The sequence below is a fragment of the Nicotiana sylvestris genome, chromosome 6 (genome assembly GCF_000393655.2).
Source record: "Nicotiana sylvestris chromosome 6, ASM39365v2, whole genome shotgun sequence".
Classification (NCBI taxonomy): domain Eukaryota; kingdom Viridiplantae; phylum Streptophyta; class Magnoliopsida; order Solanales; family Solanaceae; genus Nicotiana; species Nicotiana sylvestris.
Genome location: NC_091062.1, coordinates 47156373 through 47300551, shown reverse-complemented (window position 1 = coordinate 47300551; position 144179 = coordinate 47156373). Strand labels below are relative to the sequence as shown.

The 144179-nt window shown below is 38.2% G+C and overlaps 3 protein-coding genes and 1 non-coding gene across 11 annotated transcripts; 2 read left to right on the top strand and 2 right to left on the bottom strand.

The window, feature by feature from the left end:
- The first annotated feature begins 32851 nt into the window (after nt 1-32851).
- Nucleotides 32852-90219, top strand: LOC104248229 (uncharacterized). Of its 6 annotated transcripts, XM_070150045.1 has the most exons (23): nt 32852-33166; nt 35494-35715; nt 36255-36285; nt 36748-36929; nt 37693-37849; nt 38462-38558; nt 39425-39594; nt 45270-45442; nt 55089-55277; nt 55364-55453; nt 60248-60328; nt 77081-77224; nt 77427-77509; nt 80773-80914; nt 81032-81115; nt 82578-82739; nt 82817-82904; nt 83907-83984; nt 85158-85224; nt 85304-85403; nt 89303-89419; nt 89509-89565; nt 89817-90219. In XM_070150045.1, the coding sequence occupies exons 1-23, from the start codon at nt 33053-33055 to the stop codon at nt 89991-89993; spliced, it is 2805 nt and encodes a 934-aa protein (XP_070006146.1). In that variant the 5' UTR covers nt 32852-33052; the 3' UTR covers nt 89994-90219. The 6 variants fall into 6 exon arrangements, with proteins under 6 accessions (XP_070006146.1, XP_070006148.1, XP_070006147.1 ...); XM_070150047.1 differs by lacking the exon at nt 36748-36929 and having other exon boundaries at nt 32853-33166; nt 37760-37849; XM_070150048.1 differs by lacking the exon at nt 36255-36285 and having other exon boundaries at nt 33059-33166; nt 35517-35715.
- A 1542-nt stretch (nt 90220-91761) lies between these two features.
- On the bottom strand, nt 91762-92655 carry LOC104248228 (uncharacterized). Its single transcript, XM_009804448.2, has 2 exons — nt 92463-92655; nt 91762-91916 (listed from the first exon to the last, which is right to left on the bottom strand). The coding sequence occupies exons 1-2, from the start codon at nt 92653-92655 to the stop codon at nt 91762-91764; spliced, it is 348 nt and encodes a 115-aa protein (XP_009802750.2).
- Nucleotides 92656-95454: 2799 nt separating this feature from the next.
- Nucleotides 95455-102720, bottom strand: LOC104248227 (dihydrolipoyllysine-residue succinyltransferase component of 2-oxoglutarate dehydrogenase complex 1, mitochondrial-like). 3 transcript variants are annotated; one of them, XM_009804447.2, is made up of 15 exons: nt 102651-102720; nt 102325-102381; nt 102143-102217; nt 101274-101334; nt 101165-101192; nt 99773-99843; nt 98579-98653; nt 98410-98465; nt 98271-98315; nt 97883-98167; nt 97300-97394; nt 96640-96730; nt 96405-96515; nt 96048-96242; nt 95455-95963 (listed from the first exon to the last, which is right to left on the bottom strand). In XM_009804447.2, the coding sequence occupies exons 2-15, from the start codon at nt 102358-102360 to the stop codon at nt 95772-95774; spliced, it is 1416 nt and encodes a 471-aa protein (XP_009802749.1). In that variant the 5' UTR covers nt 102361-102381; nt 102651-102720; the 3' UTR covers nt 95455-95771. The 3 variants fall into 3 exon arrangements, with proteins under 3 accessions (XP_009802749.1, XP_009802746.1, XP_009802748.1); XM_009804444.2 differs by having other exon boundaries at nt 102489-102699; XM_009804446.2 differs by having other exon boundaries at nt 102633-102663.
- An 18595-nt stretch (nt 102721-121315) lies between these two features.
- On the top strand, nt 121316-121388 carry TRNAF-GAA (transfer RNA phenylalanine (anticodon GAA)). Its single transcript has one exon. It is a non-coding gene; the product is annotated as a tRNA-Phe (tRNA).
- The last annotated feature ends 22791 nt before the right edge of the window (nt 121389-144179 follow it).

The window sequence follows — 144179 nt, the reverse complement described above, 5'->3', positions numbered from 1 at the left end:
CTCATATCAAGGATGGACCCTTTGAAGTACATATTTCAGAAACCCATGCCTACTGGGAAGTTGGCTAAATGGCAGATACTATTATGTGAGTTCAATATTGTCTATGTAACTCAAAAGGCGGTCAAGGGACAAGCATTAGTAGATCATCTTGCTGAAAATTTGGTGGGAGGAGAATACGAACCTTTGAAAATGTATTTTCCTGATGAAGAAGTATCATTCGTAGGAGAAGACATTACCGAAGCATATGACGGTTGGAGGATGTTCTTTGATGGGGCTGCAAATTTCAAATGAGTAGGTATTGGAGCAGTTTTGGTATTAAAAACGAGTCAGCATTATCCAGTATTTGCTAAAATCAGATTTCCCTGCACCAACAACATGGCAGAGTATGAAGCCTGCATACTAGGACTCAACATGGCAGTCGATATGAACATTCAGGAACTGCTGCTGATCGGTCATTCAGATTTGCTTGTGCACCAGGTACAAGGAAAATGGGCCACCAAAAATTCCAATATATTGCCATATCCGCATCGTGTGTGGGAATTGAGAAAGAGGTTCGCGAAGATAGAATTCCGACATATGCCCTGAATTCAGAATGAGTTTGCCGATGCATTGGCCACTTTGTCATCTATGATTACAACATCCATATAAGAACTACACTGATCCCATTCCGGTGAGAATCCATAATCAGTCGGCATATTGTGCTCATGTTGAAGAGAAAATAGATGGAAAACCTTGGTTCCATGATATCAAGGAGTATTTGTCAAAGGGAGAATATCCGGAGCATACAAACCACACTCAAAAATGCACGCTCCGGAGATTGTCCAATCACTTCTTCCATAGTGGAGGAATTTGCACAAAAGAACTCCTGATTTGGGTTTACTAAGGTGTGTCCTGTTGCGCACCCTTTTTCCCTCCATGGAGAGAGGTCCGAGTTTTGACATTCCATGGGGCGTGATAACTCATTTCCTTTTGGGAATTGGGTATTTGAAGAGTCATCACCTAACGAATTAAGGTGCGTTAGGGCACCTAGAGTAATTAACTTATGGATTGGTTTGCATTACCAGAGATTTAGGGTAAGGGATCGAAATAACCTCGAGGGGAAGGTGTTAGGCACCCATCTTGGTCCATAACTATGGGTCCCGGCCGAACTTATATTTAAAAATTAGTCCATTACAAATAAACAGTTGAATCAAATAGGATGCAAGTAAAGCATGTTGGATAACTCGAGTAATAAGATACAGATTTTTTTGAACAAGTTGTATAAAACAAAGATTAAAAAAAAGGAATTTTGGAAAAAAGGAAGAGTCCTAGGTTGCTTAGCCTGTAGGATCACCCCACACAATGTTCGGTAAACACTCCTCGATGAGGGGCTACACGTGACATTAGCGCGTAATCATCATATCCCATCTCTACCCTTCCCATCCCCTTAGTGGTCATGCAAAGCGAGTGTTTGGTCAGCGATCTCTATTGCGTGTTGTTACCCGTCCCTTCTTAAATGTCTTGGAGTGATTTAGGACCTCTAGCTATAGGTGGTTCTAGACAGACCCCTAAGGTTTTAAAGGTGAAAATTCTAATTCGACAGGCAAAACAACTAGGACTTTAACACATAAGATAAAAGGGAGCAAATAGAGGCTCAAAGTTTCCTCCTCAAACAAGGCACATAAACAGCACGACTCAAGCATAATTAAGGGCTTTTTATTAAACAGTATCCTAAGGCAGGATATCTAGGTGAATATGCAGAAAACAAGCAACTTATTTTTAAACTCAGAAGTAAGGACCCTAACAGTTGCCTATTGGTTTTTAAAGCCTGTTAAGATCAGAAAGACACTAAGTCATAAAAACAACCTCAGAATTGCAAGTTTTGAAAGAGTGCCCTACAGGCTTGCCTACGCGGAACACTGATAACTACATCTTATAGTGAAACAAGGCGAGTTTTAAGACGGACTTTTAATACTTATAGGCATGCTATCTAATGATAAAATGAGGCAGTTTTAAAAGAACTTGTTTCGGAAATATACCACTTAATTAAACCAAATCAGAAGTGAACTAAACGTGAATCGGATTGAGTTATTTAAACTAAACTTAGGCGAGATCCATAGGCAAGATTGATATTGTTCCCTATAGGCATGATATCTAAGTTTAATACTGATTTTAAAGACTTGCAAGCATAGAAACATACATAAACACTTGTTATAACAAAATCCGGGTTAAATCCTATAGGCATGGCATCTATTTGTTAAGGTGATTTTAAGACCTGCAGACATGATTTCTATTATGGAATTATTTGAAACCTATAGGCATGATTTCTAACATGGTAAGATAAACATGACAAGATGTAAAGTACTATAAGGATGATTTCTACTTGGTAAGGCAATCAGATTAGAACGTAAAGTCCTATAAGCATGATTTCTACCCGTATTACCCCATAAACATATAGCTACCCATCCCTTTCACTAATTATCTCAATATTTGTTTACAAGGTATTACAGGCCATATGAATAAATTACATAAGTAAATAAGAAAAGAAGAAGCTATTCTATAGGGAGCCTTCAATTAGGCTCAGGTTTCTAAGGCCTCCAATAGCCTCAAATTCCTCAATTCCATAGACAAAATCATAGTCTAGGTGCATCAAAGTTCCCTAAGGATCTCAAGGATCTCGGGCAGTGCTTACACCTAGACTTGGTAACCAAAATTAAATAAGTGCAGTGTGGAAAGGCCAGCCTCAGTATGCCAGAGTTCAGAAGGTTCTCAAGAGGATCCCAAGATAGTACACATGCTGGAGGGGGCAGAACTTTTTGACTTAGGAGTAGAGTGAAAGTGCTTAACACAAGTTGAAAAGTTTTAGTGGAAAACTGTATTAAAAGGAAGTTTGTTTGAAAATAATTTAGTAAAAACAACAGAGACAGTTTGAAAAGAGATTGGAGTAGTGAACAACAGTACAACACCTTTAAGATAGGTTCATACACAGCCAGGAGTCACAGAACCAAAACAAGTTCAATAGTCACAAACATGGGTCAAGGGATTTGGGGATAGTTCATCAAATGTATCAATATATTTCTGAAATAACTCTATTTTTTTATCAAATTGCATATTTTCGAAAACTCTATTTTCATAGCAGTCAGGTGTCACCCAGGGGAACTCGAAAGGCTTTCAGAACGGAGCAAAGTAAAGCCAGCCGACAAAAGCACGAATACAAACCCCCCCCCCCCCACAAAACATACAATTTTTCTTTGAACGCAGGCACATCCGACGTAACGATAACATCCACGGAGCAAGATCACTATCAATCAGGACATCAGACACCGAATATACATCTCCAGCTAAGACATATGCTACTTTTACTTACTACTGACATAATTGCATGAGGCTAACCCTTGCCTCCATACCTGCATGAGTCTAATCTTTGCCGCCCTACTTGCATGAGGCTAATCCTTGCCTCCCTAATTGCATGAGGCTAATCCTTGCCTCCATACTTGCATGAGGCTAATCCTTGCCTCCCTAACTGTATGAGGCTAATCCCTGCCTCCATCATGCATGAGGCTAATCCCTGCCTCCATCCTGCATGAGGCTAATCCATGCCTCCATCCTGCATGAGGCTAATCCCTGCATCCATCCTACATGAGGTTAATCCTTGCCTCCCTACTTGCATGAGGCTAATCCCTGCCTCTCTATTTGCACAAGGCTAATCCCTGCCTCCCTACTTGCATGAGGCTAATCCTTGCCTCCCTATTTGTATTAGGCTAATCCTTGCCTCCATACTTGCATAAGGCTAATCCCTGCCTCCATATTTGCATAAGGCTAATCCCTGCCTCCATATTTGTATGAGGCTAATCCCTGCCTCCGTATCCGCATGAGGTTAATCCCTGCCTCCACATTTGCATGGGACTAAGCATTGTCCCTCCTTACATAAATATTGCTCTATTTCTAGCATTATCTATTTGCTTTCAATCGGGCTAAGCTCTGCCCTCCAGTTCACAAGACTAAGCCTTGTCTTATCATTACTGCATATCATGAGCTGAAATATCGCCAATCTATCCGAAGGTGTCATAGTCTAAAGGCATCATCCTCATAGCCGGAAGACACCATGCCATGGCCTAAGGATCTCTCTAAAATTTGCATATCATTATTCAAGGGCGTCATGGTTCGGAGGCACCATTTTCATGGCCCGAGAACATCATTTCATGGCCTGCAACCCCTCACTAAACAATTCATGGCCCAGGACGTCATGATCCAAGGAAGTCATCTTTAACCGTCCGAAGACAACCTTTATGGTCCAAAGGGAATCTGCATTATGTTTAAATTTTCGCAAATACAGGTTTGTAGCATCTTCTATCTACAGGTAACCAGTAAACAACTGCTATCCTAGAAGGAGCGATCTCGCTCCAGTTCCTTCAATTGTCCCAATCCTTAACCGCTCACCATAGCCGCTTCGGCACCTCGTGTCCGTTCTTGCAATGATTCCAAAGCATTCTGCCCGGTCAAAATTAGCCATCATTTCTTTACCCGAAAACTCTTTCATCTTTCCTGGGTAAAGATGGACAGCTATTGATACCCAATTTTCCCCTATATATTTTTTTATAGACATATATACATTCAATATAACATATATATGCATATGTAAGCATGCACAGGGTTTTTATAAATTTTTCTATAATTTTAAAGGCTTTAAATTAATTTATTTCTTCCCCTTTTACTTATAAAATTTCCAATAATTATTCTTCAAATTATTGTTGTGGTAATTTAGCCATCTAAATCTTATATTTATGCCAAAATAGTGCTTAAGTATTTTTGGTGCATTTTTTATAATTGCATTTGTATTTTTTAAAACTAATATGCATATATTTGCAATACTAGCCCTATTAAAGCATAATTACATTTTTAATACATAAAATGGTCTTATATATTTTTAATGTTAAAGATCTATTTTTAAATCATTTTAGTACATGAAATTATTTTTTTAGAAATCATCTATTATTTATTATAAATTATATAGGGTTAAATTGGCTATTTAAAACCTAGCCAAATTGCATTTCAATTGTAGCCTAAATTAAACCCAATACCCCAACCCAATTTTGGACTAAAATACCCGACCCAGGCCCTAATTACACCTACCTTACCCAAAACCCATCAGATCCTGGTCGTTGATCTAAAAGATCAACGGTCCTCGTTCATTCTTTCCTTTTTTAATTCTAAACGACCCCTAACCCTAACCATTTTCTCTGCACACCGCCGCCCTAAGATCCTCTCTGCTCTCAAAACACTCTCCGGTAACCCTAATCTCCAACCGCTGACCTCTCATCTCCGGCTCCTCTCATGTCATGCTTGCCTTCTCTAAGGTCTTCAAGGGCCCAGGGTCATGCCGACTTGCATCTAGGGTTCGTCACCCGCCTATTCTTGGCTACTCCAGTGTGATTTCAAGAAAAATCATGTTGTATTTGCTACAATCCTTGGGTTTCTAGACAGGTTTCTTCATCTCTATACGGGTTTCTTTTAAAACCCTAATTTCTTTTCTACACCTCCTAGATCTGTACGGATTTGAGTTTGTTTCTTTAATATTTGACACTGTCCATGAGACTCTTTACAAGAATTGTTGATTTCAAGTGTTTTCACCTTCTTCTAAAAATTAAGGTTTCGGAACTTCTTTTAAAGCCTTGTTTAACTGATTCTTTGTGTTTAAACTTCTATTTCTTACACATTTTGACTGATTCTATGATTTTACTTCATCTTTAACTCGTCTATGTTGAAAGCCCTAATTTTCTAGGTTTCTTCGTTTGGTTCTATGTATCGGCATGACTGACCAGTTCTCATTTTTGAGTTTTTGTGACCATCTTGCCTTGAATATGTTTCTACTGAGTTTTTTAGCCCAACTTGCATCGATTCTATGTGCTTGTGTTCATCTTGATTGTTCAAGACTTGCCTCTCTCTTATCGAATCAGTATTGTTTAACTTTCGTGCTTGCTAGAGTTATGTGTCGACCTCTGGTTATCCTTGTCTCACTTTATTTGTATGCTAAACACTGACTCATGACTCTCTCTTTGATTGATTTTGAGTTCCTTTCTTGGCTTGATTTGAAAACTTTCCATTAGACCTTCGATTCTTCCTGTTTAAACTTGACTTATTTGCTTATTCATGGGAACCTATGTTATTCTCCTTAAATCAGTATTATTTTGAGTCCTTGATTCATTGATTTGCTATATGCTGATTCTTGATTAATTCCATATTCTGCAACCTTATTTAGTTTTCTTACCTTATTTGGCTAACCTTGTTATTTGTTGATTCTTCACTAATTGTTTCCTTAATTGAACCCTTGTGTATTTACCCCTAATTGTCTATTTTATACCTAATGCCTTACTTGATTTCCTTTCCTTAAACATGTCATGCTCTTTACCGTTGGTTAATTACCCCATAATTAAGGGAATACTTGCATTGATTGATTCTAATTAGTACATGGTTCCATAATTATTACTGAACTTTGATTCTTGCCTTATTTTCGACCTATTTTCAAACTATAAGTACCCTGCTCTTTCATTAACACAACGCACGAACACATTGATTCAAAAACTCTCTCTCTCTCTCACTCTAAGCTTTCTGCTCTCTTTTGTGTTACTTGCTACTATTATAAGTTAGTCAGCTACAAGCCAAGGCTAACTATTGGGTTCTGTTTCACTTTGTGTTTAATATCTCTTTACTGGTAGGTTCTAATTTCAATTCAAGTCCCAAAACAATATGCTTCTCTTACTACTTCAATTTGACATGTTTCTAATATGCTTCTATCTATGGTTTTGTCGTTCAACCTGCAACTAACATGTCTACTTCACTGTCTTCTTTACTACATGCTTCTAAATATACCTCCTTAGGATTAGCCTACTCATGAATCCCTTTCTAGTATACCCCAATGTGACTATGTTTCTCTGATTTCTGGCATGCACCTTCATGTGTAAAGTAGTTGGCTATCTTAAGTCTGTTTGATTTTGTATTAACTCTGAAGTCCATGTTGTACCTTAAAATCCCTTGAACCCCTTTCAAGGCTTCTCTGATTCTGTACCTATATGCATCTGTACTTACTATGTGCCCTATACTTACCCCAAATCCCCCATTACCCTTGAGTGAATATGTGTACCTGTTTGATTCCATGTATTGAAGTGTTGATGAACCTCTTCTAGTTCTGTATTTGGTTTGTTGATTGTTTATCACCTTACCCTTTTCAAAATTGTCTTATTTAATAATTCCCTATGTTGTTTTTTTACAAAACTATTTCAAGCAAATATCTTTTAACACTGTTTTCCTACTGAAACCCTTTCAAACTATGTCAAGTACTCTCGCTCTACTCCTAAGTCCCTAGGTTATGCCCCCTCCAGTGTGTGTACTACATTGGGATCCTTTTGAGACCCCTCATAACTTTGGCACACTAAGGCTGGCCCTTCCACACTGCACTTACTCAATTTGGTTACAAAGTCTAAGTGTGAGCACTGCCCGGGATCCTTGAGATCCTTAGGGAACTCTGACGCACCTAGACAATGATATTGTCTATGAAATTGGCATTTGAGGCTATTGGAGGTTTGGGAAATCACTTGGGCCTGCTTCAGGCTCCTTATAGTGTAACTTCTTCTTTTTCTTTTATCTATTTATGTAATTCATTCATCTGATTTGTAATAATTTGTAAATGAATATTGGGGTAATTAGTGAAAAGGGGTGAGTAGTTACATATTTGTGGGGTAATATGGGTAGAAACTATGTCTATAGGATTTTATATTTGTTGTGTGTTGCCTTATCATGTTAGAAATCATGCCTATAGGTTTCAAGTGGTTCTGATAATAGAAATCATGTCTATAGGTTTTAAAATCAACTTCACAAGTAGATACCATGCCTATAGAATGTGATCCAGTTCAACATCTATTATAACAGGTAATTACATTTGTTTTCATTAAATATCATGCCTACAAGTTTCTAACATCAGCTCTTAACAACTACATATTTATGCCTATAGGGAACAACAGCAGAAATTCTGCCAATAAATCTAAAATCAGTTTAGTTTAAATAAGTCAGTTCAATTCATGTTAATTTACTTCGAAATTGGTCTAATCAGTGGTTTGTTTTCCTGAAATGAATTCTTTCGAGTATTTCCCTAATTTACTATTAGAAAGCATGCCTATAGGAATTCAAGAGTCCGTTTTTAAAATCTGCCCGCTATTTTACTATATCAAACGTAGTTATCATGCTCTTGGGACACCACTATTCAGCGTTTATGCAAGCCTATAGGTCGAGTTTAAATTCTGCAACTCTGATGCTGCATTTGTAGTACTTGAAGTTGTCTAGATTTAACAGGTGTAATCAGTAGGCAAGTAGGATCCTTCACATATTGGCCTAATTCAGTACTTTATAACCTCTGCTCACTTAGATATCATGTTCTAGGATTTGTTTTCTTAAGTGTTTGAATGTTGTTTGAAGACGTGCACTTATGTAATATGCTTGAGGAGGTAACTGTGAGCCTCTAACTTGCTTTATATGCAGTCCTAAATTGTTCTTGCCTGTCACCTAGAATTTTCTCCTTTTAAGCACCTTAGGAGTTGTCTAGAACTGCCTAGATTTAGAGGTCCTAAAATACCTCCAGGGCCACAAGGAAGGGACGGGTAGTGCACGCATAGGCATTGTCAAGATTACTAGAACGCTTTAGGCTATAACCAAGGGTAGGGACTTGGGTAGAACGGGATATGATGACTGCGCGCTAATATCACGTGTAGCCCCTCATTGAGGAGTATTTACCGGGAATTGCGTGGGGTGATCCTGTAGGCTAACCAACATAGGACCCCTCCTTTCCAAAAATCCTTTGCTTTACTCTTCTATATGTACACAACTTGTTTAAAATCTTTATCTTATTATTTGAGTTATACAATGTCCAACGTGCTTTACTTGCAATTATTTGTTTCAACTACTTATCTGTTAAAGGATTAATTCATAAATATAAGTTCGACTGGGACCCACAATTGTGGACCAAGAGGGGTGCCTAACACCTTTCCCTTAAGGTTATTTCAAGCCCTTACCCTAAATCTCTGGTAATGCAAACCAATCCAAGAGTTAATTGCTCTAGGTGCCCTAACGCACCATAATTTGTTAGGTGGAGACTCTTCAAAATACCCAATTCCCAAAAGTAAATGAGTTATTACCCCCCATAAATGTCAAAAACCTGGACCTTTCTTCCCCGTAAAAGGGAAGGAAAAAAGGGGCGCGACAGCGTGGTGACTCTGCTGGGGATACCTTTAGGCATGGTCTACTCCTGTAGGAGATTCTCTTGTTGTGGACCGCATGTATCGGTTGTGTTTGATTACTCTTAGTGGTTTTGAGACAAAAGCCGATTTATTATTGCTCAACATTGTAGACTTTGATGTTATTTTGGGCATGGACTGGTTGTCATCCCATTATGCTATTCTTGATTGTCATGCCAAAACTGTGATGATGGATATGCCAGGATTACCACGATTAGAGTGGAGGGGTATCTTAGATTACACTTCTAACAGAGTTATTTCATTTCTTAAAGCTCAATGAATGGTTGAGAAGGCGGGTGATGCGTATCTAGATTATGTGAGAGATGTCAGCATTGAAACCCCTACAGTTGAGTCAGTTTCAGTAGTAAGGGACTTTCTCGATGTGTTTCCAGCTGATCTTCCGGGCATGCCGCCCGACAAAGATATTAATTTTGGCATTGATTTATTACCGGACACTCAGCCCATCTCTATTCCTCCATATCGTATGGCCCTTCCTGAGTTGAAGGAGTCGAAGGAACAGTTAAAAGAATTGCTTGATAAGGGCTTCATTCGGCCCAGTGTGTCACATTGCGGTGCTCCTGTCTTGTTTGTGAAGAAAAAGGATGGTTCTATGCGTATATGCATTGATTATTGCTAGTTGAACAAAGTCATAGTGAAGAACAAGTATCATTTGCCTCGTATTGATGACCTATTTGATCAATTATACGGTGCCAGAGTGTTTTCCAAGATTGACTTGCGTTCAGGTTATCATCAGTTGAAGATTCAGGAGACAGATATACCGAAGACTGCTTTCAGGACTCGGTATGGTCATTACGAGTTCTTTATGCTATCATTTGGGCTGACCAATGCCCCAACATCATTTATGCATTTGATGCACAGTGTATTTCGGCCTTATCTTGATTCATTCGTCATTGTGTTCATTGACGACATTCTAGTGTACTCGTGAATTTGGGAGGATCATGGGCAGCACTTGAGGACTGTGCTTCAGACCTTGAGAGAAAAGAAGTTATATGCAAAGTTCTCAAAATGTGAGTTCTGGTTAGATTCTGTGGCATTTTCTGGGTCACGTGGTGTCTAGTGAAGGGATCAAGGTGGATTCGAAGAAGGTGGAGGCAGTGTAGAGTTGGCCCAGATTGTCCTCAGCTACGAAGATCTGGAGTTTTCTTGGTTTAGCGGGGTATTACCGTCGATTTGTTGAGGGATTCTCATCTATTGCAGCGCCTATGACCAGGCTGACCCAGAAGGGTGCTCCGTTCAGGTGAACAGAGGAGTGTGAGGAGAGCTTCCAAAAGCTCAAGACAGTTTTGACTACAACCCTAGTATTGGTATTGCCTATAGGTTCGGGGTCATATACTGTTATTGTGATGCGTCGTGGATTGGTCTCGATGCAGTGTTGATGCAGTACCGTAGGGTGATTGCCTACATGTCTAGACAGTAGAAGGTTCATGAAAAGAACTATCCTGTCCACGACCTTGAGTTAGCAGCTATTGTTCATGTTTTAAAGATTTGGCAGCACTATTTGTAGAGTGTCCCTTATGAGATCTACACTGATCACCGGAGTTTGCAGCATTTGTTCAAGCAGAAGTATCTTAACTTGCATCAGCGGAGGTGGTTAGAGCTGCTTAAGGATTATGATATCACCATTTTATACCATCCCAGGAAGGCCAATGTGGTAGTCGATGCCTTGAGTCACAGGGCGAAGAGTTTGGGGATCTTACCATATTTGCCAGCAATAGAGAGGCCATTGGCACTGGATGATCAGGCCTTAGCCAACCAGTTTGTTAGACTGGATATTTCTGAGCCGAGTCGAGTTTTGGCTTGTGTGGTCTCCCAGTCTTCTCTTTATGATCGTATCAGGGAGCGCCAGTATAATGACCTTCATCTACTTGTCCTTAAGAACACGCTTCAGCACGGTGATGCTAAAGAGGTCACTATTGGGGATGATGGTGCATTGAGGATGCAAGACAGGCTATGTATGCCTAATATGGATAGATTGCCTAAGTTGATTCTTTAGGAGGCTCATAGCTCGCAGTACTTCATTCATCCCGGTGCCACGAAGATGTATCAGGACTTGAGGCAGCATTATTGGTGGCGTAGAATGAAGAAGGACATAGTGGAATATGTAGCCAGGTGTCCAAATTTCCAGCAGGTGAAGTATGAGCATCGGTGGCCAGGTGGATTGCTTCAAAAGTTAGAGATTCCAGAGTGGAAATAGGAGCAGATCACTATGGATTTCGTTGTTGGACTCCCACAGACTCAGTGGAAGTTTGATGCAATTTGGGTGATTGAGGATGGGATGACCAAGTCAGCTCATTTCATTCCTGTGATGGCTACCTTTTCTTCCGAGCAGCTGGCTCGAGTTTATATCTGCAAGATTGTTAGACTTCATGGCGTGACGATATCTATCATCTCTGACCGTGGTACGCAGTTTACATCATGGTTTTGGAGGGCCGTATAACATGAGTTAGGTACTCGGGTGGAGTTAAGCACAACATTTCACCCGCAGATAGATGGGTAGTCTGAGCGCACTATTCAGATTCTTGAAGATATGCTCCTTGCGTGTGTGATGGATTTTGGAGGTTCTTGGGATCCGTTCTTGCCCCTTACGGAGTTTGCCTACAACAATAGTTATCAGTCCAGCATTCAGATGGCACCGTATGAGGCTCTGTATTGTAGACGGTATCGGTCCGCAATAGGTTGGTTCGAGCCGGGAGAGGCTAGATTATTTGGCACTGACTTGGTTCAGGATGCCTTGGAGAAGGTTAAGGTGATTCAGGATAGACTTTGCACAGCCCAGTCCAGACAAAAGAGTTATGCAGATCGGAAGATTCGCGATATTGCATTTATGGTTGGAGAGCAGGTCTTGCTCCGGGTTTCGCCTATGAAGGGCGTTATGAGGCTCAAAAAGAGGGGCAAACTGAGCCCAAGGTATATTGGTCCCTTTGAGATGCTGCGACGAGTTGGGGAGGTTGCTTATGAGCTTGCCTTACCTCCCAGCCTAGCATGAGTTCATCTGGTATTTTATATTTCTATGCTCCGGAAGTATCACGATGATCCATCTCATGTGTTGAATTTCAGCTCAATCCAGTTGGGCAAGGATGCTAGTAGCTATTATGGACAGGCAGGTCCGAAAGTTGAGGTCAAAGAACATTGCATCAGTGAAGGTACAATGGAGGGGTCAGTCGGTCGAGGAGGCAACTTGGGAGACCGAGTAGGATATGCACAGTCGTTATCCTCATCCTTTTACCACTTCAAGTATGTGTCTATGCTCGTTCGAGGACAAACAATTATTTTAAGAGGGGGAAGATGTAACGACCCGGCCGGTCGTTTTGAGAGTTACATCCCTGATCCCCTATTAATTGTTTCCCCGTATCTGTTTCTGCTTATGTGACTTGTCGGGAGGTTTCGTTTTGGTTTTTGGAGTGTTTTTGTTACACCCCGCAATATACGTCAATGTTATACACCCAGCGGTATTACATTACGGTGATGTCACGCTTCGTAGTATTAAGTTACGACGATGTTGTACCCTGAAGTATTGTACGTTAAATTTGTCATAAGGAAAAGATTATTTGGGGATTATCAGGATTATAAGTGATGAGTAAATTCGTGAAGGTAAGAGGATAAGTAAAATCGAAGAAAACGAATTTTTGTTAAAATTTGGCATTTTGGGATAAAAATGGCCCGAGCTAAAATACCCGGTATTTATGGACTAGTGCTATACAAGGTACTACATGACCATGCTAGTAAGGTGTACAAGGTATGTTAAAAGAGAGTAGTATTTAATTAAGTTGAGATAATTTTTAAATTATGCGAGTAATTGATTAATTACCGGGCAACAGGATAATTATGGTATTAAGTGGATAAGAATCTTCTTGGGGCTGCCACATCGCAGATGCTAAGCCAAAGTGGGAAAATATGCCAAATGAGTCATAAAGGCAAAGGATGCCTTGATTACACGTAGGAATTCTTAATTCTTGGATGGCATGAAGATATAATGCCTTGATGAAGTACCTTGGTTGGTCTCTTTATTTGGTAAGCTAACGTAGAAAATAGGAATGAAAATATGGTATACTTGCCATTATAAGAATTTAGACCAGCAAGTTGCAATCTTTCGATGGAGTAAATATGCCTTTAATTTCGATGGAGTGGCAGCAACATTGATGATTAATAGGATAAATGATTATTCATCATCGCAGAAATTCAAGAGTTCATGCCGAAACATTTCTTAAAATCGTAGTAACGGGGTTTTGCGATTCGAAGGGAGTACGGTGCAATCTTCTCCAAGAATATTATACGGAGTTTTCCCTACTCCAGGTATGTTAAGGCTGAGCTCTTCTTTCATTTGGCATGATCTCGTCATTACATTCATATCCAAAAATTTACGTATATTTTGCTAGTCTCGCAAATTGCGTATATTTTTCTAGTGTTGTAAGTTATAATATTCTCCTTATCGGGATTTCATACTCAGTTGAGTATTTCCTTCTTCCAATCAAGAGAGCAAGAAGTTACATATATACAGTATTAAAAGTATTTTCATTACCATCGAGTTATAATCGATAGGCAGGCACCTATTGGGCAACCTCTGATCAGATGGTAAGTTATATGACGATCCTACTGTGGTCGAGCGCATATGAGCGAGCCTAGTTGGTCGAGATACATAGCCTAGTATGGCCGAGCGCTTATGAGCGAGCCTACTACGTTAAAGTAGTTATATATATACCGAGCCTACTATGGCCGAGCGCTTATGAGCGAGCCCAGTTGGTCGAGATACAGAGCCTAGTATGGCTGAGTGCTTATGAGCGAGCCTACTACGGTAGAGCAGATATATATGTATACCGAGCCTTATAGGGCCGGACAACTATTTTACTTACTATATTGAGAGAATTGAGTCAGTATCAGCATGTAAGCATATTTTCAGATTATCTTTGACTTCCAGCTACTTGTAGTTATTATATTATCAGTTCAGTTTCAGCTTTCAGTATATTGCCTTACATACTCAGTACATTATTTCGTACGGACGTCCCTTTTCTGGGGGCGCTGCATTTCATGTGTGCAGGTCAGACAGATAGACGAGTAGGCCTCTTCAATAAGTGTTGCTTGAGCTTAGCTTGATCGATAAGCTCCATGCCTTTCGGAGTTTCCGGATCTAGAGCCTTATGTATATCTTGTATATATACGTATATATGCCATGAGTAGGTCGGAGAGTCGTTCCGATCACAGTATATCCATTAGTAGAGGCTTGTAGACATATCCTGTCAGTTAGTGCAATATGTTGGGCTTGTAGGCCTTGTATGTATATTTGGTTGGTTTGTCAGCTGTAATAGTTATGATGGCTTTGCCGGCTTAGTTATATATTGATATTTAGTCAACATTCATGGTTATCTTGCAATGTGGCCCATGGCCAAAGTATGACATCATATGTTCAGAGTCCCTTAGTTGCAAGTTAGTACACAAGGATAGGTGAGGCACTGGGTGCCAGCCTTGCCCCAAGGTTTGGGGCGTGACAGTTTTAGGACACTTAGTTCCTAAATGGAGGCTTAAGTCTTAGGATTTGGACCATAGTCAGAACTGTATAAAGACGACTCTGGAATGGAGTTTCGTCAGTTCCGTTAGCTCTGTTGGGTGATTTTGGGCTTAGGGGCGTATTCGGATTGTATTTTGGAGGACTGTAGCTTATTTAGGCTTGAAATGGCGAAAGTCGAATTTTTGGAGATTTCGACCGGTAGTGGACCTTTTGATATCGGGGTCAGATTCCAATTTCGAAAGTTGGAGTAAGTCTGTGATGTTGAATATGACTTGTGTGCAAAATTTGAGGTCATTCGGACGTAGTTTGATAGGTTTCGGCATCGGTTGTAGAAATTTAGAGTTTTAAGTTCTTTAAGTTTGAAATGCAGGATGATTCGTGATTTTAGCATTGTTTGATGTAATTTTAGGGCTCGATTAAGTTCGTATGATATTTTAGGATTGGTTGGTATGTTTGGTTGAGGTCCCGTTGGCCTCGAGTTGATTTCGGGTGGTTAACGGACCTTTGGGACTTGAGAAAAAGATTGCAGATTTTGTAGAAATCTCCAGCTCTGGGTTCCTTCTTCGCGTTCGCGACGGAGATACCGCGTTCATGAAGAGGAGCTGGGACAGGAGGGAAAGTTGTTCTTCGCGTTTGTGAATACGGGGACGCGTTCGCGAAGGGTTGACCATCAGTGTATTGCGAGCGCGTGAAGGACATCGCGTTCGCGTAGAGGAAGTGTAGCAACTGGGAACCCAATGCGTTGTTCTACGTGTTCGTGCAGTAGTGGTCGCGCCCGCGCTCGCGAAGCAGCAGGAAGTGTAAAGTACGCGTTCACATATTGAGGGATTTTGGTCAGTAAAGTTTTGTTCTACGCGAACGCGAGTGTGTGCCCGCGTTCGTGAAGAAGGTTCACCTGGGCAGAATATAAACTTTTCAAAAATGAGGGTTACCCATTTTTTATCAAAACTTGAGTTTGAGAGCTCGGATTTGGGCGAGATTTTGAGGGATGTTCAGATACATCAATTAGGTAATGATTCTACACTTGATTTTGATTATATCCCACAAATCTATCATTAATTTCATTATTAAATTTTGGATTTGGGTTGAAAATTTGGAAAAATGGGAAGAAGTTCTTCGACAAAGATTTTGGGTTTTGATTGAGATTTTGACATCGGCTTTGGATAATTTTGGTAAGAGTAAACTCATGAGTGAATTGGTGTTCATATTTTATTACTTTTACCGATTTCGAGACGTGGGCCTGGGGATGCATGCTTATTAGGGCGGTTTTTGAATTTCTTGTTTAAGCCTTGATTTCATTAATTAGATTAGTCTATTATAGTTGTATTTATGATATGTAATTGCTTTTGGCTAGATTTGGGCCATTCGGAGCCGGATATTCGTGGGAAAGGCATTGTGACTGATTGATTGAGCTTGGTTCGAGGTAAGCAGCTTGCCTAACCTTGTGTGGGGGAACTCCTCTTAGGATTTGGTACTGTTTTGATATGTGAGCGCCGTGTACGTAAGGTGACGAGTACGTACACAGGCTAATTATTGTAAAACCCGATTTTCTGCTAAGTAATAACCTGTTTTCCTTCTTATTTGAGTTATATTAGTATGTTTTGTATCTTGTTAGCTTAGAATAGCATGCCTACTTGCCTTAATTGTTTATCTGAATTATGTGCAGCATGTTTAGTGAATTTCCTGCCTTTCTCCTTGATTTGAATTTAGTCTGAACGGTAGGTTTTCTTGCTGTAACTGTTATTTTTGTTGTTTGAGTTGCATATTTACTTTGGGACTACAGAACGGTATTCTGGGAGATCCCACTGCATACTTACTTTGGGACTACGGAACGGTATTCCAGGAGATCCACCGGTCTTGCATATTTACTTTGGGACTAAGGAACAGTATTCCGAGAGATCCCTTGCACATTTACATTTGGGACTACGAGATGGTATCTCGGGAGATCCCCGGTTGTTATCTCTGTATACTGAGCTGTTATCTTCTATGATATCATTTTTGTTAAATTTCAGTCTTTATTTTACTGCAATATTGATAGAAATTTGTGGAGGTCGAGCACTAGGGTTGTATGTTAAGAGATAGGAGGATAGTGTGATAGTGTTTTGTTTTAGGTTGCTAGGGGCTTCGGTTGTGTTCTTAATACTTCTTTAGGGTCGAAAGTTAGGCTATAGTATGTTTAACGGCCCTGTATGTACATATTATTCCCTTGCGTATGTAGTACTTGTAGACATGTGATTTTTGACCCTCCCCAAGATTTTTTATATATTAGCGTAAAATATTTAATTTAGGCATAATATAGATATTTTAAGTAATTTTGACTCTTTTACTTTATTTTATTACAAGAAAACAAAAATTACAAAAATAGGTTCATTAATGTTTTGTAGTCATTTTTAATCTTAAAAAAAATACAAAAAATAGTATAGTATTTTTATTTTAATATGATATTTGAAAATATCAAAAATAGATTTGTTTTAATGGTTAGTTTTATTTTAATAATTATTTGAATAGTAGGATTAATTAATAAATGGGCCCGTATTTTTAATCTCGGAAAGTATAGAACTTGGGCTCGAGAAACCCATTTTTAGGCCTAATTTTGGACCTAGCCCATAATTCCTAGGCCCATACCCCTTAACCTAAAAACCCTACCAAAAACCTAAACTCTACAATATAAAAACAAGGCTAAGACTAAAAAGAAGGGGAGGAAGGCTGAAAAAACGAAAAAGGCTAAAACGAAAAAAAGTTGCGCAGCTTTGCCAGGACCACCCCCCCCCACCTTTCATCATTTTCCTAGTGAACCAGACGACCGACCCCCATCCCCATTCTTCATCTTCTCCGACGCCTGAGCGTAGCAGCCATAGCCATCGTGCTTTTGCTTCTTCCCATTAACGACGAACCAGCCGACTCTTCTTCATCCTCTCCTTTAGTATATAGCACCCCATTTCCGTCGTCAACCACCAATCGACCAACCCATAAACATGACCTCGACCCTTCTGCCATCTCCTTCGCTTGAGTTGTTGCTTCGCCGGAATTGATCACCAGCAAGTGACAACACCAACCAGCGACCAAACAACTTAAACCAGCCGTTGTTCGTCGGAAACCAGACGCACGACATCACCGGAGACCACCATTAAAGCCGGCGAACACACACACACTGCTACCGTTCCACCCTCCCACATCCGTCGCTAACATAACTGGCCGGAAATGCAGCAAAAACAGTGACAGAAACGTGAGAATTTTTCAGTTATCGTCCCGTTCGAGGTCGTCGAGTCATTGTTCCGTTCGAGCTACTATCAGATTCGAGTTCTTCCGGCGAAACTCGGTCAGTCCGTTGCTTGCCGAGGGTCTTTTTGTGCTCAGCCATCGTGCTGTATTCTTCTTGTAACCCATTGAAAGATCTTTAATATATTGAGAGGCTTCAAAGGTCCGTTGTTTTCTTCTTTATCGTTTTGCTTGGATGGTTAAATTCCTATAATCTGTTTGGTTTGAAATTAAATGGTGTTATTAATGTGCTTCATGTTGTTCATGTTGTTGATTCATTAGTGGCATTAAAATGCAGCATCCGTAGAGTTTAATCAATCATGACAAGCTTGGAATTTTTTGGAATAATATGAATGATCATCGTTAAGTCCTGATGCATTTTAGTTTTCTTCTACCCTGTTGGGTCTCACGTTTTAGACTTGGTTCTTCTTCACGGATGGAATGATAAGACTTGAGTCAAAATAATAGTTGGACCATTATTTGCTAATTTACGTGGGTTGTATGGTCACTTGGTCTAATTTAATTGAATAAGTAGTTGTACTGCATTTCTGGGCCATGGCCTGTTAGTCAAGGCAGTGGAGATGTTTGTTCGTCTTTGAAAATCAGAAATTGGATTAGATAGGAGTATCCGTAGGTGACTTTAGTTGAGTACAATCTTTTGAAATAGTTGGAGGCATGCCATGTTAGATAAGCTTAACTATGGCCCTCGAATAATAAAATCCTTTGAAATTAGAAATCGAGGTTTGCCATTTAGCGAATTTTCATGGCCCTCACAAAGTTAATAACGCGTTACTTGCTTTAGGCACGTTATTTTTAATAATATTACCTTCCTAAACTCGGGTGCGCATTTCATGTGACCCAAATCCAAATCTTAACAACGTCAAATAGAATATGTCTCAGACTGCGGGTGCATTTCATGTGGCACGGTCAAAAGATGTGTTTTGGCTGACGTTGAAATATTCCTTAAAATGAATAAAAGCGGTTATGAAGTTAAAATGCATATAGGTTCAAAATGTTCTAAAATCAGATAATAGGCTAATTATAACAGTTGAGCGACCGTGCTAGAACCACGGAATCCGGGAATGCCTAACACCTTCTCCCGGGTTAATAGAATTCCTTACTCGGATTTCTGGTTCGCGGACTGTAATACAGAGTCATTCTTTCCTCGATTTGGGATTTGAACCGATGACTTGGGACACCATAAAATTATCCCAAGTGGCGATTCTGAATTTTTTTAAAACATTAAATCCCATTTCGATTGTCCTTTAATTGGAAAAACTCCTTTATTTATACCCTTCCGTGGTGTAAGGTAAAAAAGAGGTGTGCCAGCTCTGGCGACTCTGGTGGGGATTAGAACCCAGAATCTCTGGTTCAGGGTTCATGAAATTCGAGCTTAGAATAACTGTTATAGTTGGCTTTATCCATTATCTGATTTTGTTACATGATTTGGGCCTAATGTGCTAATTGATTACTTTTACCGCTTTGATATTCAGGGAAATGTATATAAAGTGTTGCAAAATCCCTCTTCTCTCTAAGTCTTCTAAATCATGAAGAAGTGTGCACTTCGTGTGACTTCTTTTCTGTTAGAGTCATATTCCAAATTTAGAACGAGGTTCGGACAAGTTGCAAAGCCGGTGAAGCTTCTGTATTCCCGGTACGCTGCCCCCCCCCGGCTCGAGCCGTCCGCTCGGGTAAGCCAGGTCTAGAATAATAAACCCAGGTTTTGAACCTAGTATAACAAGACCTCATGTCGGATCCCTACTAGGAACGTTTGCTTGCATCATGTGCATTTGACTTAGGGGACTCAACACAGGGGTTGGGTCCGTCTAGGACAGGTGTGCCCGAAATAACAGATCATCTTGATGCATCCTATGTGCTACGTGTTGCATTTCTTCAAAGGTAAAAGGGCCGTTTGGCGGACTAATGATAGTTGAGAGCGAATGAAAAAGAAAAAGAAAAAAAGAGAAAAAAAAAAAGAGACTGAAGTATGAGGATGAAGCGAGTAGGGCCCAATTATATTTTTGTTACATTTTTATTAAGAAAAAAAGCATGGAAACTTCAAAATGATTTTGCACTTTTTACCATTTTTTTTTAAAATCAGAAAAAAAAAATCCAAAAATATTTTATATGTTTCATCATTTTTCGAAAAAAAAAGAAAAAATGTGTTTTCTATATGTCAGTTTTTTTATTATTCTCGCCTGTATCCAATCTGCCCGAACTACGCATACCTGATTCTCGTCTTTCGGGGCGTGATACGTAGGCAACCCACATAGGGTCCGGTCTTCCTAGTAAATCTTAGGTTCTTGGCTTTGCGTGGTCATAGCCAATTTTTGCGCTTCTAGCCATCTTTTGGCCAAATAAGTCATTTTGCAAAAATAACCTCAATCATGTCTTGCATGCGTCTAGTAGGGAATGTTATTGTCTCACATAGTATTGGTTTAAGTTTTCTCATACAGGCGTGGATCCACTTACCGGAGTTTGAGCATGACAGATACCCCAGGACCACCGCATTCAGGAGTTGTTTAAGGAGATTTGTTTTATTTTTATGTTTTGAGTCTGTTCCTCATTTTATGTCGTCTTTTACTTTATACTTTTGTACAGTAATGTCAAGTCTTTTTGTTATTGTTATTTTCTGTTTTATATTTGAAAAAATATGTTGTAACTCAAAAATCCAGAAAAGGAGATGTTGCATTTTTATATTTCCGTTATAAGTTTTCTTTTGAATACTAATTCTAGAAATGAAAAATCTGAGGTTGTTTCTCCTTTAGGTAATTAATATCTAGGACTTAAATGAATTATTTTTATGTTTCCTTTAGTATATTAGGACCAAAATTCAAAACAGAAAAAGAGAGAATTTTATTTTAATACTTCTTTAAAAGCTTTCTTTAAGGTGTTAATTCCAAAATCCAAAAAGATTTTCTTTTGAGGTGTTTCTTTGTGAAATTAATGAAAGATGAAGAAAAAATTCTTTTTACCTTCATTAGAACTTTAGGATATTGTACATAGAAAAAAAACATACTTTATCTTTTGTTTATCATTAGAATTTTTCCTTTAGGCAATCAAAATTGAAATTCAAAAACATTCTGTTTTATCTTTTTCATTGCTTGCTTCGAAATCCTGCGTTAGGATATCAAATGAAAATTTAAAATATTTTTCCATGGTTTATTCTTTCGATCTTCTTCCTAAAAAAAAGGAATCAAAAATATTTTTGTTTTCTCTTCTAGGGTTTTCCTTAATAATTTCCCATGGAGTGTTTGTTTCAAAGAAAAGAAAAAAAGCAAAATATATGCTCGTTAAGCTTGAGTTTGCAATAGGTTATAGAACATTAAGTCTAGAAAATTTAAAAACAAAAAAAGAGATTTGTTTCTTTTATTTCTCTTTTCTCGTCAGAGTCATTAAGGTAGAAACAGAGAACATCAATTTGTTTCCTTTATTCCTGATCTTCCAGAACTACGCAAAGATCTTATTCATGCGGCGTCATGATACGTAGGCAACCTACATAGGGTTCAATCGAATTATTTTTTTTACTGTTAAAAGAAAATAAAAAAGGAAAAAGGAAAAAAAGAAGGAAACAAAAAAAAGAGGTGAAATTGTGGGATGTGAGATATGAGAGAAAGAAAAGAGTGGTGATAAAAAAAGAGAAATGAAAGAAAATGAGCGAGCTAAGAAGTGCGAGGAAAGAAAAGAAAAGAGAAGACTCAAATGGACAGATTGGGATGATGCCAAGTGACCTTATGACCCTCGAAGTCATTCTAGAACCACTAATTATTGTTAGGTGCATTGCACGCAATGTGATATTTCTGGTGTTAAATGCCCTAACGCTAACGGGATGACCTCATTTTATTTCTTTTGATATCTTCATAGAAGAAAGGTGGTTGGTTTGTGGTTCTCGAAGTGGTAACTCTTCTCTGCAATATAAAGTCAAAAGGTAATGGCAGACAATAACGAAACTGAGTCGGTTGATACTAGCGCTCGAAAGTAGTTGGTTGAACAGGACAATGGGTTGGTTGAAGAGGTAAGGATGTTAAGACAACACATGGCAGACATGTATCAGGCTTGGATGACCGGGAAGGCACCACCCCCGCCACCACCTATCTTCCTAAATACTACCCTTACCCGAACACCGGTCACAGTGCCAGATGATCCCCCATACTCTCCAGATTCACCCACTTACCATGGCTTTCCCAACCACCCAAGTAGCTCTGTCACTCATTTTCCAATTACCTTTCCCAAAAATTGCCCTCCTGTCTTATCCACCATCCCCAATAATGAACACCCACTCAAAGCTAACGATGCCCAATATTACCCCTCAGAGGTTGCCCACAAAGTTCCCAACTCTTACAAACAGAGCCCTCGGGATAAGTCGTATGTTGAAAATGAAAGGTTCACATGAAAAGAAAGGAAAGATGGGATACCCAGGAGGCTGAAAGGCCTAGAACAATCCTTGAAAAACAAACAAGGAAGGGAAGACCAAGGTAGCATGACTTACAAAGAACTGTCTGTGTCCCCTGACGTTCGTTTGCCCGCGGGGTTCAAAGTGCCAAAATTTAACTTGTATGATGGGTGTAGAGATCCGGTAGCCCACCTGAGGGTCTATTGTAGTGAAATGAGAAGTGTTGGAGAGAAAGATGACCTGTTGATGGTATATTTCAGTAAGAGCCTGACTGGGGCAGCTTTGGACTGGTATATTCGTCAAGATGTTGGTAAGTGGCCTACATTGGGTGACATGGCTCAAGATTTTGTTCGATACTTTCAGTACAGATCAAGCACTACCCTAGACCGCTCCTCCCTATCTAGAATGGAAAAGAAGCCGGAGGAAAGCTTCAGAGAATTTGGACTAAGATGAAAGGAGCAGGTTGCTCGAGTCGATACCCCGATTGGGGAAGAAGAAATGGTTGAGCTCTTCCTAAAAGCCCAGGGGCCCACCTACTTCAGTCATTTGGTCCCGGCCTTGGGAAAGCCTTTCAATAATGTGTTAAAAATGGGGGAGATGGTAGAAGAGGGAATCAAGTCAGGCAAAATCATGAGTTGTTCGAAAAACATTCAGAACATCCTAGTAAGCTTGGGTGGAAGAAAGAGAAACAAAAAAGATGATCCGATGGACTTTCTCGATCAACACTTCCAGCCTCGATATCAAACTCGTGGATATCCTTGTGCACCAGATGATCCTCCCCAATGCCACTTCTCTCCGTAGAACTCCCAAAGTCGTACATCATTTTCCCAGTACCCAGCTCCACGAAATGCCTATCCACCCCCCACGGGCCTACCGAAAACCTCCTGGATCAGGTTTCCGGCCCAATCAAGCATTTAAGAATGAGATGTTGCTGAAAAAAGAAAAGGCTTTCACCCCATTGGGAGTGTTATACGCCAGTTTGTTCCAAAAGTTGAAGCAATTGGACATGTTGAAGCCGATTCATATAAAAATGCCAAACCCTCTGTCAAAGAAGTTTGATTTTTCTCAAAGGTGCGCATATTGCTCAGATGCCCCGGGGCATGACATAGAGAAGTGTTGAAATTTGAAGAAAGCAATTCAGAAGCTTATTGATGCAGGTGACATTGTCGTGCAAAATCCAGATACAGCAAACACTAGCCAAAATCCATCTCCTGTTCGTAATGAGACGCATATGGTGAGTATGATTTGTTTTGAAAAGGAATATTGAAATTCTTCTGAGATCCTCGAAGGGCCACGCGTTGCGAAGTTTTCAGTGCTATCAGAGGTTGATCTTAAGAACGAGCCAACAGAGGGAACCCAAAAGCAATTTGTTAAGAACAATGTGATGGAAGTTTGTGAAGGTCCTAGTAATGTTGATGTGGAATTCAGTGGTTAAGATGCCGAGCTTGGCAATTGGAAAGACGCTTCTGTCTTGGTTAGCTAGGGAGGAGTTTTGGTGGTTTATTTTGTTGTCATTTCTGTTGTCCAACTTATTTCAGGGTTGTAATCCAGATACTGTCTTGTGACTCAAACTCTTCTATCTTTTTAGTTTGCTTAGTTTGTTTAGTCATAATAGCTCGTTTAGTATTGTCTAGGTTTGTTCTAGGTTTGTAACCCCAGTTTAGTTTGTTTGTTTTGTTGTCTAAACCCTTTCACCATCTGTCTAATGCCATTTTCTGTTTTCCGTGATTTCTAGTCATTTTAGTTTGGCTCTCTTTTCTTTTTATAGTTCTTTTCTTGTTGACTCTAGTGACGTGACATGCACGCGTAATTCTCAGCCTGGTTTTAAAAGTCAGTTTAATCACGAAGCAATGAAACAATGTTGAAGATGTAGGGACATTTGAGGGAAATAAGTAAAGGCATTTTGAGATCATTTCAAGCCCGAATTGTGTGAAACTGGGGCAGATAGAACATAAAGAACCCCTATTGAAATACATCCTGCCGCATCAATTTGAAGATAAAAGCAAGTTTGCCCCAAATTTTTAGGGAAGCCGTTCGTGGTAATGAGAGTGAGGGTGTTGTCCAATGGGGCTTGGTAATTAACAGATATAGAAGGCAAATGCGTGAATATGGTTATCAAGTCTAGGGCAATCAAAAGATGTTACAAATGTTTTCTTTGGTCTGTTTAATTGTGTAGTTTGCACTTGGCATGTTTTGGAGATTGGAATGACGAAGGCATTTTGTTTTGCTATCTAAACAATTTATCCTTCGTTACCCCGTTGAGCCTTATTTATTTTCTTCCATACCCCTTTTTCGGAATCAGTAGCAAAGATCAGAAACGCAAGCGTGAAAGATGAGTAAAGGAAAAAGAGAAAAGAAAAAGAATGAAAAGAGAGATGAAAAAGAAGAAGAAATAGAAAAGAAAAAGAAAAAAAAAAGCAAGAAAAGAGAAAAAAAGAAATAGGAAAAAAGAAGGAAAAAGAGAAGAAAAACAACAACAAAAAGAAAAAGAAGGAAAGAAGAGAAAAGAAAAAGAAAAGAAAAATCACAAAAAACAAAATAATTCTTATGACATGAACTACGTTTGACCTAATTCCTTTTAAGGATACGTAGACAGCCTCACGGTTCGGTCTCATCAAAATAAACATCCAAAAGCTCCCAACCAAGAAACTGGGGCAGAAGTCGTGGTTGTTGTGAGAAATCTGATTCTGAAAGTTGTAATTTTAACTCATTTGAATTGTTTTGAGCGTTTTATACCCTTTATTTCTAACCCTGTCCAAAAGCCCACATTATGGTCCAAAGAAGACCTTTTGATCAGTCTTTGAGAAATGCCAAGTCGAGCAGGTAAAGGTAATTCATGTCAGGGGCAACACTCTGGTTCAAGCAGGAAAAATAAAAATGAGAGTCTTATTGGCGAAAACCTTCACAGGCACCGTAAGACGACGGGAGTTGAGAGAAATAAAATGAGAGAGTCTTATTGGTGAAAACCTTCACAAGCACCGTAAGGCGACGGGAGCTGAGAGAAATAAAATGAGAGAGTCTTATTGGTGAAAACCTTCACGGGCACCGTAAGGCGACGAGAGCTGAGAGAAGTTAAAAATGAGGGAGTCTTATTGGTGAAAACCCTCGCGAGCACCGTAAGGCGACGGTAAGTTGAGAGAAAGAATAAAATGAGAGAGGCTTAATGGTGAAAACCCTTTGGGCACTACGAGTCGAATAAGGATTGTGAATCAGATTGGGTGATCGGAGCATTAAAACCCAGTTTCACGGCTTAGAGGTATAACAGGAGTTGAACATCAACCTTGCTTAACAGAATAGGCCACAGGTGCATGTCATGGTCATTAGAGTTGGTATCCACATTTGATAGGTTTCTACTTCGTAACTTTCTTGTTAGGAATCATCCCTTTCTTTTGCCCTTTACTCTATTACTTTTGTCTTGTTTACCTCCTCTTCCTGAGTCGGTTTGGTCAAAATAAGTGAAAAATGACTTCAAAATTTGCCACCAGCTTTCCAATTGCACAAAATGGGATCTGGCCAGTACATCAGTGTCATAAGTCAGAAAAGAACAACAAGCAGACTGAGTTGGTAACAATCAACATGCTTTGGGGTCCATCAGAAATACAAAGGTTTGGTATATTTCAATTCGTGAACAGTGCAACAGATAGAGGATGTTGGGTGAACGGGTCAAAGGTATTCTCTGTGATGAGATCAACAAAGAAAGTGTTTAACCAGTGACAAGCGAGGTCTTCCAAGCAGAAATCAAAGTTATCGTGACAAGTGAGGGAGCAATAGATTTCAAGGCCAAGGACAGTGATTTAAGTCAGGAAAGAACAGCATGCACACTAAGTGGATGGCAATTAACGTACTTTGGAATTCATGAGAAACACAAAGGTGCAGTACACGCCAACACAAGAGCACGATGCAACAGATGGAGGGTGTTATGTGGACGGATCAAAGGTATTTTCGGTGAAACACAAAAGTTGATAAATGTCAGTTCATGAGCAATGCAATAGATAAAGGGAATTGGGTCTGAACGGAGAAGGGGTATTTTCTGTAATAAGGATGACAGAGAAAGTGGTTAGTCCATAAGCAAGCAAGGCCCTCGAGTGGAAATCAGTTATCAAGGGAAGTGAATGAGCAATCGCCCTCAAAGTCAAGGCCACAAACCAACCACCACATTTTAAACTGACAAAATTTTTCTTTGATTAAAACAGGGAGAGGAAATTTCGGTTGTTTCGGAGAAACCCTCCGTGGAGAAAGGCAGTCACCAAACAGGTTTGATTTTTGATTTTCAGGACCCTCCTGGAAAATGAGACCTAGTTTAAAGTTCAGAAATGGCCTAATTTAGCATAAATATACCCCAAAGAAATATAAGTTAGCTTGGAAGTTTGCATGTTCGAGATATGATTCAATTAGGAGTTTCCAGGACCCTCCTGAATAATGGAACTTAGCTTTAAGTTTTTGATTAGATAATAACATTTAGCGTAAGTTCTGTTGTAGGGTAGTATAATTCAGCCATGAAAGTTGTCATTCTTAAGATAAAACTTGACTTTTGATTTTCAGGACCCTCCTGGATAATGGGGAGTAGTTTAAGACCATCTTAGATAACAATATTTAGCAGAAATCATACTTGTAGAAGACATAACTTAGATTTTAAAAATTGTCGTTTAGTTAAAAGTTGTCAGGACCTCCTGAATAATGGGATCTAACTTTCAATTCTTAGTAATACTTAGTAATATGATTTAGTTTTACACTCACATCTGTGCCCAGCCACCAAACTGGGGCAGAAAAATTTCTTTGTTTTGTCTATTTTGTAGTCAGGAGCCCGCCTGGAGAATAGGGAGCACTTTCAAGTTGAAGTCAGGAGCCCGCCTGGAGAGCAGGGAATACATTTCAAGTCAGCAGTCAAGAGCCCGCCTGGAGAGCAGGGAATACATTTCAAGTTAGCAGTCAGGAGCCCGCCTGGAGAGCAGAGAATACATTTCAAGTTCAGTAGTCAGGAGCCCGCCTGGAGAGCAGGGAATACATTTCAAGTCAGCAGTCAGGAGCCCGCCTGGAGAGCAGGGAATACTTTCAAGCGCAGCAATCAGGAGCCCGCCTGGAGAACAAGGGAGTACAATTTAAATTTTAGCTTTCAAACTCTTTGTTCTATCTATGTTGAAGTCAGGAGCCCGCCTGGAGAGTAGGGAATACATTTCAAGTTGAAGTCAGGAGCCCGCCTGAAGAGCAGGGAATACTTTCAAGCGTAGCAGTCAGGAGCCCGCCTGGAGAACAAGGGAGTACAATTTAAATTTTAGCTTTCAAATTCTTTGTTTTGTCTATCTTGAAGTCAGGAGCCCGCCTGGAGAACAGGGAGCACTTTCAAGTTGAAGTCAGGAGCCCGCCTGGAAAGCAGGGAATACTTTCAAGTCAACAATCAGGAGCCCGCCTGGAGAACAAGGGAGTACAATTCAAGTTTTAGCTTTCAAGTTCTTATTGATATTTGGTAATGTGATCCATTTTACACTTACATCTGTGCCCAGCCACCGAACCGGGGCAGAAAATTTTCTTTGTTTTGTCTATTTTGTTGAAGTCAGGAGCCCCCCTGGAGAGCAGGGAATACATTTCAAGTTAGCAGTCAGGAGCCCGCTTGGAGAGCAGGGAATACATTCAAGTTTAGCAGTCAGGAGCTCGCCTTGAGAGCAAGGAATACATTTCAAGTTCAGCAGTCAGGAGCCCGCCTGGAGAGCAGGGAATACATTTCAAGTTAGCAGTCAGGGGGCCCCGCCTGGAGAATAGGGTCAGTTTTTACTTTAGTCAAACTCAGTTTTTACTTTAGTCAAGCTCAATTTATAGTTTTCCTAGTCTATTCTTTAGTTTACTTTCATCATTGCATCAATAGTACAAGTGGCTTACAATTTTGCTAACAACTCACAAATCTTCTTAGTACAAATTGGGGCAGAAAGATTTCTTTGTTTTGTCAGTTTTGTTGTAATCATGCGCCCACCTGGAGAACAAGGGGAGACAACTCAAGTTTCTAGGGAAAATAGTGTTAAGGGAAGACGACTCGAGTTTCAAGGGAAAGCAGTTTCGAAGGAAGACAGTTCAAGTTTCAGGGGAAAATGGTTCAAGGTGCAAGGGAAAACAGTGTCAAGTAACAAGAGAAGACGGTTCAAGTTCAGCAGTCAGGCGCCCACATGGAAAAAAGGGAATTCAATTCAGAATGCAATGCAGGTCAGTAACAGAAGAAGCTCGCGTCAAGAATGCGAGTCAGCAGTCCTAGATGATCAACCGAAGTTTGCCACAATAAAGGAAAAAGAGAGAAAGGCAACAAGTCAATCCAAATGCAGAAGTTGATGGAGGATGCTTAAGACATGGTGGAAGTCACAAGCACTACAGGTCCGGTCTTGACCCAAAAAGCTGAAGAAGAACGAGCTAGCACCTCCAGCTAACAAGCGCCAAGGTTCAAATCTAAAGTCTGCATGAAGAACCATTCAAGACTCAAGATCAAGCTTCAAAAGACTTATAGATAGGAATCTTGTAACTCGTAGTTGATAGGATTAGCTAGTCTTTTTCATGTTTTGATTTTTGATGTAATAATAGGACTGTGGACCGGAACCTCGACGGAATGGCACCTCGACCAGCTCTCCACCTCGGCATACTCCATCATTTCACTAACCTCTGAACTACACATGACCTGATTCCTTTATAGCCAAGGATATATAGGCAGCTCAGACACCAGGGCTCGGTCACACTCTCCTTTCTCTTAGTTTTAGTCTCTCCAAATAAGGGTCGGGTCAAAAACCTATCTAGTCAGTCTTTGTCTGAAAACTCTACGCGTTTCCAGTCAAAGAGGGGCAGCTGTAGACATGTGATTTTTGACCCTCCCCAAGATTTTTTATATATTAGCGTAAAATATTTAATTTAGGCATAATATAGATATTTTAAGTAATTTTGACTCTTTTACTTTATTTTATTACAAGAAAACAAAAATTACAAAAATAGATTCATTAATGTTTTGTAGTCATTTTTAATCTTAAAAAAAATACAAAAAATAGTATCGTATTTTTATTTTAATATGATATTTGAAAATACCAAAAATAGATTTGTTTTAATAGTTAGTTTTATTTTAATAATTATTTGAATAGTAGGATTAATTAATAAATGAGCCCGTATTTTTAATCTCGGAAAGAATAGAACTTGGGCTCGAGCAACCCATTTTTAGGCCTAATTTGGACCTAGCCCATAATTTCCAAGCCCAGAATTCCTAGGCCCATACCCCTTAACCTAAAAAACCTACCAAAAACCTAGACTCTACAATATAAAAACAAGGCTAAGACTAAAAAGAAGGGGAGGAAGGCTGAAAAAACGAAAAAAAGCTGCGCAGCTTTGACAGGACCCCCCCCCCCCCCGCGCGTCATCTGCTTCAATCCCTCCCCACCTTTTATCATTTTCCCAGCGAACCAGATGACCGACCCCCATCCCCATTCTTCATCTTCTCCGACGACTGAGCGTAGCAGCCATAGCCATCGTGCTTTTGCTTCTTCCCATTAACGACGAACCAGCCGACTCTTCTTCATCCTTTCCTTCAGTATATAGCACCCTATCTCCGTCGTCAACCACCGGTCGACCACCCCATAAACATGACCTCGACCCTTCTGCCATCTCCTTCGCTTGAGCTGTTGCTTCGCCAGAATTGATCACCGGCAAGTGACAACACCAACCAACGACCAAACAACTTAAACCAACCGCTGTTCGTCAGAAACCAGACGCACGACGTCACCGGCAACCACCATTGAAGCCGGCGAACACACACACTGCTACCATTCCACCCTCCCACATCTGCCGCTGCCATAACTGGCCGGAAATGCAGCAAAAACAGTGACAGAAACGTGAGAAGTTTTCGGTCATCGTCCCGTTAGAGGTTGTCAAGTTAGTGTTCCGTCCAAGCTACTGTCAGATTCGAGTTCTTTCAGCGAAACTCGGTCAGTCCGTTGCTTGCCAAGGGTCTGTTCGTGCTCAGCCATCGTGTTGTATTCTTCTTGTAACCCATTGAAAGATCTTTAATATATTGAGAGGCTTCAAAGGTCCGTTGTTTTCTTCTTTATCATTTTGCTTGGATGGTTAAATTCCTATAATCTGTTTGGTTTGAAATTAAATGGTGTTATTAATATGCTTCATATTGTTCATGTTGTTGATTCATTAGTGGCATTAAAATGCAGCATCCGTAGAGTTTAATCAATCATGACAAGCTTGGATTTTTTTGGAATAATATGAATGCTCATCGTTAAGTCCTGATGCATTTTAGTTTTCTTCTACCCTGTTGGGTCTCACGTTTTAGACTTGGTTCTTCTTCACGGATGGAATGATAAGACTTGAGTCAAAATAATAGTTGGACCATTATTTGCTAATTTACGTGGGTTGTATGGTCACTTGGTCTAATTTAATTGAATAAGTAGTTGTACTGCATTTCTGGGCTATGACATGTTAGTCAAGGCAGTGGAGATGTTTGTTTGTCTTTGAAAATCAGAAATTGGATTAGATAGGAGTATCCGTAGGTGACTTTAGTTGAGTACAATCTTTTGAAATAGTTGGAGGCGTGCCATGTTAAATAAGCTTAGCTATGACCCTCGAATAATAAAATCCTTTGAAATTAGAAATTGAGGTTTGCCATTTAGCGAATTTTCATGGCCCTCGCAAAGTTAACAACGCGTTAGTTGCTTTAGGTGCGTTATTTTTAATAATATTACCTTCCTAAACTCGGGTGCACATTTCATGTGACCCAAATCCAAATCTTAACAACGTCAAATAGAATGTCTCAGACTGTGGGTGCATTTCATGTGGCGCGGTCAAAAGATGTATTTTGGCTGATGTTGAAATCTTCCTTAAAATGAATAAAAGCGGTTATAAAGTTAAAATGCATATAGGTTCAAAATGTTCTAAAATCAGATAATAGGCCAATTATAACAATTAAGCGACCGTGCTAGAACCACGGAATCCGGGAATGCCTAACACCTTCTCCCGGGTTAACAGAATTCCTTACTCGAATTTCTGATTCGCGGACTATAATACAGAGTCATTCTTTCCTCGATTCGGGATTTGAACCGGTGACTTGGGAGACCATAAAATTATCCCAAGTGGCGACTCTGAATTTTTTTAAAACAATAAATCCCGTTTCGATTGTCCTTTAATTGGAAAAACTCCTTTATTTATACCCTTCCGGGGTGTAAGATAAAAAAGAGGTGTGACAGTACTGTGCCTTTGTTGATGCTTAGTGTTAACCCTTTGCTCTCTATTTTCTGGTTATTGCGTTGCTGATGTTATCTGTTAGGATTCCTTTGCTGCTACTGATATATTGTCTCTTTCCTTCTTGTGCCGAGGGTCTACCGGAAACAGACTCTCTACTACTCCGGAGTAGGGGTAAGGTCTGCGTACACACTACCCTGTGGGATCTCACTTGGTTGTTGTTGTTGTTGTTGTTGATATTTCATTATGTCTGTTTATATATATATATATATATATATATATATATATATATATATATATATATATATACTAGTAGGGCCTAGCCTGACCTCGTCACTACTCGACCGAGGTTAGGCTTGGCACTTACTGGGTGTCGTTGTGATGTACTCACGCCTTTCCTTCACATGTTTATCGTATGCAGATCCAGATACCTCCTACCAGCCTCGGGTTTAGTTGTGTGGTTGCTGCTTTCAGGAGACTTCAAGGTACATCTGTCCGCGTCCGCAGACCTCGGAGTCCCCCTCTATACCCTTATGTTAATTCTTCCCTTATTTCTATAGACACTCATGTATAGAACAAGTAGAAAATCGTAGAAGCTTGGATTTACGGTTCCCGAGTCTTACCGAGTGTTATGTATATTTCGAGAGTTAATTATTGTATAAGTCGAGCGATCTCTTTTGCTTATTTAAAATACTTGCTAATGTTAGTTGTTTAAAAATACCTGCTAACCTTTTGATGATGTGTGCTCGAATATCTTGTTTTACCTCGAGAAAAAATGAAAATGTATTATTTTTCTTTCCTTGTGAATCCTGAAAAAGAAAGCTAAACTAATTGAATTTTAAAGAGCCAAATATTAAAACTCCTTTCATAGTTCAAATAAGGAAAAATATTTCAAATAAAGAAAGGTTTGACATATAAAGTTTAGTTGATTTCAAACTACTAAATATTAGAAAAATAATTAGATGAGTATTCCTAAATATTAGGAAATTAATTAAATGATTATTTTTAAAAATTAGAAAAATAAGTAAATGATTATTTTGTCTAGTATAAACTCTCATTTTAGAGTAAAAAAAAGCGAACGATATTACCCTTAAGGGCCTTCGTACTTTTAATATAATATCGATATAGATATATGGGGAAATATTCTATTATAAATAGTAGCTAAAAACTCATAGCAAACTTAAAAAATGGCTATCCCATCTTTTTTTTAAAACTGTAAAACAAAAAAAATCCAATTTTCACTTTACCCTCGCATAAACGGCAAATAGCAACTCACAGGCTTCAATTCCGGTATCTCTCCAGAAAACGGAGTCAAACCTCTTCTGCTTCCTGTTAGTCCATCACGAATCGGAGCGCAGAGCATAGTGTAGCTAAACTTACTATTACGCAAATACTGCAATTCGATTCTTCATGGAACTCAAATTTCGACATCGAGATTACAAAGCTGAAGTAGAGATTCACTCCTTCCGCCGAATGCCAGCTGAGACTCATCCTCTCTCCCTTCAATCACCGTCGTGTGATCAGGTTTAATGTTTTTCTATTTCTCGTTTATATCAATTGCAGGCATTTGATTACTCCACAACTTGCATTTTAAATCAGTGGAAAATGTTGTAATGTATCACTTTGACTGGGCACGGAGTTTAAACAAGAAAAAAGATACTTGTGATCTAAAACAAGCCATACATATTTATGTAGCTATAAATTATCTCATTAAAGATAAATGAGAAGTGTAAAGTTAAATTATTTTTAAATATATAAATATATCATTCTTTTTAGGACATGCTAAAAACAAAGTGCATCACATAAATTGGACTTGGTTAAATACTTAAATGTCCTATGGTTCAGACAGATTAGGAAAACATTTAAAAAATGTGGAGAAAATTTCGATTTTGACAAGTTCAAGCTAATTAGTGATGGTAAAGTTTCTTTTTTCAGTGGTTAATTATGGAAGGAAAAGAAGTTATTAAGATGCTAATAAGTTAGAAGCACATTCAAGTTTTTTGAAATCGTATGTTTTATGCTTTATTGAGATTTGTGCAATGCAATTTCAGCCGAACAGGAGAAGGAGTTATAGTTGTTGGACTTGATACTCCTTAGCGGCTTAAGACTTAGGACAAGAAAGTGCACCCACACTCCTTACCGGTGTTAAGACTTAGGAAAAAAGAAGTTCAACCACGCGTGTGCAGGGTAGGGGTAAGGCTGCGTATATCCTACCCTCCTCAGACCCTACTTGTGGGAATACTCTAGATTGTTGTTATTGTTGTAACCAAGCGTGTGCAGGAATGAAGAACATGAGAAACCATGGTCCCTTGTGCCGGAGTTTTGGTGGGCAGGGCTCATTCTGTTAAGAACACTAGTGTACGCAAGTTTTTTCGTAAGTGGTGTCAACATTTTAAAAAGTGGATGCACGAACGAATTACTGCAACAACTTCATATTATAAACACAACTATGATCGTATTAATAAACACAATTCAAGTACATTACAACAACTCTCTTGGACAATTTCATTTTCTGAAAATGTATTCAAAATAGCTTCTTTCATCGATAGTCAATGACCCACCAAAGTTGAGAGAGATGACGAGGGAGATAAGAAGTTAGTAGAGTAGTATTAGCAAGAGAGCAAACCCAAAATTTGCAAGGAAGAAGATTCTTTTTTCAAATTAGGTTCTAAATTCACTTATGTTATTTTGAAATAATTGTTTTCCTTGAGCTGAAATTTGCATTAATATTTGGGTTATCACAAAGGTTCTTTAGCTTCGAAAAGAAAAGAAGATTCTTTAGTTTGTCTTAGCTGATCCTTGCCTTGTAGGAGATCAGAGGTTCGAATCTTTGTATCTTTATCTTTTACAAATCGAACTCACAAATTTCAAGAACATTCATCCAAGTAAACTTGAAACCCCAACCTTCAATAAGCAAAAGTAACGCCTTAATCAGCGGACTGACGCACACTTCTTGTGCGATGGTATCATTTTACGTAATTTAACGCCTTAATCAGCGGACCGACGCACACTTCTTGTGTGATGGTATCATTTTACGTAATTTATACAATTTCTTTGCTTGGATACTATATATATATATATATATATATATATATATATATATATATATAATAAAAAATTTCGATTCTTAAGCAAAGGTGCATCGGCCCCCGGGTAACACGATGCATGCACTAGCGAAATATGTCAGCAAGCTGGTCTACACGCCACAGTTTAAAAAGAGAAAAAGAGAAGAAATACTTGAGACAAAAGAAACTACTCCTGTAAGAGAAGGGACTTATAAGCTAGTCCAAAGTAGAGTCGAAACCAGCATAGGAAAAGAAAACCAGATAATTGTATAAGATATGTAGCTAAAATTGTACCCACTGTTGATTGCTTCAGTATGGTGAAAGATTATAATGGCGATAAATATCACCTAGGTTTCATCAATTGTTTAGTCAATTCCTTTATGTGTGATATGGACTATATGGCTAGAAAGGAATAGGGCCTGTCTTGAAGGGAGAAGACAGAATATTTCCAGGATTAAAATAGTTGTTTACTAAATTTGTATTTTTGGTGTAAAAGAAGTATTACGGAAAATCTGGAACAATGTTTAAACTTTGTAGAGGAGTTAGGTGATATGGATTTAGGGGATTTGGAATTAATTGATATGTAGAAGTTCTTTTTGTAATCCAGCTGGATTGTACGCTTCTGTACCATCTTGGTACTTCTATTAATAAAATTTTACCTTATCAAAAAAAATAATTGTTCAGTCAATAACCCTACGCTATGATTTATCTTGGGCTTTGTTGCATTTAGCATATTCAGATGCTTGGCCATTTCCTAATTTTTCGATCAATTGGTCGAGTCTGTAGGTTGATGTTACGGATTATGGCAGGGATGAGTTTTTTGATCCATTAAGGGGGAATAGTGGAAAACCAGAGGATTCAGCGAAGGATTTAGGAAGCACAGCTGCTGAAATCACAGCAGAACCATATAGAGATATTACTATTAAATATCCAGGCACGGAATGGACATCTTACAAGAAAGTCTTGATGCAAAAATTTCCTGTCTCCAAAATGATTTCTGTTTCTTCGGTTAGTATCCCTTTTTAATCTTCATACACCTGCTATTGAGCTGCATATAAATTGTCTTAGTGGATCCCTAGTTAGTGGTCTTCTTATGGGTTATGGTATAAATTTGTTTTAAAGTTGAGTTATCAAGATTTCTATTTCTATTCAATGGATCAGTGGAAAATTCTTTTCTTATGCTGCAGTTGCTAGCTATATCTTATAACGAGATTGTGTTTGTTTTGGCCCAAAGTGTTTTTTTTTAATCTGTTTGGTTTGGGTGGGTAGGTGGGTTGGGGGAGGGGGGGGGGGCTTTAAAAACACTCCAACAAATTGCAAATGGTGAGTGGGTTTCTGTTGACCTTTAAGATTAATATCTTTTCATTGTCTACCTTTTGGGGTCATTTCAAAGGTTTTTGCTTAAAAGGAAGACATAAAAGAGAAGGGAAAAAAGAGAAACTAGGGTGTCAAATGAAAAATATTATGAACTTTTAATCAGTGTTGTACGTGTTAAATTTTTAATATTGTTCTGGGCTTCGGTATAACCTTTTAATTACTCCTTACAGCTGTCAAGCTCAATTATGAAGACAGGCAAGGGTATGATATCCTCGCCATATTTACTTTATGTGGCGCATTGCTTATTTTGAAATGTCCCATAATAATTTACATATTTTGGCACACAATAATATTCTGCATTATACAAGGTTTAAAGCATTTTCGTTTAAGCTTATGATACGTTATTTCCATGTAAATCTGACTTGCATACCTAATCCAAAACTAGTTTTAATATTTTTCTACCTGTGCAAATACAATATTAAGTCATCTGACTCCTTAATCTGTGTGGCTCGATCAAAGATTGCCATATAAAATAGGGAAAATAAGTGATATGAAAGCTTTTTTTCTTTATTTACACGGACTTTTAAAGCTTTCTCATCCTTTTATTTCTGAAGCAGCTGAGAAAAATGTAAAGAAAAAGGGTATCATTTGAACTTGTTTCTTATGTTAGAATAGCTATTTCATTTCCTCGGCAATAATTGGTATGATGATTAAATACTGTAGGCACTGAGAAACCCTCAGCAAATGCACATCTAGAGGAGCTAGATGATCCTCAGAGATTTGCTGAGGGTGTTAAATATATCACCCTGCAGGAGTATGTCTCACGCTTAACTGAACTTAAAGATGAAATTAGTCGTGCCTGGCATGCAAATGACCGTGTAACCTCCTTTAATTTGTCAATCAAGGTAGTTTTTGTTCTAAACTATCTCACATTTGCTTCTTGTTGGATTCTGCACTTACCAATCAAGTGATCATTCTTTTTGGATAAGTACCCGTCAGTTTAGCAATTTTATTTCATATTCATAGTAAGTTTCAAGCTTGCTAATTAATAATACTGGGCTCATAGCTTAATCTGGTTGGGTTGGGTTATTCCTGATCAAGTGATCTTTCTTTTTGGATAAGTACCTCTCTGCTTAACAATTTTATTTGGTATTTGTTCAATAAGTCAGTTTCAAGTTTGCTGTTTAATAATACTTGGCTCATAGCTTAACTGCTGACTTGGGTTATTCCTGGGTACATACCTATAGCATCGAACAACAATAAAGTCCAAACTTATTCTATCTCCACATTGACTTGAGGCAAAAATTGCAGACCATTCCCTTTTCTCTGCTGCCAATCCATGACAGCTGATGCTGAAAAGATTAATTCAACTGTTAAGATACAAACACGACTCACCTGATATTCTGATATACCAACATATTTCCAAGAAAAGTAAATGGTAAAAAGCATGATTGCATTGCTTTCGTATTATTCGTTAACAGGAGAAGTTGCTTCTCGTCCCTGCTCACTGATTCCAACAGTAAACGAATAATAAAGGATCGTTAATCAACTGATCAAATGAACCACAGAATATAATAACTTAGACTCTTATATAGCATCAGGTTGCCTGTTGGCATTTTCTACTTCTCTGGGTTTTGAGCTTAATGTGCCTTGACTTCTCTTGTTTAGGTTGCTAAGCTACTGTCGGATACATCTGTACTACAATTTTATCCAACGTTATTTGTCCTAGCTACAGAAATACTAGATATGTTAGGGGATATGGTATGGGAACGCATCAGGCAGAAAGCTGAATACACTGAAGATGGGACGTTAGTCCATTTACCAGGTATAGCTCTCACATTTACCCTAGTTCTGCTTCCCCATGACCAACTGGCACTCTAATTTCCGGTAACCAGTGTCCGCTCTTGTCATATACGTTTACTGTGACCCAATTCTAGTTTCGAATGCAGTTAAAGTTTGTCGTCATCCTTGTTTAGAAGTGAATGTCTGCCACTGTTAATTGTAATGGCAAACTGTAGAATCCTTAGGCCCATGGTTAGGATAGTAGATATCTTGGCAACGAGTTATGCAAATTATCTTACTGTTACTGTTAAGCCTGACATTAGCACCTTAAGGATCTCCAATTCTTAATTACAACTAATCACAGTCTGACAGGAATTGGTGGGATGGTTATATGGTGAAGAAATGCTGGATAAATTGTCGTGCTGTTAAAATTCCAAATCAGAACTGCGTGGAAAACATTTCTTATTTTTTCATTTGTACTATTTTATTTTTAAGTTGAAGGAAAAGGTTTTAATGTCCTCAATACACCTAAACTCTAAGATATCTATCCAATTTTTGTTTCTTCTTTGTTTTCAGTATTCTGATATCCTTGATGTAATTTTTCTGGTTTCCTGAGTCTCATATCTTCCTAAACGACACACTTGATCTATGGCAGGTAACTTTCGAGCAACTGAAATCTGTGCTGAAGCCAAAGAAACCTGCTATAACTGGTTCTTCAAAGTTGGTTCCATCCGCGAGCTATTGCCACGCATGTGAAGTCCCCAGTTCTCAATTGCTATCCTGTCTCTTTGAAGTTCTTGATTCTGCTTCATTAATTTATCTTTAGGTGTCTGTTATTGAAATACATAATGTACTTAACTGAGATGCTGGAATGGATTAGGAAGCATCAGAGAGTTTTTGAAAATTTAACATATTTAGGAATGATTTTTGGATGTCCGTTCCGTCTTAAAGTGATAATCTTGGTACACTAGAGATAAACTGGTAACATCTCCGTACAAGCTGGAGATTTATCACTGTATTGCTGGCATGGTAAATTTTGAGTTATCTGGGACCTACATTGCCATCTGGTTTGTCTATACAACTGCTTTCATCATAATCATAAAAGTGAAGCAGATTTCCTCCTCCCCCCTCTTGACTGGGGATGATTTAAAGTTTTCAATGATAATTCCGCCTCTGGAATTCATTGTTTCGTGCTCATGGTCCTTATCAGCTGAGCGGCTTTTGGAAGCTGCTAAGAATTGAAAATCGTCAATATGGCAAGAGCACATTATAAATACGAGAAATGTTTAGAATCCCTATAATTATATAATTAGGAATATAAATTACTTTCTTCCTTTATTGGATTATACTTGTAAAGACTATTTAAACCCAACCTGTTTGAGGGAATGATCAAGCAATACTATCACCAAATCTCTTCTTCTCTTTTCCTTACAGAAGCAAAGTGTCTGTAACCTATGTAAGATATTATTTTTGAGAAGGATTAACCTATGTAAGGTATTTTTGCAGGGAAAAAACCAAAATCATCTTTTTCATTTCTTTTTTCTTTTTAAAATTAAAAGATTGTGCATTAGTTTATGTTTCCATCAGTCTTGCCGTTGAAAAATACTGTTCTGCGCAGATACTTGGAGCTGGCGATATTCCATTGCTGGCGTTTCCTTCTGCAAAAACCTGCTGATAATCTTCCACGACTAGTTATGATGGCGAGAGGCATTGCAGATCCATTAGTTTCATTTTATTGCTGCTTATATTTGGCCCACTGTGCACAAAAGTTACCTCAACGGGACATAGGTAACACTATATGTACTTTTACTTGTTTAGTCACGAAGGATAGCTATACTATCAATGCAGATAGATATTTATATATATATATATATATATATATATATATATATATATATATATATATATATATTTGCTAATAAAATCTGTGGCAAATTTGACTCAGTAAGCTGTAGCTTCTAATGGTCATGCGAACTACAACTATGAAAATTTGATAGATCAATATAGTGTTGGCTAGAGTAAAAAGCACTGGGTGATTTTTTTATACTGGCTGTGCAGTGAATGTTGTAGCAGTCCTTGGGGTTTTGTCTCTTAGTTTGGATCTTATTAGTTGAAGATACTTTTAAAATTGTCTCCTTGTTGTATTAGGACCTTATTTATATACTTTGTTCCATTTTAAATGGTTCTTTCTTAGCTAGGCTATAAAGTCTCACTTAGCATTAAATTTTAAATTTAATCTCTGTATTATAAACCTTGATATAAAGGAGAAAAGAAAATAAAGATTTTGGGAATTGAAGCTTGATTATTCCCTTAAAGAGACGGTATTAAAGCAGTAACTTTGATATGGCGCTTTGAGAGAGAATCTCTCTAGAAGTAAAGAAGTTCAAAATTAGTCAAACAAAGACATCTTGGCCTGGCTAACATCGACTTTCAATGGGGAGTGCAGTCAAGTATTAACTGGGAATGGACCAATTTTCAGACTATCTCCATTAACACGTAGTTGAAAGGAAGGAGTTTCTTGTGATTTGACTGACCGGAAGATTTGAAAAATGTGCGGACTCGTCGGGCTTGATATCTCCACTGGAGGCATAGGCGATATCGATGCGGCTGAAAGTCTCGGTTGTGAAGGAAGTACTGAGAGTTTTGGGTGAGGGATGAGATAGATGGAGAAACTAATTACTATTAGAGAGATGGTTGAAGACTATTCGAGTAATCGTTGTGAAATTCAATGGAGAAGGATATACTGGTCATGAATGTCGCGGGGTTGCAAATCATCTTTGTTGGAACGCTTTTTTTTTAGAAAGGGAGGTGATGTTTGTGTGGACATCATTGATGTGGAGTGCAATTTAGTAGACCTAGCTAAGGCCAATTTATATGCAAAAAAAAAAGAAGGGAAAATATGATGATTTCCATGGTAATGGAGAGTGGTGACTTAAGTTTCAGGTTTGGTTAGCACAAGTTTTTAGCTCTGAAATTATGGACAAGATTGGAAAGGGAGGGGAAGGGGAGAGAGGAGCCAAAGGATGATGGTGGGACATGACAAAAAAAGTAAGTTTGGAATGAGCGAGGAGCTAGTAGTTGGGCAAAATAGGGGCTTAGCCAGAAACAACTAAATTGGGAGGGCTTGTTAACAGATGTTTTTAAAACAAAGGTTAGTTGGCGAAGATGAATGAGGCAAAAGGACAAATTTACCTTAGATTAGTGAATCGGTTTGGAGGTAAAACTTGGACCAATTTAGTACTCAACACAGTTCCCTCTGGTCTAAACGATGTTGAATCGGCCTTAATTGTCGAAATAATTAAAAATTCAATTTTGCTTCGATTCGACCGCATTTAGATCGGAGAGAACCATGTTGAGATCTTCAGAGGAATCTGGAAATGCTTTATGTTCTCGCCGAAAAGACTATATCCTCTTCTTTTCATCAACTTGTGGTGATCAAATCTGTTTTTGCAATCTTGCTAGCGTTAGAGATGCCCCAATCTAGTGGGGGTATACTAGAATAGATTCAGAAACTTTAGATAAAATGGAAAAAATCGGAGGATTTTGTAAGGAAAAAGAGACCCTTCATATAGGATGCTACCTTTAGCTCTTATGTGGTAGGTCGTAAGGAAAGAAATAGAAGGGCGTTTGATGGGGACATGGGGTTGAGAATGATTTTGTATACTTGAGGAATAACTTCTTGTCTGTAATTTCTTTTTAGTGCACCATTGAGTTTCTGGTTTGTATGGATGATTGGATGACTTTTTTAGAGAACCACATTTTATTATAGGCTTACTACTTTTGGAATACTGATTTGTGTACGGGTATTTTTCCCATATTAATAAAACCATTTACTTCATCAAAAGTTGCTGGTAAAGGGGAGCGTTGGCGTAACTGGTAAAGTTGCTGCTATGTGACCAGGAGGTCGTGGATTCGAGCCGTGGAAACAGCCTCTTGCAGAAATGTAGGGTATGACTGCGTACAATAGACCTTTGTGGTCCGGCCCTTCCCCGGACCCCGCGCATAGCTGGAGCTTAGTGCACCGGGCTGCCCATTTCATCAAAAGAATAATTAATTTCAGCATCCTACATACAATAATCAATAATGTTGATTTTAATCTAACTCTCTCAAGGTTGAGATCCAAAGAACCGTCTCTTTTGAAGTGCATGACTTTACCTATGAAATGATTATCCATCGCTTCACATTGCTTCATTGTTTTAACCGACAAAGTGATGGCTTTTAATGACACTGGTTTAAATTGAGGGAGTAGATAAAGATGCTTTTTCATTGGCATTCATAGAATGAGGGAGGAGTTTGTCAAAATAGACAAGGGAGAAGTGCTTAGTTTTGCGAAACTTGTGGGAGTGACTTCGTGGGAGGAGGACAGAGTTATTAAAGTGCTAATTGATCATGAGCATGAGTCAAAAGGGGTTAGCTACGAGAGTAGGGTTAGTAAAGAGGAAAGACAAAGGGGTTCAAGGGAGGAGCATGAGGTTGGGATAACATTGTAGTATATCAAAGGAGGTTTGGAGGAGCATGGGTGATTTGTTGGATAAAGGGAGGGAAGGAAAAGTTGTCGATGGAAGTTAAGATTCTCTTATGGAGTGTGGGTGGATGAATGACCCAATTAAGAGGGGCATCATCAAGGTGAGAGTTATAAGAGGGGAGTGGGGAGATTTGTTGCGTGTTCAAGAAACGAAAAATGAATGTCTTAATGGACTCAATTGTGACGAGTGTGGGCATTGGAATGGAAGGTGTGAAGTATGATTGGGTTGTGACAAGGGGGAGGCGGGTGGCATTCTATTGTTTTAAGATAGACAAAAAAATGGAGGTAATGGAGGTGAGAATGAGGGAGTTCATAGTTGCAACTCGGATTAGAAACGAAGGGAGTGGTGAAGAATGGGGTTTTGGGGTAGTGCACTAACCCGTGGGGAGGGCTCAAAGAAGAGTTTTGGGAGGAGATGACCACCTCAATGATGAAATAAGAGGTCCCTAAGTTTAAGAGGGTCTTCTAACACGATGTGATGGATGTAGGAAAGACTGGGATGTAGAACGGTGTCTAAGCCAATGGGGAGTTTTGGAGTTTATTAGTAATCAATCTCTTATTGATCTTCCTTTACCAGGAACAAGTTTCACATGAACCAAGGCAGAGGATTCTACTTCAAAATACGGTTGAACAGATTCTTGGTGTCCACCATGTGGCAGATGTATTGCACGTTCCACAGTTAGATTGACTTCAGATTATTCGCCTATCATGCAAGATGGTTGCAGAGGAAGGAGTATATGCTTTTTTCGATTCAAGAGCATGTGCTTAAGATGATTGATTTACACTTCCTTTCCGGCTTGCAAGGAAGTTGAAGATACTAAAAAGGGACATAAGGGAGCAAGAAGATTTTCAGGAGGGTAAAGGTGAGGTTAAGGGAGTTGATGTGGAGAGAGTCGAAAGGTTTAGAGAGTCAGAGGAGAGGGAGAGAATGAGGAATGACGAGGCAAAAGGGGAGGTAGCTACGTTGTCAATAGTGCAAGAGACTAGTTGGAGGAATACTAAGTTCTTTCACCGGGTGGTTGTAACAAATAAAAGAAGGAATTTTATAGAATCTTTAAAAGAGAACGAGGTAGTGTTCGAGGGAGAGGAGGAAGTAAAAGGGAGATTGTGGGCTTTTACAAATAATAGTATAGCAAGGAGGTGAGTTGGAGACGTAAGCTGGGAGGAATAGTGTTTAACAAAATAAGAGATGAAACAGGTTAGTGGCTGGAGAGGGTTATAGTAGAAGAGATGGTGAAGGAGGTAGTAGAAAGTTGTAGAAGAGACAAGGCATCGGGATAAAAACAAAATGATGAAATATAAAACAGCACAGAGAACAATTCAATGGAGGAAAGCTTTGACCCAAAGCTACAATGAAGAAGAAAGGATGAAATCATGACCTGTTTTGCAAAAGGGAAGCACTGGTTCGTTAGTCGAATCTTTTGTGACAAATTTTGGTAGATGCCTATTATTTGAAATTATATGGGGAGAAGAGGTGACCCAGGTAGGTTGCCCCGTGTGCGAAAGATTGCTGAAGACGACATTATGCGCCACCACGTGTGTTGGCGAACAACGTAGCTGTTCTGATGCATGTGAATCATGCGTGCGTTTTCTCGTAGCGGGTCTTCTTCCTCATAGGTTACTTGGTAGCTGGGCTTTCTTCAAGACTAGAAAAAGAGGATCAGATGTCAACTGCTAATGAAAAATCGAAGAAATCAAATTTGTTCTTTACCGGCTTCTTTTTTCAATTCTGCTGTTTAGTTTTTTTTTTCCTTTTCTTTTCCTTTTTTAGACTGAAAAAAGGGTTTCGAGAAGTGACTACCATCTTGACTCTGATATCATGTTGTATAAGAGAAGAAAATGGAGATTTTAGGAACTGAATAGCTTAATTATTCAAGCAATTTGGGATATGAATCGTGATTACAAAAAAATCTAAAGAAAAACATATAATTATAACCCTAGAGGGATTCTAAATCTTTCCGCATTTACAAAGAAAATATTTTTGTCATATTCAGTGGCAGATACAGCCTTTGTGCTGCGGGTTCAACAAATTCCAGTATTTCCAACATCTAGTTTAAATATATATGTGAAAAATTACTAAAAGTTCATCAAATATTAAATCTAAACTCATAATTTCAATAGTACGATTAATACTTTAACATTACATATAAAATAATTAATAGTACAATGAGTTTAGTGCTAAAAACCTTGAAGTTCAGAGCCATCTAATTTATTTTTTGAATCAACCTCTTGTTATATTTACCGATTCTTAACAAGCCTCTTCTTATAAAAGTGTTCCTTTGGCTTTTATATTCATCGTCAAGAACAAAGTAATACTCCTTCCTCCTGCGATCCTGCCTCTGTCAAGGAATCTAGACTTCTACAGTGGAAGAAGCAGAAACTGCAACTGGTAGATGGTAGACAACCCACTCCCACCCGAATCTCTCAGCCAATATATTGGAAAATGTGATCTTTTTGTTCTTTTCATAAGTGTACGGGAAAATGTGATCTTGGCTCTTGCCACTCAAATAATTCTACCTTTTGCTGAACTATATGCAATTTTGGAACCGCTTTTGGACACACCAAAATCACCATTCGATATCTATGTTGCTGTTGTTTTATTTGAGTAAACTAAATGTCAGAAAATGCAGGTCCAGTTAATGTACCGTGGAGTTGACTGCTCAGTACTTTGTCCGGTCACAGTCTAAACTCTTTTCCTAACATTTGTTTTGGGCATCAAACAAAATACTCTTCTAGTTACCACCCCGTCCCTTCTTTCCTTCTTTTGGTTCACTGTGGGAACTTAGGAGCTTCCAGGTCTTGCTAGCTTTCCAGATATTTGAGTTGTAAGCTTGAACTTTATATTTTGGCAAAGAATTTCATCCGTGGTGATCTGATCTGACATGCTGTCAGTTTTATTATTTTTTTCTTGAATAATTCGTTTGTTTTTATCTCACAGGACATCTGATAATTTCTATGAATGACATGAACACTCTTCTGATGAATGGTGCACATGTTGCATCTGTGGAGAAAACATCTGGAGTTCTATCAGGAAATCGAAGTTCAAAACTGGGCCTGATGGAACCAGCTATTGAATATGTTATGAAATGCTTGTTCAGGGAGTCATGTGAGGTTGGTAATTAACAGCCATTATTTTTTGTTTTCTGGTTTTGTTTCCGGCAAGGTCTGCTGTGCTCCGTGTTTTGGAATAAGTGGTTATGCTTTCACTTTTTTTTAACGTTATTTTAGTAACATCACTAGTAGACATTGATTCTCTTTTTAAGATGTGAAAGGGTGTTAAGATAATCTCTGGAAACCGAGAACAAGACACATAACGCACTATGAGGATGGTTTCAGGAAGATGAGCAATGGGATCGGAACCTGAGGTAGGTTATCTATGGGAGGGAAGGTCTTGGTAAAACAGGAGTGGATAGGAAAAGAGGGAAATGATGTGCTGTTTGGGGAGATAAGGTGTGGGAAGGAAAGGGAAGAAGATGTGGAGAGGAAATTCAGAAAATGGAGGGACGGGAAAGAATGAGGACAGTGAAGTAGGTGAAGGGTTTGGGTAGTAGAGGGAGGGTGAAAAAAATAGAGGAGAGGGGAAAAAGAAACATGTAGGTTGAGAAAGGGTGGAGGGAATAGGGTAGGGTGCAGTCAAAGTCGAGGGAGCTGGCCGTAATAGAGTGGGGTAAGAGAGATAGGGGCATTCAGAAGCGAGGGAGGTGGCTAAGAAAGGGTGGATAACAGGGGAAGTGGGCAGGGGGCATTTATTTTAAGGGCCGTTGTAGTGGGTTCATTTTCCATTTTATTTGAACTATTTTGAGATATATCAAAAGGCAAAAGCTTCCACCAAAAAGAGCTGTAATTTTCATTTCCTCAAACATAATGGGATAAGGGTAGGGTTCGCTTTTTGGTTGGCGCCTGCCCTGAGCAGTTGATCTTTGTTGATCATCAGTAAAAACACACACATTAATTTGAAAGAAAAACTCACTATTTCAAACCACAGGGAGCACAGGTGAAGCAACCCACCTAATGCTGAGCAAGAAGATGGTTTTCTGCCTGGATTTTGTGGTGGAGTCTCTTGGTTCGATACCAAATATCTATTGCAACAGTGGCCCTAGTATGTTCTCCAGAGCCAGAGAGAGAACAGCAAACTAAGCCACCTAATGGGAGTTGAAAGGAAGACTAAAAATTGAAGAAATAAAGACTTGTTGGGGACACGTCATATGAGAGCTGAAGAAAATGGATTAATGTTGGGAGAAAAATGGGTAGACGGTATCTTAACAGCAAAGTAAACTGTTAGCGGAAACGTAAAAGAAAGAACACAAGATTTAACGTGGTTCGGATCAAAATAATCCTACGTCCACCAGAGAACAATTGTCCTTTTAATATTAACAAAGGAAGGGGAGATTTCCCAATTACACTTAAGAGAATTTCTCTCTTAACTCTCTACTCACTACAATGTATTGTATTATTTTGGGATGATTTCTACAAGTGAAGGAGTGCATCTATTTATAGAGGTAAAGACCTCCTCTTGATGTCATTGCTGACATCAAACTACCTCCTCTTGATGTCATGGGTGACATCAAAGGAGGAAGCTTCCTCCTAGCATCCACACCAACTCTTTCCACCAACTCTTCCAATTGGCATGCCATTGTTGACTAAACATAAACCAACATTTTCAATCTCCACCTTGGTTTGCGTTTCGAGCGTGTGAACAACTCTGGCCAAAACTTCTAAGCTTACTGGGCAACCCCGTTGTAAGAAACAAGAAGAATCAAACCATTGTTGAACATGCCACCTCCACCTAGCAACTGTTCTCTTCGGAGTTGCATCAGTTGATGCACACCCCCGCCAAGTCCTTGCAGTGTGCAAACTTAGCGAGCGGGACTATCTTGGTCAACATGTCTGCAGCATTATCATCTGTGATAACCTTCACGACCTTGATAGTTCCCTCATCAATAACATCTCGAATAAAATGAAATCTGACATCAATGTGTTTAGTGCGCTCATGAAATCTCTGATTTTTCATTAGATGAATAGCACTCTGACTATCACATCTAAGAGTTGATTCCAGCTGAACTAAACTCAATTCCGCTACTAAACTTTTCAACCAGATAGCTTCCTTTACCGCCTCCGCTGCTGCCATGTATTCTGCTTCTGTCGTAGACAAAGCGACAATCGACTGCAAAGTCGACTTCCAACTGACGGCACTGCCAACGAGGGTAAAGATGTATCCAGTTGTGGACCTTCTTCTGTCAAGATCTCCTGCATAGTCAGAATCCACATAACCGAGAATTGAAATACCTGTACCACTTTTTCGAAAGGTAAGACCAACACCAGAAGCTCCTTTGAAATATCTCAATATCCACTTGACAGCTTCCCAATGCCTCTTTCCTGGGTTGGACATGTATCTACTTACCACACTTACAGATTGAGCAATATCTGGACGTGTGCATACCATAGCATACATAATACTACCAACTGCACTGGCATAAGGAATCTTTGACATATGCTCCACCTCATCCTCGGACTGAGGCATTTGTGACTCTGAAAGTTTAAAATGAGGAGCTAATGGTGTACTTACAGGCTTGCACGTTTGCATATTGAATCTCTCGAGAACCCTTTCAATATACCTCTTCTGAGAAAGATGTACAACATCGTCTTCTCTTGAAATCTCCATACCAAGGATTTTCTTTGCAGCTCCTAAATCCTTCATGTCAAATTCCTTACTCAATAGTTTCTTCAAAGCATTTATCTCTGTAATGTTGTTAGCAGCAATAAGCATATCATCAACATACAACAGTAAATAAATCATTGAGTTACCAGACATCTTCTTGTGATACACACAACTATCAAATGCACTCCTTGAGAATTCATGTGTAGTCATGAATGCATCAAACCTCTTGTACCACTGTCTAGGGGATTGCTTCAAACCATACAAAGACTTCTTTAGTTGGCATACGTGATCTTCTTTTCCCTCAGCTAGGAAACCTTCAGGTTGATCCATATAGATTGTCTCTTCTAGATCACCGTGTAAGAAAGCAGTTTTGACATCAAGCTGTTGAAGCTCCAAGTCAAATTGTGCAACCAATGCTAGTAGCACGCGAATTGAGCTATGCTTCACGACCGGAGAGAAAATCTCATTGTAGTCAATTCCCTCCTTTTGGCTGAAACCTTTTGCAACCAATCTCGCCTTGAACCTAACATCTTCCACTTCAGAAATTCCCTCTTTCTTTCGGTAGACCCACTTGCATCCAACTGTCCTCTTCCCCTTTTGTCTTTTCACTAAGACCCATGTCTGATTCTTGTGAAGAGACTCCATCTCTTCAGTCATGGCTAACCGCCATTGTGCGGCATCCTTGCAAGAAGTTGCTTCAATATACGAGGAGGGCTCCAGATCTTTAATCTCTTCTTGTGCAGCTACGAACGCATATGCAATCAAGTTTGCTTGATTTATAAGGCGTTCCGGTTCTCGTGTTTGCCTCTTCTCCCTCCCCTTCGCAATTGTGTATGGTTCATTGACAGCAAGTTCTTCAACGCCTACATCTTCTGACTCATCTTTAACCTGAGTCTCTTGATCCTTTTCCTTGGCAAGCTCCACCGGAAGCTCCACCTGCTCGTTGTTCTTGTTTCCTGAAAACTCCACGGAAACTTTACGGGAATCAAGTATAGAGGATTCATCGAAGGTGACATCTCTACTAACTATAAATTTGAGTAAAGACAAACACCAAAGTTTGTACCCTTTTACTCCATCCACATACCCTACGAATATGGCCTTCTTAGCCCTTGGTTCAAGCTTTCCTTCATTAACGTGATAATAAGCTGGACACCCAAATACTCGTAAGTATGAATAGTTAGAGGGTTCACCTGACCATACCTCATTCGGAGTCTTAAAGTCAATTGCCGATGCTGGAGATCGATTGACAATATGAGCAGCAGTGTGAACTGCTTCAGCCCAAAATACTTTGGACATTTTGGCTTGTAGGAGCATACAACGAGCCTTTTCAAGAAGAGTTCTGTTCATTCTCTCGGCAACTCCATTCTGCTGTGGGGTATGCCTGACAGTCCTATGTCTTGAGATCCCATGAACCTTGCAGAATTCATTATACTCTTCATTGCAAAACTCCAAGCCATTGTCTGTGCGAAGATACTTGATTTTCCGCTCCATTTGATTTTCAATCAAAATCTTCCACTCTTTAAATGCTTCAAAAGCATCACTTTTTGCCTTCAAAAAATACACCCAAACCTTTCGTGAGAAATCATCAATAAAAATGAGAAGATACCTCTTTCCGCCCTTCGATGGAAGTTTAGAAGGACCCCATAAATCTGAATGGATGTAGTCTAGCACTCCTCTTGTCTTGTGTTTGCCAGTGCTGAAGCTGACCTTCTTCTGCTTCCCTAGAACGCAGTGCTCACAGAAGTCAAGCGTGCTGATCTTCTCACCTTCCAAAAGTTTACGATTGCTCAACATCTCCAGTCCACGTGCGCTCATATGACCCAGTCTCATGTGCCATAGTCTTGCCTTGTCATCATTAGATAACTGCACTGTAGATGCATTTGCAGAGCCAACAATGGTGCTTCCGGCCAATGTGTAAAGGCCATTCTCCAGCTTGCCTTTCAGCATGACTAAAGAACCTTTAGTCACCTTCATAGTTCCTGCTTCGCTCATGTACCTGTAGCCTTGTTCATCCAGAGTACCCAAGGAGATCAAATTCTTCTTCAGATCAGGAACATGACGGACTTGTGTAATAGTCCTCACGATTCCATCATGGCAGCGAACCCGAACTGAGCCAATGCCAACTATTGCACAAGTTGCATTATTGCCCATTACTACGGTTCCTCCACTTTTCTCGTAGCTGCTAAACCAGTCTTTTCGGAACGTCATATGCAGAGTACAAGCAGAGTCTAACACCCATTTGTTTTCATAACTACTATTATTATTACACGATGTTGTTAGTACATAATCATTATCAAAATTATGTACCTGTTCAACTGTAGATGCACTCGCCTTTTCCTTGGACTTTGACATTGGGCAATCTCGTTCAAAGTGCCCCTTCTTGCCACAACCCCAACACTCTGTATTCTTCTTGTTCACACGAGACTTTGATCTGTGCTTTGATTTGGTCTTTCCCTGTTGGCTAGTCCGGCCTCTTACAAAGAGGCCACTTGCCTGGTCATCTCTATCTCCTTCAATGTGCCTCCGCACATCACTAGAGTTAAGTGCCTGCCGCACTTGCTCAAGCTTGATAGGCTCCTTGCTATACATCATTGAATTCTCAATATCACGATATCCTGAAGTCAATGAAAATAGCAAAGCACATGCAAGCGTCTCCTCCTCCCTTTTAATTCCTGCAATCTGTAAGTCCATGACAAGTTTATTAAACGCATCTAAATGATCTTGTAACGAAGTACCTGGCCCCATCTTAAATGTGTGAAGACGCCGTTGTAACAACATTCTTGTTGTCACTGATCGGTCTTGGTATAGCCCTTCTAGCTTTTCCCACAACTGTTTGGCCGTCTCTTCGGTACCCGTACTCACTTCACAAAGCACGTTAGGTGCAAGGGATAGTTGGATTGCACTCAATGCATCCCCTTCAATCTTCTCCTTGTCGGGAGCTGATATATCCGTAGGATACTTTCTGTCAATAGCATGGATTGAACCTTCCCTCCGCAGTAACGCCATCATCTGGATCTTCCAGATATTGAAGTTGTTGCGTCCATTGAATCTATCAATTTCAAACTTCATGGAACTCATATTTGCTTGTTCTTCCTCCTTGGATCGTTAAAGGATCCTGTCGCTCTGATACCAATTGTTAGCGGAAACGTAAAAGAAAGAACACAAGATTTAACGTGGTTCGGATCAAAATAATCCTACGTCCACCAGAGAACAATTGTCCTTTTAATATTAACAAAGGAAGGGGAGATTTCCCAATTACACTTAAGAGAATTTCTCTCTTAACTCTCTACTCACTACAATGTATTGTATTATTTTGGGATGATTTCTACAAGTGAAGGAGTGCATCTATTTATAGAGGTAAAGACCTCCTCTTGATGTCATTGCTGACATCAAACTACCTCCTCTTGATGTCATGGGTGACATCAAAGGAGGAAGCTTCCTCCTAGCATCCACACCAACTCTTTCCACCAACTCTTCCAATTGGCATGCCATTGTTGACTAAACATAAACCAACATTTTCATAAACTATTCCCCAAAATACATGATATAAGTATCCTGATCAACTAAAGTGCACGAGTATCCTCAACTGATGTGACTGGTAGATGTTTAATGTTGGAACTACTCATGAGAAGAAGGCATTGAGTTCCATCAAAAGCAGAAAATTACAAGGGAGTTTGGCCTGGTTAGTTTTCCCCTAACTGAAAGAATCTATGCTCCTCTTAAACATTATTGTCAAAGGCGAAAAACTCTAATGGAGCAAGCATCATAATCGTACCGCTATAAAACAATCTATAGGAAGTGGAGCAACCTCTACTGCCCATTCTCCATCCTTGATGAGTCCGATTTTCTATGCTACCTTATTCTTAGTGTGAGAATGCACGGGAGAAAGATCTATTATTGATATTCTGTTTAATTATAATACAATGAACCCTATTTATGCAATAGATATCCCACTCCTATTCTATGCGGGACTAGGACTGATTCATATTATTTACATAACTATTTAACACTCCCCCTCAAGCCGGTGCATACAAATCACATGTACCGAGCTTGTTACATATGTAACCAGTACGTGCACCAGTGAGGGACTTGGTGAAAATATCTGCAAGCTGATCATTGAACTTCACAAACTTCGTAGTAATATCTCCTGAGAGTATCTTTTCTCTGATGATGTGACAGTCAATCTCAATGTGTTTAGTTCTCTTATAGAACACCGGATTTGGTGCAATATGAAGGGCAGCTTGATTATCATACACAAGTTCTATCTTGTTGATCTCACCAAATTTCAACTCCTTGAGCAAATGTTTGATCCAAACTAGCTCATATGCTGCCATAGCCATTGCTCAATATTTTGCTTCTGTACTAGACCGAGCAACCACATTTGTTTCTTGCTCTTCCAAGATACCAAATTACCTCCTACTAAAACACAATATCCAGACATAGAACGTCTATCAGAAGGTGATCCTGCCCAATCAGCATATGAGTATCCAACGATATGCTCACGGCCTCGATCTTATAACAATAATCCTTTGCCCGGAGCTGATTTTATATACCGAAGAATGCGGACAATTGCATCCCAATGGCTACCGTAAGGAAAATCCATAAACTGACTCACAACACTCATAGGAAAGGAAATGTCAGGTCTTGTCACCGTGAGGTAATATGATTTACCAAACAACCGCCGATATCTTGCAGGATCGCTAAGCGGCTCCCCCCTGTCTTGACAGAAGTTTAGAATTCGCATCCATAGAAGTGTCAACGGGTCTACAACCTGTCATTCCTATCCCTTCAAGAATGTCCAAGGCATACTTCCGTTGTGAGATCACAATACCTGAGCTAGATTGAGCGACCTCAATACCCAGAAAATGCTTTAATCTGCCCAGATCCTTAGTATGAAAGAGATGGTTCTTCAACTTAGTAATACCATCCTGATCATTGCCGGTAATAACAATATTGTCAACATAAACCACCAGATAAATACAGAGATTTGAAGCAGAATGCCGATAAAACACAGAGTGATCAGTTTCACTACGAGTCATGCCAAACTCCTGAATAACTGTGCTAAACTTACCAAACCAGGCTCGAGGAGACTGCTTTAGACTCCCCCTAAGCAACAAAACCATGTGGTTGCTCCACATAAACCTCATCCTCAAGGTCACCGTGAAGAAAAAACATTTTTAATGTCTAACTGATAGAGAGGCCAATGGCGAACGGCAACCATGGATAGAAAAAGGCGGACTGATGCTATCTTAGTCACGGGAGAGAAAGTATCACTATAATCGAGCCCAAATAGTTGAGTATACCCTTTGGCAACAAGACGAGCCTTAAGTCGATCAACCTGGCCATCTGGACCGACTTTGACTGCATACACCCAACGAAAACCAACAATAGATTACTTGAAGGAAGAGAAACAAGCTCCCAAATATCACTCGTATGTAAAGCAGGCATCTCGTCAGTCATAGCTTGTCGCCATCCTGGATGAGACAGTGCTTCACCCGTAGACTTAGGGATGGAAACAGAGGACAAAGATGATACAAACGCATAATGGGGTGATGACAAACGATGATAACTTAATCCTACATAATGGGGATTAGGATTAAGTGTGGACCGTATACCTTTCTGAAGTGCAATCGGTGGACTAGGAGGAGACAAGTCCGCAGTAGGAGCAAGGTCAGGTGCAGGACGTGAATCAGCTGGGCTTGATGCCGGGCGCGGATGTGGTGTTGGTTTTTTGCACAACACCAACGGAAAGTGATTTTGTTGCGGACAGCCTCTTAAGTCGCCGTAAAATTGCACGGCGACGAGATTTTTCTTCTCGGAAGTCGCTGGAATGATGCACAACGATAAGTTTCTCACTAATGCTCTAATACCATGTGAGAATGCACGGGTGAAAAATCTATTATTGATACTCTGTTTAATTATAATACAATGAACCCTATCCCACATCTATTTTATGTGGGACTAGGACTAATTCATATTATTTACATAACTATTTAACACTTAGATCCAGCGAAATTGATGGTATTGGTTTCAGAGTCCACTGGCTAAATACGCTCCAGGTCTATTGGGGCTTTAAGTGCAAAGCACAATCTAAGTGTGAGCTTTAGTAAAAAAGGCACTATGAAATAAAAAAATAAAAATATATATGCAATTCAAGAAAAAAGTAACAAATTCATTCATAATGTTTCCTTAACAACTAATACAGTTATTTGTCGATTATATTTGTTGTTTAGTACCGCTCGATTCAAGATGGAACTCATGGGCAGTGAATGTGCACACCTTAGTGCCTTGCCTACATTGAAGCACAACTTAAGCGAGGAAAAGCGCTCTCCCCGAGATTTTCTGAGCTTCAAGGCTTAAGCGCACACTAAATGACCATTTGACAACACTGTTCTTAAAAAGTAATAAGGTGCTCTATTCCTTTTCAAGATGGATCGAGGTTGAGAAATATGGCCTATCTTTTGGAATCAGAATGTGCCAATAAAAAAATTAATTGTATTAATCTACACATGTTTCTGTCTCTGTCAATTAGTAGTAGTTGAAATGAAGAAAAAAATTGTATGATGAGGATAAAAGAAAACAGAAAAAAAGTTCCCCTGCCAGGAATGAAATTCTACTCATGTCCCTTATTAGTCATTACCAACTTTTACTCATTAATCGCTATACCTCAATACAAGAGAAGGGCTAAACAACTTTATCTGAAAAAGAGGACGAAAGCTAGATAATATATTAAATTAAAGCTGAGCTATTGGCCAACTTAGGCTGCTTTCTGCTCTCTTCTGGACAGAAAGTGATTTTTTTTTCTTTTGGAAAGGTAGGATCTGAGCAGAAAGTAATCTTTAATCTACTAGCACACATCTAGTGACCAATTAATTTTTTGTTGGAATAAGTACATACGCAACAAGATAAACCCCTGTCTTTGCGCCACCTTTGTCTTGCCCTTGATTTTGACTCAAAATCTCGAGTAAAAAATAACTAAATGTTGCTAGATTAGAGCGGAATTTGTTCTTTCTTTTGTTCATATTACTAGTTGTTATAGGAAAAGCATATATACTTTGTAATAACAACCTATTGACTTGTAATGCATATGTGAAACAGTTGCAAGTTGGAGAGATATTGATGGGGCTTGGACTTGGGAGGAACCAATCAGAGTTGTTTGGAAACTCATCATGCATCTCGCTTGTTCTTCACCATTTATTAAAGGAACTTCCTATAGAAATAATTTTTTCTAATGCCTTGGACATTCTTCATCTCATTGAGTGTAGCTATGATTACTCCTTTGATCAGGTATTTTACTCTGGGATTCATGTGTAGCTGCTTCGTGAAGCTTTTAGTTCCGGTTATGCCTAACATCATTTCTGTTCAATATGCAGTGTTTGAATTTTAAGTTACTTGGACTCAGACTATGTGAAAACATATCTCAAGTGAATGAAGTCAATTTGGTAATGAAGAAGGTTATTCAGGTATGCAGTGTCTCTTCTTCAAGTACTATGTTTCTTTGAGGGTTGGGATGGGGCGTCTCTTTCTGTCTCTCTTGTTAGTAATTATCTTTGTAAGTCTAAGATAAACAATGAGATGAAATGAGGGAATGCATGAAGACTAATGTTTTTTCTCCTAAAACCTTTTATGGTCACACTTACAATGTACATAGCTGTATCCATCAGAGGTGGGATAGTAACTCTATACTACATCAAGTATAATTATTTTAGCTTAACTGTATTTTACACTCCCCTTCTAATGGGTGCATACAAGCCGTATGTACCAAACTTGTTACATATGTAACTAGTTCGAGGACCGGCAAGGTACTTGGTATATTTATACAAGTTGAGTAATTTGACTTTATGAACTCAGTGGAATGTCTTTTAAGGGTATCTTTTATCTGACGAAGTGACAATTGATTTCTATGTACTTGCTCTAATGAAATACTAAATTTGATGTAATGTGAAGTGTAGTCTAATCTTATTGCACAAGCTTTTTGACCGGTAAATTTTTAATTATCACACACAAGTTTGTAGTCTGATTATCACACACAAGTTCCATTTGACCAATATGCAAGCTTCAATTCTTTGATTAGTTGTTTGATCTATAAAGTTTGCAAATTGCCACTACCATGATTCTATATTCTGCTTTTGCACTGAGTCTTGCAATCGTGTTTGTTTTGTGCTCTTCCATGAAACTGAATTTCCTCCAATTAGAATGTAATATCCAGAAATAGAAGTAGAGGGTCTTTCAGAGGGTGACTTTGCCCAATCTGGGTCTATATACCTAACAATCTGCTCATGTCCTTGATTCTTGTGGAGTAATATTTTTGTTGGAGAAGATATTATTAAATTTGGGCTGCAGACCGTTGCGTCTCTATGAGTATCTCATAGAGGGTCCACTAACTTATTTACAGCAATCACCAGGAAGATAATACCAGGTCGAGTCATTGTGAGATAGTTTAATTTCAGAGCCAACCTTATATATCTCTTTGGATTACCAAGAGACTCCCTGACATGGTAGAAGTCTAATATTTGGACTAGAGGGTGTCAGAAAGCCTACAATCTGTACTCCTTGTCTTCTAAAAATGTCGAGCATACTTTATAATATAAAAAATGCTTATATTATAATATAACAATGTTTGATCTTGGGTGCTTGGGAAATATCGCAATACATATATGGTCGGTTTGTAAGTGCAAAAAATATGTTGGTTTACCACAATTCCATCCAGGTCACTACCCATGCTAGCTATGTCATCAACATAAATTATCAAGGAGATGTATACAACAACAACAACAACAATGACAACAACCCAGTAGAATACCACTAGTCGGGTCTGGGGAGGGTAGAATATACGCAGACCTTACCCCTACCTTGGAGGGATAGAGAGGCTGTTTCCGGGAAACCCTTGGCTCAGAAAAAATAGATCTGCAACAACAACAGAAACCAGAAAAATAGTATCAGTATCGTAAAGTGCAGCAAATAAATGAAAAGGCCAAAAATGTGAAACACAACAAAAACCTCTAGCAGTCCTAGACAAAACACTATCAGACTAGCCGGCACAGCGAGGAGATATATGAAATGTATAAATGTGGAACATAGTGTGGATAGAACATCAAATGATTAGCTTTAAGTCTATGCGAAACTTCTAACTAATTATGTTGAACTTACCAAGCCTTGTCCCATGAGACTATTTTAAACCATATGAAGACCACTGGTCACTCCCTAAGCAACAAAATACCTGTGATTACTTTATATATACTTCAAGATTACGAAGAATGCATACTCATTCTCGAACTGATGAAGAAGCCAATGATGAACGTCAACTATGAAGAAAAAGAGATGGATATAAGCAATATTAGCCGCATGAGAGAATGTATCACTGTAGTTGTGTGCGAATATCTATGTGTATAGTGTTTGTGACAAAACATGCCTTAAGTTGATCAATTTGACCATCCTAGCAACCCTCATCATGTACATTCTTCGATAACTAAAGGAAGATTCCTGGAGGCAGAACAATAAATTCTTCGGTATCCTATGGTGTAAAGTAAGCATCTCGTCATTATAGCCTATCACGAGCTTACAAAGGAAGTGATTTGCCTGCAGAGGAGAATAGAGATGGAGGATGAGGACGACATGGGAACATAATGGTTTGATGATGAACGATGATATGTCATGGGGACATAAAAAGATGAGGATTACGGGTAAATTAAATATCTTCCTAAATGATCAGCCATGGACTATGTGTAGGAGACAAGTCTGTAGCAGGTTAAGGGCGTGAATAATCTGAATCTCGCACGATGCTGGCATTGATGATAAGTCGGGAGCAATGGTGCTGTGGGAGGAGACAAAGAAGTACTGATAGAATCTCAAGTGATGGCATGGATAAAATCACAGATATGTCGGCCCTGGGTTTTGGCTTAAGGGAAAATGTAGTACACCACCGGATGCATGGTATGCGTACACCACATATTTGAATCTTGTGGTGAACCAACTCAGGTTCTTAAGTAGAGAAGAGTAGAGGGACATGTTATCCACTGACTTACAAAAGTTGGAAACAATAGATTTATCGGTTATTAAAAAGAAAAAACACAGAGATGTCAAGATGGTAAAAAAGAGGTACTTCCTCTCGTCCCAATTTATGTGATGATGTTTGACTCGGCACGAAATTTAAGAAAGGAAGACTTCTGAAGCTTGTGGTCTAAAACAAGCCATAGATATTTGTGTGGTTATAAATCATCTCATTAGGAATAGAGTAGGAAGTTTAAAGTTAAATTGTTTTTAAATAAAGAAGTATGAAATTCTTTTTGAGACAGAGTAAAAAGGAAAGCATGATATATAAATTGAGACAGATGGAGTATAAAATAAGGTTGAGTTTCAAAGAAGGTGAAATTGCTTGACATAAAGCATGGAAGGAAGTCAGATGAATAGCAATGATATGTCGCCCAAGGATTAGGCAATGAAGAAAACAGGTGCTCTCAAAGACATGAGGAAGGAATAAATCAGTGTGTAAAACTTGATCTTGATAGCGGAGAAAGCATACTATTAATCAAATAACTTGTTGTGAGAATTGTATCCCCCAAAATTTAGTGAAACATGTGATTGTTTGATTAGATTGCGAGCGGTCTCGATGAAATGTTCTATTCTTCTTCTCAATTACTGCAATTTATTTAGAGGTATGCACGACCTCTAATGAAAAATCTTAAGAGAGCGCATAAAATGCTAAAACTGACAAAATGAACATTTTTGTATTATCCTCGTAAAATATGCATGGAACCTCTAACTAATTTCGAATATTAGTGTAAAATGTCTAAAGTTTGAAATTTTTTAAGTACATTTTGAATAATCATCGATGGAACTAATAAAGCAACGGAAATTCCAAAGTGAAACAGATGTGACGGGGACTCCAAACATCTGAATGAAGGTATGTTGCTCGAATCTTCCAAAAATGCCGCCACACCAGTCTCGGATCCTCCAAAAATGAATAACTTTTAGAGGATCTGACACATACCCCAACATCTTTGAATGATGCGAGCAACATAGGAATGAATTAAAGATAAAAGTAACCTTGCCTAATTATTAGGACGACGGAGCTACGAGGTAGGGACAAACAGATATGTTTACTAAGTTGTCACTACTCACATTTTAGATAGAAAGGTGAGATAAACCATATATTATTTTCTGAAAGTTAGATAAATTTTTTGAGAACCTAATTTTGTAATGGTTGTTGTCACGAGGACTTGTTGGAATTAAGATGGGTTGAGTCGAAAGTGCAGTCGACTACCCCAAGAAGCGAAAAGTTGGTCAAAAGATGGCCGAGTTGTTGAAAAAGCTAACTCCGTCACTTGAACTTGATAGGAGAGTCTCAGTCTAGTTTTCCGATGATCAAAGTTGCTCCGGAACCTTGATTGGTAGACTAGGAGGGTTCACACAACTCCTAAGGACCGAAAAAGCTTGTGAAAAGTTGTAAACAACACTTGCTATCTTTATTCGGAGTGTGAGAACGTGTCAACCTTCTGATTCCGGGTGCAACTTCTTGTGTTGTGCTTGTAGAGTGTTCTAATGTTTATGGAGTTGTGGTGGTGCTTGTTTATGCATACATTCTCAGTAGACAAAAGTTTCCTAGATGGTATTCGGATATTGCGCAGTGACAATACTTTCCTCTCCTGGCGTTGCTAGTAATTGTAGGAGTAATTTGTCATGGAAGCTATACTATGTGAGAATTAAGATAAACAAGAAGCACCCAAGGGTGTGACTTAGCTATTAGTGCACTGAAATGAAGATCATGGGAAAATAAGGTTTGAATCCTAGCAAAGGCTAAAAAATTGTAAGATTTCTTTCCATTAGCCTAAGAGCTTGGTAGCAGAGTTAACTGATACCTGCACTCGATGAAATAGTTGAAGTTCATGCGAATTGGATCGGACAGCATCGTTATTCAAAAAGTAAATAAAAGGATAATCAAGGAGCAGAGGTTGAGAGAATGTGCGGAGACTAATATCTGTGCCTGAAGGACTATAGTCACACTTACAATTTACGTAGCTATATGTACCAGGCATGGATATTGACTCTATACTACCTCAAGTATAGCTTTTTACAATCTTATCTCTTTCACAACGCCCCTCCAATGTTCATTGTATAAACACTTGATTTCTGATTTTTATTTTGTTATCTGGGTTCATCTTTCTTCATGTTAATCTCAAATAATGCCCTATCCTTTTGCAGCCCTGGTTCTCCACTAATGTGGCTCTTCACAATTTTAATTAATTTTTGTATTTCAGGTTGTTTCTCGGTTTAATAGCCTTGATGAGTACCTCAATGTTGTAGATGCTCATATAGATATTGCTCTCCAGAAACACATGGTAAGTTGAGAGAACTCTGGTGAATGGTTTATGTATATCTAACAGCTGTTCCATAGATATTTTACTCTTCTGCAACTATGGTGCAAAGCATGATGTCGTCTGCTATTGATCGTGCAACCTGTAGTCTCGATCTTTTCATTGAGCATATGTTGGTTCAAAATGAACTTGTGATGGTCTTTTTGCTTCTTCAATCATTTTTACTAGTTTTAGTTGTTTATGCTGTACATCCCAAAGTTAGTACATAATTCCTTTTATTCTTGTGTAAGTCAGTTTGGCTAAATTAATTCATTTTTAGGGTGTAGGAAATTCCAAGAAACATATTAGACAATGAAGGATCAAGAAATTTCTTTCCAAGCCCTAACTCAATTTGTCTTCAAATGGTCACTAATCCAATCAGTGGTGAAGTTTGTTCTAGCATCTTGATTTATGTGAGGAGCGCATGACATTCAACCCTCCACGTTTTGCTGATACCCATCTCTTTTTCTTCCACTTTGTTCCACTTCCCAGCTTTTTTAGCAACCAGTGCTCGTAATGGTAATACTATGAGGGTGAATTTGTTTAGGTGGGTTAAGTTTTATGTTTCTAGTATATTCTTCTTTGAAGTCTTATTTGGATGTGTTTGGTTTGGTGGAAATGGTTTATGAGAAAAATGTTTACAGTTACCGTATGTTATGTGAGAATGCACGGGAGAAAATTTTTATTGATTAATATTGACAATGATACAATGAGCCCTATATATATATAATGCATGTCCTACTCCTAATACATATGAGATTAGGGTTATTTACTACTATTTAACTATCAAACTAACACTCCCTCAAGCTGGTGCATATAAATCATATGTACCGAGCTTGTTACATATATAACTAATACGAGGACCAGTGAGGGACTTGGTGAAAATATCAGCAAGCTGATCATTCGACTTCACAAATTTTGTAGCAATATCTTCCGAGAGTATCTTTTCTCTAACAAAGTGACAGTCAATCTCGATGTGTTTAGTTCTTTCATGGAACACTGGATTTGACGCAATATGAATTGTAGCTTGATTATCACACACAAGTCCCATCTGACTAATCTCACCAAATTTCAACTCCTTGAGCTACTGTTTGATCCAAATTAGCTCACATGTGGCCATAGCCATTGCTCGATATTCTGCTTCTGCACTAAATCGAGCAACCACATTCTGTTTCTTGCTCTTCCAAGACACCAAATTTCCTCCTACTAAGACACAATATCCAGACATAGAACGTCTATCGGAAGGTGATCCTGCCCAATCAGCATATGAGTATCCAACGATATGCTCACGACCTCGATCTTATAACAATAATCCTTTGCCCGGAGCTGATTTTATATACCGAAGAATGCGGACAATTACATCCCAATGACTACCGTAGGGAAAATCCATAAACTAACTCACAGCCCTCACAGGAAAGGAAATGTCAGGTCTTGTTACCGTGAGGTAATGTGATTTACCAAACAACCCCCGATATCTTGCAGGATCGCTAAGCGGCTCCCCCTTGTCCTGACAGAAGTTTAGAATTCGGATCCATAGAAGTGTCAACGGGTCTACAACCTGTCATTCCTATCTCTTCAAGAATGTCCAAGGCATACTTCCGTTGTGAGATCACAATACCTGAGCTAGACTGAGCGACCTCAATACCCAGAAAATGCTTTAATCTGCCCAGATCCTTAGTCTGAAAGTGCTGAAAGAGATGGTTCTTCAACTTAGTAATACTATCCTGATCATTGCCGGTAATAACAATATCGTCAACATAAACTACCAGATAAATACAGAGATTTGAAGCAGAATGTCGATAAAACACAGAGTGATCAGTTTCACTACGAGTCGTGCCAAACTCCTGAATAACTGTGCTAAACATACCAAACCAGGCTCGAGGAGATTGCTTTAGACTCCCCCTAAGCAACAAAACCATGTGGTTGCTCCACATAAACCTCATCCTCAAGGTCACCGTGAAGAAAAACATTTTTAATGTCCAACTGATAGAGAGGTCAATGGCGAATGGCAACCATGGATAGAAAAAGGCGGACTGATGCTATCTTAGTTACGGGAGAGAAAGTATCACTATAATCGAGCCTAAATAGCTGAGTATACCCTTTGGCAACAAGACGAGCCTTAAGTCGATCAACCTGGCCATTTGGACCAACTTTGACTGCATACACCCAACGAAAACCAACAGTCGATTTACCCGAAGGAAGAGGAACAAGCTCCCAAGTACCACTCGTATGTAAAGTAGACATCTCGTCAATCATAGCATGTCGCCATCCGAGATGAGACAGTGCTTCACCTGTAGACTTAGGGATGAAAACAGAGGGCAAAGATGACACAAATGCACAATGGGATGATGACAGACGATGGTAACTTAAACCGACATAATGAGGATTAGGATTAAGTGTGGACCGTATACCTTTTCATAGTGCAATCGGTTGATTAAGAGGAGACAAGTCCGCAGTATTAGCAGGGTCAGGTGCAGGACGTGAATCAGCTGGGCCTGATGCTGGGCGCGGACGACGATGATAAGTCAAGAGTGGTGGAGCTGTAGAAGGTTGAACTGGACTAGGTGGTGGCACTGGAGCTATAGTTGGTGGCACTGGACTCGGTGGTGGAGCTGCAACTGGAGGAACTGTAGGTGGTGGAGCTATGGAGGAAGATGAATGGGAGATAGAGACTGAATCTCCAAAAGAAGGAACGGGTAGCACCTCAGAAATATCTAAGTGATTAACTGGACCCGTGAAGTATGATTGAGTTTCAAAGAAGGTAACATCGGCAGACATAAGAAATCGCTGAAGGTCAGGAGAATAACATCGATATCCCTTTTGCGTTCTCAAGTAACCCAGAAATATGCACTTAAGAGCACGAGGAGCTAATTTATCTTTTCCTGGAGTAAGGTCATGAACAAAGCACGTACTCCCAAAGACACGGGGTGGAAGAGAGAACAAAGGTAAGTGGGGAAACAGGACAGAGAATGGAACTTGATTTTGGATAGCTGAAGATGGCATACGATTAATAAGGTAACAAGATGTAAGAACTGCATCCCCCAAAAACGCAGCGGAACATGAGATTGTATGAGTAGGGTACGAGCAGTTTCAATAAGATGTCTATTCTTTCTTTCAGCTATCCCATTTTGTTGGGATGTGTACGGACAAGATGTTTGATGAATAATCCCGTGGAAGTTCATAAACTGCTGAAATGGGGAAGACAAATACTCTAGGGCATTATCACTACGAAATGTGCGGATAGAAACCCCAAATTGATTTTGAAATTTAGCGTGGAAGGTCTGGAAAATAGAAAACAACTCAGATCGATTTTTCATCAAAAATATCCAAGTGCACCTGGAATAATCATCAATGAAACTGACAAAGTAGGGGAATCCCAAGGTAGAACTGACCCGACTAGGACGCCAAACATCTAAATGGACCAAAGTAAAAGGTGACTGCTCGATTATCAAGACGCCTCGGGAAATGGGAGCGGGTATGCTTACCGAGCTGACATAACTCACACTCTAGAGTGGACAAGTGAGATAAGCCAGGTACCATTTTCTGAAATTTTAACAAACTGGGATGTCCTAACCGTTTATGTAATAAATCTAGTGAATCAGTAACGGGACAAGTTATTGAAGGAAGACAAGATGCGAGTCCATGTGATTTTATAAGGATAAGGTAATAAAGTCCATCTGATTCACGTCCGGTACCAATGATCCGCCCCGTACTGCGTTCCTGTATAAAAACAAGGTCCTCAAGAAATAAAATAGCAGATTTAAGTGATTTGGCTAAGCGACTAACGGCTATGAGATTAAAAGGACTACCAGGAACATAAAGAACTGAGTCTAAAGGTAAGGAAGGAAGTGGACTTGCTTGACCTATTGCAGTTACCATGGCTTGAGACCCATTAGCCATTGTGACTGTTGGAAGAGATTAAGAATATGAAATAAGATTTGTTACCAGAAATATGATCAGATGCACCTGAATCAATGACCCAGGATTCAGAAGTTGAAGATTGGGAGACACAAGTCATGCTACTATTTGTTGGAACAACGGAGGCTAATCCTGAAGATATCTGTTTACGTGCTTCATACTGAAGGAACTTAATATAATCCGATAAAGAAACCATCTGGATTGGATTCAATGCATTGGATCCAACGGATTGTGAGTTAAAGGCTTCTGATACGAATGCCATTATAATATTGTGCCGGAAAAAAGCAGAATTTTTTCAAGGAATTACTGTTCTTGCCGGAAAACTTACTGTTCACGCCAGAAAAATCTCAAAGTGCTCGGAATAAAAAGAAAATAGTATGGGCCTGGTCGGAATTACTAGAAAATAGGACTATCCTGAAGAAATTTTCCAAAAAGATGACCAGAACACTGTTTACACGCAGGAAAATTCCAAAGTTGTCGGAATCTGTCGAAAACAATACCAATCGACTCGGAATTTATGTGCGACTAGGCTGTCCTCAAGAAGCTTGGCCAAAAAATGGCCGGAGAAGCACACACGCGCGGAATCACAGATCTGGGTGGCGCGTGGGGGTGCGTGGGGCGTCTGTTGCCGGAGAATCTTTTGGGGGTTTGGTCGCCAGAGGTTTCTGAATCTAATGGTGGTGATGGTTTGTGCACAACACTCACCAGACATAAGATGACGCAAATCAGTCACTTGGGTCACCGGAAAATTGCACGGTGACTGAATTATTTCTTCCCGGATGTCGCTAGAATGACGCACAATGATCTTTTCTCACTAATGCTCTTATACCATGTGAGAATACATGGGAGAAAAATCTTACTGATTAATATTGACAATGATACAATGAGCCCTATATATATATAATACATGTCCTACTCCTAATACATATGGGATTAGGGTTATTTACTACTATTTAACTATCAAACTAACATGTTACTTATTTTTATATCCAACCAAACACTGGGATAGGAAAAATGATTTACCAGGGTAAAACATTTTCAACAATAAACACTTCTCCATGGAAACATTTTCCTTCATCCAACGCATCCTTTGTTTATGTTGCGTGTTTTTCTTGTAATTTTCATCTTACAATATGTTGATGTGTGCTCATCTCCAATACACCTCACATTCCAAACGTCATTCTCTTAACTTTATGAGCCTATCTCTCCCCTTGTAACTAAGGGGCCCAATCATGATATCTTTTGGTACTTTTTTTTGGTTTTCTTCACTAATTTGAACATCTGGTTTGCAAAAATGATGCTCCAATAAGTTAACGGTTATTGATTCTCTATAGAAGTAGGGGAGATGCTAGTGTTTGCTGACCTTAGAGCTCATGTTATGTTTGAGTAATTCATAAAATAGTTGGAATGTCCCATGCGGGTGATATGACATAGGACTCAATAGGTAATTTAATATTTGGTTACCACTGTTCAAATATGTGAGAAATAGCACGGAAAAATATATTATTGATATATATTAAGTGTTTTATAATAGACCTATTTATATATAATGTTTACATATACCTAAAGCCTTCTCTATCAATCTGGACACTATACATGAACTAACTCTAACACTCCCTGTAACACCCCGGACTTTAGACAGAGTCCCACATCGGCAAAACATAAAAGGGATGCTGGGTATATAAGTTAACAAGCCTTAGACGATATCACTAGCGGGCATGGCTGTTACAGATGGTATCAGAGCTACTCTTGTGTCAGCCTTGCCGATGGTGGGTCAGAGTTCAACTGATCTTAGGCAAATCCTGGTTAGGCAAGGCAAACCTCAATGCTGAGTCTAGGTGAATCCCATGCGGTGAAGCACACCTCAGCGAGAACGCTGAGCCCATAAGAGGGGGTGTATGTAACACCCTAGACTTTAGACAGAGTCCCACATGGCAAAACACAAGAGGGATGCTGGGTATATAAGTTAACAAGCCTTAGTCCCTAGTGACGAATTTTAAACCTGTGAAGGCCTAGGCCCAGAGCGGACAATATCACTAGCGGGCTGGGCTGTTACACTCCCTCTCAAGTTAGTGTATATAAATTATATGTATCGAGCTTGTTACATATGTAACTAATACGGGAACCAATGAGGGACTTGGTGAAAATATCTGCAAGTTGATCATTTGACTTCACAAACTTTGTAACATCTCCTGAGAGTATCTTCTATCTGATGAAGTGATAGTCAATCTCAATGTATTTAGTCCTCTCATGGAACAATGGATTTGATGCAATATAAAGGACAACTTGATTATCACACACAAGTTCCATCTAGCTGATTTCTCCAAATTTTAATTCTTTGAACAACTGTTTGATCCAAACTAGCTCACCTGTCACCATGCCATGGCCTAATATTCTGCTTCTGCGCTAGATCGAGCAACTACATTCTGTTTTTGCTTTTCTAAGAGAGCAAATTACCTCATACTAAAACACAATATCCAGATGTGGAACGTCTATCAGAAGATGATCCTGCCCAATAGGGGTGGGCATTGGTCTGTTCGGTTCGGTTGTGAATATTATCGGTTTAGCATATCGGTTATCGGTTTACAAATATGATAAACCGATAACCGAACCGATAAGATATCGGTTATCAGTTAATCGGTTATTGACCATTATCGGTTTGGTTATTGGTTTACCCGATAAGATAACTCAATCTAGAGTTAAGCAAAAAAAAAAGAAGACAATTCACTGGAGTCAAGCAAAAAAGAGAAGAATTCACATATAGCATACTACCCATTTCTACGTTATGGCCACAACTAATATTTGAAGCATGCTTCATTTTGACAAATTCAAGACCTGTACAATCTCAAAAATTGATACTACCACTCACAAGCATTCCATCTCCAATTCACTGGAAATAGCAGTTAACAGGAACATAAATAACAATTTTTTGGTTTCCTGCCAAACCATAACCAAGAGATCAATGTCTTTTTTCAGAGTCTAACTGTAGCAAGAGCAACAAGAGTACTAGTAATTCAACAGTTGTCCAAACACAACTGAAATAGTACTAATTCTTATTGGGTTATCGGTTAACCCGTTAAGAAATTGGGAAAATCGAGGCCCGAACCGATAACCCAATAGTGAAAATTTTTTAAATTGTTATCGAACCGTTAACCCAATAACCCGATATCGATACCCCAATAAACTTTTTCGGTTTGGGATATCGGTTATACCCGATATATGCCCAGCCCTACTGCCCAATCGACATCTGTGTATCCAATTATATGCTCATGCCTTCGATTAGGGCTGCTTATCGGGCGAATTGGGCGGTTTTTTACTCTTAACGGTTTGGCTTAACGGTTATCGACTTTTAAATGTATTAATCCGTTAGCCACCCGATAAGATATCGGGCGTATTGGTATCGGTTTAGCTCTTATCGGGCGGTTTTTCGGCCTAACATACCTATTCACTAAATTGTGTTTTCCCCGTTTCAGCACTTTACGGAGAAAGATAGTAATCCAGATCCAGTTTCACAAATGATGATTGAGGCCAACAAGGAAAGTGCTAGAGGACATTGTCTTCAGAATCATAGTCCCCAGCTGAATATAAAGAATAGAACACCACCAATCATCACAAATGAGAGGCATGATATCAAAAGCACAATAAAAAACGTGGCAACATTTTTCTCTAGCTGTATGTTGAACAAAAATATTAACCGTGCTAAACAGTAAACTCCATTGATGTCTTTCAATGAAGGAAAGGACACATCCAACTGAAGTGGTGCCACGTATATACACTACTTATTTAATTTAGTGAATATGTATGTTAGTATGAAACTTGATTACTTTAAATTCCTTTCACTCTCTTCTTCTGCAACTTCTACTCAAGAATATAAAATTCAGCAGACATCATCAAACAACAAAAAGAACACTAAGTTACTCTTTTGCACAGAAAAATGCTTCTACATACAGAGCAAATAAACACCATCGCAGCAGATAAAGTCAGCAGAGCTGCATGCTAAAGATCTTCAGGACTGTATTAATAATAATAAGTCAGCAGAGCTGCAAACAGCTTTACAAGTTACACAGCAGTTAAACACCATCGCAACAGATAAAGTCAGCAGAGCTGCATGCTAAAGATCTTCAGGACTGTACTAATAATAATAATAAGTCAGCAGAGCTGCAAATAACTTTACAAGTTACACAGCATATAAAGTCAGATCAAGATAGTGGCTGATGCCTTGGCACACAGTTACACAGCAGATTAAGTTGGTTCCTGAGCAATTTCTTCACGCTCGGGCTCAAACAGAAGGCGACGCTCGGCCTGCATTTGGATGACGAACATATTATTAAAGAGCGCGTGCAAAAAAGACATTGTTGATCATCAGAAAGTCATCTAAACTCTAAAGCAGACAAACATAATCATGTAATTTCATCAAAAAGTAGGTGTCAACATCTATGTTGAACTTTGCTAATTTTGCCTCTGGTTCTTGTTTGGAGAATCAGAGGTTGATATCTTCTGGTGCAAATATGAACAACTTTGTTGTCCTGGGAAAGACACAAAGGTTGCAGTAAAACAAGTTGAAAAATGGATGCCTATGCTTCCAATTTTTGTACAAAGCGGATTGCTGAGTGTTTGTAAATGGGATATACTGATTTAGAGTTTGAAAGTATGAGTTTCAGAAAAAGAATTGCTGATGAATAATCTTACCAAATATATTAACCCTACACGTCAATTATGGAAGAGTCTTTTCCATTGCTGGCTAAATCTGAAGAAAAAAAAAATTAAAATAATGAGTCGTGCGATAAATATAAGCATATCAACAACACTTATATACAACAAATATAGTAACAATATTATTATCTTGTTCAAGCTGCTCGATTTTATCAAGATCTTCCTCAACACTAATGGGTTGTTTTAATTTTTCATTTCGAAGCCAATCTTGAAGACACACTAGAGCTTGCACCAATTTAGGAGTTAATGAACTCCTAAATTAATCAAGAAGACGTCCTCCCGTACTAAACGCACATTCGGATGCCACACTTGAAACCAGAACAGCTAATACATCACGAGCCATCTCCGCAAGAATAGGAAATCTAGGTGAGTTCAATTTCCACCAAAGAAGAACATCAAATTCTTTAGTGTCATCCTCAGTTTCTTCACCTAAATATTTATCTAACTCTGTTCTAGTATCAACACCTCCACTCCCACTTTTATATTTTTTTATATCTTGCATGAGTGATTCTAAAAGTCCTATATTTTGGGTGCTTGCTTGACTGCCAGAAAGCCCGGAACTCGAAGTGTCCAATGAAGAACAATCTGAAGATGAAGCAAGCACAACACTTTTTGAGCTGGACTTTACATACTCACTGAATAATGAAGTCATGTACTTCGTCACTTCTGCTTGTATAGTTGCCCCCGGATCTACACCAAACATCTTTACAAGTGCAAAGCCAACTGATTCGATCTTGTAACGTGGATCCAAAATACATGAGATAAAAATTATCTTGTTCATTTCCCTGGATCACCCCAATACTTATCAAACTTTTCTTTCATATTCTTTGTCATTTCACTTAAAACTATATCTTCATTTGCTATCAATTGCTTCAAATAGACAGCAACTGCGCAAATTTCAAGAAAATGAATATTCGATGTAACATAACGTGATCCAGATATCTTCAAAGTAAGAAGATCGAAGATTTCAAGAAACTTTGTAATTCTTTTTACATTCTCCCAATCACTACTCAAAAGTTCACCTGTAGGAATTCCAACATCAATATAAGAATGCTCAAGATAATGTCTCAAGCCAATTTCACTAGAAGCATAATGTGAAAATGCACTTTCAAATTCAACAGCCCTGCACAACATCAAGTAGGTGGAATTCCATCTAGTTGGAACATCTAAGCATAAAGTTTTCTTAGAATTGAGTTGTTCAGCATCAAAACATTCTTGAAACCTTTTCAACCTCGCAGGAGACTGCCTAACATATCTCACCGCATGCCTAACACGTTCAATAGACACTGAAGATTCTTTTAAACCATTCTGGACCACAAAATTCATGATGTGAGCCATACATCTCACGTGAAGGTGAGTACCATTCATCAAATTAGTTCCCATTTTTGTTAATTGCTTAGATAATTCTTTTACTGTCACATCATTTGAGCTTGCATTATCAACTGTGACAGTGAAGCTCTTATTTATCCCCCACTCACGTAAGCACCTACCAATACCGTTTGCCATATCTTCGCTTTTATGACTAACAATAGGACAAAAATTAATTATTCTCTTATGCATATTTCATTCACTATCAATCCAATGGGCAGTGATACATATGTAATTGATTCTTTGTATAGAAGTCCAGGTATCAGTGGTAATACATACTCTTTGTTTTGTTTCTATAAAAAACCTCTTCAACTTTTGCTTTTCTTCATTAAAAAGATCAAAACAATCCCTAGTTACAGTACTACGGGAAGGGATCCGAAAATAAGGTTGCGCCAATTTCATAAAGTCTCTAAAACTTCTCAACAAAGCTAAAAGGAAGCTCATCAACTATTACCATACGATATAATGCCTTCCTACATTCTTCTTGTTCAAATTTCCAAGTAACAACAGCTACGTCACCCTGACTACCCCCGGAGCAGATTGAAAGCCTAAATTTGATTGTTTTTTATCAACAATAGCAGGGCGTTTAGGACACTTAAGCATATGAGAAAGAAGTGTCGACGTACCGTCTTTGGTCTTAAATACATACTCAATAAAGCAATAGTCACATTTTGCTTTTGTACTCCCTTCAGAAGTAATAATTTCTGTAAAATGATCCCACACAACAGACCTTTTTCTCCTTTTTTTGGTTATATTTGACTCCGTTGTTTGAGCTTGACTTGTTGCATCTGAATTAGAAGCCCCACTTTCACCCATCATCACTTTATCACTTTGTATATTTTTAGCCATGTATGAGTCACTGCAACAAGAAAAGAAAAGGAATGAGAATAAAGACACGATAATCTGATATGAATTACATAAATTACTTCACAAACAGGAAAATTTCAAAATTGTATAGGCTTCTCGTTATTGTGTAAAACACTGTTTTATTAATTTTAGATTAAACCTAAAGTTAAACCAAACTGAAGTTATTACTTGCTAAAGTTAAACCTAAAGTTAAACCAAACTGAAGTTGTAAACATCCTAGTAATTTAATAACCAAATACGATTAATTTGCACAGTACAAAACATAAGAACACAGAAATGAAGACGAAGAAGAAAACCCTAAAATTATCAAAATCAACAACAACTTCTTCAACTACTTGAGTTACCTCAGATTGCACCTCTACTGTAGTTGAAATTTGTGAGAAATACTCCTCCTTAAAGTCCCAGCAAAAACCAAAAAATCTTATTCATAGGTAAGAGTACCTGGATAAGAAGATGAGAAGTCGCGACTCGCGAGAGGGAGAGACGAGACGGCGAGAGGGAGATCGGTGGCTGGTGAAAGTCGACGAGGACGAGGACTGTTGGCCGGTGGGCGGTGGCTGCTGGTTTAGGCGTTAGGGTTTCTCTGGAATTAGGATTTTAGGAACAGACGGGTTTGTTACTTTGTTTAGAGACAGAACAGAACAGACAGGCTTTTGTTTTTGTTAATCATTTTCAAGGGTTTTAGTTTTTTTATATTTAATATATATAAATATAAATAAATTATATATATATGTATATATATATATATATATATATATTCTAACGGGTTAACGGATTATCCGTTAAGAAAATTGAATAATCCGCCCCCAAACCGATAAGCCGTTAATAAAGAAAATTCAATCCGTTCCCCGTCCGTTAAGCCGTTACCAATAAGCCATTAAGCTTCGGTTCGGATCGGTTTTCGGTTTCGGATCGGTTTTGAACACCCCTAGCTTCGATCCTCGAATGGTAGTCCTTTGCCTGGAGCTGATTTTTTATACGGAAGAATGCGAACAACTGCATCCCAATGACTATCACAGGGAGAATTCATAAACTGACTTACAACACTCACCGGAAATGAAATATCAGGTCTAGTCACTATGAGGTAATTTAATTTTCCAACCAGTCGCATATATCTTGCAGGATCGATAAGAGGCTCCCTCTGGCAGAAGCTTAGCATTCGGATCCATAGGAGTGTCAACCGGTCCGCAACCCATCATTGGTATTAGAGCCACTCTTGTGTCAGCCTTGTCGATGGTGGGTCAGAGGTCATCTGAGTTTAGGCAAATCCCAGTTAGGCAGCGCAAACCTCAGTGCTGAGTCTAGAAGAATCCCATGCGGTGGGCAAACCTCAACGAGGACGCTGAGTCCATAATAGAGGGTGTATGTAACACCCAGACTTTAGACAAAGTCCCACGTCGGCAAAACACAAGAGGGATGCTGGGTATATAAGTTAACAAGCCTTAGTCCCTAGTGACGAATTTTAAACCTGTGAAGGCCTAGGCCCAGAGCGGACAATATCACTAGCGGGCTGGGCTGTTACACTCCCTCTCAAGTTAGTGTATATAAATTATATGTATCGAGCTTGTTACATATGTAACTAATACGGGAACCAATGAGGGACTTAGTGAAAATTATCTGCAAGTTAATCATTTGACTTCACAAACTTCGTAACAATATCTTCTGAGAGTATCTTCTATCTGATGAAGTGATAGTCAATCTCAATGTATTTAGTCCTCTCATGGAACATTGGATTTGATGCACTATAAAGGGCAACTTGATTATCACACACAAGTTCCATATGGCTGATTTCTCCAAATTTTAATTCTTGGAGCAACTGTTTGATCCAAACTAGCTCACATGTTACCATGCCATGGCCTAATATTCTGCTTCTGCGCTAGATCGAGCAACTACATTCTGTTTTTGCTTTTCTAAGAGAGCAAATTACCTCCTACTAAAACACAATATCCAGATGTGGAACGTCTATCAGAAGATGATCCTGCCCAATCAACATCTGTGTATCCAGCTATATGCTCATGGCTTTGATCCTCGAATGGTAGTCCTTTGCCTGGAGCTGATTTTATATACGGAAGAATGCGAACAATTGCATCCCAATGAATATCATAGGGAGAGTCCATAAACTGACTTACAACACTCACCGGAAATGAAATGTAAGGTCTAGTCACTATGAGGTAATTTAATTTGCCAACCATCTGCCTATATCTTGCAGGATCGCTAAGAGGCTCCCTCTGGCAGAAGCTTAGCATTCGGATCCATAGGAGTGTCAACAGGTCCGCAACTCTGTCTCCTCAAGAATGTCTAAAGCACATTCCTTTGTGAAGTAACAATACTTGAGCTAGAGTGAGCGACCTCAATACCTAGAAAGTACTTCAATTTTACTAGATCCTTAGTCTGGAAGTGCTGAAATAGATGCTGCTTAGATTAGTAATACCATCCTGATCATTGTCAGTAATAACAATATCATCAACATAAACCATTAGATAAATACACATATTAGGAGCAGAATGCTAATAAAATACAGATTGATCAGCTTCACTACGAGTCACTCCTGAATAACTGTGCTGATCTTACCAAACCAGGCTCGAGAAGATTGTTTCTAACCATTGAGTGACCTGCGTAATCGACATACAAGACTCTAGACTCCCCTTGAGCAACAAAATCAGGTGGTTGCTCTATATAAACTTCATCCTCAAGATCACCAGGGAGAAAGGCATTCTTAATGAGCAACTGATAAAGAGGCCAACGACGAACAACAACCATGGACAGAAAAAGGCGAATATATGCTACTTTAGCCATGGGAGAGAAAGTGTCACTATAATCAAGCCCAAATATCTGAGTATATCCTTTTGCAACTAGACGAGCCTTAAGCCGATCAACTTGGTCATCCGGGCCGACTTTGACTGCATAAACCCAACAACCAACAGTAGACTTATCTGAATGAAAAGGAGCAAGTTCCCAACTACCACTCGCCAGTAAAGCAGACATCTCATCAACTATAGCTCGTTGCCATCCTGATGAGATAATGCCTCACCTGTAGACTTAGGGATGGAAACAGTGGACAAAGATGATACAAAAACATAATGATGGTGATGACATACGCTGATAACTTAAACCAGCATAATGGGGATTAGGATTAAGTGTGAATCATACACCTTTCCAAAGTGTATTCGATGGACTAGGAGGAGACACGTCCGCAATTATCTAGGCCTGATGCTGGACGTGGACGACGATGATAAGTCAAGAGTGGTGGCTGGAGATGTAGGAGGAGCAATTGTAGACTCCTTAAAAGTCGGTATAGGGAGGAGTGGCTATGGTGGTGTTGTGGCTATAGATGTGGATGTAAGAGGAGGGATAATAGATTCCTCACACGTAGGTACAGGTAAGACCTCGGATATATCAAGATGATCTGATGAAGTATGAAGTAAAGTAAGGTTAAGACTCAAAAAATGTGACGTTGGCTGACATAAGATACCTACGAAGATCAGGTGAGTAGCAGCGATACCCCTTTTGAACCCGAGAATAATCAAGGAAGACACGCTTGAGAGCACGGGGAGCGAATTTATCTTTTCCAGGAGCTAAATTATGAACAAAACAAGTACTCCCAAAAACACGAGGAGGAAGAGAGTATAAGGGTGACTTAGGGAACAATACTGAATGTGGAATTTGATTCTGGATGGAAGATGAAGGCATCCGATTAATTAAGTAACCAGCTGTAATAACTGCATTGCCTAAAAAATGCAACGGAACATGAGACTGAATGAGAAGTGTGCGAGTAGTCTCAATGAGATGCCTATTCTTTCTCTCTACTACCCCATTCTGTTGAGGAGTATACAGACAACATCTTTGATGGATAACACCTTGAAAAGTCATAAACTGCTGAAACTGAGAGGATAAGTATTCAAAGGCATTATCACTACGAAAAGTGTGAATAGAAACACCAAACTTAGTTTTAATTTTACCACAAAACTCTGGAATATAGAAAACAACTCAGAATGATCTTTCATTAGGAAAATCCAAGTACATCTTGAGTAATCATCAGTGAAACTAATAAAATAACAAAATTCTAAGGTTGAGCAACTCTACTGGGATCCTATATTATGTCAGAATGAACTAAAAAAAAAATAGACTCTGCATGACTCTAAGCACTACGTGAAAATGTAGCTCGAATATGTTTCCCAAGTTGACACTACTCACAATCTAACATAGGCAAACGAGGCACCATCTTTTGAAGCTTGGATAAACTCGGATGTCCTAAACATCTGTGAATTAGGTCTGGACATGCTATGGAAGGATTGAGTGAGTTAAGATAGTAAAGACGTTGTGATTCACGCCTTGTGCCAATAGTCTGCTCCGTATTACGGTCCTGCATAATAAAAGAATCATCCATAAAGTATATATCACAATGGAGGGCACGAGTCAAACGACTAACAAATGCAAGATTAAAAGGACAACTAGGGACATAAAGAACAGGATCTAAAGTGACAGAGGCCAGGGGACAGTGGGACTAGCCAAAATCTTGGTCGCATACTGAATCAAGGTCATTAGGAAGTCCAGCGACGGTGAGAACTAGAAACATCTTTTTTTGTTGCTATTGCTGCTTTTTAACGCTAGCAGAAACTGGCGTCAACTTCTCAAATTTCTCCATGACTGCCTGTACTTGTTCCAAGTAAGTAGACATATCCGATTCCTGTTTCTTTAAATTTGTCATTTGCGATATCATATCTGAAAAATGAGATATGTCATTAGTGTATAAAGTGCACGCCTTTTCACAAACTAAATAATATGTCTGGAATGGACGAAATAAGGGCATCAACTTGGAATCACAGATCGTCGTAGAATACTGTATAACTGAGCAATCGATCTTCTCTCAAAGTGCTTTGGCCTTTTCATCTCCCTCACTAGCCTTTTTGGTTAAATGATCTTGAACACCTTGGCCTTTACACTACAACTCGACAGCCGAAGTCCAAGCTAACTAGTTTGAACTTCCCATTAAAGGTTCCAAAGTAATCATAACACTTAGAACTTTTAGAACCCCTGTTTTTACAACCAAAAACATCAAATCCCTAAGACATCGTTGGATTCGAGAGAGGTCTAACAAATTATCACCAAATAACAAAAAGAATCAATTGTAACTCACTGAACAGACAAAGGAAACACTATAGTTTCCGGAAAAATCACTATAGCTGCCGGAAAATCAGTGTAATCGCCTGAAAAATGCAAAGTGATCGGAATAAAAAGAGAACAATATGGGTAGGCTCGGAATTACTGGATAAGCAAACTGTCCTGAAGAAACTTTGTCAGAAATGGCCAGAAAAGGTCGTACTCGGAAACCTAGCTTCTGCTGGAGCGTGAAGGGCCTGCTGTCGGAGAGGCTAACTGGGGTTTGATCGCCGGTGCGTTCTGAACCTAATGGTTGTGTTGATTTTTGCAGAACACTCACTGAAAGTAAGTTTACGCAAATCAGATCTGAGGAGTCACCGGAAAGACGCACGGCGGCAGATTTTTTTCTGACCTGGATGTTTTTCAATGCTGCTCTGATGCAATGTGAGAAATAGCACGAGAAAAATATATTAGTGATATGTTCTATTATGTGTTTTACAATATCCCTATTTATATTAAACATTATACCTAAAGCCTTCTCTATAAATGTGGGACACTATAGATGAACTAACTCTAACAAAAGATAAAGCCAGTCAACTTGCCCAGCGCAAAAATTACTTACTGTAAAAAATTTCTTGAATGTATCTGATTTGGTATTTGCATATGATGAGAATATTTGAATAGTTGTCTTCTCTTGGATATAAGGTCCCTAAAACTTGCTTCTCCTTTGTTGTGTAGCTTTTTTTTTCCTAATCCTGTCTTCATACGCAGAATAGTTATCTGGACAGTATATTAGATGGAATATTGGAGCGCATATCAGATGGTGAGATTGGTAAAAGTGAACTATCAAGCTTGCAATCAATTCTTCTGAAGCTTCTTAATCATTTTGACAACCTAGAGAACATATTGCAATTGGTAGGCTACTTGTTGTTGTGGTCGCTTAAGCTCTTTTTCCTTTTACTATTGTTTCTTTGTCTGTCCTACTAGTCATTTTCTACCTTATTCTGTAGTCAGATAATAACAGGATAAACAATTCTCAATATACACTTTTACTTCTTGTAAGTTGGGGGATATAAATTACTTAATGTTGAGCTGAACTACCATCATCATTTTGCAGAACCATTTCAATCAAATATTAAGCATGATGCAGGGGAGCTCTAGAACCATTATCAATTTGCGGATTCTTAGTATAGCCATAAGGTATATTTGTTTTTACGAAATGTGTGTTTGAATATCAATTTTTGTTTATTGAGCAATAATCTGTGGCATTTCTTCCTGCATAAGTATATCCCTTGCACCATTTAAGATGGAAAAAAATGCTCCTATTGTTTAAAGCGACTGCATATGACCTGTCTGACTCACCTACCTTGGGTGTAGTTTTAAGATGATAACCACTTCTCAAGCTCTTTGATCCATCTAGAAACAGTATACTCTTAACTATAGTGGACTGCAAATTTTCTTGTTGGTCAATCAGCTTGACAGGTGGTTTTGGACAGTCTTATCTTAAGGATATACATGGTCTCTGTAGGAAAATGGATAATTCCCCTTTATCTAAGTTTAACATCTATAAAAAAACCAAGTGAATGACCACTTTGATCCCAAAAAAGCCTTTAACCATTTTGACGGAAGTACACTAAGCAATTATAGTGGCTCTTTATAATATTTGTGAATGGCTATTCAAGTCATGATCCCTCAGAATTGGGAAGGTCATTGCCATCTCGCCCATAAATGAAATGCATCCTCATTAATTGTTGTCAGGAAATTAAAGTACAACAACAACTACGCCTCAATCCCAAATTAGTTGGGGTTGGCTATACAAAACTTCATTATCATAAATACTTTGTTTGGGTTCGTAAAATTTGAATACTCCATACTTAAGTATTATATAACTCTATGGGTTCTCTAATATACTCTAGTGGTTATAACCTAATATACCAAGAGTCTTCTAGTAAGCACTAATCTTCTAGTTGGTATAGCTGTACATATTTTCAACTGCCATTGTTTTCTATATTTTGCTAGATCTACTTGGAGTTCGAGATATTTAATCTTTTAAGATAAAAAATTTCCCATGTGATTTAGGTCTACTTCTTCCCCTTTTAGCCCTTCAATTATCATGTTTCCACAACTAAGAGTCTGTGCATTTGGAGGCCTACATAACACATGGAGAAAACGTATGTGCTATTTGCACCGTTTAAACAATGTGATTATTTCTGATCATATCTAATCTTGTATGACCACACATCCATCTTAACATTCGCATCTCTGAGACATTTATCTTTGTAAACTTCAAAATTTTGTTGGATCAAGCCCATATGAATTTGGGCTAAATCCCAAATTAAAGACACATTGGCCCAGGTCAACATTTTGAGTTAACAAACGAGTTTATTTAAGTCAAAATTACATGATTTAAGTAAATTCCAATTGCATTTTGGACTAGGCGATTAAATTGGGCCTCGATAAGACAAGCACATATGGGATTTAGCCCATATGAATTTGGGCTAAATCCCAAATTAAAGACACATTGGCCCAGGTCAACATTTTGAGTTAACAAACGAGTTTATTTAAGTCAAAATTACATGATTTAAGTAAATTCCAATTGCATTTTGGACTAGGCGATTAAATTGGGCCTCGATAAGACAAGCACAATTCATGGTATTCTAGCCTAAAAGTCCATTAAGGATTTCTTGGAGACTACTCTACTCTAAATTCTGGCACACACCATTTTTTCTCACATTTATTTTGTTATGGCAGTTATTTATTTTCTGTATGCAAAATTTGGACGTACAATCTTATGGACATGTTGGGATTTAGAGGCCCAACATTCACTCCCATACAACATTGTCGGCCTTACAATTATTCTATACAACTTAACTGAAGTTAAATTTGCAGCAAAGCTAACTGATGTTTTTCTCATCTGTGGATATTTCTAGATGTGGAAATCACAGAGAAAAAATTGAATACACGTCTAACTTATGCAATGCATTGTAAGGTGCAGTTTGCAGCAAGCTCGTCCCTTGCTGGAAAAAATTTCAGTTGCTCCTTTAGGTTAAAATGATGGGAAAGAATGACAACATGATGCTTAAACATGCCTCTTGATGCAGTAAACACACTATGACAGAAAATATATATAGAACACACACATACACACACATAGAAATCCCCGAGGACCAATGTGTACAGTTCAAAACTCAGTGGATAATGGGTTCGTCCCTTTATCCTTCTCCACTTAAATATCACGCTTTTGTCTGCGGCAGGCTTCGAACCCGTGACAGCAATATGATAGAAATATATTGCTCAAACTACTTTTTAATTCCAATCAGTTGGTGTGTGTCTTGATCATGCAAGAAAATAGGGATTTGTAAGAACTGTTGGGTGTTGCTTGAATTCCGTTTTAGATTTTTGGTTGTCATTCTAAATGAGAAAAGGTAACCATGAAATCATGAAACCATGCTACTAGACGGAAATGGAAATTCCAAAATATGGAGCAGACTCTCCATGTTGTTTATATTGCTGTCTGCTTAAACACGGGGGACATTGTCCAGTTCATGAGCTTTCCATTTTGAATTTTTCTATCCGCAATTTATCCCTGAAAACATGCAATGCCTCCGTGTGTTATCTCCGTTCTGTTTGTCACCATGCTGTCTTCTCTTTCTGAAGTATCTGCTCCTCCCTCCCCTCAGCTCCACCAATTTTGCCATCTCCAGATCATGCTCACAACCACTCTCAAGCTATGGATGTCTTCCTCTTTATTTAATTCTATGTACCATTTAAAACTAGTGAAATAATTAAGAGTTCTTTCAGCTTTCCTCTTGCTTTCTGAAGAAGATCCAAAGCGAGCTGCAATGAAATTTGAATTTGTACAGTCTCTATTTCTTCTCCCAATTCATATGTTCTTGATTTTCTATCTATATGGACCTCTAATGATCTATTTTCAGCAAATTTTCTAAGAAATTATTAGACGAAAATAGAAGAAAAAAGATTGTTTAAAAAGATTTTATAGAGAGTTATGTTTTAGAGAACAGATGGAACATGACTTTAGACTTTAGATATTAGTATCTAGGTCAACATGTTGATGCTGAAACCATTCTTCATTTCTCCTTTCTATTCCTAATATTTCTTATGATGGATAGAGGGTGTTTTCTGTTTTTGCTCTCTATTGTTGCCTATGATGTTTATTCATATGTATTGTAAAGTACACCTTTTTCTGGGACTGTCCCGAATTGTCACCTACTTTCTAGGGCACGTTTAAATTTGCTTCTATTTTTAGAAGAGAACTTTTCGGAAAACAAATTGTCAGTTACTACACTCATGTACTGGAGCCAACTCTATTCTGTAACTCGTTTGCTTAGCATCTTCCTGATGCTCTTTAATGATACCTTTTTGCTTCATCAAAAAAAAAAATTGTCAGTTCCTCTCATGGAAATAAAATTGTTATTTATCCTCTCTTTTCTTTTCTCCATTAGGAATACTTTTGTACGAGATCCTACAACCATTCAATTCCTTTTCGAAGTTTCAAGGTCCTTGCATGATAGCATAGATCTCTCAAATATTAAGGACAAGGAGAACAATCGTTCAGCACATTTAATATCTCGCTTTATACACATGGTAATGACATATTGTTTGCATATCACTTCATTTTTCTTGATAGTAGGTCAGGAGATGCCAAGTACCGCACATTAGTTCTGTACATGTTCTAACAAGTTTCCTGGTCATAATATTCAGGTTGATTATGGTTCCGAATGTGAACGCCACTTAGCTTTTTTGGTTCAGTGCCGTGGAGCTTTTGGAAGTATGAGCGAAGTCAAGGTTATTGTTTTCCACAATTTGCAAAGATGTCTTAATGGGTTACAGTAAAAATCTTGCTAATTTTCTGCTTCCATGAATTATGCATAGGGGATTGTTATTGGTTATGTGAATTCTTTTTATGTTTCTGTAATATGAATGTGATGTCACTTTGTAGAGGTTGACAATATCCTCGAATTATACTTTTTGTTCTCCAGTTTTTTTTATCCCTGTCAGTTGGTTGTATGAGGTTATTATGCCTTTCTGAAGAGAATTATTCTTTCCAATTCACCTGAATGACCTTAACTATAGTTCCTCTCCTCGTGTGTGTATGCGCGCATATTGATGTGCCTATTGCTGGATGTGGTGAATGAGAAAGTGATCTTATGCCACATTGCCTTCTGCCTAACCTGTTTCGCCCTATATATTGTAAGTACTCTAGTGTGATGGAGTATTTTCTCACACTGCTATGAAGTCTTCCTCCATAGAAGCATGAAAAGTGTTGTCCGATATTATCTTGACCGGTAACGTTCAGTTGTTTACCAATTCTTATGATATGCATGTCAAGTAGAATTCAGATTAGTGTTAGGGAATTGAAGTATGATATATAGCTAAAGAAAAGATCAAGCTTATTAGAACTGCTGCTAAAGCAGTACTATTATTAAGGGAAGTGCAGTGCACAGGAAACAAATGCTTTTGGAGGGATGGAGTTTCAACATAGCTGAGATTCTTTGAGGTCCTTTCATAACTTCTCTATTTCTCTCCCTTCAGATACACCAGAAAGGCAATAAAGCTTTGATTATAGTTGGGAAAAATTGAACCATGGGTATGCAAACAAAAGTTTCTCTATCTTATTTTTATTTTATTTTTGATGAAAAGGAAGGGAAAGAAACGCTTCTCCATAATCATGCCACGGTGGCCATAATAAATGCTTTAATATGTAAACGAAAGTTGAACTCTTGTTTACCAACATGGAGGTTGTAAGTGCATTTCATTAAGGTAAAACAGGAAGTTTAAAGTTAAAAATTTTCAATTTAGAAATGCGTCATTCTTTTTGAAACGGATTAAAAAGGAAAGAGTTTCACATAGAATGGAACAAAAGGAATAGTTAGGATTAAGGCTTAGTCATATCGGTATGCTGATTTTAGGTACAATGATTTTTGGAGTCCTTATTTTCGCTAGGGAGTTGTATGTGAGTAATAAATATAAAGAATTTCTAGGGTTCCAAAACATAAATTATTGAATACTGGACTGTAGTGGCTAGGAATGACATAAATAGTGAGGATTCCTAGAGCTGACCTAAACTAACTTGGGATTGAGGTGTAGTTTTTGTTGTTGTTTCCTTTTAATATTGCTACCAAGCTCCCAAGGTTGCCTTTCAAGTTAGCATGGTGATGAAATTTGGACATAGTAGAAAGGTTTGAGCGCGGCATGCATCTTACGTAATTTGATGAGTGACACCTCTGGTATCTTCTGCTTTTTTCAGGAGACTGTTGTTCATTCGAGCAATTTACTGGCGATTAAATCAAGAAGGAACGACATTAGCTGTGTCATTTTTGTCAAATCTTGTATAGCATGCAGTGAAGTTACAATACCATCTATCCCATCTCATCTGAAACAGTTAAACCTCTACTTGGAAACTGCTGAGGTAACATTAACTCTTTCCTTATTCTTATTTTGCACTGCTGATAATTTAGATGCACCTATCTTTTTCTGTCTCTTCAGGTTGCATTAATGGCTGGTTTAGTTTCTCCCTCAGATGGACTTGTAGATTCAGCATTGAGGTGCTTGAATAATGTTGACTTATTGGAAGGTTTGTCTATGAATTTTTCTCCAGATGGCTCGGTGCATATTAGTAGTCAACTCAAAGTTGTATATATGCAAGCACAATACTAGATGGTTTCTTTCAGTGCCCTCTTTATTCCTCTCCCTATTCTGAAAATTTATCACTTACAATAAAAAAGTGGTTTTGGAGTAAAATTTCTCTCTTAATTCCGAGGAAGTTTATATCACCAATTGCCTGGAATATCCATTATGATACATGTAATAAGAGACCAAGTATCTAATATAAAAGGTAATGCAGTTTATTCGCACTTTCTATTAGTAGAAAGCTTACTATCGTAACATCGGCAATCGATAATTAAGCATCTCGGTATATTATTTAAAACAGCAACGATGTCAAGCTTGTGTCATTTTGCAAAATTGCATTCTGCTCATGATCAGTTAAAAGCGTCATGATTACCCCTTCCAGGAGGGTGGGTAAAGTGTTTGCTTGCCTCTATTCACAATTTATATTACATTATACTTGCACCAAATGGTTAATGATATGTGCAGCTTAGAGGTTTTGGCAGATGCTCCATGGCTCGCCTTTGTCTTTGAGTTTTTGAGTCAATAGGGTATGGGATATGGGTTTGCTTTTTGAACTTTTGGAGATAATGTTAATGAATATGATAAGGACAAGATTATAAAGAGGAAAAGAGAAGGCAAAGTTCTGATATATTTCCGTGTTAGAGCAGTAGCAATGTGCAACAATTGCGTGAAGCACATGTGATTGTTGCCACTTACCTCAGTTTTCCAAGAATTTTTCATGTTTGACCCCCGTATATCTTTGACAAAAGACCTGATCAAATACTCAAATTCATGTGTCTTTTGCATCTGTTGTAGAGCCTCCTTTGTCTGAAATTTTAAGAGGCGTTTATGCATGTTTTGTATCAAGAAGCAACCAAATTTAAGACACTCCACCCTTTCTCGCAAATCCCAGTTTTATGATGGTTTTCTTTGGTAAACTATTGAATTGCAATAACATTATCTGCAGGCTCAAGGATGCCCAAGGACATTGATGGGTTTCAATCAGTATTATGCAAATTTTGCAGTCTTATTGTTATGATTCCAGGTTTTTTAATCTGTTCCTCTTCAGTTCTATTTTGTTTGTCCTTTGTAATGCTTCTGTATCTTGTGATCTTGGAACTTAGGAGTTAGGACAGCATGCTGGAAGTAAGACATAGTAATATCAACTGGTGGAATGGCCACCTGGTGCACCTATAATGTGAAGAATTACGTGAACAAACTGCATATGGATGTAGCGTAGCGGACAAAATATGCACTAATTACAAAAACTTGAGTCAAGTCTGACATTTTCCAGTATCCCAATAGGCATGGGCTAAAATGCTCAAAATAAAGTGGGACACATATAGGAAAAAGTGGTTATTCAAAAGCTGCTTGAAGAATAGTCAAATAATCAAAGATAATGTCAGCCAACGCCATTGCGTCTTGAATGGTACAACATTCTTAACTGGAACGAAAGGGAACCTGAGAAAGTAAAAGTAGAAAGAGTTCTCTTACATAACCTCCAGCTACTAGGACTATTTCTCCCTGTTTGGTAGGGCTGCCAGAATTTATCTAGAACCTTCTTTTATAAGGTGATAGGATTGGTGGGGATAAATAAAAGCTTCTAGCTTCCAAGACGGTGCAATCGAGAGACTACTACTAGATCGGAGGGGTGACTAAAACTAAGTGATGGAGAAGCAAACAGTTGCGGAGTTGGATCATGAAATGTCTTTTGGTAACTCAGCAGAAATCAAATATAGAGGTTTTGTTGTGACGAAGATTATTGCAATCATATAAAGTCCTTTTTTTGCAGAAATTATGTTGCTAATCGTGGAATTATTGGAACCCTTTGAGATGAAGCGTGTTCCTGTTGCTCATCTTTATAAGCACTTGCATAAGATTGGCCACAGTTGGTATCCAATTTCCTACAATTTGGGTGTTAATTTGGCATTGAGAACAAATATTTTAATTGTGCTTTAAGGCCCAGGAACTTTGTCCAAAGAACTGTATAAACTGATTTCTGTTATTTCGATAAAGCATAAACTGATTCTCTGCCTGAATTTTGTGGAGAAGTAAATCGACTCCACCCTGTTGGTAACATCTTTCTAACCAATGTAAGCAAAATGTTAAACATACAAATTTGCTCCGATATTAGATGTCAAAAATCTTAGAATGAAGATCACACTATCTTGCCAATGAGCTTTACAATATTGCCTTATGTCCTGGATTCTCATTCTAGGTGACATAGAACGAGGAGTCACTAGCATCCCCAGGAACATGTTTTCCATCCTCAGCTCCTTGTCATGGTGAGACAACCTTATTTCTTCTTTTATTTTATTGCATTTGCATTCCATTCTCTATTAATGTTCTATTGTTGTGTTACAGGATGCTGCCAAGTATGAAGGTGAAGGTGTTATGTGCACTCATCTTAACATTTGCTGCATTATCACAGAATAATCTCCTGTACCATTCAATACATGATGAGGTATTCCTGTTGTTTCATATCTAAGAATTTTGGTTATACATTACATCAATTTTCAGATATATAGTATTTCATGCAAGGAATCTGTTAGTATGTGGTTAAGCTTGTAAAAGGATATCATTTGTGCTAAAGCAATTAAAGATGATTTATAGAGATGAACTACCTGGTGCTATAATTAGGCCTTACTCTTGTATATAGTGAGATCTGGAGCAATATATAGAATATATTGGACAAGGAAGTTTTCCATAATGATGCATTGCATCATCATCTTAGTATCTAGTTCTTATGCTCAGGTCTATAAGGTATCTAAAGTCAAGCACATTGATATCCTGTTATCCAGCTTAGCAGATAAGATGGTTATTCTCCTTCTTGGGAATATCATTCATAAGGGCAGCAGTGACATAGAGCATGATAGTGCAGCCTCATCTGACATTTACATTAGTGATAACTAGAGATGAATTCTGAACCAAGGGATAGGTGTCACTACTGTGCAATGCATCAACTATAGTGAAGTAGGAAGAAATTATATTCCTTCTAAAGTCAGCTGATTAAGAAATGAGATAGGTTGAATGAAATGATTCACTTCATTCAGGATGAGCGGGCTCTTTGTATGGAAAATGGTTATGGATATTCACATGTGAAGAGAATGCTATGGGAAGAAGGTGATTTAGGTGAAGTATGGATGTGACTAATATGGATGTTAAGGAGGTGACAACTATGTGTAACGACAAGCATGTGGAAACGAATTATAAAAGGGAATTTGATCTTTTCAAAGTTCATTGGATTCTAGATGGGAAATGTATACTGAATATGGTTCTGGCTTGATATATGGTGTGGTGACACCACAGTGAAAGAAGGCTTCCCAAATTTATTTTCTATTACGAGTAAAAAGTCATTTTAGCAGAGGTCCATAAAGTGGTGCGCCTCAGTTGAGTTGAGATGTATTCTTACAGGACCTTTACAGGGCTGGGAATTGAAGAGGTGAAAACACTCTTCCAGAGGTTATAAAGTCACACAGTTCGGAGCGGATGATAGTTAGATTCTGAAAGGGTCGTCTAGTAAATACTTCGCGGTGATGTCATGCTACCATGTTTTGTTTCTGTTGAATGGGTAGAAGCAACATTCGTCTGGAAATCATTATGTAGATCTCGAGCTTCAAGGATGATGGAGTTTTCTATGTTGTATGCAGTATAGGATGTTGTTTTGGCATTACAATGGAAAAAATGTATTATCATTAGCTGTTGTTTAACATGCAAACAACTCGGAGATGACACTGACCACCTGGTGTTACATTCAAGGGCAGATCCACCAAGGAGGGAGGGGGTGCAGCGGCACCCGCACACCTCGGTCGAAACCCTATATGTATGTGTACTTATATAAGAAATAGTATGAATATGCTGAAATCGCACCCTGATTAAGAAAAGGGTGTGAGGTGCCACTGGCGAAGGGCCAAATGACCAGCCCACGAGGCAGGAGTTTGATTCCAGCCTAATACACTTTTAAAACTTTTTTGTTTGCTCCAGGAGCTTCTCCTCCAGTTTTGTCCAACAGTTCATTCCGATCGTGCCAACTCATAAGGACAAGATCCAAGGGTTACAATCTAGCGATGCTAAAAATAAATAAAATTGTTGATTTCTCCTTACTCTCTAGATCCTCTCTTTTAAATTTTCAAACATCTGAAAAAAGATGAACCACTTTTTAAGGATCATCAGCTCATTTGTAATTTGTCTATCTGGAAATCAATATAATTAAATCTATTAACTATACTCTTTTTTTCTCTAATTGTTGCTGACTCTTTTTTTCTTTATTAGTTCCTCCAATTTTTTTCATTTTATTAATAGTTCTTGCTGACTTTTTCTACTCCTTTTTCTTTAAACATAAAATATATTAAAGTTTCTTGTTCATAATTAAAAATTTTAGAATAGAAGTCCATTAGCAAACTAATTAAATTTTAAAAAAGAAGTCCATTAGCAAATGATTAAATTTTCTCATTCGATTGGTTTGTCTATATATAGACTAGTAACCCAAACCGACGCCCAAAGTAGATCAAACCAACCAAATGTATACCCTATTTGGAACATGTAAATTGCAACATGTCTATGTTCACAAAAGTGTTGCACCTGGAACCTCCAAATCTTGGATCCGCCTCGGGTTATATTGTACTTTTGTTTTTTGGGGGAACTTTAGGCTTTGATATTTTATGCTTATATCAAGTGGGCTTTTCCTAAGAATTGTGGCAGAAATGTTGATTAGCAGGTTCAGAGCTATAAAGAGGGTATGGAAGAATGGCAGATTCCTGTTTTTTTATTTATTTTTTGTGTGGATAATACGGAGAGAAATAAGTAGGTATAATTGATTAAAGTATAGAGAGAAAGAGAAGAGGACTTCTGAAGGAGCCGAGAGTTCATTGGTGTTGAGTTGTATCCCACATCGGTGGGTTATGGGTATCTTGGTCTTCTTATATGGTCTTGGGCAATCCTCACCTCACAAGCTAGCTTTTGGGGTTGAGTTAGGCCCAAGGTCCATTCTTATGATGGTATCAGAGTCAGGCCCATCCCAATTATTGTTACCGATGTTGGGCCCCCATTTATGTTGTCCACGCTCCAGAGGTCTGGGCGGGGGGTGGAGGGTGAGGGGGTGTTGAGTTGTCCCACATCGGTGGGATTTGAGGTCTTTGGTCTCCTTATATGGCTTGGTCAATCCTCACCTCATAAGCTAGCGTTTGGGTTTGGGTTTGAGTTAGGCCCAAGGTCGATTCTTATCAATTGGTTAGGCGGTTAGAGTTCTCTTTTGCCCGCTATTTTTAGCACAAAAAGGAAACTCTGTCTTGTATGCATGATTTGGTAGTTTTGCTGAAAGGCTCAATACATGTTCTTATTATTTTATTTATTTATTCTGTTGTATGACACCAACTTGGTATCTTATTAACAAACACTTTGATCCATCAAACAAATAAATATTTCAAAACTGCATATTTTCTGTTTATTCTCTCATTGTTTATCACTAGAACGAAATCATTTTAGGCCAGTTTCTTATTTATGTTGTAGATAGGATAAAGTTTTGAATGAAAGCCACAAGGAACTTAGGCTTCATCATTCTAGTTGCCACAAACTTCCCATTGTGTTTATGTAAAAAAAAAAAAAAAGTTTCTTGTGTTAAAATCTTTAGTTTGCTTTCAAGCAATACAAACTAAAGCATAAAAGTAAAGATGTCCGAGGAATAATTGTAAGATTCCATCCCTTGCTAGCTGATGAGAGGGTGGCAAGCAGGGGAAGGAAGGAGAATGATTTTCTGTTAGAGAGGTACTATCAGAATGTTGAGTGTTTGAGTTGGAATGTTAATACTAAGTTCTTAAGGGATCTCACATTGGAGAGTTATCATGTGTGTTGTGTTTGATACCTAAAAATAAGTGTCTTGTATATATCAAGTCAGTCTTCTCTTCTTTTATTTTTCTCACTGAGATAGTATTTGGCTATCTACCAGCAACATCTTGAGTGGCCCTTACAGCAGTGTGGGATGAATGCTGCACGAGTATAAAAATGTGTATTGACATTTATGCATAGTAGCCCATTCTCCATGTGGCCATCTTATTTACTGGTGCAATGAGAAATATACATTGGGTATTTCGTTTACTGGAATGAAATGCAAGTTATAAATATATATATTTTCCGTTTAGAAAAGGTCATTGTAATATTGTTGTGGGCATAAAGGCTTGCACTTTCTGGCATTGTGTGTTACTAAATGATGGACACAACCTGAGAAAGATTGTCCTAGAAATGGAACCACCTAAGATATCTTACCAGTTTTTCATTCCTCTGATTTGATATCTACATTTTTTTCTCTTTCTTTCCTAAGTGTCCTAGTGAATTTAACCTCTCAATATTGATTTATCACATATCCAGGTTATGGGCAATGACTCTTTGTTCTATGGTGATCAACAATATATGCAAGAGCTTCTATCATTTTCTGCGGTTATTCTTCAGAGCTTAATCGATACTGTTTTACAAGAACCAATCCAGGTAACATCTCGCTCATCACTTGCTCTTGCTTGAGAGGAAAAAGAATAAGGGGACCATTGTTAAGCTAATTCTGAACACTCTCTTTGAAGGCCGCTAGTGGAAATCTTGCACTTGATGCTTGCAATGCTATTGCATCTTCTTTCGAAGTAAGTCACAGTTCTTATTGTTTTTTTCTGAAATTATTGACTGAAGGACCTCACGTCCTGTTTGGTATCTGAATCTGCACCTAATAACCAAGACATTCGAATTGATAACAGTACCAAATAGAAAAAGAAATCTTTTTCAAATCCGTCCTATATCTTATGGATGGATGTGAAAAAGTTGGAAGGTTTGAAAGGTGTGATGCAATTGAATAGTCTAAGTTCCCTTGTTTAATCCTAGAATACTTGTTAATCAGGCATGTGAAGGAGCATCTGATATTTGCTCCAAGCTGGTGGAAACTGCCAAGCTGTCTTTGGTTTCTGACAACAAATATCTTCAATCTACTATCAAGTTCCTCAATAGTCGTGAACTTGTTCAAGGGGAGGGTCTTAAAAAGCAGGAAAATAACCTGCTCTGCGAAAGTGTCGTGTAGCTTACTTTGTCACTGTAGTCTTCTTTTGTTCTAAGTTGGCATCTGTCAAATGTATAAGTACTATTTAAGCTTTTCTGGTGTCCGATTTGTTTATGTGTATAGTTATATCTTCATTTATATTTTCTACTTTGGTTTCTTCACTACAGGGGTCATGTATTCTATAGTTTAAATGGGAAAGTTCAAATATGTTATACCACATCCACAAAAAGTACGTTGGTTTATGCTCTATGCCTGTGTTGTCAATCAGTTTTAATTCTTCGGAAACCAATATGTATTCTGATTTAGTTGGAAAAAGGAAATTAATTCATGTCAGATGCCCTCAAATTTTACTTCTCTTGCCCAAGCTGGAGATGCGGGAAGTAAGACTCAGATGGTTCGGGCACATTCAGAGGAGGAGCACTGATGCACCGGTGAGGAGGTGTGAGCGACTGGCTGTAGTGGGCACGCGGAGAGGTAGAGGGAGACCTAAGAAGTATTGGGGAGAGGTGATCAGACAGGACATGGCGCGACTTAGGATTACTGAGGACATGGCCCTTGATAGGGAATTATGGAGGTCGAGCACTAAGGTTGTACGTTAGGGGAGAGTGTGAATATTTCTACAGCACAATGTGAATATTTCTACAGCACAATGTGAATATTTCTACAGCACAATAGAGGGAGACTATCTAGTTAGGAGTTAGACTAGGAATGTCATTGGTCATCTATTGATGCAGGGCTTTACCTTCTAGTGGTACTATACCAGCCATCTATTTCGTATTTAGTATTTCGTATCCTGTATTTCATATTTCATATCTCTTATATGTTGTTATTTTTATTACGCATTTTTATGGTACTAATATATCATCTCCTATTGCTTTTTTGAGCCGAGGGTCTCCTGGAAACAGCCTCTCTACCCTTCGGGGTAGGGGTAAGGTCTGCGTACATATTACCCTCCCCAGACCCCACTTGTGGGATTACACTGGGTCGTTGTTGTTGTTTGTTGTTGTAAAGTCGGTAGCATGTTGATGTCATCAAATGAAACGAGTTAGTAAAATAAACAGATAGTTGCAGCGAACTGTCGTTTTGTAAAGAGTTAAAAAACTTAGTTTCAATTCAAACATGGGTTTGATTCACATTTCGTGTTTTGGAAATAATTATCATTTGAAAGGAGGAACAACGGAGTCTGTTGAGAAAGGTCAAATATATAAAACCTTACAACGAGACGGTGCTTTTTTGACTTTCTCAAAATAGAATCTAGTCCAAACATATATGATATGGTTCCTTACTTTGACAAGGTACAAATGTCTCTATTGATTCTTCTAGATATTTTTTCAGGCCTATATTGCCAACACTAAATAGCAATAAAAAATTTGTAATGGAGTTCGGAAATCTTCACAAAAAAAAAAAAAAAAAAGTTTTAACTTTTCTTGTTTTGCAAAAACAACTCCAATAAATAGAGTTTGCAAACTGTCAAAACTTTTTACATGCTCTATTTTTTGAAAATTTTCAAACAAGCAAGTCATTGAAACTTTATGGTTCCTTTCCATTTCTATTTCCTGGTAGTTTGACAACAAGAGTGGCAGTTAAATAACAGTATACTCTTGGAATAAACAAATTACAAATCACCATCAGACATTTAGGAATACAAAGGAGTTTTAAAATAATTGGAGGAAAAAAAAAACATCGTCGTGCACCAGGAAATGTCAAATATACGTGTTAAAGACGACCTAAAAGATCAAACAAACAGAAAATATAGTTGGTAAAACTTAGATATATAGCCTCCATATGTCTATGTACTTTTGGTCGGACTTTTTGGTGTCACATTTTCCACCTCGCGGCTCTGTTTTGTTTTCTTTTCTGCCTCCAAAGTCTTCCTTAGCAGACGCAGCTCTTTTATATAGTAGTGAAGTCTATCTATGACCAATGCAAGAAACAATGAAAATCCTGCATGTACACCAGAACAAAGAAAGACATTATTCTACGTCAGATACCAAATATAGTAAGATATTAACATAAAAACTACTTTCGTGCCTCAATTCTAAGTAAGTTGGGGCCAGTTATATAAATCTTCAGGATCTCTATTTTAACTCATCTCAAGCTAATATTAAATAAAATATTTGTTTCACTAAAAAAATATTAGAAGTTCTCTATATTTTCTATTAGACAAAAAAAAAACTCTTAGAAAATATTGGACTAAGAAAACGTACTAAGAAGTGCATCGTTGTAATTGGGTTGGAACTTTAAGATCATAAGCTCTGGATTTGAGGGTTTCCATTACAGTTGATAATATTTTTTACAGATTTTTTTTTTTTTTTGTTTTATCAGGTAATGGATGTGTTATGTATAAGCATTATGTTGGTTATGTATTATGTATGAGCCATGGTTAAAACTCTATCCGGCTAATTTATAAAGTTTAAATAGATCTTTTTCTGCCAAATATAATGTGACAGAAATTATAACATAAAAGATGTAGAGGTACACGAGATTCACCCAAGAGTGACGCTTCTAGGAGGTGATTAGCCAATAGAACTTGATCAGTTGGATTGACAGTGCCAGATTCCGTGGCACGGTTCTGAATAATAGTGACATTGAACAAGATTGAGACTAAAACCACAAATAAGGTTCCACCAGCACTCTTTACTATGACAGGTCCCCTCCCTTGTTTTGATCTATCCAATGCCATCAAAACAGGTTTTCTTAAAGGGGTTCGGAATACGAGGATCAATACCACTGCCACTTCAAAAAATACAAGTGCGAATAACGGTTGAATCATATTGTCGTTGAATGTTCAAAAAACACAACTTTTGGTTGTTGTTGTGATGAATTATTAGTGAGGTAAAGGAAAATATTTAACTCAACTCTAAAAGCGTGCTAGTAACAAAGGAAAATGCTTAGGGACTAAGAAGTAGGAAAGAACAAAGGAAAATGCTTGTGGTTTCCAACTGATTTACTTGTAGTTTGGTTCAGGAATGTGTGTGGTGGCACGTAAATGGAGGCTTCTTTTATTGAACCCGTGAACACGTCAAAGGGGAATTCTTGTTTGGATTGCCGCCCCAAATTGCAAAATACTTCGATCCCTTTCAACTACGGAATCGAAACCTTAAATCCAATGGGAAATGGAAACCTTTTTTTGCCTTACACAAATCCTATGTGCAAAATTTGGTTGGGGTGCCAAATGGACGAGGTGGTCTGGCGGGTCAAAACAGATTAAGTAAAAGTATGGATTATGATTTAACTTGTGGATTGAAATATGTTTTTTTCCTTTAAATAAACGCATTCATTTGTGTAAGTTTTATTAGGAAATAACTCCTTACAAGAGTAGTTTTTATATTTTTAGGCTCAAACTCGAGATCCTAATTAAAGGCGGAGAGATCATCCATCCTATCACATTCCTTGATAATGGTATCCAAATATGTTCAAATAAATATGAGTCAAATTGTGGGTCATGCTTAACTTAGAACTACTTCTAAAATAATTTCTTCGTGCAATTAGATTAAAAACAATTCTCTTTCTATATATTCTATTGTTTATTCATATATTTATTTTAGACGATTTAACTATTTTAGCCCAAAATAACGAATCAAGAATCAATTTGTTTCGACTCTTCCAGCTCAATTTAGCGCAAGCCTAAATGTCGAGTTTAACCCATTATGATGCCCCCTCGATTAACAGGCTCTTCCAACTCGTCAAATTTTGAGGGAGTAACATAAAGGGATAACATAAATCATGCTAATTTGACACTCCTACATTTGGCACTTTAACAATACGAAACACGCCGAATACACAATTTAGTGTTTGCACCAATTTCAGGGGCATTTTTATATGTACCCACTTTTGGGGCAATTAAAAATTTATACCTTCATTGTACATATTCTTGCAAAGTGTACCGGTTCGGATTTGAGTCTAATATCTTCAATGCAACTTCATAAATTAAATCTGAAATTCTTCTATCTTTCACATGCAACTTCAGAAATTTGAATCTTAAGTTCTGAAACATAAACTTGTTCTTCGAATTTCTACTATTCAACACACGATTCAACACCTAAATCTACTCCAAATGAACTCAAATTTGAAACATGACTTTTAAATATTATAAAGAACAAACCTCAATTATCAAATTGTCAAAACAACAACAACAATAAATTTAACAAACTCATTTTGCAACTAAGAAGAAGAAAAAACTCTAAGCACAAAAAAGAAGAAAGCAACAGCAAAGAAGAAGGGAAAAATGTATGTATCTGTATTTACCAAAAAATTGGGTATCGCTTAAACTTTTTTAGAAAATGAGTACAAATTCAATGGTGGAAATGACACCAAGTAGCCACTTTTAAGCATGTTTTTTTAAATATATCTACACTTTACAATGTATTTAAAGATTAGCCAATTTCGCTAAAACTTCAGGACACAACGTCCTAGAGTTTAAACCTCAAAATTCAAACTTCAGGACATCGTGTCCCAAAGTTCGAAAATTGTGTCCTGAATTCGAATCTTATGTCCTGAATTTTAAATTAGTTCAGCAATTCAGGACACTTAGTCCTGAATTTCAAATTAACAGCTCAAAAATTCAGGACACTAAGTCCTGAATTTCCAAATTTAGGATACTTAGTCTTGAAGCTTGGGTGCATTAGCTAATCTTTAAATACATTGTAAATTGTGGGTATATTTAAATATCGGGCTTTAAAGGGGCTATTGCTGCAATTCGCCCAATTCAATGGATAGCACAAAATTAGGCGCCACATGAAAATTTTACCCAATTGTTATTCCCTTCTCTAGCCCTACCAACGAAAACGAAGGAATCTATCCCTGCGGCTTATGATTTCTTCGATACCAAAAAAAAAAAAGGTGGCACTAGCCGTTCGTCTGACTGTTTATAAACTTGATATTCTTTTTGGGATAACTTACGAGCCTTCTTTCCTTTATTAAAAAAAATAATAATAATATTAAGGTTCAGTCAAAAGGGTTAGTTGATTCAAAAAATGACAGATCAAAACAAGACAACGTGGCTCTAAGGGAATATACATCTTAGTCGCTTCAGAAGCAAACAAGACTAGGGAATTTGTCCTCTTAATTTGATCCCTGCTATCTGCAAAAGAAAGACCACAAAGCTTTATACCGAGCCTTTAAGCATTGAAGGCCATGTGCATCCAACCTGCATAAGATTCCTAATGTCTCCATATCTTGTAAACTCTTCCATTCCTTCTCACATGCAATTAGGAGGAATGACAAGAGAGACACAATTACATCAAGAGCAAGACAACCTTTTTATATTTTATAGCAATAATGCATGACAGATTATGGGACATGATTATGGGACTAACCACAGTACTGAAAGAACGCATTACTCTAATTAGGTCAAGAGATGTATCCGGAAAATAGAGGCCACGGTAGATAAATCTAAAAACACAGGTGTGAATCCAATTGGGCTACCCGTGCAGTTCTACGAAAGGTATTGCCACAAATCCAGAGGACAGGAGCAAATGCATAACATGAAACTGAAATGTATAAAAACAGTTCAAGTTGGTGAAATATAAACAAGAAATAATCCTTTTTCAGCATCCTGTCAAAAGTAAAGAGTTGTGGAAAAAGTGAATCAGGGAAGGGAAAGATTGAATTGCAACATAGCTCTATTTGCACATCTCAAGTATAGATGGTTGCAGCATATTAAATAATCAGGGGAAAAAACAATGTTCAAGGCCTCCAAAACTGTGACATTGTCATGTTTATTCTGGTTTTAAGCTTGAGTGTACACTCAGGTATACCATGAACAGTCAATCAAAAGCAAGAGATGGTTGTATATCTTCAAACATCAAGGAGTAGGCGACGTGGATCTTCAACCACATCTTTAATCCTTCTCAGAAAGTACACTGCCTCTCTTCCATCAATCAGCCTATGGTCATATGTCAGCGCAATGTACATCATTGGTCTTGACACAACGTTGCCTCCAACAACCATTGGGCGATTCACAATTGAGTGCATTCCCAAAATAGCCGACTACAAAATCAAGCAACAAACTTAAATGGTGAGATCACTCCACGAGAAATTGCTACCCTTCTATGTCTCAACAAGGACACATACCTGAGGAGGATTTATGATAGGGGTACTTAGAAGACTTCCATACACACCACCATTGGATATTGTGAATGACCCTCCAGCCATTTCATCAATTGAGATGGTCCCATTAGTTGCCTTCTTAGCGAGTCCGTTTATTGTCTTCTCTATCTCAGCAAAATTCATCTTCTCAGCATTGCGGAGAACAGGGACGACCAGACCCTATTAATTTGAAAAAAGAAAGTTGGAAAACATTGACAATAAACTCAAAAGAGTAGATTCCCAAAAGCAGATAGAAGGACAAGATTGAGAAATCAGATTACAGATTTTCCATGAACTGTCTATAATATTCAAAATATCGAGGCAAGGGAAGGGTGGGCCTACCTTTGGGGTACCAACAGCTATACTGATGTCTACATAGTCCCGATATATGATATCATCGCCATCAATAACTGCATTAACTATAGGTTGATTCTGGAGTGCACTAACTGCTGCCTGAAATTTCGTATAATCCTTTTCGTCAGAGTTTTTTTGTTGGGACAAGTAATAGATGTTTTTCGTCAGAATTTGTCAACCAATATGTAAAAAGAAAAAGTATTGACATTGATGCTTCTCATACTTTCACAAATCCAGACATCAGTCCTAACTTCACTCCGTGCTTTTCAACAAATGCATCTTTGTAATCAGATCGGAGCTTCATCAAATTTGTCCTGCAACAACCAAGATTGGAGAAAATGAATACAACTAATACAATGGTGCCTAACAAACACTTCATGGGCTATGACAATGCCTCGTACACCTCTAATGGATTAGAACAGAAACAAATTTGCATCCAGGATATCAACTTGAGAAAGAAACTAAAGTTATAACCTCAAAGGTCACTTGCTATCTGAAAAATTCATCAAAAAGAAAGATAAGTACTATTATTTGGAAGGCAACTAAACCAATTTTAGTCATCAAAGGGACCGCGTTACAAGGATCCTTCATGTTCCTTGATGTACCCATGTCGAACGGGTGTAACATGGGTGTGGGTATTTCGCGTGGATTCTTCAAAATACATTAGACGTTGGCAAACATTAGCATGCCGGAACCGGATGCTTCCACACACATACTGAATATGCACCCATTGATGAATCCATGTAACATAGATCATGGTATCAGAGGACTTCTTATCATGGTATCAGAGGACTTCTATCTTTCTGATAGCACTAGGATTAAGCATATAACATACGACAAAGACACTCATTAATTGTTTATCAAAATTACAATCCAAACTTACATATCAACTTCATTGAATGTAGTCAACAATGCAAATGTGTTCTGAGAATCTTTCAAGCGGGTAGCAACTCTTTTCCTGAGCCTCGTCATGGGAACCTATCATCAAAGAAGATTCAGATGTTGCTACATAGCAATTGCGACAAATGCTCAAATAAATAATGTCGTGAATAGTGCTTCTTAAAACGAAAAGTGGAAAAAGTGACAAAGTCCACAAGACTTGAAAAGAAAAGGGAGAAGTGAAGTGCATGCTTCTTTGAAGTGAAGCACACAATTTACAGAAAGATTAGAAAATACCGATCACATATGAATCTAGTACTATGATATAATTAAAATAACTGATTTAGCATCCAATATACAATAATGCTAATATTAACCCGACTCCTCAAAGTTGAGATTCAAATATTTAACCGCTTCTGGTTGGATTCACTTTGGCATCATCATTTGAAGAACACACTTTCCAGAAGCGTAAAGTTTTGCTACCAAAGTGATAACGCCTTGCTTACACATAGTTCTTTAAGCTACAAGGCATGGATTTTAATAACACGGGTCGTGACAATAAGCTTTCAAAAGTTTAAGGGACTCACTCGTCTTTCCCGCTCTTTAGGGGGAAGTTGGGGTTCTGTAGCAGAGCGCTTAGGAGGAGGTGGTGAAGTTTCCTTAGACTTCTCCTTGACAGGAGTTGTCTCAACTTTAGGTTTCATCTCTTCCTCTTTTTTCTCTTCAACAGCAGAAGGTGGCTTCGGAGCTTCTTTTTCAGATGGCTTCTCAGATGGAGCAACATGATCTACACTTTCTACACCCTCACCAGATTTTGAAATAATAGCAACCTTATAGCCTGGTTCCACAGTGTCTCCTTCCTTAGCTACAAACTGTAAATGTTCAAAAGCAGATGCAGAATCCATTTATATCAAAATAAGAAAGGTATAATAAACCCGAGGAACAAAACGAGGAGTACTGGTGTTAATATTCTACCTTTTGGATTACACCGGCTTCAGGACTAGTAACATCAATTGTCACCTGTCAAGTATAGATGACATGTAAGCCATTAACCTCCACGGAAATCCATAACAAGATTGATTAAAATTAGTTAAACATGTTCCAAACCAAATACCTTATCGGTTTCAATCTGAGCAATAGGCTCGTCAACTTCTACTCTGTCACCGGGATCTAATTAAAAAGAATGAGACATGAAAGAAATTATTAAAAAGAATGAGAGACGAAAGAAACCAAGTGTTGTGCCTCAAAGAATATCATCGTGGACAAAATAACAAAAAACATACTCTTCAGGAATTTAGCCAGTGTGCCGTCACTTATGGATTCGCCCATAAAAGGAACAACAGCATCAACCAGATCGCCTTTGGCAGAAATACAGATGAGGCAAAACAAAAACACAAAATGTTAGTAATTGCATCGCCACATTGCAGTCTGCAGAGACAAATAAGCGCACAAGGAAATGGCAATTTAAACATTCTCTTAACTATAATAAAATTCTCAGCCATCTCACTGATAGTCATGATTCAACTCCACTTTAATGGTTGACACATCGTAGGATATCCAATATTGTAACTCATGTACATAACAATGAAAACAAGTGATGAATAGCAATTTCATCACTATAATTGAGAGAAAGCATATCATGCACAGAATACATAGGTTAAAAATGTCTCTATAATGAACTTGCTAGTCATGGCACTGGTAGTCGTCATCAGACTCCATTGTTGCAGTATAAGTACAGCTGATTCCTCCAGTTTAGATTACCACACTTCAAGATATTCAATGGCCGAATTGATGTACTAATAATGAAAATAACAGGGATAAAGTTTTAATGTTCTTGTGTAACCATACTTAATCACAACCAAGTCCAACAGAAGGAAAAGGATGGCACTGAGAAGAAGACTAGAAACGGAAACAAGAAGATGAATAAGAGTAAACATCCAACCAATCCATTACTACACAATATATGGAGTATAAATCAATTGTAAATTTCCAATGAGTACTTAATTTCACACCATTCCAAGCAACTAGCACAGTATCTTTGGAGTTTGGACGGATAATTGCAAATTAATCTTCCACTCCCAGATAGGAATTTGATATTACCATAACTAACATGTTAAATGGCAACGATCACAATGGAAAACAACAAAAGAACCGACAAAATTCAATTAGTATCTATATAGGATCTCAACAAACAGAAAACGGAAAAAAAGGGTATGTTCTCTAAAAAGATATTTTAACAATGTGTCAAAAACTAGAGAAGATACAATAGGCAAATTAATAGCTAGCATTTTCCAGCCCTATCATCAATAGCGTCCGGCACTAATGAATAGAAAGGACGGAACCGTGGTAAACCATTGAAAACAGAATGGACCAAATGACATTTTCAATAGTTACATGTTGGAGATTAGTAGATGCATGAATAGGTTCACATGTATCAAGATTCAAGACAAGGTTAATCACTAATAAAGCAGATATACCACTATTTGAACAAAAAGGCCTGCTGCAAATCTGTAGCGTGAGACTTGAGTGATGATTGGCCACAGCTCCCCTGCAGAAAATGATATAATTCAAATGGACCGCCAGAAAAGTGGGGAAAAAGAAAAGTGGAAGAAGCAGCAGAATGTACCAAAATCATCAACTCTCTTATTCTTTACTCACTAACATCCACCAATTAAAGCCAACAAACAGAACAGGGTGCAACATAAGAAAGAAAGGATTAATCTTGACTAGATATTGGTGGCAACACTAAACCGCACACATAAAGGCGCATTATCTCATCTCTGGTTATACAGTTGGTGAAGAAAATGAGATAAAAGATAAATATGATTTAAGTTATTTTACTGCATAAGGTGGAGCTTTTACTGAGAAACTAATTACTAGTGATTTATTTTGTTTTTTCTTTCTTCACACTACAATTCAAAAATGACCTTAAGACTATAAAAGAAAAATGAGATGAGAAATGAGATTGTCGGATGCCAAAACTAAACTAATCCATTTTTGTGGTCAGGGATGTGTTATTGATATAGGTAGGTCACTGCTGAAAATATATTTAATATATGTACACATGCATACACATAAGAAGAAAAAACAAGCAGATTAGTTTAATTCTTTAAGATCCACCTTTTTGGGGGTACAAAGACTTCTTTGAGCATATGAACTTATCAGATCTTTTTTCTTATTTTATCAGATCTACGATCATAAATCTCCCCTATCCTTAGTTTGTATGACAAAGTTCCACCTATGGATGTCCCAAAAAGTTTCTGGCACAAAAAATAATTCACACCTTTTACAAGTATCAAATTCACTTTCATTAAGATGCAAATCTAGATCATGATGTGATGATCTCCTTATCAATCTTCAACAATCATAATATACTCTTCTAACCACAATTTGAATGTTAATGTAAGTCATTCGATTCATTAATTTATAGGCAGCTGAATTGTATCATATAATTTGGGAATGGGTGGTGTTTCACTTATATATCATGTATAGAAACATGTAGACCTTTATCTCTCTTGCATAAACGAACATACTATCTTTCTCGCACTGCTTTGGCTCTTAATTTCTCATTCAAGTACAAGAAGGGACAAAGCCAGCTGCCAAAAATGTCTCTTCTTCCCGTAAAGCATAATGACGAAAAATAGTGACCAAGCCGTATGTCTAATAGCAATACTTAACCAGGAGCCTAAGATATGCAAATATAAAAAACAACAGTTGGTTTCACCTCCAAATATTGAACTAAAGCAGGGTGTCCTACGAGGAGGGCAAAATGCAAAGGCTAATCGGGGTAAGAGTATGGTGCATCTTTTCATGCTATACACCTTTACACAAAAACAGAAAGTGTACTAGTAATGAAACTGATCACTAACCTTTCTGGCCTCAAGTTCGTTGAGTATCCTGTATCGAAATTTAGGAGTTAATAACCATCGCAATGTGAAATGAATATGTTGAAATTTGTGATTGAGCCAGCACAATTACCAGGTAAAACACGGTGACTGAAATTCCGAGCACGACCACATTGTCTAGGAATAAGTATTATCTGTTGACATGTGTGAAGTATGTTATGCCTAAAATCTCGAAAAAAAACAAAGCATATGAAGACAAAACATAAAAGAGCAGAGTCTCCAAATAAAAAAAGACAACTAACATCCCCCAATTAGAGGACAAAAAAGATAAGAGTCTGGATAACTATCAGATAGTTTATTTCAAATATTATATCATGAATTCTAAGACCTAACTAATTCAGAACATAGTCTTTCAAAAGCAATCAAAGCATAAATTTTGGCACATCCCAGTGTATAAGGAGAAATCGCAAAAAAAAAAAACATGGTAATAAACAGTAGGTGAGATCCACGGACTGGATATCATACAATTCGACACAAAATATGCCTAATTAGCACAACAACCTTCAAAATTACTAAATTAAAGGGAAACGGCAATTTGATGAACACTACTCCCTGCTCGAATAACCTCATATTCAAGACAAAAGACTGCTTTCATTTCATTAACCAAGATACACTATACTTTAACCTAATAGCTCAATAACATAGGCAGATCCAGGATTTGAACTTTACGGTTCAAGTTAGCAATTCTACCAGTCCATTTGATTTACATACGTCTGAAAGAATTTATTATTTGTACTTATCTAGTGAACTTACATATACAAGGTTCGAGGCCAAAGCTAGTGGGTTTGGATGAACCCATAACATTAACGCTACCTCCACCCCTGCTCAATAATGTATTTATCTTAAAACTGACCAAAAGTCACAGCTCGGACGTAAATGTGCAAAATAATTGTGTTAACATAAAATTGACCTCCTATACACAGAAAATCAAATAGTCATTACCTTTTCTGATGCGGCAGAGGGAATTCTTGATGTAGAAGCTGCAGTGCGAATCACATGCAGATTTTCCCCTAAACACTATCCAATAAAAGAACAAATTTCGTTATATTAATTTTACTCATCTTAAAGTCCAATACAAAGTATGCAAACTAAAAAGAAAAAAAAGGCTAAATGAGGAATTGTACCGAAGCAGAAGCTTTGCGCCTTAAAACGCCCAGCATCGTAGATTTGGTGTATTAAAGCTGTTAAATCAATTAAAAAAAGAAATTTAGGAGAAAATTCAATACTGTTAATACGTGCGTGTGTGTGTGTGACGGTGTGTGGATGGTGGCGATAAAGTAGATCTTACAGAATATAGAAGTAAATACGATGAGAAGAAAGGTTTTGAACTGAAGAATAAATGAAGATCAAAGAGAAAAGGGTTTGGGGAAAGTGCGCCGATTGAGAATGGAAACAGAGAGAGGGAAAGTCGCAAGGGAGAACTTGTTCGCACTTCCTGCACAGCTGCTACCTTTTTCTATTTCCAAATAAAGAAAATTATTCCGACTTTTCTTCCTTTTTTTGCCTTCCAGAAGGAGTTGAGGGAATGGACTATTGGACTGGCCATGCCAACTTGTCCCCGCAAGAAATAGAGTCCGGAACCAAAATGTGATTTTTTTTACTCAAACTACACAAATAGGTGTTAAAAAAAAGGTACATTTTTATATATAGCGCCACAATACCTGGCGCTATACATTAACAGTAACGGAACCGTTAATGTATAGCGCCAGGTATTATGGCGATATACTGTAAAAGCTGACATGGTCAGGTATAGCGCCACAATACCTGGCGCTATACATTAACGGTTTTGTTACTGTTAATGTATAGCGCCAGGTATTGTGGCGCTATAATAGATTTTCCTGGCCCCACCAATAATTTCGGACTTCAATAATTCAAAAGCGTATAGTGCCAACGTTTTTGGCGCTATACATATAAAAAAATCCGGCTAGCCATTTCCTATATAAAGAGGTTAGGATTGTATAGAAATTCATCCAAAAAAATTTGTTAACTCTTGTTGAAAAGTTTATTGTTCTTAAATTCTCCAACAGTTTTTCATTATGTCTGAAGAGCGTAGAATAAGAGTTTCATTATATTGGGAGGGGGGGTGAGGTTGTGATGGAGAATAATTCTGTGGGCTACAGTTTACCTGCTCAGTGTCATGTTAAATTGCCACTTACAATAGAGTACAATAAATTGATATCGTTATTATGCAAAAAACTGAGTGTGAGGAAACGTTCAGTTATAGTTAAAGTAACCGGAAGATATCCGTATTCCGTCACTCCGCAAGGGGTTGTTTTTTACTCGGAGTTTAACATCGACGATGATGAAACTTTGAGTGATTTTTTGAGGAATCCGGACGAATGTCGGGAATTTCTTGTAATCACAATGTTGGAGATGTACGTGAAGGTCGAAGACGTTCCCAAAAACGAGGTTGTGCGTAGCAGAGATAACCCTCAGTCATCGAGTGGTTATTTTGGAGCAGTTTTTGCCGGACAGGTTCCGGATGAAAGAGTTTTCATTGATTTAAACTTATCACCGGCGGCGAATGAGCAACGAGAAAATAATTTATACCCTGCTTTCCATAATTCACAAGACGAGTGGTAAGCTTTAATTTTCATTTGTGTTAATTATGTATATTTTTGGCGTACTTGAATTTGTATTAACGCTCATATATTTAATAGGGGTACCGGCCGGATATGAATTTTACAAGTGGCCCATCCGGTAGTCATCACCTAATTGAAAACGTCCATCATGGAATTTCATCACATTATGACTTGTAAGTGAAGTGATATAAAACCATATGGATATCATTTATTAATTCAGTAGCTTATATTTTTGTTGGTTGTGTAGTAAAAACGAGCAAGTTGAACCACCTGTACTCACTCAATTGACGGAAAACGACGTATTACATCGTGATCTGGCAGATGCATAGAGTGAGGAACAAAACAGTGATCACGATAACAATGCCGATGAATCTGGAGACAAGACACCCTTTTTTCATGAGGATGGTGATGAACAGGATGAGGAGGAAGGACCTGATTTGAAGAGAGACTCACCTAGACGAAGAGTGTACGAGTCCGGAGTGTCGTTTCATTCAAGGGAGATTCCTTACATTGATAACTTGCCAACTGTGCCGGATGTGGAAGCTCTCACAAGGGATTTTGATGAACTCCGGACAACAATGTGGGATGAGTCTAGACCAACAGTGCTTGCAAAGAGGATGCTTTTTCCTGATAAAGCACGCTTAAGCAGGGCTTGTAAAATGCACAACGTAAAAGAATGTCGTGAGATGCAGGTATGGGAGTCAAGTTCGATGGTATACAAGGTTGTTTGTCGCAGGTGGTTTTGGCCATGTAATTGGATGTTGCGTGCGACCAAGAAGAAGACAGGTATGTGGAAAGTGGGTAAATATATTCCCACCCACACATGCGAAATGGACACATTCAACGGTAATCACTTCAACTTGGATATTGACTTGATATCTCTTGTACTTATTCCGCACCTCGAAGCATCCATAAGGTATACAATCAAAGAGTGCATTACATCAGTCCACCAGGAATATGGCCATACCATTACGAAAAGAAAGGCATTTCTCGGGCGCAAACGTGCATTTGAAATTGTCTACGGTAATTGGGATAAGTCATTTGCATCTCTGCTAAAGTACATGGCCGCACTGCAGCACTTTAACCCCGGGACAGTTGTTGAATGGAAGCTTGAGCAGAGTCCGGGAACACCAGAATACATATTCAATTACGTGTTCTGGGCGTTTAAGCCAGCAATTGATGGTTTTTTGCATTGCCGGCCCGTAATATCCATAGACGAAACTCATGTCTATGGAAAGTACGATATCAAGCTATTGATAGTCGTGGCAGTGGATGCTAATGGACAGATATTTCCTCTAGATTTTGCTGTTTGTGCCAATGAAAGCACAGAGACGTGAACGATATTTTTGAACCACCTGAAAGAGCACGTTGTCAAACAACGTTCAGGTATTTGTCTAATATCTGATCGGCACGGTGGTATATTAAGTTCTGTGGAGAACTTGCCTGCATGGCAAGAACCTTATGCATACCACCGTTACTGTGTGAGGCACTTTAAGGCCAATTTCCAGAAGGCACATCCCAACAAGGATCTACATGATTTGATGTGGATGGCAGCAACAGACCACCAACAGCATAAATTCCGGAGGCATGTGGATTCTATCAGGCAAGAAGACGAGGCAGCCTATCGTTGGTTAATACGACATGACCCTGAAAAGTGGATGTTGCATGCGGATGGTGGCAGACGATGGGGAATTCTTACGACAAACGTGTCAGAGTCCTTCAACGGGTTATTAAAGTCAGCAAGAGGATTGCCCGTCACAGCCATGGTGCGGATGTCGTTCAAGCAGATGGCGGAGAGGTTTGTTGAACGGTCTGCAGCTGCAACGGAATTGATGGAGAGGGGTGTTGAATTTATGCCAGTGCCTATGAAGAGATTTGAGAAATACAGATGGCGAGCACATTGACATTCATTTTTGCAGTATGATAACGAAAGAGGTGTTTTTGAAGTTTGCACTGCTATCCATAATAATCGAGGTAATAATGTACATATTGTAAATGAATCTGCAAGGTTATGCTCCTGTGGGAAATGGTCCATTTACCACATGCCTTGCTCACATGGGGTCTGGGAAGTATCTACCCCAATCCACTCCTTGAATATCCGAGCCTGTGATCAATAATTGACCCGATGGGGTCACATGCGATGGCACTGGAGTGTGATAAATTCCAAGGTTGTAAGACGACATGTCCGTCTCATGCATGCCACCTGCCATATCAGCAGCAACTTCAGCAGCAGGAGCCTCAACGCCCCCTTGCTGGGGACCACTTCCTCTCCGCCCAGGACCACGTCGTCCGGCACCACCTGCACGTCGGGCACCACCAGCTCGTGGGATACCACGACCTCGATGGTACTGCGTTGGGTCCATATAATCAGCCTCGTGTGCCAAACGCTGATCCGATCGGGCTCGCTGCAGTGTCTGGGCAGCCACATCCATGAATCGACGACTATACTCTTGCATGGCCACAGGATCGTGGACATAACTCTGCATCTGCTGCCCCATATGATAGACGGTATGCAATCCAATCGCATGCACAAAGTAAAAAATATAAACTACATATTTGACACTAAATTACAGGTATATAATTAATAATAACAGAAAACATACCAGGGCCTCGTGTCTCCCGGCGTATGGGATGTACCGACCGTGTGCCTGATGAACTGGGTTCCCGATAAAAAATTGGGAAACAGTGCGGTACCATGCCATATAACGTTGAATAGGAAAGTGCTGCAGAGGTGGGGTCAAGTCCCCTCGCCTGTCCCAAGTACCCAGCTGCTCGTTAAGTCATGCCATAAATGTGTCGTCCACCCTGGACCGATCATCCCTCTCATAATGTAAAGCATGCCATGCAGGCGGAGTCGGTATAGGCTGCGGCAAGCCAAACTGGCGAAATACCCGCTCGGAGGCATGATGCTCGACAATATCGAGGCATATGAGCGGGACAGAAGCCCTCCAAATATGTCGGCCGAACGTGCAATACGCTGGCAGGGTACCTATCACCTCATCGCTATACGATGTCCAGATGAACTATCAAATAAGAACACAAAAAGTTAGTATGCGCAACACTAAGTTAATCTATAACAGGTAAGTTTAGTTAGATATTCACCTGTGCGTCATCCAGCAGATCCAACACATCCCTGCAGAGGGGGAGATTATGATGGGCATCATACTCTCGTGCAAGAGTACGACGCATAACCCACCTACAGGCTAGAGGGAGTTGCGGAATTTTTACATTAGCCGGTAGCTGTGGTAGAGGTGGCTGAAACTGCAGAAATCGCTCCCAGGCCCAAACCTAACATACAAAGTTGACGTAAATTATAAGATTAACTATAACTAAGTAGAATTGTAACTAATGGACATATTATTTGAATATATTGTCACCTGTAGAAGCGGCAGAAAGCCACAAACGTCTCTCTGTGTGCCGATGCAAGCCCGGCACATCTGCATGTACAAGTATGAGATGACAGTACCACCCCAGCTGTAGATGGTTCTATCCTCGAACCGGGCAATATGATGCAAAAAACGGAGGCTCACTATGTTCTCCGAAGTGTTCGGGAACAAGACCCCCCAAATAGAAGGAGCAACAGCAGCCTCGTATATCGATGTACATCCACCTCCGCTGACTCGTCGGTGATAGTATGGTGGATCTGCACCATGTGGTCTCTAATGAGGACCAACTGTATACGATTGGACCCAGACGCTACCTCCTCGTCCTCCGGCATGAAACCCGTGAGCATGTGCAGCATATCCCAATATGCATGTCGCGAATAATATCTCATGGTCGCAGGCAGTAAAACTGGCAAGCCATCAGCGGGCAGACCATATAAAATCTCAGCGTTCTGCAGTGTGATGGTAGCCTCGCCGATTGACAAATGGAAAGTGTGCGTCTCCGGTCGCCAGCGCTCAATCAAGGCCGTGATCAAAGCATAGTCGAGCTGTATCCGGCCAATCCTAATAATCCTATATAATCCCATTTCCTCCAGGTAATGGACAACGCGGGGATGTAGAACACGGGGAGGACTCAAAACTCCCACAATAGATCCACTCTCCTAGCCCGGAAAGTCTGCGTAAGCAACTGTCCGTCCCATATATACTCGGATCTATGCTGGGGCTGTAGGGCTAATAGATCCAACGTTCGAGGGCCGGGATGTATAGTCGCGTCCATGTCGTCAACTGTAAACTATCATTAATAATTATGTGTTTTTTATTATAACTTAAATTCATATTTTTTAATAACTTAATTGTACAAATTATATATATATATATATATATATATATATATATATATATATATATGTGTGTGTGTGTGTGTGTGTGTGTGTGTGTGTGTGTGTGTGTGTGTGTGTGTGTGTGTGTGTGTGTGTGTGTGTTTGTACAAATTCTATATATATATATATATATATGTGTGTGTGTGTGTGTGTGTGTTTATTATAATTTAAATTATTATTTTTTAATAACTTAATTGTACAAATTATATATATATATATGTGTGTGTGTGTGTGTGTGTGTGTGTGTGTGTGTGTGTTTATTATAATTTAAATTCATATTTTTTAATAACTTAATTGTACAAATTACTAATTATGTGTGTTGATACAATTATTAACTTAATTGTACAAAGTTTGCATTTTCAAATACCAGTATAAGATACTTAAACAAAAAGAATTCTAAGCTAAAATACTACACATTACTACGCTACAAGGCTCTAAATTTTACTACGCTATAAGGGTCTACGTTTTACTACGCTAAAAAGGTCTGGATTTTACTACGCTAAAAAATAATCTAAACTAAGCATAAACAACAAATAAATTTAATTGCAAATAAAATACAAAACGGAATAAAAAACATATATATAAATCAGGATATTAACAGACAAATTTATTTTACTAATTTATATTTTATTAGAAAATACTAATATTAAATTCGGATAAATTTAACATGCTAGTTTCGAAAAAAACACAAACCGAAATAGAACACATACAAATCAAATAATATACATTATTATAAATGTTTCAACTTAAAATAAATCGAAATACCTCGATTTAGAATTTTGGCAAAGCAAAAATTGAAATTTTGACTCCGGAATTGTGAATCAACAATAGCACGAAACTCTACTCGAATGTGGGACCCTTTTTCTTCGAGTTTTATGTATAGCGCCACAATACCTGGCGCTATACATTAATGCGCTATGTATAGCTCCAGGTATTGTGGCGCTATACCTGGCCATGCCAGCTTTTACATTATAGCGCCATAATACCTAGCGCTATACATTAACGGTTCTGTTACTGTTAATGTATAGCGCCAGATATTGTGGCGCTATATATAAAAATGTAACTTTTTTTTAACCATCTATTTGTGTAGTTTGAGTAAAAAAAACTACATTTTGGTTCCGGACTCAAAGAAATATTGTTAGGTTGACGGCGTCGCTCGAAAAAAAACTTACAAATGCAAATGGAGCTACTTTTTCTACTTATTTCATATGATATTATTTTATTCTAAAATTGATTATATATTTTTAAATTTTAGAGGTATTCTAATTTTAAATATATTATTTTCTCCTTAATAATATACTTTTATAGCTATAAAATTTTATAACATATTTAAAATGAAAAAGGACCAAAATTGACTCGTCCTATTCGTTTCGGGATACTTTTGTCCTTTGTTAATAATTGGATATTTTTTGCCCCTACCATTACAAAGCTGGTATATATTTACTCATGTGATTTGTGAAAGGTTCATTTTTTGCTATTTTTCATTAACGGAGCCAACAAAAAAATATAAAAAATGTCCAAAGTTGCCCCTCAAATTTGCAAATTAATTACTTTTGCCCCCAATATAATAATTTGATTAATAGTTTTTTCCACTAAGGATTCATTTTAGACCTTAATTTGTGTATTTTAAAATCACACTGATACTTGACCATTAGTTGAACCGCCTCTTATTGATCATCCCCCTTCCCTCCCCCTTTTTTTAAACTAAGTAAAAAAAAATTAAAAAATTAACCATCAAATAGATGTACCCATAATATAAAATATATTTATAAATCTATAACTAGAAGTAAATGATTGAAATAAAGAAAGCTAATTCAACCAAAAACTCTAATATAGTTAAAGAAAAGCACTAGACACAACTGTTGTCAAGCAAAAAATAATTAAAATTTCATGAAAATTTTTAATACAAAAAAAATTAAAAAAATTGAAAGAATTGAACACGTACGTCAAAAGCTAAATTAGAATAAATATAACAACAAAAGTAAGCAAAACAAGGAATAGAGTGTTTGACTTTGTATAACTAAATTATTAATTAAAACAATAGTTACATAAGAAAAAAGTTTAAATGTTTTTTTTTTGGGGGGGCGGGGAGGGGGGGGGGGTTAAACCTAAATATGAAAGAGGAGGGGGATATTCAATAAGAGAGGGTTGCAAAGTATTTTGTGATTTTAATATACTCAAAGTGAGGTTTAAAATGAATTTCTTAGTAAAAAGAGAAAATATTAATCAAATTATTATATCAAGGACAAAAGTAAATATTTTGCAAACTTAGGGTATCTTTGGACCTTTTTCATATTTTTGTTGCGGCTCTATCAATGAAAATGGACAAAAGTGAATATTTCGCAAATAGGGACAAATGTGTGCTAGTTTTGTAATGGTAAGGGCATAAAATTTCCAACTAGTAATGGAGGGCAAAAGTATCCCTAGACGAATAGTACATGAGCAATTTTGGCCCTTTTCCGCATTTAATCAATAAGAGGGGGTTGCAAAGTATTATTTTGTGATTTTAATATACTCAAAGTGAGGTTTAAAATGAACCCCTTAGTAAAAAGAGAAAATATTAATCAAATTATTACATTAAGGGCAAAAGTAAATATTTTGCAAACTTGAGGGGTATCTTTGGACCTTTTTCATATTTTTTTGGTGGCTCTGTCAGTGAAAATGGGCAAAAGTGAATTTTTCGCAAATAGGGACAAATATGTGCTAGTTTTGTAATGGTAAAGGCATAAAATTTTCAACTAGTAATGGAGGGCAAAAGTCTCCTAGACGAATAGTACATGAGCAATTTTGGGCCTTTTTCGCATTTAAAAATCATAAATTTTAAAAAATTTATTTATTTGTTAAATCGTGCTCGAAGGTAGGCTGAGCAAGGGAGCGATTTAGTATGTAAGATTCTTGCAGCACGAGGCACTTAAATTTTTGTGTCTCCTAATTTATGAAAGTTGATGTTCAAATAGACTCATCAAAATAAGTTGAAGACCAAACTTTATATTAGTATGAACGACGGTCCTCAACAAAACTACATAAGAAATAAGATTAACAAAAAAGATAAACAAGCTCACATAATTCAAGTTATATTTTGAGGTCTCGATGCTAATATGTTACGTAAGCTAGAATAAATGTAGAGAAAGAGACTTATACTATTAATCTCAATTGGGTATCCTCTCTAAAAAGTAAATACAAATAAAAGCTCGAGAAGGTGATAGATACTAATAAAAAATAGAGTTACAGATTGTACAATTATTAATAGACGTAGTACATAGTCCATTAAAACTTGAAGAACATGTAATGAACCACTTAATATATAACGATCATGCATTGTCCATTTTCATAAACCGTAATATCATAAATCAAGTGCCCTCAATTTATCATGGTGATCACCTAAGTTGCGTATATGTTCACTTCCAGTGGAGTGAAGTTATTGAAAAATTCCAAGTTTCAATCCCTGCATAAAAGTTGTTAATTCTGCATGAATATTATTTATGTATGCAAGCCTCCCCCCCCCCCCCCCCACAAAGCCCATTATCCAGTCCTTATTGTTGTTTCTCACTACCCCTCCTATACCTCATTTATTTCCCTGCAAAAGACGGGACTCATCTGTGTTAAGCTTATAGGTTCCTGTGTTAGGAGGTTCCCACTTGACACTAATGATCTGCTTTGGTGTCCTAGTCGTACATCTACCAACTACATGTAAGAACTCAACTGTTTTAGCTATTGTGTTGCTAGGGATTGGTTCTTTCTTCTTATTGAAGCAGTTGCTATTCTTGGTTAGTCAGATCTTCCAAAGATAGAAGGGGGTTATTGAATTTATAATTCTTGACGTTACGGTAAAGAGTCTCCCAATGCTGAGGTGCATTAGTAACAGCATGTATACACACATTGCAGGTACTCTACAATGAGATGGCCTCCCATAAGAATTTAACATTATCACATTGAAAGAAGATATGGGATATTATTTCCTCTTCCTTGTTACAAAAGAAGCATATAGGGTTGGTGGTGATGTACAGTGAGTGCAGGTACTAGCTAGTAGGGAGTCTGCCATGCATCATAAGCTACACAAAAAACTTAACCTTGTAAGAGTTCTTAAGGTTCCAAATCCACATGAAGTGCTCCCTAATGGAGTTGTCACTATGTTTTAGTTGGGCCTCTATGAGGGAGTATGATGTCTTGGTGGAGAAGAGGCCATTACTTGTTAAATTCCAAATCAGCCTGTCCATTCCGCCTGAGTTGGAATGGATGCTAGTGTTATTAATGGAGCTCACTACATTGTCAGGAAGTGTTAGAGAGAGGTTGTTGAGGTTCCATGCCCCATTAAGGTGATACCAAAATTGGTATTGCAGATAGAATTTGGACGAAAAGAGAGATTAAGGCGAAGAGGAGATAAGAGGAGAGAGAATCAGAAGAAAAGAGAAGAAGGCAATTGTATATTATCATTCAACATACCTTTTACAATGATAGAGTTGAGATTTATACTTGTAGCTACACTCGGGTCATACGAATTTCATTTCCCATCTATGCCGACACGGTAAAATTTAAATGAAAAGACGAGAACAGTGCAATTAACAACTAACTTTCCCGCCAAAAACTGAAATTAACTAATTTCTCTTTAAACTCTTTTTTTGGTATGAATACCACCCCCTCTCCCGATGAACTACATCCTTGTCCTCAAAGGTGAATGAAGGAAACCTTGCACGCAGGTCAGTAGCAGACTCCCAGGTAGCAAAGTCATAAGCAAGATCAGCCCACTTAATCAAGTATTGAGCTACAGCCTTGTTGCCTCTCTTGATCATTCTTCTTGCCAAAATAGACTCGGGGGCTGGGAAAAAGGGGCCGGCAAGGTCAGTGATAGGATATCAGTGGGTATGACATGACAAAACTTTAGTTGAGAAATATGAAAGATAGGGTGGATCTTGACTATAGGAGGAAGGAGCAGCTTATAAGCCATTGAGCCAATACTTTCAACAATAGGATACAGAACGAAATACTTAGATGTGAGCTTATGGAAGGGTAAATTTGAAAGGGTAATTTTCCTGTAAGATTGAAGTTTGATGAAGATCGAATCTCCGACCTCAAAGTGCCTGTCTGTTCTGTGAGCATTAGTTAAGGTCTGCATCCTTTGCTGAGCTCTAGTTAAATGGAACTTAGCTATGTGAAATTTCAGATCCCTAACCAGTAGTAGGTTGTCCACAGGTAGGTTATCAATAAAATCAAGTAGGTAAATCAGGTGAGTAGGAGGAGGATAGACATATAGAAGCTCAAAGGAAGCGGTCTATGCAGCAGAGTGGAAGGTGAAATTATACTGCCATTTTGCTAAAGGAAAAAAATCAGGCCATTCATATGGTGAATCAGTTAAAAAACATCTGAGATAGGTTTTAAGGCATCTATTGAAGACCTCTTTTGGCCATTAGTTTGAGGGTGGTAGACTGTAGAAGTCTACAATTGAACCCCCTTGCAAAGATAGAAATTCCTGCCAGAAAGCACTAACAAAGATGGGGTCCCTGACACTAGTGATGGTAGTTGGTTGCCCATGAAGTTTTAAAATGTGATCTAAGGATAATGGTGCCAGAGATTGAGTAGATAAGGAGTGGGACAAGGCTAAAAAATGCCTATACTTGGTGAATTTATCCACAATTACCCATATGATTGTCTTTCCTCTAGATTTAGACAGACCTTCAATAAAATCCATGTTGATAGCAGTCCATGGCAATGATGGAATTGGAAGAGATTGTAAGAATCCAGGGTATGTTGCAGGATCATACTTATTCATTTGATAGATGGCACATTTATGTATGTAGTCAATAACGTCCTTCTTAATACCCTTCCAGTAGAAATATATGAATAGTCTCCTGGTGGTGGCATCAATGCTTGAGTGGCCACCAGTTGGTGTGTTATGATAGAGTGAAATGAGCTTGGTCCTCAAGGCCAGATCATGGCCTATGACCAACTTTCTTTTCCTTTTTTAACTGCCCACTGAGCCAAGTATACTGAGAGTGAGGGGTGGTTTGTAGGTTAGCAATAAGAGCTTGCAGCTCAGTGTCCTATGCCCAGGAGTCCTCAATTTCTTGCCACTGGTTTGTGTGAACTAATGAAACTATTAGTGTGAGTAGTTCAGCTCCTTGCATCCTGGACAATGAATCAGCAACTATATTTTCCTTTCCCTTTTTATATTGTATCTCAAAGTCAGAAGGCAATATTTTTACTAGCCATCTGATTTGAGAATTTGTATGTTATTTCTGCTCCGAGGAATTTTAAGGCCTTTTGATATGTTTTGACAATGAATTGTTGGCCTAGAAGGTAATGTGACCACTTAGTGACTACAAACACTAGGGCAATAAACTCCTTCTCATAGACTAATAATCCTATATGTCTGGTGGCAAGACCCTTGCTGATATAGGCAATGGGGTGACATCTTTGTATAAATATTGCTCCAAATCCACTCCACTTGCATATGTCTCAACTACAAAGCTAGTGGAGTAGCCAGGAAGGGCTAATATTGGAGCATAGGTGAGGGCATCCTTCAGGTTACTGAAGGCAGCTTCAGTTGTGGAAGACTATGAGAAACCATATTTTTTAGCAAGTTAGTAAGAGGTCTGCTAATGAGACTATAATTCCTGATAAATTTTTTGTAGTACCCAACTAATCCAAGGAGTCCTCTTACTTGTTTAAGATTTGTGGGAGTAGGCCACTACTACATAGCTTGGATCTTCTTACGATCAGTAGACACTCCCTTCTTAGAGATGAAATGACCATGATACTCTACCTATTGAACTCCAACATACATTTAGATTGCTTGGCAAATAGTTAATGTTGAGTCATGACATCAAAACTTGCAGCATATGGTGACAGTGATCTTGTAAGGTCCTGCTATTGATTAGAATGTCAGAAACAATGTCATAAAACAATATCAAAACAAATTTCCTGAGATACTCTTGAAAGAGATGATTCATAAGGCCCTGGAAGGTGGATGGGGCATTTGTGAGGCCAAAGGGCATCATTAGGTATTCATAGTGGCTCGTATATATTTTTTGTAACGACCCCGTCGTTCGTTCTGAGAGTTATAGCCCCATTTCCCCCATCTATACTTATTTATGTGTTGTTCAGCTGTGTTGAGTTGTATCAAGTTGGTAGGTTTTGGTTCCGAGTAGTTTTGGAGAGAAATGATCACTTAGTCTCTTAGTTAGAAAAGTCAACCGGAAGTTGACTTATGAGTAAACAAATTTGGATTTGGATTTTTATAATTCGGTTAGCTTCGTTGGGTGATTTTAGACTTAGGAGTGTGTTTAGAATGTAATTTGGAGGTCCGTGGTAGAATTAGACTTGAATTGGCGAAAGTTGGAAGTTTAAAAGTTCTTAGGCTTGAATTCGAGGTTGATTTGGTGTTTTGGTGTTGTTTTCGGTGTTCCGAAGGTTCGATTAAGCTCGGGTAGTGATATATGACTTGTTGGAATTATTGGTTGAGGTCTCGAGGGCCTCGGGTGAGTTTCAGATAGGTTTGGGTTATGTTACGCCCGTTTTTCTTATGTTTTGACGACGTTTCTTCAAGCATAAATGATATCATATTGAACAAATGAGCTCCGATTTCTTTTTGATTGAAGCATTAGATCCGTATCGTAATTACGGACCCGTATGAAAAAGAATCATTGAATTTGGACATAGTATTAGGATTTTATGGTTATTTTACTAAGAATTAGGTTGCCAGATTTTTTTTAGATTAATTACGAAATTCCCACTGATTGCGTAATTAAAAATCTGCACTATTTGCAAAATATTGAAACTAACATATATCCTTTATTATAAGGTCAAATTGAGTGATTCAAAAGCCTAACTTGACTATAATTTCATAAGAAATCCATTAGAGATATAAAAAGTGAGTTTCGGCATCATTTGGTACGAGAAACGAGGCAAAATAGCTGGAAAAAATATACAAAACAAGGGTTTGTTCATTCGGTTATATTTTGAGTTGGGGAGCTCGGATTTGGACGATTTTGGAGGAGATTTTCACCATATGAATTGGGTTAAGTGTTCTCTACTCGGTTTTAATTATATTTCATGAATCCATCTTCATTTTTGGGATTTGATTGATGATTTCAAAGTGAAATTGAGAGAGTTAGGGCTTGAGTTTTGGAGAGTTTTAAGTGAGGATTTGAGGGATCAAACGGAGTATGATTTTAACGAATTTTATATGGTTAGACTCGGGAGAGGACGTGGATTATTATTCTGCCATTTTTGACTGATTCTGAGACGTAGGACCAGGGTCGGATTTTGGCCGATTTCAGATTTTTGGCATATTTTATAGTCTTTATTGTGGAATTTAATTCTTTAGCACATGTTGATGGTATTAATCTGATTATGGTTAGATTCAGAGCTTTTAGAGACCGAGTTTAGAGACGAGGGTATCCCGGAGTAAGATTTTACGTTGTTGAGGTAAGTAATAATTTTAACTCTGGCTTTGAGGGTATAAACCTGGAGAATTTGATATCGTGTAACTGTTTGGAGGTGATACCCACACTAGGTGACGGGCGTGTGGGTGTATACCCCGAGGGATTAAGACTTGGTCCGTCCCGTGAGGCCTCATGGCCATCATTTGTGTTTACGTAGTTACTTGTTGTTGAACTTGTCTGCCTTCATGTTAGTGATCATGCTTAGACTTTATTCTTGCTCACTTTATTTGTACTCAGTCATAGAAATTATTGTACATGTTTACCTTAGTCTCTATTATTTGCTAATATGCTGTGATACTTGATGTGGATTGTGTTCCCTTATTTGTTGATGGTGGGGAGGCTAGTGAGATACATGATTGAGTGAGGGCGAGGGTCTGGTTGTGAGGATATTAATACCATAGCGCGTGAACTGTCCGCGTAGCACGTGAGTTGACTGTGCTGGTCCAGGTATTGATATCATAGCGCGTGAGTTATCCGCGTAGCACGTGAGTTGACCGTGCGGATCCAGGTATTGATATGGTAGCACATGAGTTATCTGTGCTTAGAGCTTGGGCTTTGGGAGCCCCTCCGAAGTCTATACACACCCCAGTGAGCACAGATTGTTGAGTGTATTGAGTGTTAAATGTTGAGTGTTGAGTGCGAGTGATGGAGTGACATCGCTGTGAGGTTGCATTTACTTTTGATGTTGCTATATTTACCTGTTAATTTCTTTGTGGCATTTGTTGGTTTTATGGAATTTACCTGTTCATTCATGTTTATTGTAAATTGTGAAAATAAATTGTTCTGAACCATTTTGCTTAGCTCGTCACTACTGCTCAGTTCCTTAGTTATTTCTGTTACTACTGAGTCGGTTGTACTCACTCTACACTCTGCACTTTATGCAGATCCAGGTGAGTTAGAGCGCGGCGATCGTTGAGTTCAGGCCGACTATCTGTGGAGATTTCAAGGTAGCTGCTAGTGTCTGCACGACCTTGTTACTCCTTTTGTCATTTCTTCCTTGGACAGTTAGACAGTTTGTATATCTTAGTTCATAGTTTTAGACACTCATGACTTAGTAAAACTCCGATGTTTGGGGCTCGTTTTTCGTATTTTTTAATATTATATTTAGAGTTGATTTAGTTTATGAAAAATTTAAATGTTGAAATATTTTATTAAAATTTTATAATCGATTTATTAGTAATATTTTGGGAAATAGTCTTGCCTTGTAACACGATAGGTGCCATCACTCATGGTTAGATTTTGGGTCGTGGTAGTTTTGAGAGCTGTCTTGTGGATGTCCTCAATAGCCATTCTAAACTGATGGTATCCAGACCTCAAATCAATTTTAGAAAAGATTGTAGCTCCCCCCCTAGCTCATCAAGTAGATAATCAATTATAGGAATAGAAAACTTATCCTTGATAACGCACTGATTTAGTTCCCTATAATCCACACACAACCTCCAAGTACCATCTTTCTTACCAACAAGGACCAATAGAGAAGCAAAAGGGTTGTTGTTGTACTGGATGGCTCCCTATGCTAACATATCCTTAATAAACCTCTCAATAATGTCCTTCTTCATAGCAGAATAGCTATAAGATCGAATGTTAACAGCCTTGGAGTCAGGTTGCAAGGGTGTCCTACGGTCAAAGGTGCCTCTAGTAGGAGGTAAGGTGGTTGGTTTTACAAAGAGATGTTTGTAGGTGAAGAGGAGTTGGGAGAGATTTTCACGTGTGTCAGTAGGTTTAGGTAGTTAGAGAGCATAGAGCTGATAGTCTCCTCCTCTATGAGAGTTGTCAGAATTGATCTGAAGCGTGAACATTTGTATCTCATCTCCCTTCAATCTATTAATAGCCTTAGCTCCAGCTTCTTTACACTTAGGAAAGTCTCCTTTGAGGACATGATGCTTGCCTTCAGAGTTAAAGGAGATGGTCAAATTAGAAGTCTAAGGTGATTGGTCCTAAGGTGATCATGCACAGTGCTCCCAATACCACATCATACTTACCAACAGAAAAAATAATCATGTCAAAGGTGTAAGTGGTACCCTGCAGCATCCATTGGAAGTTCTTCACAACAACAGTAATGTTAGACTCAGTTCCATTGCCTATACTAACAGACTGAGACTTAATTAGAGTGATCACACAACCCAACCTTTTAGCTATGTCAGAATCAATGAAATTATCTGTGCTACCACTATCAATAAGTATGTGTAGGGGCCTTTTTTCACTATACCCAGTTACCTTAATAGTTTGGGCACCTCTAAGTCCAGTTATAACATATAAAGAGATTATTGGTGTATTATCTCCTACAGTGTATGATTCTTCAGTTGAGGGGTCTCCACTAACCTATTCCTCCTCCATCTCCTCATAGTCTCTCCTCCCAACACAAACAATTGAAGCCAATGTACACTTATGACCTGGTGTGAATTTTTCATTACAGAAATAGCAAAGGCCCTTAGCTCTTCTCTCATGCATTTTAGCTGGAGAGATGGTTCTCCTGTTTCTTTGGCCAGGTGAAGGGATGAAGGTATGTGAGATTTGTTTGGTGAATGAAGTAGGTGCAGACTGTACAAGTTTAGGATCGGGTGGCTTTTTAGAGTGCATCTGAGTAGGGAAGGTAGGGAGTGTTTCTGGTGCTCTATTATTTTCCCTCGATGCTTCTTCCTCCTTGGAAATTCCGCTGGTTTCTAGCTTTCCTCTCCAGATAGTTTTTAGGAACTGTTTGAGCATTCCACTTGCTTCGGTGTGTCGATAACTATTGCTAAGGGGTATTTTTTTTGGAGATATGGCCAATTCGCCCACGCCCTTTGCAAAGGATACCGTCACCCTCATACACAATCGGCTGCTTATGGTCCCCTATTATTACCATTGTTTGCAGTGGTTCCTCGGTTAGCACTTGAATACAGATCCGTGCATATCTGCCTTGTAATGTAGTAGAGGTACATGTGTCTATCTTCAGCACCTTGCCAATCTTTATGCGCATGTTTTTTAGGATTTGTTTATCATAGAATTCAGTGGGTAATTGCGGTAGCCTAATCCATATGGTTGTGGATTGTATCATTGTATTTGCCGGAATGAAAGTTGGCTCCCAATTTCAAACAGAGAGGAAATGGCCCATAACGACACCCGTGTAGCGCATTGGTCATATTTTCCTTTTTCTTCCATCCTAGGTCAATTAGGATAAGCTGCTTAGTTGGGTTCCAAAGCTGCTGGAGTATGGTCTGTTGGAAATGGTGGGAGATTTTCCTTCCAAACACCTTGATGATAAGTGAGAATTTGCATGGTTGGTATATCCTAAGTTTTTACTCCCGTGACAGTGGGGGTGGCTCAGTGCTCCCTATGTTTGAAGCTGTTTCAAGCTCTACTGCTGGTAGTACTGTGGATAGTAAACATTTGACGTTGTCACGTGTTTCTCTACTAGGATTTCCTTGAAGGTGTTCTTGATTGTTGGTTCCACGTTCAAGGGATTCCTGTAGTAATAGAGGTATTGGGTCCTTTGCTAGGGGTGGGGATAAGGCCATGCAGGGGGGTATGTATAGTTGAAGAGATGAAGTTTTAAATTTTATACTTTTGAGAAGTTATGAATTTTCAGATTATCTTTATCAAATAAAAGTAGAAAATGATTGAAAAATAAAAAGATAAGATAAGATCTTCCTAACATATTTTTCTGCCTATTGAAAAATTAACTTGGAAAACGAAATAAGAGTTGGAAATTCCTATAAATTATTATTTGTTCGTATTTGGTTACTTTATTATCTTCTAACCAACAAATGTCTGATGAAATGAAGTGTTAACGACTACTTAGGTAAAAATAAGAAATTTACTAACTATAAGAGTTTTAAATGAGCGGATGGAATTAAATTTGATAGGTCAAAGACCAAATAAATAAATAGTAAAAAGCAAGGCTGATTAAATTAAAAAATGGGTCATACTCCAATTTCCACAAAATATCTTTTTCAAGTCAAGGCATCAAGGCATTAAATTAAAAAAAAAAAGGACTATTACACTATACATCCACTTTCACGAGAGGGGTAGATCTGATGGTAAGCAACCCCCACTTCCAACCAAGAGGTTGTGAGTTCGAGTCTCCCCAAGAGCAATGTGGGAAGTTCTTGGAGGGAAGGATGTCAGAGTCTATTTGGAAACAGCCTCTCTACCCCATGGTAGGGGTAAGGTCTGCGTACACATTATCCTCCACAGAATTATACTTTGTTGTTGTTGTTGTTGTACACTCTCAAAACTTACACACTCTTTACTATAAAATTTCTAAAGTTACACCCCCTATGAGGTATATCTATAATTAAGTATATGAAAATATAATTATCAAAATAAATTAAATTTATAAATAATTTTTTAATGTATTTATTTAATGAAAATTTAACAAAGAGGATAAATATTTTTGTTGAAATCTTTATTTGCTTCTTTGATTAAAAAAGAGAATAATATCTTTTGAAATTCTAAAATAACAAATGAATACAAATTACTTAATAAGATAATGCCAACTATTAATAATAACTTAAGAAGTAAAAATTTTATTTCCTAGTTATGAGTTTCGGAACTACTCATTTCCTATTTTATATTCTGAAAATACTTAGTTAAGTTTACATAAGGTTACACCTTATAAGGGGTGTGAGTGTAGGATTTCATGGTATATGGAGTATAAATATTTGATTTTGAAATATAAGAAGTGTATCTAATATTGAGTCGTATTACAGGGGTGTTTAGTGTAACTAGCCCATAAAAAAGTTATCATAGATCATCGAGAGATTTCTTTTTGCTGGTATTAAACTTGGGGATTAAGTCACGGGGATGTTCAAGACAAATATAGGATAGCAGCAGAACGTGTCAAAACGCGGGGATAGCTCAGTTGGGAGAGCGTCAGACTGAAGATCTGAAGGTCACGTGTTCGATCCACGTTCACCGCATTTCTCTCTTTTTTGTCTACTCGTTGAAATCCCATTCTCTTAATCTCTTCTACGAGACAACAGTAGCGCTTACTGCTTCGATCTTCTCCGCCGCTCTGGTGTTTCACATTTCAGCTTCAGTATATTGGCTAATATAACCTCACATTTTTTTAGGCTAGCGTTTGATATTCCGGTACCAAAGGTGGACCTACGTTGCATGTAGAGGGGCCAGGGGACCCGTTAGCCTCGACAAAAACATTGCATATATACCTGTACATGTATATAGGCCCCTTAAATATTTTAGTTGTGCCCCCAGACACAAAGACGGACGGAAGAAGTGGTTATATTGGGCGCGTCAATTCCCTTGTTTGCTAGATGATCTGGGTTCGGATCCATCTTCAATTTTTTTTAGTTAATTGAATACAACGTACTTTCTTTATACTTAATAACAAATTGTTTTTTTTCTTTATTCTTTTTCTTTGAATTCAATTATAATTTAGTTCTAACTTCTAATACATAATAGTCAACTTAATTAATTTTTTTTTTCAAATTCATCCCTTAAAATTAAAGTAAAAAGCTTCAAATTGCAATTTAGCACTCCACAAATAGAAAAATACAAATCTTTATGCCACAACTTTCTTCATCAATCACTTTGACTCTGATTCGACAATGGAAACTAAGAGTTTAGACTTTTCTTTAGTTTTTTTTTACTATTAACATACTCTTAATCTTGATTTCTTTAAAGTTTGAACGCCTTTTGGATCACCGACCCTTTATTTTATTTCAAAGAAATTTTAAAGTGCGAAACATGCTTAATCAAACATTTTCCCTTCCTATAGCACCCATTTTGCGAAGAAAACTCTCTTTGTTCAGTGCTTTCTTTTCTTTAGAACTTTTTTTTGTTTATACTTAGATGATAAGTCATTAAAATCATTAAGTTTTCAAAGAGCTGCACGCCGAATTTTATCGCTAGTGATTAGCACAAAATGGTGCCCGTCGTGCTCAAATCCTGAGTCCGCCTCTGATTGGTACTGTATTCGAAGTTAACTTGTCGCTATTCAGCATCAACATTTGCCAAAATTAATTCGGAGCGGTCCATTCATTATAATCTGCAAAAAGTGTGGTTCTCATTTTATTGAGCCAAACAAATAAGGTAATGGTGGGTAATAGCTGCGTAACTGGAAGATCTGTAGTGTTTCTGCATTTTTTTTATTCGAAAAGGTGCTTCTTTGAATCATATCAAAGGATAATTATCACTCTCCTTTGAAAATATATATCAAAGAAAAATCAAAATGTGTATCAAGTCATATCAATAAGGTTAAAGCAGAAACTCTTTTTGGTTTACACTAGAAGAAATGAACCCCAATACATACATGATTTTCGTCAAAGTAGTTCGATTTTGGATATTAAGGCCCATATCTTATTCAATGTAAGTGTGTTTTTTTCCATAGGAAGTTCCTCCTCCGAAGAATAATAACAAATTGAAAGATAAGTTGGATGGTAAGAAATTGAAAAGCGGAACATATATATAATTAATGGGTTTAACTGAACCAAACATTTTAGCGCAGATATATATGTGTCACCAAAATTTCAACAGATATTAAATTTTAAACCCATAATTTCAAAAGTATAATGGGTTCAGTTGTAAGACCTTAAAGGTTGACACCATCAAGTTTAAATTTTCGATCCACCATGTTATCTTGGAGACTTGCTTAGAGAAAGCTGAGAAAATGGGTTTCTAAAGCTTCGCTTCGACTTATCCTTCTTCTTGAAGTTGATATCTGCGGAAGACTTGGGATCACGCAGAACACAAACATCGCCATTGCAGACGAATCGGCTGGACTCTGAGTTGGATGACTCAGAGAAGCAACTGCAGAAATTGAACAAAGCCATAGACACGGATCAAATCTTGGCTATATTTCTGTTTTTTGGGGTGTATTTCTAATGAAATGAGGGGTCTTGTGGAATAATAGGCACTATATATATATATATATGGACAAGGCTGCCAATTACTATAATGTGAAAATGAAAACTGCATTGAATTGTTTCCAGCTTGTTTCCTCCAATAATATCCAGAGCATGCATTGAATTATTCCAGCTTGTTTCCTGTAATTTCCATGTAAAAGTCGTTATCTCAATTAAGAGTCAATTAAAACGAGCCATGACTATATGTCCATACCAACTGCATGCATTAAGATTTAAGACCAGTCCTTGCAACTATTCACGGGTAAAATCAAGTGATATTTTCCCTTTAAAAAGCAAATTAAGGATGAGTAATCCAAATCGATGTCAAAAGAAACGAAAATTTATATAGAATAATCAGGGGCAGCTCAACACAGTCTATGTGGCCTAAAGACAACATTGACGAAAGGCCTTAAGCTTTACTTTAAAAAAAATTATATATATAAATTGGATTCTATTTTCCTAATGTTTTGAGATGCAAGATTATTAACAACTTTTTTATAATTGCATTCTTCTAATTATCTTTTTTGGGGATGCATTATAGTTTTAACTCTTTTTTTTTTTTTTTTTTTTAATTTTGGAACAACTAGATTCATACTTAATTTTTTGTTGACATATTTAAGTTAACTAATATTAGGGTACGTGTAGATATGTGATTTTTGACCATCCCCAAGATTTTTCATATTTTAGCACGTAAATATTTAATTTAGACCTAACATAGCTATTTCAAATAATTTTTACTCTTTTACCTTATTTTATTACAAGAAAAATGAAAATTACAAAAATTGTTCCATTAATGTTTTGTAGTTATTTTTAGTCTTGAAAAATACCAAAAAAAAAATAGTTTATTTTAACGGTCAGTGTTATTTTAACAGTTAATAAATGAGGTCGTATTTTAGTTCCGTTCGCGAGTAAAGAATAAAATTTGGGCTCAAGTAACCTATTTTTAGGCCTAATTTTTAAACCTAGTCCACAATTATCAAGCCCATAATTCCTAGGCTCATACCCCTAACCTAATCCCTACCTTTATATAACAGTAGGTAATCCCTAATCCGCCGTTTTCTGTAAATAAGATCAGCGAAAAATACAACCAAAAAGGAGGCCTAAAAGCTAACCTAAGACCTATCAGCGTAAAGACCAAAAAAAAAAAAAAGCAGCAAAAAGCTGGACTCCAAACAATCAAAGAGCAGCGCCGCAATTCAAGATAACCAAAAAACGATTTCCCCCACATCCCCATCAGCTCTTTTCTTCTTCGAAAAAAACAAGATGTTCGCTGATTTGAGAGCGAAAGGTTAACACAGTTCCAATTTTTTCTTCCAGATCTAACGCTCACCATTCACACACACACACGGAAAAGAGAACAATAGATTCATTAATTGATCGGTTGAAGTTCAGAAGATTGGCGAAGTAGTAATACAGATTTTAGATGAAGCTTTGAAGCTGGCCTTTTCGTTCCTTTGGCATCTGGACTTGGAGCTATTTCGTTGGAGCATTGATTGAGGATAGAGGGGACAGAACAGTGAGGGAAAAGAATTAAGAAAAAACGCATAAAAAAAGAAGAAGAAAGAAAACGTCTGCCATTGTCCGTCAAAAAAAATAATATATTATGCTCCTTCATTTTAATTTTGAATTTCGCTTCAAAAATGGAGTTTAGTCGAGGTTGATTCGAGTTTGTTGCCGGTTGTAAATTTTTGGTGTCGATTTGGGTTCCCGTCTGCGGTTCGTCACATTTTTGAGTTCAAAACAGTAAAACAATCAATTTTTCGGCTATATTGAGGTTCAACTCTTCAATCCTCTACTCATTTTATTCTAGCTTAATGTTAATTGTTCACTCGAATTGGTTATAGCTGAACATAATTTGTCACAATATAGATATTGAGTTGCTATTTGTCAACTGAATTATGTCAAATTAGATTAAAGGGGCTCGGGTGTGCATTTCATGTGACCCTACCACAATTTTGAATAATGATAGTAGAAATAAGCATGTTATAAATTCGGGTGTGCATTTTATGTGACCCGATTCTAATTCTCAACAACGTTAAATAAAATGTGTCGTGGATCGCGGGTGCATTTCATGTGGCGTGGTTCGAGGCGTGTTTTAAATAACGTTGAATCTTCCTAAAAGCGTTTTAAAATAATCAAAAACGGTTAATAAGTTAAGAATGCACGATAGGTTAAACATGTAATAAATCGGATAACGAACCAATTTTAATAGTTTAAGCGACCGTGCTAGAACCACGGAACCCAGGAATGCCTAACACCTTCTCCCGGGTTAACAGAATTCCTTACTTAGAATTTTTGGTTCGCAGACTTCAAAAGGAAAGTCGAATTTCCTCGATTTGGGATTTAAAATAAACCGATGACTTGAGACACCAATAATTATCCCAAGTGGCGACTCTGAAAATCAAATAAATAATCTCATTTCGAATAATGTCACTTAAATTGGAAAAACTCCCTTATACCCCCTCGGGTGTGTAAAAAGGAGGTGCGACAGCTCTGAAGACTCTACTGGGGATCCAAACCCAGAACTTCGGTTCAGGGTTCAAGAATTTGAGCATAGAATAACTGTTGTAATTGGTTTGTTTTTATCTGATTTTTACATGTTGAGCCTAATGTACTAATTGCAGCTTTTCACCGCTTTGATATTGTTTGGACTGTATATAAATTGCTACGAAACCCTCATCTCTCTAAGTCTTCTAAATCAGATGGGAAGTGTGCACTTTTGTGTGACTTCTTTTCTGTTAGAGTCTTATCTCAATTTTAGGACGAGGTTCAGACAAGTTGCAAAGCCGATGAAGCTTCTGTATTTCCGGTATGCTGCCCCCCCTCGGCTCGAGCTGTCCGCTCGGGTAAGCCAGGTCTAGAACAATACACCCAGGTTTAAAACCTAGTATAACAAAGCCTCATGCCGAATCCCTAGTAGGAACGTTTGTTTGCATCACGTGCATATGACTTTAGGGACTCAACACAGGGGTTGGGTCCGTCTAGGACAGGTGTACCCAAATTAAAAAGACCATCCTGATGCATCTTATGTGCTACTTGCACATCTGTTTGTTTCGGCTTGCATGTTGACCGGCTTTTAGAATAGGGAAAGGAAATCAAAAAAAAAAAGAAAAGAAAAAAAATCAAAACTCAAAAATAGGAGAGAGAGGTAGGTATTTATAAAATTCTGAAACTCTACCGAAATTATGAAAAAATAAAAATAAAAAATAAAAAAATAAGTCATTTCAAAATGAGCCAAAATTTTCAAGTGCCATGTTTCACATGTTCCGGCAAAATTGACCAAATTATGCGGGTCTGATTCTCATCAGATGTGAGATATGTAGGCAAGCCTCATCGGTTCTGACCCCAATTTTCAAAAAATTCCCAAAAAAAAATATTTTTTCTTTTAGTTCCTTCTTTAGAAATCTTTCTTTAGAAAATTCAAAAAAAAAGTTTTTAAACTCAAAAATAGTTTCCTTCTTTCTGAAGTCTTTCATTTGGAAAAAGAAATAAAAAGAAAAATAAAAAAGAATAAAAATTTAAAATACGGGTTTCCTTCATTTTGAAGTATTTTTCCCACAAAAATCAGAAACAAAAATTCAAAAATATTCTTTTCTTCTTTAGAAGTCCTTCTTTTGTAAATGTCCATAAAAAATTGAACAAGCTGAAATCCAAAAATATTTTTACTTTTCTTTAGAAGTGCTTTTGTAAATAAATAAAAACTCAGAAATCCAAAACATTTTCTTAAAAGTCCCTCTTTCGAAAATTAAGAGGCAACATCCAAAATCTAAAAATATTTTTTTTTCTTCTTTAGAAAACGAGAAAACAAATGAAAATTCAAATAAAAATATTTTATTTTTACTTTTAAAATTATTTTTTGTTTGAAAAATTGAAACAGGTGCAATCCAAAGCAACCGTGCAAGAAGCAGGTGCAGCCAAAAAGGAAAATGAAATGTGTAAGCGCTAGAAACAGATTTGCAACAATAATCAACCCAAAAGGGAAGTCTCCTCCAAATTCTTTCCTGTATTTTTTTTATTAAAAAATGAATTGAAATGAAAGAAAATAGATAAGAAGAAAATTCAAAAAAAATTGATAGCTTAGGATTCCCAACCTCATTCTTTTACGCTTTTGCCAACATTAGGGCTCCAATCCATGAGTTGAGATTTTTAGATATAGGGTCGTCATTCCCTAGTCGTCTTTTTGCCAACATTAGGGCCCCAATCCCTAAGTTGAGATTTTAGACATAGGACCTCCATTCTCTAGTCGCCTTTTCTTTGCCAACATTAGGGCTCCAATCCTGAGTTAGAGATTTTTAGATGAATCTTTGAAGCTGGCCTTTTCGTTCCTTTGGCATCTGGACTTGGAGCTATTTCGTTGGAGCATGGATTGAGGATAGAGGGGACAGAACAGTGAGGGAAAAGAATTAAGAAAAAACGCATAAAAAAAGAAGAAGAAAGAAAACGTCTGCCATTGTCCGTAAAGAAAAAAAAATTATGCTCCTTCATTTTAATTTTGAATTTCGCTTCAAAAATGGAGTTTAGTCGAGGTTGATTCGAGTTTGTTGCCGGTTGTAAATTTTCGGTGCCGATTTGGATTCCCGTCTGCGGTTCGTCACATTTTTGAGTTCAAAACAGTAAAACAATTAATTTTTCGGCTATATTGAGGTTCAACTCTTCAATCCTCTACTTATTTTATTCTAGCTTAATGTTAATTGTTCACTCGAATTGGTTATATCTGAACATGATTTATCATAATATAGATATTGGGTTGCTATTCGTCAACTGAACTATGTCAAATTAGATTAAAGGGGCTCGGGTGTGCAGTTCATGTGACCCTACCACAATTTTGAATAATGATAGTAGAAATAAGCATGCTATAAATCTGGGTGTGCATTTCATGTGACCCGATTCTAATTTTCAACAACGTTAAATAAAATGTGTTGTGGATTACGGGTGCATTTCATGTGCCGTGGTTCGAGGCGTGTTTTAAATAACGTTGAATCTTCCTAAAAGCATTTTAAAATAATCAAAAACGGTTAATAAGTTAAAAATGCACGATAGGTTAAAACATGTAATAAATCGGATAATGGGTCAATTTTAATAGTTTAAGCGACCGTGCTAGAACCACGAAACCCAGGAATGCCTAACACCTTCTCCCGGGTTAACAGAATTCCTTACTTAGAATTTTTGGTTCGCATACTTCAAAAGGAAAGTCGAATTTCCTCGATTTGGGATTTAAAATAAACCGGTGACTTGGGACACCAATAATTATCCCAAGTGGCGACTCTGAAAATCAAATAAATAATCTCATTTCGAATACTGTCACTTAAATTGGAAAAACTCCCTTATACTCCCTCGGGTGTGTAAAAAGGAGGTGTGACAGTACGCGCTTTGCGCGTGTACCCTATATCAATGGATTTTTTTTTTAAATACGAAAAAATATTAAATAATGTGAGTTATTGAATAAAATAAAATAAAAAGTATAAGTTCTTAAATATGATGAACATTGATCATTTTTAGCCCGTTAGCTCGATAAATAAATAATAATATAAAATCTTAAAAAATATTATAATATTAGAGTTAATACTTTATAAAAAATAACGTAAATATAGGAAACTGTCATTTATTAGAATGGTTATAAAAAGAAAAACAAAAAAAAAAGACTCCATGTGTAGGTTATCATACGAAAATTTTAATCGAATGGTCATACAAAATAAAGGTCACAAAAATAAGGTAGAAAACCAATGTTTATTGTTATTCTATTATAATAATTCAAATTTTAATTGATAAAGTTATTTTTTTAGACCCTTGAATTATAGTAAAAGAGAAACGATAGCTGAAACAATGGTAATATCACAATAGAAGGATATCACAATGGAAGTTTAGCTTTGCTTTGAATGGCAAATACTCACGTTAGTTTTGATTTAATAAATATATTACACATCATATAATTCTATATATTAAGGTTTTTACATAGTTCAACTAAAATAAATATAATAAGTAAAATTTTAGCTAATTTTAACGTCCTAAAAGTTAGAAAAATAATTAAATGATTATTTTGAGTGTAAAATTAATTTAAAAAATTAATTTTCTTGATTTCTTTTTATACTTCTTATATTTGTCGAAGGATATCTATCAATGAAAATGTAGCTTTTCTTTGGATGGAAAATTACTCACGTTGGTTTGATAATTAATGTGTTACATGTTGCCAAATATTATGACTTTTTACATATATACTTCAAAAAAGAATTAAGGAAAAATATAATAAGAAAAATTTTAGGTGATTTTAAAGTCCTAAAAAAATTAGGAGAAATAATGAAATGACTAATTTGTCTAGTATGAAATCAGGTTTTAGAAGGTAAAAAAGGCGAACGACATTTCGCTAAGGACCTTTGTGCTTTTAATATAGTATAGATAGATGAATATAATAAAAAGACTATAAATAACTTGTTTACCCTTAAATTTGGATAACAATTAAATTTATAATGTGGTTTTAAGGACACATGATTTCACCTAATACCAATTGATAAATGTAAAGACTAGCAATAGAAATTAACAAATAAGATAAAGCAAACCAGTGTTTGAACGAGATTCAGCCCTCGAGCATAAATACCCTCGAACTGATTGGTGCAAGAACAAAAATATAATAAGCTGATGAACAAAGAGTATGAACTAAAGAACATGCATCATATTATTGCTTTGATATAAAAATATCTACTTCTCTATTTAAAAGTACTCATTATTTTCCGATAATTAACCTATTAGCCTATTTTTTGATTAAAGAAAAATGAGCCCCCCCTCCCCCCAAAATTTGTGGGGCCTCAAATATATGCTTTAATTGGTTGACCCTGTAGCAGGCGCTGAGACTAATGAGAAGTAGAATAACAATTGCAAATGTTTAATGTGCGTAAATTACATTTGCTTAAGAAATTCGACGTTTACCAACCAACTCAGTTTTCTATTTCTTTTTTCTTTTCTGTCTCAATGTGCTTCCTTTTAATTGATAACGTAGTACGTGCTTGGTCCATACATCTCGACGACAAGATCTAGTGAGCATATGCTTTTAAGAACAATTAGGAGATGTCATAGTCTCACATAATAAGTTTAAAACTATGCACCTTTTAAAATACTTATTCGAAATTTGTCAAAATTCAATTAAATTTACATATTTGTGTATGTTTCCAAAATGCTGAGATAGTTGAACCCATTGAATTACGCTCCATATGCACTAATACCCACTGTAGGATATATGGCTCTGTTTAACTGTGAAACTAAGTGGGCGTTTGGACATAAGAATTGTGAAATTCCGAAAAAAGTGAGAAAAAAATTCAAGTTGAAAATAGTATTTGAAAATTAGAGTTGCGTTTGGACATGAATACAATTTGGAGCTGTTTCTAAATTTTTGTGAGTGCTTTGAAGTGAAAATTTTGAAAAATAGTTTTTTGGAGTTTTTCAAATTCCGAAAAATTTCAAAATTCAACTTCAAATGAAAAATTGAAATTTTCATGGTCAATCCTTGATTTCGAAAAAAAAATAAAAAAAATTTCGAAAAAAAAGGAATCCCTTTTTATGGCCAAACGGGCCCTTAAAATATTTAATCAAGACTTGATGAAATTAGATAAAACCAAAAAGAAAAAGAATAATTAACAAGAATAACATCCCATATCAACAATAAACTAAAAATAGCCAATTTCTTTTATGTTTTTACCCGGTTTATACAGAGGGTTGATTTTATTTATTTTTTGTAGCCAATTCTGTTGTCATGTGATGACCCAAAAGGTCATCTTTTGTTTTAGAATCCGTTTTTGTGTTCTGAGGCATTAAAAACCTTCTTTTATCACTCTTAGATTTACATGCACAGTCCGAACGCGATACCGGAATGCTTTTGTATGAAAAATTTAAGAAACAAAATAATTTTTGGCTTAAAAAGATGATTTTAATTGACTTCAGTCAATATTTTGGGTAAACGGACCCGGACCTGTATTCCGACGGTGCCGGAGGATCCGTAGTAAAATATGAGACTTGGACGTATTCCCGGAATAGAATTCCGAGGTCCCTAGCCCGAGAAATGAATTTTTGAAGAAAATTGTTTAACTGAAAATATAATGGTTTTTGGAAATTTAAATAGATTTTATCTTGTTGGTATCGGGCCTGTATTTTGGTTCCAGAGCCCGGTACAGGTCCATTATGGTATTTAGACCATATCTGTGAAATTTGGTGGAAAACGGAGGTGATTTGACGTGATTCAGACCTTTGGTTGAAATGTTAGAAATTTTGAACTATCTTGAAAATTTTATGAGTTTTGGTGTTGAATTCATAGTTCTAAATGCTATTTTGGCGATTTGATTGCGAGAGCAAGTTCGTAGGATATTTTAAGACTTGTGTGCATATTTGGTTTGGAACCCCGAGGGCTCGGGTGAGTTTTGGATAGGCTACGGAGTGTTTTGAGACTTAAGAAAATTGATGTTGTGTTGCAGATCTGGTTCGCAAATGAGAGCATTGCATTTGCGAAGTTCCATCGCATTTGCGATCAGAGGGCAGGGAGGGGGACCTTCGCATTTGCGAAGTTCATCGTCGCAATTGCGACTCTAACAGTGATCGCATTTGCGAACAATTGTTCGCATTTGCGAAGGCAGCAGGTCAGGCCAAGCTTCGCAATTGTGATGCATTGGTTGTATTTACGAGTTCGCATTTGCGAACCTTTGATCGCAAATGCGATATCTACGACCGTGTAAATCATAACTTAGACGGGATTTTCACCCATTTTTCAATTCTCTCAAACCCTAAACCTCCCTAGGAGATTTTTCAAATACCCAAACTTCTCCAAATCATAAGTAAGTAATTTCTAACTCAACTCTTTCAATCTATCTCATCTTTTTGTAAGATTTCATCAAAAAATCTAGGGATTTTCATGGGAAATTGGGTATTTTTGGGTGAAATTTGGGGAATTAGACCTCAAATTGAGGTCGGATTCCAAAACCAATTGCATATACGGGCTCAGGGGTGAATGAGTAATCGATTTTTGGTCCGAACTTCGGGTTTTGACCAAGCGGGCCCGAGGTCGGTTTTTGACTTTTTGGGGAAAATGCTAGAAAATCTATGATTATGCAGTGGAATTGTTTTCTTTAGCGTTTATTGATGTTATTAAATTAATTATGACTAGATACGAGTGAATTGGTGATGGAATCGAGAGCAAAGCGGTGATTGAGTGTTGAATTACCCGTTGACTTGAGGTAAGTGTTTCGTCTAACTTTGACTTGAGGGAATAGGAATCCCCGACTTATTTGCTATGTGAAATTCCATGTGTGTGGCGTATAGATATGGTGACGAGTATCTATGCGCCACTAAATTTCTATTTTTAGCTTGTTCCCTTCCCCATTTTCTATTATACTATTTCTTGCCTTAATTGCAATTGCTTCCATGTCTTAATTGCTACTTGCTCATATATGTTTCAATGTCTAATCGCTTCATATTAACTGTTGTTCTCTTTATTGAAGTATTTAATTGATTCATGGTTTCGTTTTATCACACTGTTGGCTTATATTGGCTTGTTGGTGCCTTATGGTACACCTTGGTTGGTTTCGTTGAGTAGTTTACACTGGTGAAGTTTCCTAATCGTAGTGATATTCCATTGTGTGAATTGCGGTATAAGTATATTAGAGGATTTGAATTAACTCGTGAAACACTTGTCTTTATTCATTTGTGATTGGTGCTGATATATATATATATATATATATATATATATATATATATATCGGGTTGCACGCCGCAACAAGAAGAATAAAGGTAAGACGTGATTGTTTGGTGGGATCGGGTTGCATGCCGCAACAAGAAGTAATAAGGGTGGACATGTGGGATCGGGTTGCGCGCCGCAACAGGAGGAATAATGGTGAAATGTGTTGAGGAGTAATAAGGGTGGACATGTGGGATCGGGTTGCACGCCGCAACAAGGAGGAATAGGGGTGAATATTGATACCGTTGTTGTTTATATGATGGGATCGGGATGCGTACCGCATCAGTTGTTGTTATGTGTTCATATCTGTTGAGGTCCATTATTATGATGTTGAAACACCCATAAGGATTGGTTATAGCTGAATACTAGTAGAATAGTTGGGTTCCAAATTTATTTAATGCCAGTTATTGCTTTATTACATTATGTATTTTCTTTTCTGTTTAGTATAAACTGTTGCAGGTTGTATATGTTGTATGCCCCGCCGTAGCCTCGTCACTACTTTGTCGAGGTTAGACTCGGCACTTACCAGTACATGGGGTCGGTTGTACTGATACCACACTCTGCATTTCTTGTGCAGACTTCGGAGCTAGTGGCTGATCGAGAGGTTGGTAGCTGTTGCTGCATTTTGGAGATCCAAGGTAGTTCTGTAGGCGTCCGCAGGCCCTGTCGTCCCCTTCTATCCTATTTCATTTCTGTTTTATCTACTTTCAAGATAGATGTAAACATTTCGTTCACACCATTATTTGTAGTATTCGTAGACAGTTCGTGAGTCTTGACACCAGTTCTGGGTGAATTTTATTTCGGTTATTGCATAAAGTTAAGCTTTTAAACTGTTTTCTCTTGCACTTATTTCCGCTGGTTTATTTTGTTAAGTCTTAAAATATTTGAAAGATAAAGGAAAAAGGTAAGATATTCTGAAACGTTGGCTTTCCTAGCGAGTACAATATTAGGCGCCATCACGGTCCCGACGGTGGAAAATTCGGGTCGTGACAAGTTGGTATTAGAGCTCTAGGTTTCTTAGGTCTCACAATTCACGAACAAGCTTAGTAGAGTCTGAGGGATCGGTACGGAGACATCTGTGCTTATCCCTAGAGGCTACAGAGTTAGGAACAATTTCACTTCTATTCATCTCAGTCGTGTGGTTTGATCTTCAATACTAATTGAAGTCTCTACTCTGTTCTTTCGCAGATAGAGGGAACACGTACTGCTTCATCAGCTGATCAGTATACCGAGCCCCCAGCGGCAGATCCTACGTGGGGCAGAGGAGGAGGTCGAGGCCGTGCTAGAGGCCGAGGCAGGGGTAGGGCTCAGCCCAGAGATCGAGCAGCAGCACCAGCGGCGGAGCCTCAGGTAGAGTTTGATGATGAGGTTCCGGCCTAGACCGTTGCAGCAGGGACAACTCAGGTTCCAGAGGGGCTCATAGCTACCCCGTTACTTCAGGATGCTTTGGTCCGACTAGTGGGCCTTATGGAGAATGTTACTCAGGCCGGCATACCTTCTGTAGCACCAGCCGCCTCTCGAGCTGGGGGAGGAGCACAGACTCCCGCTACTCGCACTCCGGAGCAGATGGCTCCTCAGCTTCAGACTCCAGCAGCTCAGCCAGTTGGGGTAGTTCCGTCGGGTATTGTACCTCAGACCGGTGATGGAGCAACTATGTCTTCTGATGCTTTGTGGAGATTGGACAGGTTCACCAAGCTTTTCACTACTACCTATGGCGGTACATCTTCAGAGGATCCCCAGTGAGGTTCTACAGAACATGGAGATAGTGGAGACTAATGGGGTCGACTTTGCTGCTTTTCGTCTATCAGGTTCCACCAAGAATTGGTGGAGGGACTATTGTTTGGCCAGACCAGCTGGGTTGTGTTCTTTGACTTAGGACTAGTTTTCTCAGCTATTTCTGGAGAAGTTCCTTCCTATCACTTAGAGGGAGGACTATCGGAGGCAGTTTGAACGTCTCCAGCAGGGTTCTATGACCGTCACTCAGTACGAGACCAGATTTATTGACTTGGCCCGTCATGCTCTTCTTATACTTCCCACCGAGAGAGAGAAGGGGAGGAGGTTTATTGATGGACTAGCTCAGCCTATCAGATTGCAGATGGCTAAGGAGATAGGGAGTGAGATTTCTTTCCAGGATGCAGCCAATGTGGCCAGGCGAGTTGAGATGGTTCTATTACAGGGGAGTGGTCGGGGGTGTGACAAGAGGCCGCGTCATTCTAGTGGATTCAATGGGACCTCATATGGAGGTCGAGGTACTTTTGGTAGGGGTCATCCTCCCAGGCCATTTCATTCAGCACTCCAGACATCCCATGGATCTTCAGGGGGTCGTGGTCCTTATGTAACTCCTTTAGGGCAGCCAACTTATAGTGCACCGCTAGCTCCTCTCAGAGCACCTCCTCTTCAGAGTTATTATCATGGTCAGCCGACCCGTTAAAGTCAGTCTCAGTTTTCTCAACAGTATTCAGATGGATGTTTTGAGTGTGGTGAGTATGGTCATATCTGGAGGGCTTGTCCGAGATTAGTGGGTGTTCAATTGCAGCAACAGAGTTCTCGTGCCATGATTTTGGCACCGCCTACACAACCAGCTAGAGGTAGGGGTCAGGGAGCCAGATGTGGGGGTCAGCCCATTAGAGGTAGAGGTCAGTCCGTTAGAGGTGGAGGCCAGGCCGCTAGAGGTGGAGGCTAGCTAGCAGGAGGCCGTCCTAGAGATATAGTTCAGAGTGGTGGGGCCCAGCCCCGATGTTATGCTTTCCCAGCCAGGCCTGAGGCTGAGTCCTCTGATGCTGTTATCACAGGTACTGTTTCGGTTTGTAGTGGAGATGCTTCAGTTCTATTTGATCCAGGGTCTACATACTCCTATGTGTCATCTTATTTTGCTACGTATTTGGTTGTGCCTCGTGAGTCTTTGTGTGCTCCTATGTATGTGTCTACACTGGTTGGTGATTCTATTATCATAGATCATGTCTATCGCTCGTGTGTGGTCGTGTCTATCGCTCGTGTGTGGTTATTATTGGGGGTCTTGAGACCCGTTTAGATCTCCTACTTCTTGATATGGTCGATTTTGATGTCATTTTGGGGTTGGATTGGTTTTCACCTTATCATGCCATATTAGACTGTCACGCCAAGATCGTGACCTTAGCTTTGCCGGGGTTGCCTCGATTGGAGTGGAGAGGGACTCTTGGTTATTCTACCAGTAGGGTCATTTCTAATATGAAGGCTCGACGTATGGTTGAGAAGGGGCGTTTGGCTTATGTTCGTGATTCTAATGCTGAGGTTCCTTCTATGAATTCTATGCCAGTTGTTCGAGAGTTTCCCGAGGTATTTCCTGCAGACCTGCTGGGGATGCCATCCGAAAAGGATATCGACTTCTTGATTGATGTGGCTTCGGGCAATCAGCCCATTTCTATTCCTCCGTACTATATGGCCCCGCCAGAGTTAAAAGAGTTAAAGGAGCAGTTGCAGGATTTGCTTGATAAGGGCTTTATTAGACCTAGTGTCTCGCCCTGGGGTGCACCAGTGTTGTTTGTTAAGAAGAAGGATGGATCGATGAGGATGTGTATATATTATCGGCAATTGAACAAAGTCACCATCAAGAACAAGTATCCATTGCCGATGATTGATGATTTATTTGATCACCTTCAGGGTGCCAAAGTGTTTTCGAAGATTGATTTAAGATCTGGCTACCATCAGTTGAGGATTAGGGCATCCGATGTCCCTAAGACAACTTTTCGTACTAGATATGTGCATTATGAGTTCCTAGTGATGTCATTTGGGTTAACAAATGCCCCAGAAACATTTATGGATTTAATGAACTGAGTGTTCAAGCCTTATCTAGATTCCTTTATGATCGTTTTTATTGGTGATATCTTGATATACTCCCGCAACAGAGAGGAGCATGAGCAACATCTTCGAGTCGTTCTCCAAACTCTGAGAGACAACCAGCTATATGTTAAGTTTTCAAAATGCGAGTTTTGGTTGAGTTCAGTTGCATTCTTGAGTCACTTTGTATCAACAACGGGTATTCAGGTGGATTCTAAGAAGATTGAGGCAGTCAAGGACTGGCCTAGACCCATATCAGCTACAGAGATCCAGAGTTTCTTGGGTTTGGCGGGTTATTACCGTCGGTTTGTGGAGAGGTTTTCATCTATAGCAGCCTCGATGAATGGGTTGACCTAGAAGGGTGCCTAGTTCAGGTGGTCAGATGAGTGTGAGGCGAGCTTCCAGTCGCTCAAGACAGTTTTGACTACGACACCGGTGTTGGTATTGCCCACAGGTTCCGGGCCATATACAGTATATTGTGATGCATCTCGTATTGGACTTGGTGCGGTGTTGATGAAAAATGGCAAGGTTATTGCATATTCTTCGCGTCTGTTGAAGATCCATGAGAAGAATTATCCAGTTCATAATTTGGATCTAGCAGCGATTGTTCACGCGCTGAAGATTTGGAGGCATTATTTATATGGCGTGTCATGTGAGGTGTTCACGGATCATAAGAGTTTGCAGTATTTGTTCAAGCATAAGGAGCTAAATTTGAGGCAGATGAGGTGGTTGGAGCTATTGAAAGACTATGATATTACCATCTTGTATCATCCAGGGAAGGCCAATGTGGTGGCCGATGCTTTGTGTAGGAAGTCAGCCAGTATGGGCAGCCTTGCGTATATTCCAGTCGGTGAGAGACTACTTGCTGTGGATGTTTAGGCTTTAGCCAATCAGTTTGTGAGGTTGGATGTTTTTGAGCCAGCCGTGTTTTAGCTTGTACAGTCGCTCGGTCTTTATTATTTGAGTGTATGAGAGATCAGCAGTATGATGACCCTCATTTGCTGGTCCTTAGGGACACAGTGCGGCGCGGTGGTGCCAAGTAGGTTACGGTTGTAGATGATGGGGTTTTGATGATGTAGGGTCGTGTTTGTGTGCCTAATGTGGATGGACTTCGTGAGTTGATTCTAGAGGAGGCCTATAGTACCCGGTATTCTATCCATCCGGGCACCGCTAAGATGTATCAGGACTTATGGCAGCATTATTAACGGAAGAGGATGAAGAAGGATATTGTTGCATATGTAGCTCGGTGCTTGAATTGTCAGCAGGTAAAGTACGAGCATCAGAGACCTGGTGGTTTGCTTAAGAAGATTGAGATTCCTGAGTGAAAATGGGAGCGTATCACTATGTATTTCATTGTTGGGCTCCCACGGACTCAGAGGAAGTTCGTTGCAGTATGGGTTATTGTGGATAGGCTGACTAAGTCAGCGCATTTCATTCCTGTGGCAGTTTTCTATTCTTCAGAGCGGTTAGCTAAGATCTACATCTGGGAGATTGTTCGTCTTCATGGTCTGCCCGTGTATATCATATCTGATCGGGATACGCAGTTTACCTCGCATTTCTGGAGGGCAGTACAACGTGAGTTGGGTAGGCGGGTCGAGTTGAGCACAACATTTCATCCTCAGACGGGCGGACAGTCCGAACGCACTATTCAGATCTTGGAAGATATGCTTCGCACCTGTGTTATTTACTTTGGAGGTTCTTGGGATCAGTTCTTGCCATTAGCGGAGTTTGTCTACAACAACAGCTATCAGTCGAGCATCCAAATGGCTCCTTATGAGACATTATATGGTAGACGATGTCGATCGCCAGTTGGGTGGTTTGAGCTGGGGGAGGCTCGGTTGTTGGGTACGGATTTGGTACAAGATGCCTTGGATAAGGTTAAGATCATTTAGGATAGACTTCGTACAGCTTAGTCCAGGCAAAAGAGTTATGCCGACCGTAAGGTTCGTGATGTGGCATTCATGGTCGGAGAGTGAGTGTTACTTCGGGTGTCGCCCATGAAGGGCGTGATGAGATTTGGGAAGACATCGGACCTTTTGAGATCATTCGGAGAGTGAGAGAGGTAGCTTACGAGCTTGCGTTGCCACCAGGTTTATCAGCAGTGCATCCAGTGTTTCATGTGTCCATGCTTCGGAAGTATCACGACGATCCATCCCACATATTAGAATTTAGCACTGTCAAGTTGGACAAGGATTTGATCTATGAGGAGGAGCCGGTAGCTATTCTAGATCGGCAGGTTCGTCAGTTGAGATCGAAGAGTTATCCTTCGATTCGTATGTAGTGGAGAGGTTAGCCGGTTGAGGCAGCTTCTTGAGAGTCCGAGTCCGATATGCGGAGCCGATATCCCCATCTTTTCACCGACTTAGGTACTTTTCTATGTCCGTTCGAGGACGAACGGTTGTTTTAGAGGTGGAGAATGTGATGACCCAAAAGGTTATCTTTTGTTTTAGAATTCGATTTTGTGTTCTGAGGCCTTGAAAACCTCCTTTTATCTTGCCTCGATTTACGTGCACAGTCCGGGCGCAATACCGAAAAGCTTTTGTGTGAAACATTTAAGAAAAAATGATTTTTGGCTTAAAAAGATAATTTTAGTTGACTTCGGTCAACATTTTGGGTAAATGGACCCGGACCCAGACCCGTGTTTCGGTGGTCCCGGAGGGTCCGTAGTAAAATATGAGACTTGGGCATATGCTCTAGAATCGAATTTCGAGGTCCCTAGCCCGAGAAATGAATTTTTGAAGAAAATTGTGTGACTGAAAATATAATAATTTTTGGAAATTTAAATAGATTTGATCTTGTTGGTATCGAGCCCGTATTTTGATTCCGGAGCCCGTTAGAGGTCTCTTATGGTATTTAGACCCTATCTGTGAAATTTGGTGGAAAACGGAGGTGATTTGATGTAATTCGGACTTTTGGTTGAAAAGTTTGAAATTTTGAACTATCTTGAAAATTTTATGAGTTTTGGTGTTGAATTCATATGTCTAGATGTTATTTTGGCGATTTGATCGCACGTGCAAGTTCGTAGGATGTTTTAAGACTTGTGTGCATGTTTGGTTTGGAACCCCGAGGGCTCGGGTGAGTTTTGAATAGGCTACGGAGTGTTTTGAGACTTAGGAAATTGTTGTTGTGTTGCAGATCTGCAGACTTCGCAATTGCGAAGTCTGACTCACAAATGCGAGCATCGCATTTGCGAAGTTCCATCGCATTTGCGATCAGAGGGCAGGGAGGGGGACCTTCGCATTTGCGAAGTTCATCGCTGTTGATACCCAATTTTTTCCTGTATATTTTCAATATGCAAAATACTTTCAAAATAGCATATATATGCATATATAAGCATGTCCAAATGTTTTATTATTTTTCCATAATTCTATAAGGTTTTTAAATCGATTTATTTCCCTTTTTCATCCATAAAATCCCAATAATTATGTCCCAAATTATTATTTTTGATGATTCATTTATTGTATTTTTATATTTATGCCAAAATATGGCTAAGGTAATTTTTTTTACATATTTTTACAATTTTATTTAGTATTTTTTAACGCTAATTGCATATAATTGTAATATTAGCCTTTTTAAGGTTTAATTGTGTTTTATATTCATAAAATTAAGCCATATATTTTAAAATTATTATTTACATGTTGTGAATCATTTTAGCACTTTCAATTTATTTTTCAGAAATTTATTTACTATTGTTTAAATTTAAAAAAAGGGAAAATTGGCTATTTAAATAATAGCCCATTTGTATTTCGTTTATAACCCAAATCAGGCCCCAACTTCCCCGCCCAATTTTATTCTTAACCCGACCCCAACCCATTTTTAACCAACCCAAACCCGGATCCCCCACCTACCCTTTTAATCTAGGCCGTTGATCATTCAGATCAACGGCTACCCTTCGCCCTTCCATAATTAAACATAAACGACCCCATACCCTAACTCATTTCTCACCACCCGCTGCCCTTGAATCTCTTTCCTCTCAATTTTCTCTGCAGCCTCACATGAACCTTAGCCGCCGCCACCCAATCCCCACCTAATCCACCTCAATCCCCACCTAATCCATGGTCTCCCATGGCCGTTCGAGATGTATACCAGCCTCATACACCCTCTGGTGGCCCGTTTGTGTGATTTCATGGACAGATCTCAAAGAGATTTGGTCCAGTCCTTGCTCAACTTATGTTCATGGCTTTTCTCCGGCCATCCATGGCCTTTCAAGTCAGATCCTTGACTTTTCCGGCTAAATCGGTAACTTTCCAAGGTCTTTCTCACCTTTTCTGGGTTCTTTGAAACCCTAGCTTTAAGGTCTTTTGATTTTCTTTTAGATCTATCTTAGATCTGTGCTTATTACGAACTTCTTAAGTGTTTTCTCGAAGGTTCTTCGATTTTCTTTCAAAATGACTCTTTATTTTTAAACGATTAGGGTTTTCTCTTAAATTTCTTTTAAAGATCTCTTCTCTAATTTTAATGTTGCTTATGATTTTACTATGTTCAAACAACTTGTTTATGCTTTCCTTCTACTTGATTCAGTATGTTGAAAACCCTAGGTCCTTTTGGGTCTTATCTGACTTCTGAAACTATTTGTTTAAAGGTGTACTTGTTCGATTAAGTTCTTTGTTTCTGACTCTCCTTTCTTTGTTTGACTTATCTGATTATGAGTTCTTACCATTTTTTAAACTTAACTATTGTTGAAACCCTAATTTCTTAAAGGGTTTTCCTCACCTGTTACTGTGAGACCTTTACTTGTTTCTGACTCTCTTTACCTGTTGGACTTGTTTCTTCATTTTGGCTTTACGTGTGAGCCCTGACTATTTGACCTTGTCGACTACTGAGCCTTAGCTTACTCTTGTTATTGCTGCATGTTTGTATGCATCCAGCTATTTCTTTTGCCAATGGCCTTGCATGCCTGATATTTCTGTTCGTTCTATTTATATGTCAAGGTGCAGAATCATGACTCTTTCTTGACTCTGTTTCCCTCAATATTGCGACTGATTGCAAAAGGTTTTCTTATGAGCCCTAATTTTATTCGTTTGTTTAAATTGATTGATTCCCTTCTTTTAATTACTGTAATGTTTTATCTTGAATCCTTTCCCAAAATTAAGCATATTTTTGTACTTAGACTTACTTATTTACGTCATACTTTTACTGCCCCCTTATATGGCAAGAATCAATTTGTCTTAAACTGATTTCTTTCCTTAATTAACCATGTTAGTATCCGTTAAGCAGCGATTCCTTAATTAAAGGGAATCCCTTGGGTTAATTAATTCTGATTGTGATTATTTCCATATTTGTGTTAAGACTTTACAGGTTACCTTATTCTTCACTCGTTTTCAAAACTATAAATACCCTACCCTCTCTTCTTTCAAACAGACGAACAATTGAGTTCAAACACACATACTTACACTCAAAACTCTCTCTTTCTCTACTACTACTTGTGCTACTGCTTTATCTAGTCAGCTGAAAGCCAAGGCTAGACTGGGGAATCCTTCTTACTTTTCCTTTCTGCACTTTGCTTCTCTACTAGTATGTCCTAGTTAATTTTTGAGCCTCAACAACAACATGCTTCTTTAGTTGCTTCAATTTCTTTCACTCTTGCCTACTTCTGCTTATGTTTCTGTAGTCAAGTTACATTATTAGCATGCTGTAATATTTTCCCTTCCCCTTAGATTAATGCTTCCCTATGTGTGTATTCTGTCAATCACTTGTTGTGTATTTGCTGTCTTATGAATCCCAAACCCCATATCTCCCTCTATGTGTTTGTGTTCTTTTGGTTGGTTTGTGACTATGCCAGCATCAGCTATTGCTGTGCATGTTCGAACTAGACCCCTACTGCGGTCATGTGCTTACAGGCAAATGTATTCCCAAAATCCCTTGCCCCATTTGAAAGACTACTGATTTTGTTTCTTTGAGTTTTACTACTATTGATTTCAATCACTTCTGTCACTAATTTCTTTCAAAAATGGACTGTCAGTCCAGCTTTTTAAACAAATCTCTTTCAACATGTGTTCTGCACTTCCACTATATTCTTAGAATCTAGGTTCTGCCCCTCTTGTGTGAGCCTTGCCTTGGGACCTTTGAGCTCCCTCTGAACTTGGACACATAAGGGCTGGCCCTTCCACACTGCACTCACTCTGTCTAGTTATGCAAATCTGGGTGTGGGCACTACCCGGGATCCCTCGAGGTCTTTAGGGAACTTTGACATACCCATGTATGAGAAACGCTTTGAAATGCTGACATTGAAGTGGTTCATTACATAACTTAGAGAGGAAGTCAAGATCAGGCTTCCTATGGTTGTAATTTCTTATTTCTGCACTTCTTTTGTAATTCGATCATTTGGGCTGTAATAATTTGTAAACAGTTATGGGGTGATTAGTGAAAAAGGGCGGGTAGTTGTATATTGTGGGTAAATTGGGTAGATAACATGCCTATAAGGTCCATTTTGATTCCAAACATGGCCTGTTAGATATCATTCCCATAGGATCTGCTCTGATTTAAAATGAATTCTGCACGCTTTACTTTTAACACTTAGATACCATACCTATAGGATCTAAATAGCTATATTAGAAATCATGATTATAGAACTTAAAACCAGTCTAGTTGGAAAAGCCATTCAGTTCACTTTGTTATTCTGAATTGGAATAGTTGATTAATCTGTCGCTTCTTTGATAAGTTTTTCAAACACTGCCTTGAATTAATACCGTTAGAAAGTATGTCTATAGGATCTCAAGTTGTTCATTTAAGATTAATCGCTGCTCTACTGCCTTCTTAATCAATACAGATATCATGCTCATAGGACATCACTATTACGCCTAGGCAAGTCTTAGGTAATTACTCGAATAAAACTGGAACTGCCTTTGTTTAATTACCAACTGCTACAACCAGCAGGCAAGCCTGATTAGGACTTCTTTTCTGAGTTATATAATGAATCTGGTTCTGACTCAAACTCTGCTTTAGGATTTTTAAAATTCAGACCTTAACTGTGTTTAAGTCATGCTATTTATATGCATTGTTTGCGGAGGTATACATGAGCCTTCTAATTGTTTATATGTTCCTCATCTAAATGCAGTCCTACGTATTTTTGTATGCCGCCTTAGCCTTTTACCTTTAAACCTAAGAGTCAGCCTAAAACCCTCCCTCTTATAGGAATAGTAGTCCTAAACTCCTCCGGGACTGATAGGAATGTGACGGGTAATAGCATGTAATAGAGGTCGAGACCAATCCGCGCTTTAATACCTTCACGGGGTGGGAAGGGTAGATATGGATATAATGATCGGTGCGCTAATACCACGTGTATCCCCTCTTCTGAGGAGTGTCATACCGGGTATTGC

Bases quoted from the DNA above. Each gene is read 5' to 3' on its own strand.
- LOC104248227 (XM_009804447.2), bottom strand. From the start codon at position 102,360: ATGCTGGGCGTTTTAAGGCGCAAAGCTTCTGCTTCG. The intron at 98,654-99,772 runs GTATATCTGCTT...TTTCTGCCAAAG, and splicing joins GCCTTTTTGTTCAAATAGTG to GCGATCTGGTTGATGCTGTT. The intron at 96,243-96,404 runs GTAGGCCCACCC...TCAAATTAATAG, and splicing joins TAGCTGTTGGTACCCCAAAG to GGTCTGGTCGTCCCTGTTCT.
- LOC104248229 (XM_070150045.1), top strand. From the start codon at position 33,053: ATGGAACTCAAATTTCGACATCGAGATTACAAAGCTGAAGTAGAGATT. The intron at 37,850-38,461 runs GTATAGCTCTCA...GATCTATGGCAG, and splicing joins GACGTTAGTCCATTTACCAG to GTAACTTTCGAGCAACTGAA. The intron at 81,116-82,577 runs GTTATTGTTTTC...TGCTTTTTTCAG, and splicing joins GAAGTATGAGCGAAGTCAAG to GAGACTGTTGTTCATTCGAG.
- LOC104248228 (XM_009804448.2), bottom strand. From the start codon at position 92,655: ATGGCATTGGATAGATCAAAACAAGGGAGGGGACCTGTCATAGTAAAG. The intron at 91,917-92,462 runs GTGAATCTCGTG...GTGTACATGCAG, and splicing joins CCTAGAAGCGTCACTCTTGG to GATTTTCATTGTTTCTTGCA.